Consider the following 113,556-nt stretch of genomic DNA (forward strand, 5'->3'; position numbering starts at 1 on the left):
AAGAATATAACAATTGTAAATATGTATGCACTCAACAGTGGAGCGTCCAGATATATAAAGTAAATATTATTAGATATTAAGGAATATATAGACCCCAATACAATAATAGTTAGGGACTTCAACACCCTACTGTCAGCATTGGAAAGATTATTTTAACAGAAAATCAACAAAGAAATATCAGATATAAACTGCATCATAGACTAAGCAGACCTAACAGACATTTACAGCACATTTCACCAAATAACTGCAGAATACGTATTCCATCAGCACAAGTAACAATGTCAAAAGTTAGCCATAGGGTACAAAACAAGTCTCAAGAATTTTAACAAATCAAAATCATACCAAGTATTTTATCTGACCATAATGGAATAAAACTAGAAAGCAATAACAATAGGAACATTTAAAAGTATACAAATACATGGAAATTAAACAACGTGCACCTGAATGATAATGGGTGAAGAAAGAAATTAAGAATACAATTTCAAAATTCCTTGAAATAATCAAAAATATAAACACAACATACCAAAACCTATGAGACCCAGCAAAAGCAGTATTGAGGCGAGTTTATAGCAATAAATGTCTACATTAAAAAACTAGAAAGGTTTCAAATAAACAACCTAATGATGCATCTCAAGGAACTGGAAAAGCACAAACAAGCCAAACCCAAAATTAGTAGAAGGAAAGAAATAATAAAGATCAGAGCAGAAATACACAAGAGAGAGACTAAAAATTACAAAAGATCAACAAAACAAAAAGTTGGATTTCTGAAAAGATACACAAAACTGGCAAACCATAAACTAGACCACCTAGGGAAAAAAAGAGAGAAGACTCAAATAAAATCAGAAATGAAAAAGCAGGCATTACCACTGATGACACAGAAATACAAAGGATTCTTAGAGACTATTATGAGCAACTATAAGCTAACAAATTGGAAAACCTAGAGGAAACTGATAAATTCTTAGAAATATATAACCTATAAAGATTGAACCAGAAAAAAATTTAGAAACCATGAGCAGATCAATAATGAGTAATGAGATTGAATCAGTAATAAAAAGCTTCCTAACAACAACAACAACAAAATCCCAGGAATGGAAGACTTTACTGCTGAGTTCTACCAAACTTTTAAAGAAGAGTTAACATCAGTTCTTCTTTAAACTATTCCAAAAAATTAAGGAGGAGAAAGGAGAAAATTCTCCCAAACTCATTCTATGAGTCCAACATTACCCTGATACCAAAACTAAATAAGGGCACGTGGACACACACATGCACACACACGCCAAAAAACTACAGGCCAATATTCCTGATGAACATAGATACAAAAATCCTCAATAAAATACTAGCAAACTGAACCCAACAAGACATTAAAAAGATAATACACTATAATCAAGTAGGATTTATTCCAGGGATGAAGAATGTGTTTCAACATATATAAATCATTTATGAATGTTTCAAATAAACGTGATACATCACATCAACAGAATGAAGGACAAAAAATCCATATGATTATCTCAATAGATGCAGAAAAATAATTTGGTAAAATTCAATATCCCTTCATGATAAGGACTCTCAATAAAGTAGGTATAGAAGAAAAGTATCTCAACCCAATAAAGGCCATATAGACAAACCCACAGCTAACATCATACTGAACTGGAACAAGAAAAGCATGCCAACTTTCACTGCTCTTATTCAACTTAATATTAGAAGTCATAGAGCAATTAGGAAAGAGAAAGAAATAAAAGCCTTTCAAATTGGAAAAGAAGAAGTCTAATTATCCTTCTTTGCAGATAACATAATTATATCTACAGAAGAACCTTTAGACTCCGCAAATAAACTCTTAGAACAAATCAATGAACTCAGTAAATATGCAGGATACAGTATCAACATACAAAAATCAGTAGCATTTCTATACAGCCCTACTGGGCTTAGTGGGTGTTCTCCCTGTGTGCAGAGACAAGAGATTGTAATAAAGACACAAGACCAAGAGATAAAGGGAAAGCAGCTGGGCCCAGGGGACCACTACCATCAAGATGCAGAGACCGATAGTGGTGGCTGTGTCTTTAGCTTTGCAAGCTTTTTAGTTTGAGGTAGTCCCACTTGTCTATTTTTGCTTTTTTTTTTGCCTGTCAGCCCTGCTTTCTTTTCCCTGTCACAGGTGTCACTCCCCAGGACACTCCCCAGCAAACCCCCTGTGCACAAACACTTGCCTCTGGGACTGTTTTCCAGAAAACCTGACCTAAGGAAGATTATAAAAGTTTATCATTATCCAAAAATTGGAGAAGAAGAGTAGAAACAAAATAGTACTGTCACTTTTTCAGCATGTGTTCTGTATGTAACCCAGGAGTTTATCTCATTTCAAGGCTAGGTCTCCTCCCCCTGCAAGGTGTTACTTGGGGCACACTCCTAGTAGCATATTTCCCTGAGCCTAGGTTCCTCAGTCTGGAATAACCCTTGCTGGAGGTGAGAAAAGTATGTAGCAGAATGGTCCAGTGAGGTTTGGGGCATTCCAAGTCTTTCAAAATAATCGAGAGTGGGCACTGACGTAACATGGTTAGTCTTTTTGAGGACTCCATTTGCTGTGAGTTGCAGATAATCTTAATTTTTCTAAGTGTCCAGAGAGTGTTGGTTGGATTAGACAACAGACAGACCTACAACACATCAAGTGTGAAAACCAATATATATATCGTAACACATACAGAGGTGAACACAGGATTCTGCCCCAGCAGTTCTGTATGGCTTTAGATGAAAACCCCCTGGATTAAAATAGCTTAACTGTTGGCAGGATCTCTTATGCATAAACTCGTCTCAGGAAAGTTTTTCACCTGCAGTTGACAATCCTGCCAGAGGCAGTAAAATTGAGGTTTCTGATTCTTCATGTTATTGTACATCCCTAATCCCATTGAAATTTAGGAGATAAAATCACTTGTCCCAAATCACAGAGTCAGCACTTTCAGACTCATGATATAAATTCAAGTCCCCCCAGTCCCTAAGCCTCTTCCTCCCACTACGTATTCATAGGAAGGAGGCCTCATATCTAGATCTTCCCTCATAGCTTCCCACCCCACTCATACCCCCAACGAATCACAGAAGCAGGATGTACAAAGAGAAATAGGCTCGTTTATTTATTCATTGATCAACTGGCACTTCTTGAAAGCCTGCCGTGTGCCAAGCCTTTCCCCAAAGGAGGATATCAGTGGTGGAGCCAAGTCTGGGGGTGGAAAGGACCTGGACCACACAGAGCAGGACTCCAGAGCCTCCTCCATATGGCAGGAATCAAGCTGTGAGAGAAAATCAGATAAGAGCTTCAGCATAGAAACCAGCCAAATCATATCCACATCCTTCCTCCTGCCCAAGGATCCTTCTGAGATAGAGAAAATAGCAAGATAGCGCTATAGTTGAGAGAGACTTAGTGTCAGGAGACAAGTCTCGTTTTCACCGTAAAACTCTAAACTCAAAGCATTGAACTAGATAATCCTCAAACTCCACTGATCCTTTGTGATTTCACCTCAGAAAACATGATGGAAACAACCTGAATAATAAATTCTTAGTGCACATAGTGCTTTGCAGAGCACTTTCAATCTCATTATGTACATTTTACCGATAAAGAAACTGAGACTCAGAAAGACACTTGCCCAGGACCCCCACCCAGAGACACTAGAATAGAATCAAAGCCACAGGCGATCCTATGGAAATCCTGGCCCTGAGACCTGGAGAACAGTTCTCTTGAAGGACAAGGGAGTCAGACAGAGGCTGTGCTTGGAGTAGGGTTCAGAAGTCCCCCTGCCCATATGCCTGGGCCTCCAGAGGGTTGAGGCTGAGAGGGCTGGAGGGAGCTCAGTGTGCGCTCACCCCCTGCTTACCTTTCACAGGGGAAACACAGGATTTCCCACACATGCCCATGCAACACTTCAAGTCACGCTTGCACTGGCCATCCATCTCACAGAAATTGGGGGGGTTAAGCATCAAACATTGGCCATAAGTCACTGGGCACTTCCCAGGCTTCCTCCTTGCTGGGTGAGAGTGAGGCTACCGGTCAGAGGCCTTGTACTTTACACAACCCCTCCCATCCCCACTTTTTACAGTGAGCCCCTGCTCCAGCTTCAGTAGGGGGGATCATCCCCTCCCCACCTCTATCACCACCACCTTCTCCCTAAGGCACCCCCCAAACATAGCACCTGGCTCTCCTAGAACTTCAGGCCCCCCATTGATGCAGGTGGCCAGCCGCCCAGTGCTGACTAGGTGGGAGGCTTCCAACTACCTGGCTATCTAAATGCCCGCTGCTTCACCAGCTGCTGGCTACCTTCCTGCTTAGGGCAGTGTGACTCACTGACTGATTGACAAGGAGGCCTGGCAGGACCCATCACCCAGTCCCATCCCCCTAATGCTGTGTCCCCAGGCTCACTCCTCTCTACCCAGTTCCCCGACCTGCTTACTCGGGTTTGGGGTGTCAACAGGATCCAGGCATTTGATGCCACAAGTGTCAGGACAACATCTCTTCTTCCCTGGACACTGCCAGTCACTCTGGCACTCAGGTTTCTTGTATCTAAGGCACTGGGCAGATTTCTTAGGAGGACAGACTCCAGCTTTGAAGGCTTTTGAAGAGAAAGTCAAGAGGTCAGGAGGAGGCTGGGCACTGAGGACCCATCATGCCTCCTGAACAAAGCACCACTTTTGAGGGGGAGAGACCCTTACCTCAGTAGCTGTCCACAAAGCCCAAAGGGTCATGCCTGCCTGATCTCCAGGTGGATTGATGGGCTTGATTAAATTAGACAAATGGACAGGGGACGTTTCACACCCAAGAAAAGGGCAGCAGGCTTCTAGTCAAGACCTCCCACCCAAGAGCAAAACAAGGCTACACAAAGGCAGAGAGGAAGGCTGGGAGTGATGGAGATGGAGAGAGATAAACAAAGATAAATAGAACCAGTGTGAGAGAAGTTGAGAGCTAAAGCCCAAGGCAGAAGCACAGAGACAAAATAGCAGAAGCAAAGACACAAGGAAGCAGAGTCAGAAACTAATGATTTGAGAGTCGCAGACAGGTGAAGAAGAAGGCAGAGTATGAGAGAGAGAGAGAGAGAGAGAGAGAGAGAGAGAGTGGGACCTGGGCTGACAGCATGGCTGCATAGAGGAAGCATTTCCAGAAGCTCAAACTGTCACACAAACCTTGGAGCTCAGTCAGACATGTATTCCACCCTCAGGGAGGTCTCCTGAAACTAAGCTGAGGGATCAGAGCCTACAGAAGGGGACACACCCACACCACAAGGAGACCCCACCTCTGACCCTGCAGCCCAGATTAGACCAGAGTGACTCCAACTTACACTTTCCAGAGCCTTCCACAGCCCAAGGTGCCAGAGTTCCCAGGGCAAACAGCACCAGGAAGGGGAAGAGGCCGCTGGACTTCATGGTGAAGGCAGGAGTGACTCTGATGGCCAATGCCAAACCTCACTATTTATTCTTTCACCAGTGGGTGTGGCCCCACCAGAATTCTTTCGGCCTCTCCCAGCTACTATTGCATAAGCAGGAAGCATAGCCAGAGACCAGAAATCCTGACACCAAGGAGATTGTTTATCTTTCCTATGCCAGGTAAGGCTATGAGGCCAACACAGCAACTATCAGAAAAGAAAGGGAAGAGATTGGCCTGGCAGGTTGGTTGATTAAAGAGGCCATCTCACTGTCCATCTGAGCCCTAAACATCACAAGATCCCAGGCCATTAGCCTTATAGGTGGAGAGAGGGAAGAAGTGGTCAATTGCAAAGGTGCTACCCAGACCTGGAACTAAAACCAGACACAGACTCCCTGCTGAGACTTTGTGCAATACATCCTATTCTCACATTACTAATTCTGATTCTCACGTTACTGGACTCTCAGGCATTGTGAAACTCTGCTGATTACTCAATGCAGTTTCTTTCTCAAAAGTTCAGCTCGTTCAACCAACTGATACTTAGTTCCCTGAAATATTTACACCGTTATATCCCCAGTGCCTGTTCTGTGCCTGACACAGGAAAAGCACTCACAAATGAAAGCTGAAGAAGAGCTCTGCTCTCAGCAAATCTCTTCGGAGCTCAGTTGTCTCAGCTGTGAAATGAAATGATACTAACAAGTCAGCCCTTCTCAGAGGGTTATGAAATTAAGGGCATGAAGGGACTCAATGAAAAGAACAAATGAATAGTATCCCTTCCCACTAAAGAGAATTGAAATGAATCTGAGATAAAGGGGGAAAGCAGCTCATCAGTCACTGTAATCGACATTTAGCTGTGAGATAATTTGAGATCTTAGAGGATTGCTTCCTAAAATTCCCCAAAATCCCTTACAGATCTCACATGACAGCAAAAAATTAAACCCATTCTATATGCTACCCAGTCCGCATAGATTGCTTCTAATTATAAAGAGAGTGATCATTATCTCTAAAATTCAACTCATAGCTGAGTGTAGGGTCGCACACTTGCTGTCTCAGCTGCCCAGGAGGCTGAGGTGCATGGATTCCTTGAGAGTAGGAGTTTGAGACCAGCCCTGGCCACACATTGAGACCCCATCTCTACAAAAAAATGTAAAAAATTAGCCAGGCATGATGACGTACATATGCCTGTAGTCCCAGCTACTTGGGAGGCTGAGCCAGGAGGATCACTTTAGCCCAGGAGTTTGAGGCTGCAGTGAGCCATGATTGTGCCACTGCATTCCAGCTTGGGGGACAGAGCGATACCCTGTCTTAAAAAAATAAAATAAAATAAAATTCAACCAAAGCGCATCTGGCTACAAACTCCAAGCTCTTGACTCATTATCTTCATGCTTGGAATTCTCCCATTCATTCCTAAGGTGAAGGTTTGTGGAACTTTCCACAGACATGAAAGACCCACTCATTATCAAGTAGCGATGGCCCCACATGAAGTATTTAAGTATTCCACAACCAAACAGGCAACTGGCAGCAGATCCCTTTATACAAAAGTCACTCCATGGTTTAAATTTTGGTGGATCAGAAGACTTGGACATAATCAATCAATCATCAGTCAAATTTTGGTGGAAAAAGAAAAGGAAGAAAATTAATATGCACAAGGTAACTAATATGAGCCAGGTGCATTCACTCCTAGTTGGAGTACTTAGTAGGGTAGGTAAGAAAGAAATGGAGGATATGATTTCCACCAATGGGTAATGACACTCTCAGGTCAAGATTTTTGTTCTCACTTCCACCACCCAGGGGATAATTTGATTTCTCTCACAGAGTTCCTGTTCTCTCTCTCTCTCTCTCTCTCTGTTTGTTCCTATTTTCCTCAGTGCCACACTCAAGAAATTATCTGGAGTTTTCTAAATATTTATTTCTTAAAGAATGAAAAGGGGCTGGGCACGGTGGCTTATGCCTGTAATCCTAGCACTTTGGGAAACCAAGGTGGGCGGATCACTTGAGGTCAGGAGTTCAAGAGCAGCCTGGCCAACATGGTGAAACCCTATCTCCACTAAAAATACAAAAATTAGCCAGGCATGGTGGCACACACCTGTAATCCCAGCTACTCAGGAGGCTGAGGCAGGAGAATCACTTGAACCCTGGAGGTAGAGGTTGCAGTGAGCTGAGATTGTACCATTGCATTCTAGCCTAGGCAACAAAGTGAGACTCTGTCTCAAAAAAAAAAAAAAAATTAAAAGGAAAATGCTACAGCTTAAGATTTTTTTTAAATCTGTGATTGACTGATTGCTCAATCTGTGATTGACTGATTAGAGCCAGCTCCTTTCTCATCAGAAAAGAGCCCTGTGCCCAATTAGCAATGTCTTCCATGGGTGTCATAAGAAGATAATAGTATATAATCATTATTATCTTTGACATAATTGGTTCTAAATCTTTACATCATAGAATGTTAAGACTAAAAAGAGGACTTCAAGGGTTTTCTAGATCAGCAAACTACAGTCCTTGGACCAAATCCACCTAGTTACCTGTTTTCATAAAGTTTTATTGGCACATAGCCACACATCCATTAATTTATGTATTGTCTAAGGCTATCTTTCCACTACAATGGCAACAGGGACCTAAAATATTTACTGCACAGCCTAAAATACTTATCGTCTGGTCCTTTACAGAAAATGCTAACCCCTAGACCAAACCCACAGCTTGCATAAAAGAGACTGAATCCCTTAGAAGAAGATCCAGGCCCAAAGCTGCATAGCGGATTAATGACACACACAAGATCCAGCTTTTCTAAAACAGGTTACTCACATGCTGATCCCCAGAACCTGTCTGGTGGAGGACACTTCCACTCCTAACCAAATCTTAACCTGAGATTGACTCATTCAATCTATCTCAAGGCTGGGAGTGGTGGCTCACTCCTGTGATCCCAGAACTTTGGGAGACTGAGGTGGGTGGATCACTTGAGGTCAGGAGTTTGAGACCAGCCTGGCCAACATGGTGAAATCCCATCTCTACTAAAAATACAAAAATTAGCCGGGCATGGTAGTGTGTGCCTGTAATACTCAGGAGGCTGAAGCAGGAGAATCACTTCAACCTGGGAGGCAGAGTTGCAGTTAGCCGAGATCATGCCACTGGGCTACAAGAGTGACACTCTGTCTCAAAAAAAAAAAATCTATTTCACACACCCTTTATTGCCTTCTACCTAAATCCTATAGATTCCTTCATTCATTTATACAATCCATTCACACAAAAGTTGTTTAACATTTCTTACCACATGTCAGGTATTGCACTAGGCCTAGGGCTACAGAAAAGAGCACGCACACGGAGTCGACACCACATGGTTGTTAAGAACCTGAACTTCAAAGTCAGACTTACAGGTTGGAAGCAAATCACTGAACCTCTTTGAACTTCAGCTACCTCCACTGAAAAATGAGAGTGTTGCTGCCTCTGGAGTCGTACAGTTGTTGTGAGGAGTATTTGGAAAGCACTCAGCAAACTGTCTGGTCCCCTCAGTACATTACACATTGTTTTTATTACCGGCGTGTCCCTGCACACATTAAGCACACAGGGAGCTGTCAGTCTTTAACTAAATAGCTTAGTCCTTGGGTCTGGACCCATCTGGCTCTGTCCCATTAAATGTTTGACAAAACATGGTCTTATTTCTTGACAAAATAGACCTGATTGGGCCTATTGGTAGGTAGGTAGATAGATAGACAGATCTTAACTGACAGATAGATATAGATAGATAGATAGATAGATAGATAGATAGCCAGATAATCAACTATTGGTTCTGTTTCTCTGGAAAACCCTGGCTGATGGAACCTGCTTGCCTCTGCACTTCCCAGTGCCATTTATTAAAGTTGGTTACATCATTACTTGTGAGGCTGCATCATCCTTTATGCCTTCTCTGAATACTGGCTTCCAATTACTGTCTCAAATGTTGTTAGTGTGGCTGCTTGTCCCTGACTACCAGGGTGCTGGTGACAGGGGGACCCTGGCAGCTGGTGGGTCCTGCACGCACCAAGTAGCGGGACAGGGACCCTGCGCACCTCTGGGAGTCTGCACTCCCCCTGTGAGTATCCACATACTTGTGGAGGAGCAACAGTAAATAATTTTTTTAACACCATGGCAGATCTAGAGAGAAACTGCCAAAGAAAGTTAAAAAATTAATTTTAGTACCGTTAACACTTTTTTTCCTGCTTTTGAACAAGCAGCTCCACATTTTCACTTTGTATTGAGTTTTGTAAATTATGTAGCCAGCCCTGGAGGGGCTCAGGGTTGAAGTGAGAGGAGCATCTCATTTGCACAAGAAATGTCTCTGCCTAATCCATTATGGCTCAACACTGACCCGAGAGAGCATAGGTCAATCAGAGGCAAAAAAAAAAAAAAAAGAGACATCAACTGAAAAGCCCCTTTGGAGTTGCACAGAGATGGCCTGGAAAGCCCTGAGGAAGAGACAGGAGCAGCCACAGGCTCCTGCCAGGAGCCATCCAAGGCGGCAGGATGACTGCCCTAGATTCTAGCAATGGGGGAAGGAGTACAGAGTGAGAAGCACCCCCTTGGACTAGAACCCATGCAGTTCTCAGTCCAAGCTGGGATTCTCTGCCCCATGGCACCATTGATCCTGGCTGGCTTCAGGCACTCCAGGGGAACATAGACAATTTTGAGGAAGACGCCCCAAGGCACAGAGCGCCCTGAAGTGTGAGGTGCAGGGAAGGAGCCCCGTTGCTCAGGTCTAAGGGAGAATGTGTTTCAGGTCGCCCCATTCTGATAGCAGATGCCAGCTTCACCCTTAACTAAAAGTCACTGTGTTCTTACCTAAAATTCACTATGTTTCCAAGTCTCAAAACCAAAAAACAACACAGAACAAAAAACTCTTTCAGAATCTGGCAGACAACCAGGTTTTCACAGCTCATTCCTGTGTGAATAAGGCAGCAACTACCTTTCCCTGGGCCTCAGTTCCTCTCCCTGTCCCAAGACGGTAACTGTGACTCTAAGAAACAGCTTCATCCTGCTTCCTGTGAGGCCATGAACTCACCCCAAGAGCCTCAGCCAATTTTCTGACTTTCATAGTTGCCTTTATAACTTAGCTTAAAATATTGTCTTAAACAAAATACATAAAACGTTCAATAATGACCAAATGGAAATGGAGACGCAGAGCCAGGGAGTATGGAGACGTAGTAGGTGTGGTGGGGAGAGTATTGGGGAAAAAAAAAACCCTGAGCTGAGACAAGAAGAGTAGATGAGAAAGAGATGACTGCAAGGGAGGTGGGGTCATTTAAATCACCTCTGGAGGTGTCATCCACAGGTGGTGTACGTGGCAACTGGATCTCCCTAGACCTTTCAGAGAAACAGATGGCTTAGCCACTCCTTATCATTTTCCCACCCAAGAAAGTTTGAATTCTGCAATGTTTGTACTTCCTCCCCTACTGCTCATCATAGTCCTTTTAGGCCCACAAGTGAATGGGTGAAAGGCAGTAAAGCAGAATCTGGGCAAGGGTGAAAAACAACCACCATCAAAGAATTAGCAGGAGAAATTAACCAACAACGGTGGATCTCAGGTGTCTTCCTACTTATTAGCTTGCAAGAGATGGTTGGTGTACAGATCAGGGCTCTGCACTTTATTCCTTCAAAAACTGTATGTCTGTCTCTCTAGAGGAAGGGATCCAGTTAACCTAAGGTTAAAGAAGCAAAGTCTGTGGTATGTCATGAGGAAATGCTTTAGGGACCTGGTAAAACAAAAAGAAAAACAGTGCTTGGCATTAAGAAACTGCCATCATGACTACCCATGGAAGAAAACCGGGAAAAGAAAAACTGGATTATTAAACTGTGGAACAGAGCTATAAGCAGCTTGGGAAAAGATGTCCCCAAATCACTAGAATCCATCTCCTTTGGTTTAGCATGTTTTATTACATTTAAGCGTCACACAAAACTTGGTAGATACTAACGTCAAGTCAGTTTACAGATGAGAAAAAGTGAGTCTCAGAGAAACGTTCCTGTTGCAGATCAGGAGATGGTAGGGTCTTGGATGGACATGGCAGACGATGCCTGGTTGATCATTACTATGGGAGAGTTTGGTGTCCAAGCCTGGGGTCAGTGGAGAGAACCACTATGAGGACACCTCTGTGGCCCAAACAGAGCAGAGTGCCAGAAAGACCGTGAAAGACTCACACTTGATAGCATCACTTCTGGCCTCCAGGGCACTGTGGTCAGCTAGAGAGGCATGACGATGATACTGGACTCAGGACACTGGGCTGGAATCCCAGCTCTGTCCAATTTGATGTAGAACCTTCCTTTCTCTGGGCCTCAGTTTCCCTATTTGTAAGATCAGTGCATTGGAACAGATGCTCTTTAGAGGCCCCAAGTCTTAGATTCTAGCTGGGTTTTTACCTTATAGAGGACTCTCAGGACCCAGAGAGCCAACCTTCCTGAAGAAAAAGCCTAGGAATAGACACCATGCATGACCCCGAACTTCACAGTGGACCAAGCACTTTTATATCCCATTTTAAAGAAAAGGAAATGGAACCTCAGAGGGTAAGCCCATTTGCCCAAGATGACACAGCAAGTCAGAGGTATAGTAAGATTCAAACCCAAGTCTTCAGAATTCAGCCACATACTGCTTCATTATGGTCCCTCCAAGACTTCTTTAGTCCTAAACCCAGAGTTGGAGATGCCTGGGATAGTAGCACTGTCCAGATAATCCTTCGGCGGAAAGTTAAAAAATGATCTTAAAGATGCAAGAAGTGAGAGTGCTGAATAAACCAAGGAGAATAGGTGCTGTTTTCAGGTGCAATTTGAGCAAGGGCTCAAACTATAGCTCCCACAAGATTCTCTCCAAGACACTTCTCTTCATGTTGGCTTCATTCTTAGTCAGGCTCCCTCTTAGCATTTATAATATGGCTGTGGCATCTCCTCCCATCTTCCCAAATTCATGTCTAGTAAGGGCTTTTTCTGGGCAACTCAACTAACTAGGAGTGGCTAGAATTAAATCTTTAAACCAATGATTGGGACCAGGGAACTGGGATGTACCGATTGGTTTAAGCCAAGGCCACAATACTCATCACCATGTGAACTCCCCAAATCCAGTGGAATTTTCAGAGTGGGAGAGGGAATGATTCTCCTGGGGTAAATTAGGATATAGCTACCAGCAGAAGGGTGAAAGGATGCTCAGTGGTAAAAACAGCAGTGAGTGTTCTCTAAAGTATACCCCTTTTGGTTACTGAAATCTACATAACTGTAAATTTTTTCAAATACTTTCTAAACCAACGTCTACATAAAATGCACTCAACCTCTCTCCCAAAGAAAGACAACAAAATGTCTCTCTGGGTACTATATTCATCTCCAGTTCTGCAATGTGGGTGAAAGCAGTTCTGTCAGTTAAATTTATAGTCTTCACAGATTAAGTTTAATAAGCTTAAGTAAATTTAACCACTTCAAATGCACCCAATATAGAATGGTAGATTGAGGGCGGAATGACTGCAATAAAAAGTCCTATTTGCAAAAGGGAAACATAGGAAGATATATACAAATTGTCACTGGCCCATAATATGGATTGTATATCCTGTAAGACAGGGATGTGAGGACTTCCTACCTAATGTTGGAGTGATTTCCTTACTCAATAAATCTGAAGAATCCAGTTCTGCTGTCTGGGAGCCTCTCCTTTGCCTGTCACCTTCCATGGCTACAACTCAGAGGAGTATTGCAGAGGATGCCCTTTTGTTGGGGAAGGAAGGGCATCTGCACCTTTTCAAGAATTCACTTTATATAGGTGCAGCAGGACGTGGGGATCGACATGAGCAATCAGTGGCCATTATGAGGCTTGGTTTTCATGTTTAGTTGGCTCCTGGTCCATTTGCTTCATATAAAAGCATGAACTAGTAACTATTGTCAGAAATCTTGCCGAGTCATGTTTGCCTTTTATTTATTCTGCTTTACTCCAAATATGCACTTTTAGTCTGAAGATGCATGTCTTAATTTAATTCTAAAAGAAAAAGTCCTTCCTTTATCTCTTTGAATATTACTTCTGTGCCATTCTCTCCACTCTCTTTCTGGAACTTCCACTGGGTATTTACTAGACCTTCTATTTTTATTATCGTTGTTTTGCCTTTCTCTTATATTTTTCTCTTCATCTCTCTGTGCTGGGCTCTGGGTGAATTTCTCAGTACTGGCTAAAAATTCACCAAGTTTTCTTTCAGCTGCATCCAGTCTAAACTCTATTTTATCTAATGTTTTTCCAACTTTTATTTTAGGTTCAAGGGTACATGTGCAGCTTGTTAACATGGGTAAATTGCATGTTAATATTTGGTGTACAGATAACTTTGTCACCCAGGTAATCAGCATAATACCCAATAGTTACTCTTTCAGTCCTAACCCTCCTCCAACCCTTCACTCTCAAGTAAGCCCCAATGCCTATTGTTCTCTTCTTTGTGTCCACATGTATTCAGTGTTTAGCTCACACTTATAAGTGAGATGATGTGATACTCTGTTTTTGGTTTTTCTGTTGCTGCTTTAATTCACTTAGGATAATGGCCTCCAGCTCCATCCATGTTGCTACAAAGAACATTATTTCATTCTTTCTTATGCCTGCATAGTATTCCATGGTGTTTATGTATCACAGTTTCTTTATCCAGTCCACCATTGATGGGCATCTAGATTAATTCCATGTCTTTGCTATTTTGAATACTGCTGCAATGAATATATGCACGCATGTGTCTTCATGGTAGAACAATTTCTATTCCTTTGGGTATATACCCAGTAATGAGATTGCTGGGTCGAATGCTAGTTCTATCTAGTAAGTAATGAATTTTTATTTCAATAATCATTTATTTCCAGTATTTCTACTTGTTTTTTTTTATATGTTCATCTGGTAAATCTAAATAATGTACAGTTGTCTGCTTTTTTACCAAATTAGGCAGGACAACCCTTAGGCCAATTGTTAGGTATCTGCATTCTCTGAAAATTCAGCCTCATTGCTTGTTTTAAAAGACATAGAAAGAGACTTAGCATCAATAAACAATAAGCACCTAACCATAGCTCTCTTGTTTGATGTTGTTTTTCCTCCCATGAACATAAATCAAATTATCAATCAGCGATGCCTCTATGTGCATTTATGTTTAAGGTCTTCCTCAATTAGACAGCTAACCAAGGTCATCCCCTACAAAATAAGACATACAAGTTATAAATTGGTGCATGCTGGAAAGGAAAGAAATTAGCATGATTTGCAAACCTAGAGTGTGCCTTAAGATTTTCCCATAGAAAATGGAGGCAATTATATCTCTATTCTGGTGTCTGTAATCCTAGCACTTTGGGAGGCCAAGGTGGGAGGATCGTTTGAGCCCAGGATTTCAAGACCAGCCTGGGCAAAATAGCGAGACCCCATCTCTAAAGAAAAATAAAAGAAAAAAATAAAAATTTAAAAGAAAAAAAATCACTTGTGGAGACAGGGCAAGGAGAAGCTGAGAAAGGAATAAAAACATGGGAGGGGCAGCATGTCCAGTCATCCCTGTTGGTCTAAGAGCAGCAATGCACTTCAAGGGAGAGGCTGGGTGTCCACCTCCTTCTTTTACCAGAAGGCTTGAATTCCCTTGGCTCGAATTTTGCCATTTGTGCAGGTTGGATTCTTCTTAGCAATTCTGGAGAGACTGAGAAAGGTGGTTGCCCTCAGAAAAAAACAGTACAAAGAAAAGTTAGAGAACTCATGGATGGGGAGAGCTGGGATCTGGGGCAACAGCAGCAAATGTCTGAACCAGAAGTAGAACCCAAGAAAATTCAATGGCAGCAGGAGCATTCGAAACCTCCCCTCCCAAGAAATGATTTGTGACAGTGTCAGATTGAAGACCAAGATGTTTCTCACATTTTTCCCTCACGGGCTGGCATATCTCCCCAAAGGGAGACATCCGTTTACTCAAGGACCAACAAAAAAGAAGCCATGACTTGTCACTAAGGAAGTGGTGTGGGCCTTGATAAGACATATTAAAAAAAGAACATGGCCTCTGTGGCGGTTGAACATGTGTTTGCTTTGTAATTGTTCATTAAATCTTACTCTTATTTTATGTGCTTTTCCTAATGCATGTTTTGTTTTACAATTTTAAAGTGTTGGGAGAAAGAATGAGTATTGGAAATTAGGCAATTGTCAGCAATGCTGGAACCTACAGGGGAGGCCAAGAGGAGAAAGAAAAATGACCTATCAAACTCTAGAACAAGGAGGATGCAGACCCCAAATTCCACAGCCTGGACAAACATCTCCCAAATTATCCTATATCCTTTCGCTTGATCTCGGTGACATTCATTAAAAGATCACAGACTTTGGAATCAGACTGACCAGCTTTTAAATCCTGTCTTTCCCACTTAATAAATATGTTCCCTTTGATAATTCTGATACTTACGGCTAATAATTACTGAGCATCTTTTTTATGCTGGGCACTGTGCTAAAGGCTTTGCATGCTTTTTCACATTTAAACCTATAACAACGAATAAAGCAGGTACTACAGTATCCAATTTTACAAACAGGAAAAATAAGGCTCAGAGTCGGCCTCCTATACAAGGTGACAGGAGGAAGGAATGCTTTGGGTGAATCTGATAGGGGCTGTCTAAGGAATAATGCTTCTTACCCAGTCCTGAAGAGCAGCCATGATTCCCTGTGCCCAAAGCTGGGGTAAGGAGAGAGAACCACTGAGGGTCAACTCTTCAGTTCATGCAATTGATGTGCCTGCTGTACAGATGGTGCGTGAGCTCCAGATAGAAGCATCAGTTAGCATAAACTGTCTCTGGTGTCATCTTGATTAAAAATAGGACAATCTCCAATTTTATAAACACATTTTTAAAGTTGTATTTTCCACATTTAAGTCGTTAATCCATCTGGAATTTATTTTTGTGAAAGGTTTAAGTAGAGACTTTGTTTGATTTTTTTTTCCAATATGGAATGCCAATTGTTCCCTGTGTCATTGATCCCCCTATTGATCATAAAACTGTATTAATTTTGTACCAGTTTTCATATGTGGATGGATGCACTCTACTAGGTTTTCTTACTCAATTTGTTCACTCCCAGACCAATACCATACTCCTTTAATTTGCATCTATATTTTTTATAACCTGGTGCTTCGCAGCAGAAGTCTTTTCTGTTTTACTTGTTTGGAATTGTTTTGGCTATCCGTGTGCTTTTACTCTACCATGTAAACTTTAGGGTCAGTTTGACAAGCTCCTTAAAAACTCTGTTGAATTTTTATTATGATTGCATCCATGCTATAAATTACCTGGAAGAGCCACAATATTTACCATAGTAAGTCTTCCCAAGTATAAAAAAATAAGTCTCACTCTATTTATTCAAGGCCTCTTCAAGTCTTTTAATAAAATTTTATTTTCATCATATAATTTTTGCAAGTTTTTCCTTGGTTCATTTCCAGGTAATCATAAATTTTATGGCTGTTGTGAATAGTTTACCCATTGATTCTCTTGGATTTCATCCTGAGACAATCATATCATTTGTAAACACTCACAATTTTATCTCTCCCTTTCAATCCTTATACCTCTTTATTTTTATGTCCAATTTTATTGCATTGGCCTAAGATCACTAATATGAGATTGACTGAAAATGGAGATGGGAGAAATTCTGCCCTTGTACCTGTCTTTAAGGATGCCATTTCTAAAGTGTCATCACTGAGTATATTTGCTGCGACTGTTGGTAAATACCTTTTACCAGATTAGTTATGTTCACTTTTGTTCCTGGTCTAGGGTGTTTCTATTTTTATTACACATGAAAGTAGAATACAATATAGAATGATTTTTATGAAACTATTTAGAGACTCATTTGGGTCATCTTTAAACTTTTAATTTGCTTAATCCCTTTGATAGATTTTCTGTTCTTGAACTATCTTTGCATATCTATTTATTTATTTATTATATTTATTATAGGGATACCCTACTATTATAATAAATATCCTAGCATGTATTATACTTGTCACTTTGAAATATTTCAAATGTATGGAAAAAAATGGGAAGAACAGTACAAAAAACTACCATATTCCCTTCACCCAGATTCACTAAATGTTAACATTTTGCCACATTTGTTTTATCATTCTTTCTCTTTTGTGCGTGTGAGAGAATAGAATGTTTTATTCCAACCATTGAGAATAAGTTGTATACATTATGCTCCTCTGTCCATGAATACTTCAGTGTGTATTCCCTATGAATAAGGACACCTTTATATAACCACAGTACAGTTATCAACTTCAAAAAATTCAACACTGACAAAAAATCCCAACATTTTGGATTTTCCCATGTATTCTCATAAGAAAAAAGAGTCTAGTTTCTTAAACTCTGATTATGATATAAACACACAATATCAAAGATAAGCACCACAAAAGTTTCCATCTGTGCTTTCCCTTCTTCTAGTCTCTGAAATCATTTGGGATAGAAATTGTCTTTCTTGTAGGTTTGGTAAAAAATGAATATATTTCATATTATTTCCCATTTTAAAAGAAGAGATTTAATTACCAAGTGAAAACCTCTTAACTTGTTTTCTTTTATAAAAGGAGAAATTTAATTACCATTTTAAATTCTTTAATGATTAGAGGTTTGTTCAGGTTTCAAATTTCTTCTTGGAACCAGAAAGGACAAAGAGAGAAGAGGAAACTGGTCATGCCTGGTAACCACTGAAGCAATTCATTTCAGACCTGTGTTACAACTCCTGATAAATGAAATCAAAGAGAATCACACTCATGTGTGTATGATTTCTGAATAGTGCCCCAAAGAAAGTGCTAAACCTGACCAACAACAGCAACATTCTCAATAGGAGGTGGAGTGAGGATTGGTGCCACAAGGAACCTGGAGCTGATCCTAAAGGAAAATAAATATCTACTAGTTGTTGACCGATGTCACTGTGCACTTCTCTCACAAACAATGCCTTTATTCCTCACCACCATACAAAAAAGGAATTAATATTAACCCCATACATACATAGTAAAACACGCTCAGAAAGATGAATTCCCCAGCAATTTGGACATAACTCACACAATTATCATTTAAGATATGATCTGTCTCATTCAAAATCCACTATTCTTTCCACTCCACATGCTGAGAGCAAGGCCACAAATCCTACCACCTCTCTCACTTCTCTCCTTTCCTCCCATCATCCCCCATGTCCTAGACCATGGGCCAGGTACAGTGGCTCATGCCTGTAATCCCAATGCTTTGGGAGACCGAGGCGGGAGAATCACTTGAGGCTAGGAGTAAGATAGGCTGGTCTTGAACCAGCCTATGAGACCTCATCTCAAAAAGAAAAAAAGAAAAAGAAAGAAAGGATGGAAGGAAAGAAGGAAGGGAGGGAGGGAGGGAAAGAAAGAAAGAGAAAAAAGAGAGAAAGAAGAAAGAAAGAAAGAAAAAGAAAGAGAAAGAAAGAAGAAAGAAAGAAAAGAGAGAAAGAAAGAAAGAAAGAAAGAAAGAAAGAAAGAAAGAAAGAAAGAAAGAAAGAAAGAAAAGAAAGAAAGAAAAAGAAAGAAAGGGAAAGGAAAGGAAAGGAAAGGAAAGTCAGGTGTGATGATATGCACCTGTAGTCCTAGCTACTTGAGAGGCTGAGGCAGGAGACCCCCTTCAACCGAGGAGTTCAAGGTTACAGGGAGCTATGACTGCACCATTGCACTTCAGCATGGGCAACAGAGTAAGACTCTGTCTCTTAAAAGTAAACAGATAAATAAATAAATATATTGGGTCTAACAGGGTGGGAAACACTTAGATAATCTCTAGAGAGATTCTGACTATACTAGTCTAGGCTTGACTCGTCAGCCATCTCATGTCCATTCCCAACCCACCCAGAGATCCCGCAAACCTGGGAGATCCTAACAAACCATTTTTTAAATGAAGAGAAGAGACTATGGCAGAATCTACAGACTGATGCAATCCACATCCATTTCAACCATTTTTTGTGTATCTCTCTATAGTGCAGAGGCTACAATGTTAAAAGCTACATTCTCCAGACCCCCTGAAGGTAGGGTCGGCTGTCATTTATGTTTCACCAGTCAGATGCACTCTCACAAGGGTTGAACCAAGGCTAAGTTAGAGGAAAGCAGAGTGTAGGACATATATTCTGCTGGTACAGACCATGGCAGAAGCAGAATGGTTCTCCAGCCGGGAGCTTCCTGAATTGTAGCCAAGGCACCATGACTCAGGGGGAGGAAATTGTCCTGATATTCAGTGTACCGGCTTCTCCTTCAGCCCTCCAAGTGATTTTGTAGGACATGTAATCCTAATAATAAACTTTCTGTTTAAACTAGCTAGAGTAGTTCCTGGTTTTGTAACTGATGCTTAACCAATATAGAAGATAAGAGAGATACAGGAGTTTGCCTGAGGTCAATCAGCTAGTTGATGCCAGAGCTGAGGTTCAAACTCAAGAATCTTAGGATGTGGCCTTCTGCTCCCAACCTCAAGTAAACCTGAACTCTTGGGACCCCGATCAGTGGGGCTGGGGTAAAAGGAATTCTTAGGGAGATCCTGTGTTCCCCGGTTTCAGCTGACTCCTCTTCACCCCATTGGTGAAGGAGGAATTTCTGACCTAGGGTTATAAGGATGGCCAACCACATGACACCCAATGCTGAACAGATGAGATCCATAGCTGTTTATTTTTCACATCCCAGCCTGGAGACAAGGACACTGCATGCCACCCAGGGCCACAGGGAGATTGCACTTGGGAGCCCAGTGTGCCACCAGGGGCTGTGAGAGGCAAGGTTTATAGTGTTATGAGGGTGAGATGTTCTCTGCCTCCCACAGGAGGGTATGACTGGCTTGCTTGAATAATTCTCAGGCTGTCAGGAAACTGAAACCCATTCATCAGGAGTAAGCAGGACCTGTAGCTGGTCCCTTAATAAAGAGGTTGTTTAGCTATGAGACTTTTACCATGTGAATACAGTAAAGAGGGAAACTTGAGGTTAGTAAATTCCAGGTCCCTCCTGATTTTATCAGATGTCATGGTAGCAGATAAGATTGAATTTGAATTTTAAATTTTGGACCACATCTCCTTGAACAAAATTGTTGAGATGATGGGAAAAAAAACAGTGTTGAAGATAGCAGTGCCAGGCAGCCACTCCCTCAAAGGGATAAACAAGCAGGTGACCTCTTATTAATGGCCCAGGGCACCAGCAGTTGTGGTCATAAGTGAGTTACATGAAGTCAGCCTCTCCTGGATTTTTCACGATGTGAATACATGCTTTTCCATACATGCCCTTACAGTACTAGAATTCATCTTAGCACTGGCCTTTCTTCTCACAGTTGTTTGGGGGTTTGGGCATCACATACTGGCCTCTGGTACTTCCAGACCTTCAGCATAACAAGAGAGAGCAAGACCATATGTCATCCCTGTCCCTAGGATTCTGCCCCACCACTTCCAGTGGATGCAATCAAGCCTGAGAATTGCCTTCAGGAACAAGCAACCACCCTGTTGGCCAGTGTTGAACTTTCCCTGGCAATACAACCCGTAATGTTAGTCAGCTTCTGGTCTATTTGCTTCCATGGACTTGTAACCAAAGCCAAGTATCTTGTTGTATAGATGTTAATTAATTCATTATGCTCCATATTTCATGTATGCTTTTGAGGCGATCGCTCACATTTTTAATTCTAAAAAAATTTTTGGCTGGGCACTGTGGCTCATGCCTGTAATCCCAGCCCTCTGGGAGGCCAAGATGAGTGGATTGCTTGAGTCCAGGAGTTCAAGACTAGCCTGGGCGACATAGTAAAATCCCGTGTCTACAAAAGATACAAAAAGTAGCCGAGCATGGTAGTGTGCACCTGTAGTCCCAGCTACTCCAGAAGCTGAGGTGAGAGGGTCACCTGAGCCTAGGAGGTGGAGGTTACAGTGAGCCAAGATTGTGCCGCTGCACTCCAGCCTGGGTGACAGAGTGAGACCCCACCTCAAAAATACAAATAAAAATAAAATTTTTTATCTCCTATTACTTCTCTAAATATCCTCCTCTCTCTTTTCCCTCATTCTAAAACTTGAATTGGGTGCGTTTACACACTCTTATTTTTTCCATATCCATCTGTTCTTGATTCATATCTACCTGGTTTTATTTCCTAATGTCTTTTATGGATGTTAAGAAAACATGGGTGGATGGATGTTTATGGAACCTCTTCTCTTTTTATGGATCTTATTCCTTTTATCCCCCTAAAAGTCTTAAAATTCTTATTTCAAGGTGATTTTGGGGATTAGGCTGTTACTTACATTTTGTCTCGAGTGAACTAGCCTATCTCCTAATTGTTAAGTTTGTTGCTGTTTCAAGAGGTCCCTAATCAAAATGCCTTTTATAACCCTGGAACCTCCTAACACTAACAACTATTTTTCTCAGTATTGGTTTAAAAGTGAAATTAAATTGAGTATCACAATTAAGCAAGTTATACCAAGATTGGTGTACATTTCTCAGAAACAAAATTTATGTGTTGCAACAAACAGGACATGAAGTGATTACAAAGTACCTGTGAGAAGTTTCTCTCTATGGAAACATTGTGCCAGCTGGCTGTTTTGTTTAGTTTCAAAGCACAGTAGGACGTGCCTATGGAACCTGCCTCAAGGGAAGTAGTGGAATTAACATAGGTTTTACTACAGCCAATCATTTGTGCATCAAGAGAGATCGGGAAAGACAAAAGAACACTTCCTTTCTTAAAAATAAAATTATAGCTGGGTGGGGTGGCTCATGCCTGTAATCCCAGCACTTTGGGAGGCCAAGGCAGGCAGATTGCTTGAGTCCAAGAGTTCAAGATCATCCTGGCAAAACCACTGCACTCTGGGCAACAGAGCAAGACTCTGTCTTAAAATAAATAAATAAAGTTATGATAAAAACCTTCTATGCTCCTTCCCACCATTACTATCCTACTATTACTAGGACTGGAATCAATGTGGTGATGGCTGAATACTGTTTTGGAAACAGACTTTAGGGCAACAGAAAAACCATTTGATTGGTTTCTAGGTATCTTGGTTTTCTAAAACTTCAGCCTTGTGGCTTGTATTAAATTAACCAAAATTAGCTCTAACTCAGGAAAAGGTTATCCCTTGGTTTTGTCAACTGTCTGAAATAGCTTGCTTTCCCAGCATTATTTTTATGCATATACTTTCCTATTTTTGTTGGCAGACTTACCTAATGGAAGGTTTTTGTTTCCCTTCTCTGTGCCCGGCCTTCCTGGTCCACCTATAATTTTGTGGTCACCTCCGTCTAGTCCCCAAGTACCCTCTGGGTCAGAGTCAGGTTTTATATTAGTAGCTCAGAGCCATCCTGACCTGGTTCTTAGTTCTAAATCCCAAAACCATAGTGTGTTAGCACTGGAAGGCGTCTCGAAGATCATCTAGGCCAAATCAACCATTTCTCAGCAGAAGAAAACTGAGACTTGAGAGGAGGAGCCCTGCTCAAGTCACCTGCCAGGTAGAGTTACCCCCATGGGCACTCCCTGGGGCCTGTTCCCTGCTGCCACATGCCTCTTGACTCAATCTGGCTTCTCAAATCCAACTGAGCCTTCTCCAGCCAGCATCCAATACTTCTTCCTAACTCTAGTTTACTCATTCAATCCCTCACAAATGCCTACTGGGAATACAAATGTGAATAAGAAACACATAGACACAATTACGACTAAGAGGTAGACTGTGGGATTAGCATGACCTGAGTTCAAAGACTAGCTCGACAATTTGTTTCCTGTGTGATCTTGGGCAAGTGAAGAGACTTCTGCTGTTTTCATTAACCTATGTGAAGCAGACTTATTCATGCATTCCTAGGGTTACTGGGATGAGTAAATGGCAGAACAATCATCAAGCACCCAGCTCAGTGTCTGGCTTGCAGTAAGTCTAAAAGAGTGATTATTATTATTATCATTACAATGTCCTTCCTGCCAGGTTGGATCTCAGAGGGGATGTCAGTCTCTTCTGTCACTTCAGACGCTCATCTCTGGGGAGATCTAGTTCAGACTAGTTGACCACCAGCCCAACCTGGTTCTGTCTCCTCTGTCTAAGACTGCAGTTCTCTCTTCACTGCCTTAGCTTTGCTATCTTTAACTTTGGCTGGAGTCCCTCTACTCTGTGCACCATTCTCTCTGAATGGAAGCTCAGAGACAAGAATTCTTGGGACCTTGTTTCTGATTCAATGCATAATCTTGAATGGCTTGGGAGGGGTAAGGTACTGCCCTTCCCAAGCCTTAATTTTCCCATCTGTATAAAGAGTGTGTTGGGTTGTGTTAAGTCAAGGTGAAGACCCCTCCTAGCACGACACTCCTGGGCCTCCAGGAAATGCCATGCTTTCTCCATCCCCCGAGCCCCAGTAGAGGTGAACCCTTAGCCAGCTCCCACCTCCAAGCAGGTTTCTTTGGGAAGGGCAGGGGGTTCTTTCTTAGATGGGGCCATTCTGGCTGTCCCGACTCCACTCTGAGGCCTTATTTCTCTGTCAGGGCTTCTTTATCTGAGGTCCTTAGATCCCTTCTGGGATCCATAAATCCCAGGAAATGATATGCCACTGTCATGTGCATTTTTCAGAGGTGTGAGTTCATCAGCTTCTCAAAATGGCTTAGATCCCAAAAAGATTAAGACCCCTTGCTGGAAGTCTAGTTCATGCCTCTATCACTTAAATTCTGATTTCCTTGTCTGTTGGATGCTCCTCTGATGTTCCCCAACCTTCTCCTTTTTTCTACATTACATCTACCTGTTAATCTGTATCTCCCTGCACTGGACTGAGAGCCCTTTGAGAGTAGGGACTGTATCAATCTTTTCCACCTCTGTATTCATAGCAAAATAACACATACCCAGTACTCAATAACTAGGGATGCTAGCTCTATGAATGTAGGAACCCTTTGTGTTTGGTTCATATCTTTATCTTAGATGCAAGGCATAGGACCTGACACATAGTCAGTGCTCAATAAACATCAGATGCAGAAAATAACTTGGGGAATGAACAAATGAATGCATTCAGAAAGAAGCCACTTCACTCTCCAACTTTGCCCATCCCTGGGGCCCCTAAACAGTGTCTGGACATTTATGGTTTTCTTCGTTCTTAATTAGAAAAGGTCCTTTAAAAATGCTAACTTATACCAAGCTGGGATAAAGGCACTGGCATATCACCCCCAGTCTGGGGTCAGGCGACTGGGTTGGTGGCCAGATGCCCTCATGGTAGTGTTGGCCACAGTGAAAAAAAACTCTGCTAAGCTGGATGACAAAGAAAAAGATTGGGAAATTAGGAAAAATAAGGAAAGATCAGATCATTCAAATCCTCCCTGATAATCAATGGGTGACAGATGACAGATGGGACTGCAACATCTCCTCCTACACAGATGACAACTGTGTGGTCCAACCATTCCCCAGCTGGGGTTTTCCCACCTAAACCATTCCTGACTTGTACTTGTTAAATGTCCCCCCGCCCCCAATGATTTCCCAGAATAAAATTCTATGTAGGCTGGTAAGAGGGTGCTTCTCCTCAGTGATGAAATCCCTACAGAGGGGAGCTTGAGGTCTCAGGGAAGATGAGACCTGGAATCTGAGGCAAAGGCAGAAAAGGTGTGTGTTAAAAGATAGGGAAATAGACTGATAATGGGAGAGCTTGAATGACTTCCACCAACAGTCACCCCAGAAATGATTTTTATCAGAGATATACCGGGGCGTTTCTGGCAATCTCTCAAGGGCTTAGAGGAAGGCATCCCATTTATCAAATTGCTAATGAAGGAAGCTGCAATCTGTCATGAGGAATTGATGTTTGGAGCTCTGACAAGACCTTGAAAAAAAGAACATTGGAGATTAAGTGTCTGTCAACCAGAGCTGAACACTATCCACAAGAGAGGCCTGGGACCAGAGGGGGATTCTCTAAACTATTAAACCTTAAAGCATGAATCATTTTTAGTTCTATCATACATATAATTTACATTCAATAAAATGCACAGGTTTCAAATGTACTAGCTGATGTGTTTTAATAAATGTATACACACATGTAACCACTGCCTCAGCAAGATACAGAATATTTCCATCACTCCGGAATATTTTCTTTGTGTTCCTTTATAATCAACTTTGCTACCCCCTAGGGAATAAATCCCTGCCCTAGGCAGCCACTGATCTGCTTTCTTTCACTATTGATTAGTTTTGCATGTTCTAGAATATCAGATATATGGAATTATATTGTATGTAATCTTTTGTCTAGTTTTTTTGGTTAAACATAATGTTTTTGAGATTCATCCACGTTGTTGCCTGTGTTGACAACCTGTTCCTTTTTATTGCTAAGTAATATATTCCATTATATGAATATCCACAATCTTTTTATCCATTCTTCTATTGACAGGCATTTGGATTTTTTCTAGTTTGGGGCTATTATGAATAGAGCATTTTTAAATATTCTTTTCAAATCTTTATATGGACATATGCTTTCATTTTTCTTGAGTAAATGCCTAGGAGTAAAATTGCAAGTCATAGGGTAGATGTATATTTAACTTCATCATAAACTACCAAAATTTTCCAAAGTGGTTGTACCATTTTGAATTTTCAGCAGCAATGCATATGAATTCTAGTTGCTTCACATCCTCACCATCACTTAATATTGTCAGTCCATTTTGTCTTAGCCACTTTAGTGGATACAAAGTAATATCTCATTGTGGATTACATTTGCATTTTCTGGTAATTAACAATGTTAAGCATCTTTTCATGTGCCGATAATGACCATTCATGTATCTTCTTTTGTGAAATAGCTATTTAAGTCTTTGGCCCTTTTTTGTGCTTTGTCTTTGTGTGACTGAGTCATAGGTGCTCTTTATATATCTATATTCTGTTAATACACACATATCCTTTGCACAATGTAATCATCCGTTGTCAGGTACATGTATTGTGAATATTTTCTCCAAGTCCTAGTGACTGACTTTCATTTTCTTAATAGTTTTTGTTTTTTTGAAGTGCAGAAGTTTTAAATCTAAAAATCAATGGCAGCCTGAAAAAATAACAGCTCCTGAGGCCATCCAACTGGCTGTCTGCCCCAGGTACAAAAAGAAGATAAGACTCTGTCGTCAGAGTGAGCTGAGGTCCAATTCCACATGCTATCTCTCATTTAACTCTCACAGTAAATTTTATGAATTAGTTAGTTTTATGGTCTCGTTATACAAAGAAGAAAACTGAGGTGTAGGGATGTGTTCCTATGTCACAGTCTAAGAGATATTTCAGACTTGAGGAAAAAGTAAGGGTTTCTGTGGCCACTTCCGTGGTCAAAGGAGAGGACTGCTGGAAGAGGCGCTGCCTGTAGTCTTCCTGAAGCAGATCATGGAGAGCCACACTTGACAGTGGCGTTGTGTGTCAAAGAACAATGGTAGACAGCACTGACATCAAGGGCTAAGGAAAAGGCTATTGCTCTGATTTGAAGGGTCCTGATAAACCTTGAGATTCTTGTAGGAGCCAATGGAAATGGGAGAGAGGCTCAATGATGTAAATGACTTATATACCACACCAGTAGGTGGGTTGGGGTAAGACAAGATTTAATTTAATTTAATTTAGAAAAAAAATCAAACAAAACATTTCTTACATCCAAATATTCTAGAAAAAAAAAATCTGTTCCTTACAGGCATTTTCCAATGCTCTTATGAACCCTTCCTAAACATCACTTTCTTATCCACATGACATTCCATCCAGTAAAAATGTCCACCACAGTGTACTTAGCCAGTCCCCTACTGCCTGTTCATGTTATTTCTAGTTTTTGCTATTATAAAAGCCCTAACGTAAATATCACCCATCATGCACAAAACTTTTTCCTATATTTTATGTATTTCCAATGGTCCATATTTCTTGGGGTAGATGTTCAGAAGTAAAACTATGATGTCAGTGAACACCAATATTTATAAATTCCTTGGTGTTGATTGCAAGACTATTTTCCAGGAAAACTGTACTAATTTGCAGTCCCATCTGCATGTCTGAAAGAGACTCAGCAACATTCTCAGTGACTAATTGGGTTTTCCATGTACCATAATAGAGGGAAGGACAGGGGACAGGCTCCAGACCTCATACTTGAGTGTTAAGAACAGTGGCCAGGTAGATACTCCATGGAATAAATTATTAGGTTATGTTCCAGACTCTCTCCAGGAGTGGCAAGAACTCTGGGCTTGATTTCAGCTGACCTTGATTCTCGGCCCTGCTTTGTCACTTGCTAGTTATGTGTTCCTCAGCAAGTCACTGCTTCCTCTTTCAACCTCCCTTTAACTTATCTGCAAAACGGAGACAATAATGCCTCTATCTGGAGAGGGTCGTGAAGATCAAATGATGCCGTGTATGTTCCCACTGTGTTATAAACCACAAGCTCCTGTGTGGGCTTGAGTCTTCTCTGTATTTGGTTGATGCACTCCATTCCTAGAACATCAGCATCTCTGATGAAGCTGCTAAGATCAAGTTTGGGAATAAGAAAAGTTGAAGACTCGATCCTAGACCCAGCCAGGCGCAGTGGTTCATGCCTGTAATCCCAGCACTTTGGGAGGCCGAGGCGGGTAGATCACCTGAGGTCGGGAGATGGAGACCAGCCTGACCAACGTGAAGAAACCCCGTCTCTACTGAAAATACAAGAATTAGCTGGGCGTGCAGGCGCATGCCTGCAATCCCAGCTACTCGGGAGGCTGAGGCGGGAGAATCACTTGAACTCGGGAGGCGGAGGTTGTGGTGAGTCAAGATCATGCCATTGCACTCCAGCCTGGGCAACAAGAGCGAAACTCCATCTCAAAAAAAAAAAAAAAAAAAAAAAAAATCCTAGACTCAGGAGTTCCATCACAAAAGCCCAAAATTTTCTACTCTTAGCACAAACACGTCAAAAGCCTGAATTCAATTTTTCCCCTTCCCACCTTCCCGTCTTTTTTTTTTTTTTTTTTTTTAGGTGTAGAGAGCTCTGAGCACTGCCTACCCTGCACTCCACTCAGGATGCCCCCCACAGGGTGGGTGTTTCCATGTTAGTGCCTTTCCCCTTTTCAAATAGGGGAATGAGACAAGACTCACTGCTGGGCTTTCCATTTTTCCTAACACTGCCCCACTTAGCCTTGCTAAGACCCAGGTCAAAGGTTTAAAGTTATTTCTTTCAATGGCACTTCACCTCTATGATCTTCCTTCTAAAACCCATAACCCCAGTCTAACCATAAGAAAATATTAGACAATGGCAGGGTGCAGTGGCTCACACCTGTAATCCCAGCACTTTGGGAGGTCGAGGCAGGTGGGTCACCTGAGGTCAGGAGTTGAGACCTGCCTGGCCAACATGGTGAGACCCTGTCTCTACTAAAAACACAAAAAAATTAGCTGGCCATGGTGACTCACACCTGTAATCCCAGCTACTCAAGAGGCTGAAGCAAAAAAATCACTTGAACCTGGGAGGCGGAGGTTGCAGTGAGCTGAGATCATGCCACTGCACTCCAGCCTGGGTGACAGAGCAGGACTCTGCCTCAAAAAAAAAAAAAAGAAAGAAAGAAAATATTAGACAAACCCCAGTTGAGGGGCATCCTAGAAAACACCTGACTAGTACTCCTCAAAAACATCAAGGTCATCAAAAACAAGGAAGGTGTGGGAAATTATTACAGTCCGGAAGAGCTTAACTAGCCATGATGACTAAATGTGAATCCTCGATGGGGATCCTGAAGCAAAAATAAAACAAACAAACAAAAAAAACCATGTTAGGTTAAAAGTATGAAAATATGAATAAAGTCTGGACTTAAGTTATAATAATGATTCAACATTTGTTCATTTGTCATGACAAATATGTCATACTAAAGTAAAATGTTAACAATAGGATGAGGGATATTTGGAAACTCTCTGTATAATCTTCATAAGTTTTCTGTAAGCCTGAAACTATTCTTTAAAAAAAAAGTTGGGGCTATTTTATGTATCTCTTTATAGGCTTAGTTGAATTTCTCAGACAAGGAGAAAAAAAATTTGTTTGTAGCAAAACTCCTCAGAGAGATATCCACACGTGGTGTCTCTAATTCCTTTCTGCTTGTATCAATCTGTTCTGGCACTGCTATAAAGAAATACCTCAGACTGGGTAATTTATAAAGAAAAGAGGTTGAATTGGCTCACGGTTCTGCAGGCTATACAGGAAGCATAGTGGCATCTGCTTGGCTTCTGGGGAGGCCTCAGAAAGTTTCTAATCATGGGGGAAGGCAAAAGGGCAGCAGGTGTTTCACATAACAGGAGCAGGAGCAAGAGAGATTAGTAGGGGGGTGGGGGTGCTATACACTTTTTTTTTTTTTTTTTTTTTTTGAGATAGAGCTTCAGTCTTGTTGCCCAGGCTGGAATGCAATGGTGCACTCTCGGCTCACCGCAACCTCCGCCTCCTGGGTTCAAGCGATTCTCCTGCCTCAGCCTCCCGAGTAGCTGAGATTACAGGCGCCTGCCACCATGCCTGGCTAATTTTGTATTTCTAGTAGAGATGGAGTTTCACCACATTGGTCAGGCTGGTCTTGAACTCCTGACCTCAGGTGAGCCGCCCGCCTTGGCCTCTCAAAGTGCTGGGATTACAGGCATGAGCCACTGCACCTAGCCACACACTTTTAAATGACCAGATCTCATGAGAACTCACTCACTATCACGAGAACAGCACAAGGGGATGGCGCTAAACCATTCATGAGAAATCCACCTCCACAATCCAACTGCCTCCCACCAGGCCCCACCTCCAACACTGGGGATTACAGTTCAACATGAGATTTGGTGGAGACACAAATTCAAACCATATCACCTCCCATCCTCTCTCGCCTATGCCTACTCCAACCAGTCTGCCCCCACCACCACCTTCTCATCACTCCACTGACAATGTCTTTGTCAAAGTTACCATTGTTCTCCAGCTTGCTAAGTCCATGGTCAGTTCTCATCTCTAGTCCTAGCTGGCCCACCAGGTGCACTTGCCATGGGTGATTGCTCACTCTTCCTTGATTTACTTTCTTCACTTAGCTTCAGGACAGCATGATGTCTTGGTTTTACTCCTTCCTCATGGATTGCTCCCTCAGTCTCCTTTGCTGGTTCTTCCTCACCTCCCCAAACGCCAAATTCTGTGGATCCCTGGGCTCAGCTCTTGGTCTTCCTTTTTATCCATACTCATTTCTTTCCTTTTTTTAACTATTATTTTAAGTTCAAGGGTACATGTGCAGGTTTGTAGTATAAGTAAACTCATGGCACGGGGGTTTGTTGTACAGGTTATTTTGTTACCCAGGTATTAAGCCTAATACCCATTAGTTATACTGCCTAATCCTCCCCCTCCTCTCACCCCTTATCCTCAGGCAGGCCCCAGTGTGTGTTGTTCCCCTCTATGCGTCCATGTGTTCTCATCATTTAGCTCCCACTTGTAAGTGAGAACATGTGGTATTTGGTTTTCTGGTCCTGCGTTAGTTTGCTAAGGGTAATGGCCTCCAGCTCTATCCATGTTCCTGCAAAGGACATGATCTCATTCTTTTTTTTCTCACCAGTATCGTAGCTTCAAGTACTGCTGAATGCCGATGACTCCCATATTTGTATCTCCAGCCCAGCCCTCTCACCTAAACTCCAAACTCATATATCCAACTGACTTCCTAATGTCTCAACATAGATGCCTCATATACATCTCAAATTTAGCAGATCTAAAACTGCATTCCTGAGCCTCAATTTTTTTGAGGCTCATTTGCCTCACCTGAGGTGATCTCACCTGCCAAAACTGCCTTGCCTATCCCATCTCAGTTGATGATGACATCATCTTTTTAGTCACTCCGACCAAAAATCCTGACATCATCTTTGACTCCTCACTTACTTTTACACTCCATATCCAATCCATTAGGAAACCTAATTCATCCTACCTTCAAAATGTGATTATAAAATTATATATGAAGTACCTGTAATTTCCTAAATTGAAATATTATTAACCCACACAGCAGGGTAGGGGAAGGGGTCCACCTTTCCCTCCATCTCTTAATATTAGGATCTAACACAAAGTGGCCCTGGAGTCCTTCCCCGCTTGAATGCTGCCTGCCCCCAGCACATGGCTGCAGCACATTAGCCTCCAACCCTCTGAAGTTCTAGCTCTACCCCGCCTAATTTCTATGTCCTGTACTCACCCTGATGTGTCCTTCATTCCTGCCCCAGCCTGGGCTCCCACCTCCCCTCCTGCCATTTCCTCCCTGCTCCTTTGCTCTTGGCTACCCTGGCTCCCTCCTGTCCCCACAATGCGTACATCTTCCTATACACTTCACCTCTGAAGTAGGAGGTGTCCCCAGCTGGCCTCTCATCCCAGATTATATGTCAATCTAGACAAGCCTCCTTGAATTCTTTGCCACTGCTAGGTCCCAGAAAGTCTCTCGCTAAGACCTTGCAAGCCAATGAGGTCGTCCCAGCTTCTCATCTATATGGCTCCCATTTATAGAAGCTGCACCAAGAGGTGAGTTCAGGTCCTAGCCTTCCCCTTCCTGGCTGTTTAATGGGGAAAATAAAAACGCCTACTTCATGCGCCAATTCTGAGGATTAAATAAGATGCCTGGCACATAACAGTCACACAATAAGTGTTTGCTGTTGTTACCCTGCTGTTACTACTGCCCTCTGCACCACGCTTCACATGCATGCTCTAATTTAATCCCTGCATTGTGGGTTGAGATTTACAAATCAAGATGTACTCTCATTTTTTTTAAAAAGAAATTGAGGCTCAGAGGGGTTACAAGTGAGATTTTTTTGAACATGCTGCAGCTAGAAAGTGGCAAAGCAGAGATTCAAACTCGGGTGGGCCTGGCCCTAAAGTGTTAGCCCTTGCTATATGATATACTGTATCCTCAAAATGACTTTCTCTGGGGAAGAGCAAATCCATAAAATGTACATACATGCACACTCCTTCTAAAAAGTAATAAGGGGCCAGGCTCAGTGGCTGACGCCTGTAATCCCAGCACTCTGGGAGGCCAAGTCGGGTGGATCACTTGAGGTCAGGAGTTCAAGACCCCATCTCTACTAAAAATACAAAAAGTAGGCAGGCATGATGGTGCATTCCTGTAATCCCAGCTACTCAGGAGGCTGAAGCGGGAGAATTGCTTGAACCCAGGAGGCAGAGGTTGCAGTAAGCCGAGATCGCACTACTGCATTCCAGCCTGGGCAACAGAGCAAGACTGTCTCAAAGAAAAAAAAAAAGAAAGAAAAATAGAAAGTAATATGGAAATATATACCAAAAAGTCTTACAGATGCTTGTACCATTTATAAAATGCCTAAATAAAACGGTTGGAGTTATGTATAACAAGATATTATTAGTTTCTCTTTTGTTTGTGGAAATGCACGTGATGTTTTAGGCAATTACTATTTCTGCTATCTCAAGACCACTCCTGGCCAGGCTCAGTGGCTCACTCCTGTAATCCTAGCACTCTGGGAGGCCAAGGCAGGTGGATCACTTGAGCCTAGGAGTTTGAGATCAGTTTGGGCAACATGGCGAAACCCCGTCTCTACCAAAAAGGAATGCAAAAAAAAACTAGCTGAGTGTGGTGGTGTGCACCTGTAGTCCCAGCTACTCGGGTAAGGAGGATCACCTGAGGCTGGGAAGTGGAGGTTGCAGTGAGCCAAGATCTTGCCACTCCACTACAGCCTAGGCAACAGAGTGAGACTCTGTCTCAAAAAAAGAAAAAAGAAAAAAAAAAACAGATAAAAGACCACTCCTTTCTCTGGGTTGCATGGCATAAGAAATTACAATGGGTACACAAGACATCAAGGAACAAAGAGACCATAAGTCCTCTGCACACCTCCCAGGGGCAACATGACTCTTTGAAATAGATGTGACACCCTCTGGAGGAGGGGGACATGAACAGTCTCTGTTGGGGAAAGTAACTAGGGTCTTAATTTTCTCATTTCTATTGCAAAATGTCATCATCCAGAATTCTTTCCAATAACACAACAGCCCCTTTGAATTTACCTCACACATGTTTTTAAAGGTGTTGTTTGCTTACTGTCTGTTTTTTCCTTTCTACTCTCTCTCCCATCCTGTTGCTTCTATATTTGATACAAATATTTAAATTAAACATAGTAGAAGAAGGATGGTTTGCATTAGGGCTTATGTTGCACTTGGCCGTGATGCCCAGGGCCCAGGTGCATGTGCCTCCAACAGCAGGGCAGACACCTGTTAGCCAGTGATTTTTTTATTAGAAAAATAATACAAGAACTTCTGATTAAAGATGGCAAAATGAAAGTGATGTAGCTCCACTTTCTTCTCTGAAACCCACAGCCTTCCTTCTTTGATGAAATTAGAAAGCAGTTTCAATCCTGGGCCACAGTTGGTTTTGAAGATGTGGATGGGAGGGTAACAGGGAAACCCACTGGAAAGGGTTAAGGTGCAGCTCAAGTGAAAACAATAGAGGTGAAAGCTCCAAGGACAGAGCCTGGCACATAGTAGGTGCTCCATGGCCCTTATTCATGAAGGATGCTTGTTTTCTTCAAGCAGAGGGACTGCTAAGCTTGAGCCAGGAGGAAGGGTGTTGGGAAGAGCCAGCATGAGTGAGGGCCACTGCCAGGAGAGGTGTCTCTTTCTCTCTCTCTCTCTCTCACACACACACACACACACAACACAAACACACACCAAAACACACATACACATGGAAACACACAAACACACAATACACACACACAAATATATAACACACACACCAACACATACGCATGGAAACACACAGATACATACACATGTACACACACTCAAATACATACACACACATATACATACACAGAAACACATATACACAACACACACATGTACACAAACACACAGAAGCACACCACACACACACAAACACATATACATGGAAACACACACACACACACACACACACACACTTTCTCCACGAGAAGGAGCAGAATCCAGGCCAAACCCATGGAATCAGATCCTGGGGCAGAACCAGCCACGAGTCACCCAGTGGGAGGGGTCAGGGAGATCTGGAGGACATGTGGATGACTTGGGGGGTGGCCCCCACTCAAACCAGACCCCTCTGTCCTTTGACATCCCCAGCCTTCAGTCCAAACCCTCTGCCTGGCACCCAACTTGAGGCTGGAGAGAGGGTGTGGCTGAGCTTCAGCCCTGACAAAAGCCGCACCTCTCTGCCAGCCACAGCTGTGGCCCATGGGAGGGAGCTAGATCCTGGGCTGGGACCTGAAAGGTCTGGCCCCACCCAGCATGGCGATTATCTTGACATGTAAACTTGGGCAAGTTACTCTCCCTCTCCAGTCCTGAATTTTCCCTTCTGCAAAATGGGAGTAGCCACATTGCCTTGTCTTCCTCCAAGGGGATGGTTGTGTGGCTCTGCTGAACTATTCATAATAGGAAATTACTTTGTGACTCACCCAAAACATTAGTCACTGTGATTATTAGCATCATCATCATTATTGTTCCTCAATCCACATGCCAACTGTCCTCCACCCTCTCTCTCCTCTTGCCCTCTGGAAAGCAGCTGAGTTGACAGTGGAAGGCTCCCCAGCACTCCCACGAGCCCTTCCCTGACTTATCTTTCTCCTCCAAGAACCTCTGCCTTTTGCCAGCTGGTATTGAGTCAAGGGAAGGCCCCCGCTTTCATCCCAAACATTCTACCCCCGACTGACCACCCTGATGAAGTGGCAAGAGCCCTGCCCATCAAGGGGCTCACTGATGGTTTGGGGGCATATCTCATCCTCTCTCTGACCTCAGCTGCCTCATCTGTAGAGGGAAAGTGTTGATGCAAACTTCACAGTGTTGGCATGAGCACTACACAGGATCATGTAAGATAAAGAGCCCATTTCAGGCCGGATGCAGTGACTCATGCCTATAATACCAGAGCTTTGGGAGGCTGAGGTGGGAGGATCACTTGCGCCCAGGAGTTTCAGACCAGCCTGGACAACATAGTGAGATCTCATCTTTACAAAAAATGAAAAAAATAGCTAGGCGTGGTGGCATGCACCTGTAGTCCTAGCTACTCAGAAGGCTAAGGTGGGAAGATCACTTGAGCCTGTGAGAGCAAGGCTTCAGTGACCTGTTATTGTGCCACTGCACTCCAGCCTGGGTGACAGAGCAAGACCCTGTCTCCAAAAAAAAAGCAGGGGGAATAGGGTACAGGTGGGGGCTGGACAATAGGCTCTGGGAAGCTTGTCATTGCATTTGTCTGTGTAGTGTAGAATAGCTAAACTATCCAGATATCCATCAATAAGAAATGGTTAAGTGAAATACAACACATACATAGAGTAGAATACTACACAGCCCTTAGAAAGAATGGAGGAAGGCATGGTCAGAGTTCTTGGTTGCAAGCAACAGACATGCCACACCTGGCTGATATCAGACAGACCATTTCACAAGTCCAGGGTGCACTATCCACACTGGGTTCTATGTAAATACCCCCCTCCTGCTATGTTTTTTGAAACTGTGAAACTTAGAAGCTTTGCAAAGATACCAGGGAGTTTATAGAAATAATGATTAGAGGCTGGGCACGGTGGCTTATGGCTGTAATCCCAGCACTTTGGGAGGCCGAGGCAGGCGGATCACAAGGTCAAGAGATCGAAACCATCCTGGCCAACATGGTGAAACCCCGTCTCTACTAAAAATACAAAAATTAGCCGAGTGTGTTGGCGTGCGCCTGTAGTTCCAGCTGCTCGGGAGGCTGAGGCAGGAGAATCGCTTGAACCTGGAAGGTGGAGGTTGCAGTGAGCCAAGATCACGTCCCTGCACTCCAGCCGAGCAACAGAGCAAGACTCCATCTCAAAAAAAAATAAAAAATAAAATAAAATAAAATAAGAAATAATGATCAGAAACCAAGGAAGTCAGCCGAGGTCACCGGCAAGAATCATCTGGTCAGGATTTTTTCAGTGGCTCTCAATATCATCCCCATCGTAAATGGCTTTCCAACTGTTCCTGCACCTTTGGCTTATTCTCTCAAGACTATATCCCCAAGGAAAAGGCATAGAATAATTAAACCTCAGCCATGCATTTTATTTATTAACAAACACTCATGTTTGTACATACTATATACCAGGCACTGTTATAAGAATGTTAAGTGGATTGTCTCCTGATTGCTTTATTTGAATTAATTTAATCCTCACAACAATTCTCTGAGGTTGGTGCTATTATTAACTTCATTTTCTGAATGACAACACTGAGAAAACTTGTCCAATTTATTTGACAAATAAGCAAACCTGGGATTTTAAACCAAGCAAACTGGTTTCGGAGCACTACACTAGCTGCCTCTACAGGCATAGGAGATGTCTAGAAGGAATCACAAGAAATCATTCTGTGGTAATCTCTAGGGAATAGGATTAACGGAAGCAGGGGATCTTTTTTTCACTTGATAGGTTCTATGCTATAAACGTTTTGTTTATTTATTTTTTGAGACAGTCTCACTCTGTCGCCCAGGCGAGAGTACAGTGGTGCAATCTCAGCTCGCTGCAACCTCTGCCTCCCAGGCTCAAGCTATCCTCCCACCTCAGCCTCCCAAGTAGCTGGGACTACAGGTGCATGCCACCATGACCACCTAATATTTGTATTTTTAGCAGAGATGAGGTTTCTTCATGTTGGCCAGGCTGGTCTCAAACTCCTGAGCTCAAGCCATCTGCCCACCTTGGCCTCCCAAACTGCTAGGATTATAGGCATGAGCCACTGTGTCTGGCCTAAGTTTTATTTTAATGACGACCCTGGACGGCTTGTATGGTGAAAATATTTTTAATACAAAGGTTTTATCTCTGATTTTTGTTTGTTTGTTTTAGTCTGTGTGTGTGAAGCCAAAAGCTGAGCTAGCTCTGAGGGAAGGAGGGCTAGGGCGCGCAATGAGCCACCAAGGAATTCTGCCAGGGTTGGAGTTGGAAGGACAATTTGTTGGGGGCCTGAGATGAGAAGGAGGAGGAGGAGGTGATTGCCGCCAGTCTTCTGCAGTTGCTCTTAAACTTGAGCCTGCATCACAGCCACCCGGAGGGCTTTTGGAAACGTTGCTGGGCCCCACACCCAGAGCTTTAAACTAGTAGATCCAGGGTGTGGCCCAAGAATGTTCATTTCTAACGTGTTCCCAGATGATGCTCATGCTGCTGGCCCAAGATCACACTCAGAACCACAGCTCTACCCTTATGGGCAGCACTGTACAACTTTTTTTTTTTTTTTTTTTTTTAAGATGAAGTTTCGCTCTCGTTGCCCAGGCTCGAGTGCAATGGCGTAATCTCGGCTCACCGCAACCTCTACCTCCCGGGTTCAAGCGATTCCCCTGTCTCAGCCTCCCGAGTAGCTGGGATTACAGGCACCCGCCACCATGCCCAGCTAATTTTTTATTTTTAGTAGAGATGAGATATCACCACGTTGGTCAGGCTGGTCTTGAACTCCTGACCTCAGGTGATCCATCTGCCTCAGCCTCCCAAAGTGCTGGGATTAACAGGCATGAGCCATCGCCTGGCAGCTCTGTACAACTTACAGAGCATGTGCACGTTACCTGGTCTCATCTAGTCCTCCCCACAGCCCTGAGAGAGAAGGGGGCAGGCAAGGGCAGGGCAGCTATACCTGCTGTGTTGCTAAGGGGAATGAGGGGTGCCCACCTCACCGCAGCCTGCCATGCCCCAGTTATCCGGTACCCACCACCCCTCCACCTTCAGCTCCCACCACACTACCTCACCCAGTGAATGCCAGCTCACAAGCCTTCTCTCCGCCCCAGAACTTCAAGCTTTGTCTACCCCAGAAGGCCCCCACATCTGCACTCTCTCCCCCTGGAACAATGGAAGGCTGCCTCCCTCTCAGACCTCAGTTCAAATTTCGTCCCCTCAGGGAGTCTCCCTTGACCACCTCACTTAATCACCTCTCCCCTTTCCAGATGTCCTCTATACCTGTGATGAGTGACACAGTGGCCATAAACCACATGGGGCTATTTAAATTTAAATTATCTAAAACAGAACTTAAAATTCAGTTTCTTGGTCACATTAGTCACATTGACTGCTATGTTGGACAGCAAGGATATAGAACCTTTCTACCATCACGGAAATCCTGTGGACAGCGCAGCTCTCTACCCTTACTCAATGTCATCATCTTCCCAGCAATGATCACTAGTTGAAACCTTATTCATTTACTTACTTGTTGTCTGCCCTCTCCTAGAACACAAGTTTCTTAAAGACAGTGTAGGACTCTCTTTTTCACCACTGAATCCCCAGTGTTCAGCACAGTACCTAACATATTCCCAAAGCAGGTATTCAAGAAACATTCACTGGGAGGGTATTTTGGGGGACAACTGCCAAGATTAGGAATTGGAGTCCTGTAATAGGGAACAGGGGTCACTCAGATTATCTTGTTCATCTGGGAGAAAATACACCTCAATTATTATCTGCATAGTGTAGTTAGTTGTTAGTTTTTTTCTGTCTATATCCTCTATTAATTTCCATCCTCATCTCAGCTGCTGGGAAGAACACGCATGCCCTGGCTGCCTAGAAAGGGATAAACAGCAGCAGTTCCATTCACCACTTCAGGAAAAAGAACCATCTTGGACCTGGGAAAGAGCAGAGCAAGGGATGAGGTGGGCTGGAGATGGGATTGTCCATGGCAGGAGGAAGAACAGAAAGAAACAGTGGCTCATGGATCCGGGAGTTTTAAATGAGCTTGGGATACCCTAGAATGAAGAATCAGTGCCCAGCTCTGGACTGACACAGTCTGGACTTCAGTCTCTGCTCCACGGCTTATTTGCTGTGCAAATTACTTTCTGGGACTGGGTTTCTTTGTCTGTAAATTAAGAATAACAATATATTTTTCTAATTAAGATGGCTATGGGAATTAAATGGGTTCTTCCTAAGTCCTTAGAATTTCAGGCCCTTAGTATATGTTCTTTTTTATCACCTTTTCCAAAGCCCCAGGGCTGCCACTCACCTCCCGCAACAAAAAAATTGCTTCCCAGCAGTTGCTCCTCATACCTCCCCTTCCAGCCTTCCCTCTCCTCTCCAGCACATGTCTCTGGACTGAAACCCTTGTGACTGAACCTGCCTTCTCTGCCCAGCCCCTGGTGACTCCTAACAAACTTGTAATGCTTGCCCTGGCATTCACATTTGCTTTCCCATTTGCTGTTTCTCAGCTTAGCTCCTCACGTCCGCTCATGTGGGGCGCAAGGTCTAGTACACGCCCACACCCAAGATCCTGAGACCCTAGTCTGCTCCCCTGCCTGGTGGAGGACACTGAGCCCTTGCCCAGCACTCATGTCCATCACCAGAAGCTTTGTGTCTCCTTTCTTCCTCTGATCACTTGCACAGTGTCACCCAGGAGCTGGGAGAAACAAAGATTCCTGGGCCCCACTGCAGGATGCTGCATGTTAACAGACCCTCAGGTGATTCATAAGTCCATGAAGTGTTGTGGGTTAGAACCACTAACCTACAAGCCCTTGTCATGGGATGCAGCATGATCCACCTGGGGGACTGAGGGCGACTGTCTTCTCCAGCCTTACCCTCCCCACATGCCCTTGAAAAGCCACTCGAGCCCTGTGCCCAGGAGCCCTCTCCTCCTTTATCATCTGCGGAATGTCTACCCTTCCTTGCTGGTGCAGCTCACTTGCCACCTCCTCCAGGAAGCCTTCCTGGGCTCCATAAAGCTGAGCTGCTTATGCCCTCCTCTGTGTATTTAACAGCAATTTGCTTTTCATTGTGTGATGTGGCCCCACTTCTTCACTGGGCCTGGGGATCCGAAGCCACGCCACTTCAAATGAGTGGGAGGGTGTGGAAAAAGGGCAAGTAACGGCCTGAAGAGAAAGGGGCCCTTCCTGATCATCCACTGTGCATGTTCACATTCATCAATGACTTCGCTCTTTCCTTTTAACCTATGAGGTTGGCGTTGCCCACAGGTTTTTTTTTGTTGTTGTTATTGTTTTGTTTCTTGGTTTTGTTTGTTTTTGAGACGGAGTCTCCCTCTGTCGCCCAGGCTGGAGTGCAGTGGCGCGATCTTGGCTCACTGCAACCTCTGCCTCCTGGGTTCAAGCGATTCTCCTGCTTCAGCCTCCTGAGTAGCTGGGATTACAGGCACATGCCACCATACCCGGCTAATTTTTGTATTTTTAGTAGAGACGGGGCTTCACCATGTTGGTCAGGCTGGTCTTGAACTCCTGACCTTGTGATCCGCCCACCTCGACCTCCCAAAGTGCTTGGCATTACAGGTGTGAGCCACCATGCCTGGCCTGCTCACAGATTTTACAAGAGGGGACACTGAAGCAAAAGCGTCCCATGGAGGCTGCGCTGCTGACAAATGGCAGAGCAGCTCCTGCCATTCACCTGCACTGTATCTTGGGCTTTGCTTTGGTCTGCTCCATAAGCTTCCTGAAAAAGGTTTCTTTGAAAAAGTCCAAATTTGTCCCTAATAACTGAAGGGTAGAAATGTGAAATGGGCCTACTCTGGGATCAAGACCACCTGGGTTCAAACCCTAACTTGGAAGCTCTGGGCCTTGGGCAACTAACTGGCCTCTTTCAAGTTCGGTTTTCCCTCCTGTAGGTTGAGAGGTTTCAACGAGACAACACAGATGAAAGGCACAGCCTGGCCCCCAGCATGCAGGCCAGTGTTTGGTAATTGATAGTTTTCTCTCCTGTTTCACTATCCTAGGTCCAAAGAGCCAGAAGAGTAGACAGTCCTTAGAGACAGCAGCTGTGCCGGCTGCAGAAATGGAGAGAGCTGTGAGCTAGAATAGAAGAAGAGAAAGGCCAAAAACCACGGAGAAACAGAGCCAGACAACACAGAGGTGAAATTCAGAAAGCGAGTCCAGCACTTGGCTGAAGTTACAGGCCCTTCCTGCCCTGCCCTTTCCCACCCAAGGCCATGCCTAGTTCATGTTACTAAGTCTAAGAAAAAGCTCCAGAAGTGGCATCTCTGCTAACCACTAGGGAAGATATTGTCGTTTTTTAATGATTCAAACTCTCCAGGGAACCAAGAAGGCTGAGGGCGCTGAGTTCTCTCCACACACCTGGGCTCAGGACTCCCCCAATATGTACATGCTTTGTTCCTGATCTTAACAGGCTCTGAAAGCCACATGAACCCGTGCTTGCCTGGGCACCAAGAGACCCGGGCCCGGGGGTCTTTGTTCAGGCTCGGTGCCTTCTCCATCTAAGCTTTCTTGGCAGTGTTACTCTCCTCACACTGTTACTTGGGTTCTCACTTTCTGTTCTTGAGTTAATGGATGTTTGTTTTCCTGAATTCATGGGTCCTTTTTAAGTCTTCTATCCCATAACGTAAGATGGGGGTATAAACAAAGAAGCAAGCGCTAACTGACCTTATGTGGGGCATGGTTAGGGAACAGGAATTCCCTGTATCCAGCAGGGTTAAGCGGGTAGGAGGAAAGGGAAATGAGAGAAAGGAATCAAGAAGTGAGAAAGGGAACCAGTACCTGTCAACACCAAACACACACCTGGTAAGTAGCAGGGCTGGTCTTCAAATCCAGGACTATGGGGCCACTGCATGGGAACAGAAGCAGCTTGTAGACTTCGGTGGTGGGGCTGCCAGAGTCGGGGAATTAAGGGAGGACAGGCTCTGCAGCCCAAGTGCCAGATGCCAACGGCCTGCGAAGGCTCTAGGATCCAGCTCCAAATCAGAGCTCCAGGCGCCATCCAGTGGCCATTAGGGAGATTGCAAGAGAAAAGAGCATGAGAAAAGAAACCCCAGAGAAGCCAGTGCCTGCCAACTCCAGGGAAGAGGAAGGAAGGAGCCTGGCCTTTGCCCTCAGTGCCCCCTATCAGTTGACTACCCTGCTCCAGTTTGACCTCCCCACTAGGCTTCTTCCTGGTGCAACTGATGTTTTCTCTCTGTGTGACCTTGGGCAGGCAACTCTGGCCTCTAGGCCTCAGTTTCCCCAACTGTAAAATGAATGGTAAGGCAAGGTGAGGTCACATGCCAAGTCCATAGGTCTTTAGCTCATCTGATCCTCATGGCCAGGTAAGATGATCATTCCCATCCCCCCATACTCCAGTCCCTCCTGACCACGCATAGTTCAAGCTTCACTCACCTGTAAAGTCTTCCATGGCCTCCTGCGGAAATTCCAGCCACCGTTTAAGGATCACCTCTCCAGGATTTCTCCCTCCTCTCATCTGAAGTTCCCTCTTTCTGCTACAGTCAGGTGGACCTCAGCCCTTCTAGCCCGGAGCTTCCTCAGCTCAAGAGTTTTTCTCAATCATCAGTTTCTCCCTCTTCACCAAGCCTAGCAAGGTGCCCGGCACAGAGTACTTAAGAGCAGCTGCTCTGAAGTCAGTCAGCCTGGCTTCAAGCCCCATGTGGTAGGCAGAATGGCCTTCCCCACAAAGATGTACACATTTTAATCCCCGGCACCTGTGATTTCACCTCACATGACAAAAGGGACTTTGCAGATGTGGTTAAGATAGAGAGCTTGAGGCCGGGCGCGGTGGCTCACGCCTGTAATCCCAGCACTTTGGGAGGCTGAGGCAGGCGGATCACCTGAGGTCAGAAGTTCAAGGCCAGCCTGACCAACATGGAGAAACTCTGTTTCTACTAAAAATACAAAAAATTAGCTGGGAGTGGTGGCATACACCTGTAATCCCAGCTACTCAGGAGGCTGAGGCAGGAGAATCGCTTGAACCCAGGAGGCGGAGGTTGCAGTGAGCCGAGATCGCGCCATTGCACTCCAGCCTGGGCAACAAGAGCAAAAACTCCATCTCAAAAAAAAAAAGATAGCTTGAGATGGGATTATCTTTGATTATCAAGGTCATGCCAATATAAACAGAAGAGTCCTTATAAGACAGAGACGGGAAGGTCAGAGTCAGAGAAAGAGATGTGCTGATGGAAACTGAGTCTGAAGTGATGTAGGGCCATGACCCAAGGAATTCAGGTAGCCTCTAGAAGCTGGAAAAGGCCAGGAAACAAAAGCCTCTAGAAGGAATAAAGCCTTGCCAACACATCTTAGACTTCTGACCTAAAAACTGTAAGGTAATAAATGTGTGTTGCTAGCCACTCAATTTGTGGTAACTTATTAGAGCAGCCATAGGAAACATCCTGGTTCAGCTTCGTACTGGTTATGTTACTGTTGGAAACTTAACCTTTCTGTGTCTCAGTGTCCTCATCTGTAAAATGGGGATGATAAAGGCAATAATTCTTATTTCACTGATTCCAAGTATAAAATGAAAATACCTGCAAATCAGTTACAATAATGCCCAACACTAAATATGTTAGCTGTTACTATAAGAACAGTTAATAGCTACCATTAATTGAGGGTCTGATAGGTACAAGGCACATGCCTTAGAAGAATGTCCTCGATTCTCCCCATCACGCTTGGGGGTAACAATTCCAGTCTCCACTTTGCAGATGAGGAAACAAACACAAAATAATTTTCCCCAAATCACTCTAGGACTGGAAGCATTTTAAACTTCGTTGTTTCTTACATGCACTCGGGAAATGGTACTGGTTTGTGTTCTTTGCTGATAGAGGTGTTTTGGGAGGGGTTGATAAGATGACAGAAGGAAGGCCACAGGCTGGACAGACAGGGGTCCTAGCTGATACCTCCTTCTCTTCCTACCTAGTGCAGGAGAGAGTTAAAATCGGTCAAAGCTCATCTATCCACTCCCACCCCATCCATTTAGGGGTTCAATTACTGCCTCTCACTTTCCCACCAACGCCACCCCCGCACCCCTCACCGGCGCTCAGTACTAGCAGCTTTTGAGCCAGATTTGGGGGCACCATGGGATAGGCGTGGCCGGAGAGCGAAGCGTTCAATCCGCTGGGGAATGGAGTGGCGCAGACTTACTCAGACCCCAAGGATTCCTGTTGAGCCCCCTCCCTTCCCGCAGCCTGCATAAGGAGCCATCTGTTCTCGGCTGAATAAACAAGCAGGGGGAAGCAGCGCCGGGTCTCCTGCCCCCGAGCCCAACCCCCGCACAATGCGCCTTTCTCCAAGGAGACGCCGCCCGGGCGCCGCCAGAGCACGCTCCGTCTGGCTTCCCCTCCCCCAGGCGGCGCAGCAAGACCCAAAAACGGACCCCGTGGAAATCAGTTTTTTTTTTATTTTTTTAAGAACACAAACAAGAAATCCAACAAAGAACTGAGCGCAGCACGCGGCGAGGGCGTGCCGGTCTAGCACGTGCCCCTTCCCTCACCACCCGCTATCCCCCTGACGCCGCAGTCCGCCTAATGGTCCGGGCGAGGCCAACTCAGCTCAATGCCGGAAGCCCGCCAGCGCCTCCGCCCCGACAGCCCAAGCCGGACGGGCCCAGGTTCTGCCGTGCCCAGGTTCTGCCTGGCCCAGGCGCACCGATGGCGCGCAAGGGGCACCGTCCGTGGTGCCGCGCCCCAGCCCGGGTCTGGGCCGTCCGTGGCCCTCACTTCTGGTTGGCCAGCTGGTTCTCCAGATCCTCCAGGCGCGCCGTCAGCTGGGCCAGTGAGCGGTTAAGGAGGCCGTTGGGGTTCGCCGAGGTCCCTTCACTTTCCCTCCAGCCCGCGCCACCAGCCCCAAAGGATATGGTTCAGCGTCAGGCTCTCGAGCGCCCCCAGCGTGCGGCCCTGGAACTCCACGAGGCTTTCGCATTCGCATGGGCTCCGAAGCTCTGTCCCTGCGCTGATGCCCTCCTCTGCAAGCCGGACGCAGAGGGTCAGGGGGATGAGAAATTGCGCTAGCTTTGGCCCTCTGATTTCCCTGCACTGGGCCTATGGTTGAGTATATGGGCTTTGGATTTAGAGAGACCTGGGCTGAGTCCCAAGCTAAGTAGCTGTGAGATACTGAAAAACTAACCTTTCTAAGCTCAGTTTTCTCATCTATAAAATGGATATAATGAAAGAGTGTACGCATTAGTGGCTTCGAGGATTCATTCACCTGTGTACGTGTGTGTGTGTGTGTGCTCACGCACAACTTACAAGACTTTCTCAAACCTTAATGCTCATTGGAATCATCAGGAGAGCTTGTTAAAATATAGATTCTGCTTCAGAATGGAGAAGGAGCTCAGAAGGTACATTTCTAATAAGCTCCCAAATGATGCTGATGCTCCTGGTCTGTGGACCACACTTTGTGTAGCACTCTCCAAATAAAATTTTATGCAATGATGAAAGTGTTCTACATCTGCCCTGTCCAAAGCAGTAGCTACAAGCCACATGTGGCTGTTTAACACTTCAAATATGACTGGTGCTACTAAAGGACTAAAATGTATTTTATTTTAATCAATTGTAATTAAATAGGTACTGCCTACCTTTTTGAAAAAGCACAGATCTATAACACTGCCTGGTTCAAGTAAATACTTTACAGCAGGGGTCCCCAATCCCCAGGCCATGGACCAGTACCAGCACATTACATGGACCAGTACCAGCCCATGGCCTGTTAGGAACTGGGCCACACAGCAGGAGGTGAGCAGCCAGCATGCAAGGGAGCTTCATCTGTATTTATAGCCGCTCCTCATTGCTCCTACTACAACCTGAGCTCCTTTCCTGTCAGATCAGTGGCATTGTTAGATTCTCATGGGAGCACAAACCCTATTGTCAACTGTGCATGTGAGGGATCTAGGTTGCAGGCTTCTTATGAAAATCTAATGCCTGATGATCTGTCACTGTCTCCCATCACCCACAGATGGCACCATCTAGCTGCAGGAAAACAAGCTGAGGGCTCCCACTGATTATACATTATGGTGAGTTGTATAATTATTTCATTGTATATTACAATGTAATAATAGAAATAAAGTGCACAATAAATGTAATGTGCTTGAATCATCCCAAAACCATTCTCCCCACCGCCACCATGGAAATATTGTCTTCCATAAAACCACTGCCTGGTGCCAAAAAGGTTGGGAACCACTGCTTTATAGTGTATTTCAACTAGACCAGTGATTCTCAAAGTGTGGTCCTTGGACCAGCAGCATCAGCATCGTGTAGGAATTTATCAAAAATGCTAATTATCAGACAACACCCCAGACTTGCTGAATTAGAAAATCTAGAGTTGAAGCCCAGCAATTTGTGTTTGTTTTTGTTTTGTTTTTTGAGCTCTGTCTCCCAGGCTGGAGTGCAGTGGCGCAATCTTGGCTCACTGCAACCTCTGCCTCCTGGGTTCAAGTGATTCTCCTGCCTCAGCCTCCCGAGTAGCTGGGATTACAGGCATGTGCCACCATGCCCTGCTAATTTTTTGTATTTTTAGTAGAGACGGGGTTTCACTGTGTTAGCCAGGATGGTCTTGATCCCCTGACCTTGTGATCTGCCCACCTCAGCCTCCCAAAGTGCTGGGATTACAGCCGTGAGCCATCATGCCCAGCCGCAATTTGTGTTTTTAAAGGTCCACCAGGTGATTCTGGTGTGACCTAATTTTTAGGAACCACTGATCCTGATCCAACTCTATCTCCCCACACATCAACATCTTGGGGGTTGGGCGGGAGGCCTTACAATTAAAACTGGCACATGTTTTTTCTTAGCAGTACATAAGGTAGTGGTGAATCTTAAAATGAATGGTATCTTAGATACACTGAAATTCTATAAGCATGTGCCATTGTTAAGATTACAGGGAGGCCAGGTGCTGTGGCTCACACCTGTAATCCCAGCACTTTGGGAGGCTGAGGCGGGTGGATCACGAGGTCAGGAGATCAAGACCATCCTGGCTAACACGGTGAAACCCCATCTCTACTAAAACTAGAAAAAATTAGCCGGGCGTGGTGGCATGCGCCTGTTGTCCCAGCTACTGGAGAGGCTGAGGCAGGAGAATCGCTTGAACCTGGCAGGCAGAGGTTGCAGTAAGCCGAGATCGCACCACTGCACTCCAGCCTGGAAGACAGAGCGAGACTCCATCTCAAAAAAAAAAAAAAAAAAAAAAAAAGATTACAGGGAATGACATAGAAAAAAAAATGCTACAACAAAAGTACCTTAGGAAAAAAAAGAAAAAGGATTACAGGTGGTGAAATAATAAGCACAATGCCTGCCATTTAACCTTTGAAAACACTGCCGTAATGATTTAAAAGTTGTCTCTTCATCTTAGTCTTATATGTACTATGAACAAACTGCTGGAATCCAGCAAAGACCCCTAACTTCACAGATTTGTTTCTCTAAACAAAGGGTTGGAGACAGGGAACAGTCATACCACCAATTGGTAAAGAGCTTCAACCACAAAACCCAGACTTCTCTTAGAACCCTAGAACTAGAGGTAACCTTGGGCAGCCAGTGCCTCTCCTGTTACCGAAGAGAAAAGTTAAGGTAGGTGTGGGGGTAAGTGACTCGTCCAAAGTCACACTGCAGGGCCCATAAGAGTCACATAGGAAGAGCTCTGAAAGAGCCCCTAATCTGAAAGAGCCACAATAATTAGAATTGGCTGAGAGCAGGGAGGGAAGGAGAGTTGGGGGAAGGACTGTATGTGTATATTTGTATATGTATATACATGCACATGCATGTGCATGCATACACAAACACATTATATAATATAGTATATATAGAATATTATATATACTTTTTTTGGGTCTCACTCTGTCACCAGGCTGGAGTGCAGTGGTGCAATCTCAGCTCACTGCAACCTCCACCTCCCAGCTTCAAGCAATTCTCCTGCCTCAGTGCCCACCACCTTGCCCGGCTAATTTTTGTATTTTTTGGTAAAGACAGCATTTCACCATGTTGCCAAGGATGGTCTCGAACTCCTGATCTCAAGTGATCCACCCGCCTCGGCCTCCCAGAGTGCTGGGATTACAGGTGTGAGCCACTGCGCCCAGCCCCCCTACATATATTTTTTTTTAAAAAAAAAAGGCAAATTCTCCAGACCCAAACCAGCCCTACTTAGTCTGTTTCTGGAGCTGGAGTCTGATAAACTGGAAGAAGAGTCACATCTTAAGCCTGGGCTAGTGTCTAAAGTCTCTAGGGTAAAAGTTACCCTGGAGACATTCCCTATATCACCTAGAGCACAGTACACTGCACGCGATTCAAGAGTCCCCTTCTCCTTCACAGGTAGAGTCAGTCTCTTTTTCCTCAGCTGAGCACCAGATGATGAAGTAGAGGGATTGCACTTATGAGGTATGTTGTCCCCATTAAAAAAAAAAAAGTCTTTGCATACTTAAAATATATTCAGTCCTGCCACTTTGCCAAGTTCATAAGGTTGAATTCTAACAAGTTCAGGGATATATGCTGTGGCTCCACTTACAAATGCTGTCTGGTGTGCCTTCAAAAAAATTTCCCAAATTATTCTGAACCTCCACTGATTTGGGGGACAGGTAGCCTAGTCTAGGATTTCTTAGACTTTAATATGCTTACAAATCACCTGAGAATCTTGTCGAAGTGGAAATTCTGATTCATTCGGTCTGGAGAGCACCAGAAATGTTTCAGTTCTAAGAAGCTACCGGGTGACCGCCCTGCCGCTGGCCTGCAGACCACATTTGGAGTAGCAAAGCTCTGTCTAGTGAGCCCAACCTCTGGCTATAACTACAAAGTGGGCAGGGAGTGAATAGGAAGGGGAGATATCAGAGGACGGGCAATGAGAGAGAGGAGGAGCCCCGAGAGAGATGCGCTCACCTGGACAGATGCTGCCTCTGAGGTTCTCCAGCAGGTGCGTCATGGTGCCGAAGTCCGGGGCATAGGACACGTGCAGTTCCGCTGGCTCCGAGGCGATCTCGCGCAGCTCCGCCTCCACCGCCTTGCCCACGCCCACGGCGTACATGACGATGCCTGCAAGGCCGGGGTCTCAGAGGGTGCCCCAGGCCTCGGGAAAGCTGCCTCCCAGCGTCTGACCCAACCCCAGCCCACTGTGTCCCATGCCAAGCCCACCTTCCTCCTTGGCGCGCGCTGCCCACACCGAGATGTCATCCTGGGAGCGGCCATCCGTGAAGACCAGGCCAACACGAGGCACGTTAAGGGCACGGGGCCGTGCACCCTGCGCCTCGGAGAAGCTGTGCTCCACCATGTGCCGCAACGCCAGCCCTGTCATGGTGCCGCGTTCCATGTACTCCACGGCCAGGACCGCCTGCTTCACCTCGGCTGCGGTGCCGTAGCGACCCAGAGGGAACTCGGTGCGCACGCGGCTCGAGAACTGCACCAGCCCCACGCGCGTGCCCTCGGGGGACACATCTAGGAAGTCCACAATCTGGTTCACAAAGCGCTTCACTAGCTCGAAGTTTTGTGGACGCACGCTCTTGGAGCCATCAACCAGCAGAACAAGGTCCACGTGGCCTTCCCGGCACCCTGCACAGCCAGAAAAGCTTGAATTGAGGGACCAGATTCTGGACTGGCAGCAGCTGTCTATCCATCTAGTCGTTCATTCGCAAACATTTATTATATAACAGACAACATTTCCTGAGTCCTTCCTGTGCCAGGCAGTGTGCTAAGTAATAATAATTATCACCATCATCATCACCATCACCATCATCATCACCCTCATCATCGCCCTTGACATTTATTCAGTGCTTAGAACAAACCACTCTGCTAAAAGCATCTTTTTTTAACAACAATCATAGTAATGACCACAATAACTACCATTTATTGATCATCTACTATGTATCAGGCACACTTCTAAGCACTCTACCAGTATTAACAATAATAATAACAAAAACATTATTTACCGACAGCTTACCATGTGCTAGGTACTGGGTGAAGTGCTTATATATATTCTCAATCCTCCCAATACGCTTGAATATTGTCCCCATTTTCTATGACCTGAGGTTCTAATGGATAGTGATTGCCCCAGATTTCATAGCTAGTACTGACTGAGCCAAGACATGAAGCCAGGTCCATCTGACTCCAAAACCCATGCTCCTGAATGACTCTACAATGTCACCTCCCCTATTCTGAGCCAGGAAAGTTGCTAGGCCCAAAATGTGGTGTGTGTTGGCGTGGGGAGGTTTTCAAAGGTTTTGAAATAATTAAAACATAATCCTGATCCATGAGGACAGAGCAGAGCAAGTCAGACATGCTATATGCTCTGGTCAAGGAAAGTGCTAGAAGAGAAGATCATGCAGGGACCCCAAGGTAGGAATAGTGTATTCTTCCTGGAGTTGTTAAGGAAGGCTGCATGGAGATGATGGCATTCTATCTGATCTTTGTTATGAACTGAATGAGTGTGTTTCCCAAAATTCATTTATTGAAACCCTACGCCTTTATGTGATAGTCTCGGGAGGTGAGATCTTTGGAGGTTAATTAGGATTAGATGAGGACATGAGGGTACAGCGCTTATGAGTAAAATTACTGTCCTTGTAAGAGTCTGAAGAGGTCAGCCATGGTGGCTCCCAGCACTTTGGGAGGCTGAGGCAGGCAGATCACTTGAGGTTAGGAGTTCGAGACCAGCCTGGCTGAGATGACAAAACCCCATCTCCACTAAAAATACAAAAATTAGCCAAGCATGGTGGGGCACACCTGTAGTCTCAGCTACTCCGGAGGCTGTAACAGGAGAATCAGTTGAGCCCCAGAGGCAGAGGTTGCAGTGAGCCGACATCGCGCCACTGCACTCCAGCCCGAGAAACAGAGGGAGACTTAGTCTCAAAAAAAAAAAAAAAAAAAAAAAAAAAAAGAGTCTGAAGAGGGCTTGCTTCCTGTCTTCACCATGTGAGGACACAGCAAGAAAATTGGTGTGTGTGGGTGTGTGTGTGTAGGGGTGTGTGTGTGTGTGTGTGTGTTTGTTGGCGTGGGGAGGCTTTGAAAGGTGTGCCATCTAAGAATCAGAAAACAGGCCTTCATTAGACACCGTATCTGCTGGCACCTTGTCTTGGACTCCTCAGCCTCCAGAATTGTGAAAAATAAATGTCTAGTCTACGGTACTTTGATATAGCAGCCTGAATGATCTAAGACAGTCTTGAAAGATCAGTAGGAGTTTGCCAAGGCAGTAAGGGACAGTCTAGAAGGTGAGATGCAGCACGTGCAGAGGCTTGGGATCTGGGGAGATCCTGACACATCCGGGGAGAGGCAGGCCAGTAAGACTGAAATGTTCAAGTGTGGCAGGAGATGGGCAGATGGAGTTGGCTGAAGCTAGATCGTGATGACCTAAGGCAGTGGTTTCAAAATTTTTATCACAGCCCACAATAAAAATAATAATAATGACAATACATCATGAGACATTTCACATAGAACTAAAATTTCAGAAATAATATAACTCTTTCTACAGGCAGTAAACTCTATATTGTCTTCCACTCTTTTTTTTTAATGTTGGTTGTAACCCAGTAATTTGATTTCATTATTCATTAATGTGGTTCTGCTCACCATTTGAAATACTTAGGGGTAAGTCATTTGATCTTTCTTCTGTAGTCATTGGTGAGCCACAGAAGGCTTGTGCACAAAGGAGGAATGTGATCAAATATGTATTTTTAAATTAACATTGAGAGCAGAGTAGAGGATTGTAGGAAAGAGATGGAGGCAGGGAATGGCATACCCTCCAGTGTCACCCCCACAACACACACATTCACACCACAGCCTAGGGGCCACAGCAATGGCAAAGTCAAGGACACTCCGAATGTGGGCAATGGGGCAGAAGCCAACAGAACACCCTCCTGCCCATCACTCACGGTTGCAGCTCTTGCCATCTGCCTGAAGTTGCCGCCCCTCGGGGCACAGGCAGCGGTAGGAGAGGCCCTCGCTCACACACTGGAACTCACAGCCATGGTCCACGCCATTGCAAAGGTCCCGGACTGAAAGGAGAGACAGGTCAGGATGAGTCAGGATGGACCCCACCAGCTAAGATCTCTTACCCCTCCCACAAATGTAGGAGAGCCCTCCTCACCCTGACAGCTCCTCCCATCAGGCTGCAAGTCATGGCCCTCTCTGCAGTGGCACCGTGGCCCACCAGGGGTGCTAACACACTCATGCTGACAACTATGGTTCCCAAAGCTGCAGTAGTCAATGGCTGGCAGGAGGGAAGAAACAGCAAGATGTTGCCTCTGATTGGAGCCCTCGGAGGCCACAGTCCAGGGTGTGGTGGGAGGGTGGGGGTGTTGCTCACCCCTGCAGCTCCTCTGGTCCTGCTGGAGTACAAAGCCAACTTGGCAGCGACAGAAATAGGAGCCTGGGGAATTGACGCAGTGGTGCTCACATCCATGGGTCCCTTCAGCACACAGATCAATGGCTGAGGAAGAAATGGGGTCAGTCTATGCCCAGGACTGCCCTTCTCAGCTGTGGTAGCACAACCACCTAAGGAAATTTTTAAGAATACCTACGCCTGGGCCCCAACCCCAAAAATCCTGACCTAATTAGTCAGGGCCCCTGTCCTCAAGATGCTCTCTGACTTACAGAGGACAGGTTTGGCCACTTTACCTATTTGAGCCTCCATTTTTCTATTTGCAAAATGTGAATATAATGGAAGACAGTGATTGCTATTCACAGCTTCCTTCCGTGGAAGATGGGGAACTATTGCCCTGTTGAGCATCTTGATGGTCTGGATAGGCAAAGATGGCCGAGAGCTGGACTGGAGAGAAGATAATTACCCTGTATAGAAAAGTGAGTATTTGGGGTTCCTGGAAAGGAGATGAGAGTGGAGAGAGGAAAGAAAAAAAAAAAAAAGAACAAGAGAGCCAGTATGAAGATGAGTAACTCTGTGGGTTGAGGTTGCCCATGAAAAATCCCTTGTACTAGGCTGACTGAGGACTTTCAGAAACAAAGCTGTCTAATATTCAATTATAATGAGTTTTTCGTGTGTGTGTGCATGCGCTATGAGTTACTTAGCACATACACAGTTGTGTATGCCCCTGCATACACAAGTGTATAAACCAACGAAGAGGTTGATTAACATGCATGGAACAAGAACAGCATGTGCAGGGTTGAGAAATGAGAGAGGATCCATAAATCAAATGAATTTAGCAGAGGCTCACAGCAAGAGGTGACAACCAGAAGACAAGCACTTGGGGGATTTCCAGAGGTCTTGGAGAGGGATTTGAATGTTAAACAGTCATCAAATCAGAGTTCAAGCCAACTTTTAGTTTCTAGAAACAAGAAGACCCCAGCTGACATCTGGGTTATTGGGATTACATGATTTCTTTTTCCAGGTTGTTGTGAGGCTGAGAGATAATAACATGTGTAATGCTCCTAGCACAATGTCTAATACTAACTTGGTACTTAGTAAAAAACTGAATTGAATAAGCGAGGTATTCTATGCCATAGCTTTTCAGAAGACGAAAATGAAGAAGCAGCTCACACCTGTAATCCCAGCACTTTGAGAGGCCGAGGCGGGAGGATCTCTTGAGCCCAGGAGTGTGAGACCAGCCTGGGCAACATAGCAAGGCCCTATCTCTTAAAAAGAGAGAGTCTTGAAAGATTTGCAAAGGCAGAGGGGAGCAGCAAGGGCAGCTCAGGTGAGCAGCACACAAAGAGCTGAGGTGCAGAGTCAAGAATGGGCGGCATGAGGGGGGACACCCACCTAATTGAAGACCCCCCAACAGTATCTAAGAAGAGAAACTGTAAGGATGTGCCTGTAAGAAGACAGAAATGGCCGGGCGCAGTGGCTCACGCCTGTAATCCCAGCACTTTGGGAGGCCAAGGCGGGCAGATCACTTGAGGTCAGGAGTTCGAGACCAGCCTAGCCAACATGGTGAAACCCCATCTCCACTAAAAATACAAAAAATAGCTGGGTGTGGTGGCCGGCACCTGTAATCCCAGCTACTTGGGAGGCTGACACACAAGAATCACTTGAACCCGGGAGGCGGAGGTTGCAGTGAGCTAAGATCGCACCATTGCACTCCAGCTTGGGCAATAGAGCCAGACTCTGTCTCAAAAAAAAAAAAAAAAAAGAGAGAGAGAGAGAAAAGAAAAGAAGAAAACAGAAACAAGTTTGGGAGGTTGGCCTGAAAACAGGGAGAAAGAGGGCAGAAAGCACACTGAACTGTGGGCTCCCACCAGGGACTTATGTGACCCCAGGCAATACCTTTCTTTCTTAGGCCTGGAAAGTGATGGAGGTGTGCTTTTACTGCCAAAGGCCCTTCCAGACTCATTGGTCTGATGTTGGGGCAATGGAGAGCCAAAGAAGGTTCAGGAGCAGTGAGATTGCAGGACAGGGATAGCTGTCATCCAAACAGCTCTTGTTATCTGCTGCTAGCTTGTAGCCCGGGTTGCAGGTGCAGTGGAACATGGCCCAGGCATTGACACATTGGTGCTGGCAACCATGTCCCCCCTCAGCACACTGGTCCTTCCCTGAGGACACACAGGACTAGAATCAGTGGGGAACAGATGGGCAGAAGCCTCCAACAAGAGAGAGCTGGATGGGGATGGGGTCAGAGGCAGGCATCACCCTCAAATGGCTTTCAGAAGGAAATCACTAATTTGAGAAGGGCCGTACCAAGTGAGAGGGCTTAGGGAAAGAATAAGGCTTAAGGAGCCCCTGTGAGTAGGCTCAGAAGAGGAGACACTCAATTAGACACGTCAGTGGGCTGGGACAGGACTACGCAGGGGCAGGAGTGGGTAGGGAGGTGGAGAGGTGCTAAGTCGAGGTGGGCGGAATAAACTCAAAACAGATCAGAACAGATCTTGCAGCATTTGTGGGAGGAGCTGAGATGATAATGGGAGAAGTCATCCCCATGTGGGAGGGCCACGACTCTTTGGAGCAGCCGATCCCTCTTAGCTTTGAGAATCACTGGTTCCGTGTGTGCAGGGGGTTGGTGCTGGAATTTGACATTAAGCCTGTGGTAAGCTGTGGCGGGTAGGGCAAGAAACTATAGGTTGCTCCTTGTTGATGGAGGCTGAGCAGAAGTGGTCAGAGCTGAAATCTGACACAGCCTGTGGTAGGTCAGGGCAACTCTACCTGGAAATCGCGGGGCCACCCCACGGGATGGGATTTACTGTGGTGGGAAAGGAATCCAAGCATTTGGATTGAGAGTTCGAGCTTCACTCCAGCGCCCTCCTAACTCACCACACAGCCGGCTCTGGAACTGCAGGCCGAACTCCTGGATGAGGTCGAAGGACTCTACGAGGAAGACGTGCTCGTCTAGCGGGGGCGATGCCATGGCGCGCAGGGAGCCCACGTCCGCGCGCTGCACCCCCACCGCGTAAATTTCAATGCCGCGGGCGCGCGCCTGTGCCGCCACCTCGGCCACGCGGTCCTGGGGCCGCCCGTCTGTCACGATGACGGCGACACGCGGCACGCGCTCCTCTGGCGGTCGCGCGCCCTCGGCCACACTGAAGGCCACGTTCATGGCGTACTGGATTGCCAGTCCCGTCATGGTGCCTTGCGCCAGAGGCACCAGGTCGCGGATGGCGCGCTCCATGTCCTCGCGGCGAGAGAACGCGCGGAGAGGGAAGACGCTCTGCACTTGACTCGAATACTGGATCACGCCAACGCGCGTGGCGTTGGGACCCACGTTCAGGCCTGGGAGGAGGCCCATGAGGAACTGCCGCATGGTCTCGAACTCGAAAGGGCGCACGCTGCGGGAGCTGTCAATCACGAACACCAGATCCAGGGGCCCAGTGTGACACCTGGGACCTGCGGGGAGATCAGGGAGGACTCTCCTAGGTCAGCAAAGCCTCACCTCCGAGGAGACCCCCTAGGAAACCCAGGGGAAATGCCGCTATGCCGACATAACAGCGCCCAGCACAGCAAACGCAGATTAGACAGATGCACTCGCCCGGCATGTGCCTAGCACCTGGGCTAGGAGATTTCACAAATTCCCTCATCTTACAGATCTGAGGGCTATTCTGAGGCGGTATTACCCATTGACGAGGGGGCAAGGAAGCGTCGCAAACTCAAAGCCTGCAGGGACCAGGCAGGGAACATGGATGAACTGGTTGGGTTAGGACGCTGGAGACCCAAAGAGCCCCTATCACTCCTAAATTGGGCAGGCAGCTGCATCCAAATGAGGCCATGCCCCTGCGAATTGGATGTCAGCAGATCCCTGGTTTTTCAAGAGAAGTACTAAACAGGGATTTTTATGTAAAATTTCCTGTTCTTTTTCCATGTTTTCAAATAATTTTTCCAAATTAAACACCCCATGGGCAGTTCTGCATGCGCCCAAAACTAAGCCACATCCTACAGATGAAGAAACTGAGGCCCAGAAAGGTGAAGTGGGGAACTTAAACCCAGTCCCGTATGTTCCAAAGCCCTTGCTTCCCTCTCCCCAGCAGGAGGAGCTGGCTGCAGAGGGAGGACCTGCTTCCGCTCCCCTCCCACTGGTGAGGGCTGGGCCCCAGTTCACCTGTCAACTGGAGCTGGGTTTCCCAGGGCTGAAGAAGGAGCAGCAACATGAGCCAGCAAAGAAGGCCTCTCATGGCGCTTGGGGACAGAGAATGGAGGTGTCAGAGCCTGGAGGGAGGAAGGAAAATAGAAAAGCAACAGTATTTACAGAGCTCTTATTCTGGGTGATAGGCACTTGGAGGGGGAAGACAGTTACAGGTTTATTTTACTAATCTCTCTATTTTTGTGTATGTTTGAAATGTTTCAGAATTTAAAAATTCTCATCACAGTGGGATTGCTGGGAAACACAAGAGATTCTTCTTTTTTTTTTTTTAGATAGAGTCTTGCTCTGTCGTCCCGGCTGGAGTGCAGTGGCATGATCTCGGCTCACTGCAACCTCTGCCTCCCAGGTTCAAGCGATTCTCCTGCCTCAGCCTCCCGAGTAGCTGGGATTACAGGCTCTTGCCACCACACCTGGCTAATTTTTTGTATTTTTAGTAGAGAGCGGGTTTTGCCATGTTGGTCAGGCTGGTCTCAAACTCCTGACCTCAGGTGATCCTCCCACCTCGGCCTCCCAAAATGCTGGGATTACAGGCGTGAGCCACCGCGCTTGGCCCACAAGAGAATGGTAAATAAGAATAGATACATAGATACAAATATGCAAAATTTAAACAGAAAAAAACAGGTCTTTCTTAAATGTCAGGCACAGTGTTAAATGCTCTTCACGCATTGTGGCATTTAATCCTCTCTGCAATTGTAAGACTAAGGCTGTGATTGTCCCCCATCATACAGACAATGAAATTGAGGCTCAGAAAAGTTAAGTGCTGGTACCCAAAGTCATTCGGCCGAAAAGTGGCTGCGGCAGGATAGAATCCCACGCCTGCTAGTTTCTGTGAGCCAGCCTGGGCGTTTGGTGCCTCTCCTCCTGCCAGGCGAACCTCTGCAGACAGAAGCCCTTCCCCACCTCGGCCCACTCCCCTACGCACACAGGCTTCTGTGTGGCTGTCTTTGCAACTCGCCAACCCCCCCAGACCCCTCCACACACACAAACACAGACATGCACTGCCCAACCGCAGGCGGCAGGGAGGGGCTGCGCCCTGTTGCGGGGCTGAGCGTGGTGGCGTGGCAGCGAGTGGACCAAAACCCACTGCGCACGAGAACGCGCGGCTTGGCGCCTGTTTCCCGCCTGCTCTCAGGAGCGACCGCCAGGGGGCGCCCGAGATGGCAGGGGGCGTGGGAAGCCCACATCTGCCCAGCAGGTGCGCCCACCCCGAGCAAACAAGGGGCCGGGGCCCGGGGCCTTGGAGATAAGGCCTGGACAGGATATAACCCGCGCAAGAGCCGAGGAGCAGGGGTGTGCAGGGTTCCAGCGACAGCAGCACTGGACTCGTCCAGAGGGCGGCGGGTGAGCGGCTGGGGCCCCGTGGAGCCACCATGGACCCCGCAGGGGCAGCAGGTGAGCGCTTACCCTCCCGAGGCCCCGGAGACGCCCCGTGAGAACTACGAAGGACCACCCCCCCACCCCCTCCCCACTATACAAATAGGAAAACTAAGCCCCAAGGAGGCAGCCCGCCGAACTGCAAAAGCAGGATTAGAACCTAGGGCTCCTGGTTCCCCTTCTCTCTCTTGAGGCCCCCTGGCGCCTAGAATTCACTAAACCTCATTTCCTTCCAGCTCCTACCCCACCGCCGCGCCCCATGCTGAAGCTGTGTTAGCCATTTTTCTGTTGCTGTTTCTTGGCAGAGAGGGCCAGCTGCCCCTAACCCAACAGCAGCTCCGCCCCCGCCCCCCAATTCCGTGAATGCGCCTATTCTGAGCGAGGCCAGTGCCTGCTTCTCACTCCAGGCGACCTTCTCGTCCCGGATTCTTCTCCCCTTTCCCCTCCCAGGCCTGGTAGAAGAACATAAATCCTCTGGCAGGGCCCGTCGTGGGAGGGTGACCAAGCAAGATGTGGCAGCGCTGGTGGAAGTGGGAGGGCGGGGAACCCTTGTCAAGCTTGGGCCACAGGCAAAGCCAACATCCCTGGGCAGCATGAGGGCTAAGGCACAAGGGGCCTCTGCCACCTCCCATACTTTCCTACCCGGAGACGCCTCTGGGCCCCTAAATCTTGGTTAAGGTTCCCCTCATCCCATTCTTGGTCTGAGCCAACTTCTCACCTGGCACCCTGCCTCCACCCCAGGAATCCTAGAAAGTCAAAATAGCAAATGCCTCAAAGTTCATCACCTTTCCAAACCCCTCATTCTACAAAGAAAGGAACTAGGTCCAGAGAGGGTAGTGTCTTGCTGAAGGGTACATGGCGATGTCGTGGCAGGACTGATACTAGAACCTGGGATTCCTCTGAGGAGTTAATCCTTGCATTAAAAAAGAAAGATTCAGAGATGCCCTGAGGTGAGGTTGAGGGAGTGGAGCAGCAAGGGAGGAGAGGCCTGTAAATAAATTCTCAAAAGTCCCTTAGGGACATTTCAGGGGGTTCCTGGAGGGATGAGAGTAGAAAAGGGATGACCCTATTTTGATGGCTTTGATGGTGGGGGCTCGATTTGGAAAGGACCCTGCAGAAGTGGGGAAGGGCATTGCAAATCAGATAGGGCACCCTAGGCAGTGCCTCTGCTAAAATACACTCGCCTGATCTGGCTTGATGCCTACTCCCCTGCAGACCCCTCAGTGCCTCCCAATCCTTTGACTCACCTGAGCCTGCAGGACAGATCAGAGATGCAGCTGCAGAGCGAAGCCGACAGGCGGAGCCTCCCGGGCACTTGGACCAGGTAACGGCGGCGTGGCAGCGTGCCCTAGGTGGGGACTGCCAGGCAGCTGGAGCACACAGAGGCAACGGCCGCATTTAACCCAGGGCTGGCGGGTGGGGAGGGGAAGTGCAGGCTGCAACCCCTCCCACTGGCAGGGAGGGATCCCCCCTTCCTCCTGAGGCGGGGCAAACCCAGCACCCCCTGCTCCTACCACGCTTGGAGCTGCAGACAGGGCTAGCTGCGGTCCAGGCTGGAATTCAGCTACAGCGGGAGACTGGGGAGACCGGGGCAGCCACACTCCACAGCCGGAATTCATTGGAAGCTTAGAAGGCACTTCCCTGAGGAGAGCCCCAAGGGGTGGAGCGGTCCTGGCTGTGGCTGCTGCCTGTCTGGCCTGGCTTTCGAGGGTGCGGTCTTGCGCTGTCCCCTCCAGGAGTGAGGAGAGACTCTGGTCCTGCCAAGAGGAATAAGGGCTCAGAAGGACAGCCTCAGTTTTCATGGCTCTCCTTGGGCCTCAACCTGCTAACCCCCCAAATCTCTCCCACCTCCCCTCCTCTACTTGCTCCCTGCAATTGCTCGGGCCTACCCACCCACACCGCTCAAGACCCCCAGGTTAAGAAGCCACCAGACCTCTAGGCTCTAACCTGGCTCACTCTGCAGGACCAATGTCATCTGCCTTGACTCCTGTAATCAAGGGTAGGAAAGCCCACACAGCAACAGGCCACTTCTCATGGGAGAAAGGGAAGAATATGGCTTTGGCCCCAGAAAGGCTCAGATTCCCCCAGGCCATCCCCCATCCTGAGGACAAGGTTTTGGGCCCTTTTCTGTTTGCAGGCAGGAGGCTAGAGAGCGCTCCAGGCCAGGAGCCCAGGAAAGGCTCCCCCTTCCCCTCCCTCCTCACCCCCCACCCTGCCTTCCCCAGGGTGGGGAAGCTTCATCTCTACCAATTCCATCAGCCCTAAAATACTCTTCTCCATCCCAAGGCCAGTATAAGTGCAGCCTTTGTGTCACAGCCACGTGTCCCTATGGCCCTGGGCTCCAATGGGCATGATGCCAGACTCACAGAGTGGAACCTGGGTGGTCCCATGGGTTCCATGCAGGCTTCGTTGAGCACCTTGCAGCCTAAATATTTAGCCTACAATTTGCAGCCAAGTCTCCTCCTTACCTAATGCTTCCTCTTCCTGACCCCACAGGGGCAGGATATAGAGCAGCCCCACCCTCCCACTCACTCTAAGCCCCTGCTCACTTCATTTTACTCAACCTGAGTGCTTGGACCCTGTGCCACTTTGACCCTTCTCCCTCCTGTGGCTGGTCGACCTGCCTGCCCTACTCCCAGGTCATCCCCAGAGCACACCACCATTCTGAGGGGAGGCGTGCGCAGGTGCCTGCAGCAACAGTGTGAACAGACTGTGCGGATCCTGCATGCCAAGGTGGCCCAGAAATCATATGGAAATGAGAAGCGGTAGGTGCCTCCGCATCCCCTCCCAGGTCTCTGCAACTGTCAGCCCTATGCACCTCCTCCATCCACCCATTGGGCCTCTTTTAGATGCAGAGCAGGCCTCAGGGCTGAGATCTCAGCTATTGGTCGACCAGGGCCTTGACCCTCAGCCACCATTAGCCCCCACTTTGGTCTATAGTTCTACAGCAGGAGATTCCCTGTGAATCTCCTGTCTCCATTCATTCACTCATTCTCCCATTGATTCACTTATTCATTCATTCAACAACTACTTACTGAGTGTTTGTCATGTATGCACCAGGCTCTGTGGGTACTGCTGGGCACTGGGCATACAGCTGAACAAGACAGAAACAGCCCCTGCTCTGTAGCCCACACTCTCACTCAAGTGTGGAAGAGACAGACAGTAAACTCCCCACAAGTCAGGAAACAAGATACTTGCAGATTATGATGAGCACTAGAAGGAAAACTGAATGAGGCCATTTGACGGAAACTGAAGGCAGGGGGGACATTAGCTAGAAAGGTCAAGGAGGTTGAGAGACCGTTTGGGAGGTAACATTGGAACTGAAACTTGAATGCTGAAATGGAGCCAGACAGGAGAATATCTGGGGAAAGCGTGCTACAATTAGAAGGAACAGAAGGGCCGGGCGCGATGGCTCACACCTGTAATCCCAGCACTTTGGGAGGCCGAGGCGGGCGGATCACCTGAGGTCAGGAGTTCGAGACCAGCCTGGCCAATACAGTGAAACCCCCTCTCTACCAAAAAATACAAAATTAGCTGGGCATGGTGGCAGGCACCTGTAATCCCAGCTGCTCAGGAGGCTGAGGCAGGATAATTGGTTGAACCCGGGAGGCGGAGGTTGCAGTGAGCCGAGATCATGCCACTGCACTCCAGCCTGGTGACAGAGCAAGACTCAGTCTCAAAAAAAAAAAAAAAGGGCAACAGAAAATGGGAAGACCTTGAGGCTGTACCAATTAGGCCTGTTTGAGGTACAAAAGAAATGACAGTGGCTGAAATCAGAGGGAGGAGTTGTAGGAAACAAGTCAGAGAGGTAAGCAGGGGTCAGATCTCAGGAGGACTTTGAATTTTAAACCAGTGGAGGATTTTAAGGAGTTAACATGATTTGACTCGTGTTTTTAACAAAACACTCTGGCCAGCCTGGTGGCTCATGCCTGTAATCCCAGCACTTCGGCAGACCCAGGTGGGCAGATTGCTTGAGCCCAGAAGTTCCAGACCTGCATGGGCAACATGACAAAACCATGTCTGTACAAAAAATACAAAAATTAGATGGGTGTGGTGGCTTGTGTCTGTAGTCTCACCTACTCAGGAGACCGAGGTGGGAGGATCAGTTGGGGAGGCAGAGGTTGCAGTGAGCCCAGACAGCCGAGATCAAGTTACTGCATTCCAGCCTGGGCAATAGAGCAAGACCCTGCCCCAAAAAAAAGAAAAGAAAAAGAAAAAGAAAGAAACAGGAAGGAAGGAATGAAAGAAAAAAAGAAAGAAAGAAAGAGAGGAAGGAAGGAGCACTCTGGCTGCTGTGCGAAATGGGGAGGAGATAGAAACAGAACTTTCTGGAAATAGACTAGTTTGAAGGCTGATGCTGTGGTCCAGGCAAAAAGTAATGGCAGCTGGGATGAAGGGTGAGGTGGTAAGAAGCCAGTGGATTCTGGATATATTATATTTTGAAGGTGGAGTGGACAGGACCTTCTGATGAGTTGAATGAGGGGTGTAAAAACAATAAGGTTTGGCTATGAATGGGGTTTACAATCGTGAAAAAGCATTGGGGGGAGCGGGAGGAGGAAACGAAGGTTCTGCTGGGTTTATGCTACTACCTTGCCGTGCTTACAGGAGAGCCAAGTGGAGATGGATACACGAATCCAACACTCACTTATCTCCGCAGGTTCTTCTGCCCCCCGCCCTGTGTCTACCTCTCGGGGCCTGGCTGGAGGGTGAAGCCAGGGCAGGATCAAGGTGAGGGCGGACTCAAGGGCTGCCGGCCGCCTGCTCTGTAGGGAGGACCACGAGATTGGGCCCGAGAGGGGGCGGTTCGCAGGCGCAGTCTCCCCGCGCCCTCTGGCGGCGAGCGCTAAGCTTGCCTGGCACCTGCGTCCTCCCGAGTCCTTGCAGAGCCAGTTCGCGTCCCTTTCCAGCTCACCAGGCGGGGGAAACGGGGCCCACGGTCTGCGGTTACATGGGACTGGACAGCGCGTCCGGCAGCGCCGCTGAGACGCAGAAGCTGAATTTCGAGCAGCAGCCGGACTCCAGGGTGAGAGCGCACGGGAAGGGGTCCGATTCCTGCTCCTATCCCTGCCTCTCCTGGGAAAGGAGGGCTCCTTTACTCCCCTCCGAAAGCCAAGAGATAGGTGGGGAGACCGGGAGGCCGGGGTCCTGCCTTAAGGCCGAGCCTGAGAGCCTGGATGGTGGAGCTTCTGGTCACCTCCGACGGGGCGGACGTCCGATATCTGGGAGAGGTTGGTTCATCCGACGGGGGAGGGCTGGGATGATATGGCCCTGTACCTGTGAGCCCCCTAGGAATTCGGCTGCGCCAAGACCCTGTACATCTCAGATGCAGACAAGAGGAAGCACTTTCGGCTGGTGCTGCGGCTGGTGCTGCGCGGGGGCCGGGAGCTGGGTACCTTCCACAGCCGCCTTATCAAGGTCATCTCGAAGCCCTCGCAGAAGAAGCAGTCGCTGAAAAACACCGATCGTGAGCAGGGCGGGGCCTGACCGCGGGCCCGGGCGGGGAGGTGCAACCAAGCCCAGAACGGCTAAATTGGGGCGCGGAGGCGGGGATAGGCTGGGCTATAGGGGTCAGAGTGGAAAAGGTGGAGTCGGAGCCGAGAGGGGAAGGAGTCTGGAGAAGTGGGTGCGGCCCAGGCCTGGGGATGAGAAGAGTTGAAGGATGAAAAGCAGAGAGGAAAGGGACAGATACCAAACTCCAGGTTGGGAGTTGGGGTCCCAGAGCAGACAAAAGTTGAACTAGGCAGGGGTTGAACTAGGGACAGACTAAAAGTGACATAGGCGGGGCACGGTGGCTCATGCCTGTAATCCCAACAATTGGGGAGGCCAAGGTGGGTGGATCAGTTGATCCCAGAAGTTCAAGACTAGCTAGGGCAACATGGCGAAATCTTGTCTCTACCAAAAAAAGAAAAAAGAAAAATTAGCCTGGCATGGTGGCCTGCACCTGTTGTCCCAGCTACTTGGGAGGCTGAGATCAGAAGATGACTTGAACCCAAGAGGTCGAGGCTGCAGTGAGCTGTGATAGCACCACGGCAGTCCAGCCTGGGTGACAGGGTGAGATGCTATCTCAAAAAACAAAAAAAAGTTTTACTTTTGTTTGTTGAACTGAAAGATGTCCAGACAGCAAAGGAGCAGGCAAAGGTTCCAAAGCAGGACTGCAGCAGGTCCTGGAAAAACAGCTGTGAACTGGGAATGCCCAGTGTATCTAGGCCTGTGGGCACATTAGCCAGGCCGGCACAGGGGCAGAAGATTGGAAACTGTCTGGAAAGTCCAAGGGACCAAGCCAGGACAGGGCACTGATAGCACCAACTAACCTTAACCCTCACCCTGACCCCCTCCCTCACCCTAACCCTCACCCTAACCCTAATCCTTACCCTCACCCTCACTCTAACCCTCACCCTAATCCTAACCCTCACCCTCACCCTAACCCCAACCCTAACCCTCACCCTAACCCTAACCCCTAATCCTAACCCTAACCCTATCCCCTCACCCTAACCCTGACCCTCACCCTCACCCTAACCCTGACCCTCACCCTCACAGTGTGCATATCCTCCGGCTCAAAGGTCTCCCTCTTCAACCGCCTGCGCTCTCAGACGGTCTCCACACGCTACCTCTCTGTGGAGGATGGGGCCTTTGTGGCCAGTGCACGACAGTGGGCTGCCTTCACGCTCCACCTGGGTAATGACATCTGCAGGCCCTGGGGCTGGGCACTTCACATGCATTAGCTTATTTAACCTCCACCACAACTATTTAAGGAAGGTAAACTCTGCCCCATGTGATTAAGGCTCAGAAACACAAAAAGACTTGACTACAGTCCCAGTGAGCTGGTGACTGTTCCAAGCTATTCTGACTCCCTTATCCATGCCCTTTCCCCTTATATCAACTAAGCTGCCTGCCCCCAACCCCTGCCCCCAGGGCAGACATTTGTGAGGATGGCCTCAAATGGCCTCTCCAGAATTAGAACCTTCAGTCGGCTCCCCTGAGTACCAACCCTTCCCACAGGGCCCATGTGTGATGTGAGGAAGAGCCAGAGGCAACAAGGCAGGGTTTAAGGCAGAAGCTTGGGGGCCACTGAAAACCTTGTCCCTTGCTTTTTTTGACCCCCAGTTGATGGGCACTCTGCCCAAGGAGACTTCCCACCACGAGAGGGCTACGTTCGCTATGGCTCCCTGGTGCAGCTCGTCTGCACGGTCACCGGCATCACACTACCTCCCATGGTATAGGAAGGGAGGGCATGCCTGGAGGGGTCCCCTCAGATCCATGCAGAGAATGTGGCACACATGGGCAGGGCTGGAGAGTGAGGCCCCAAGGCATGGAGACACCTGTTCTCACCCAGTGTCGTGCAGGACCAGACAGAAGTCAAAGGGCAAGGGGAATCTGCTAGTGCCTGTGTGGCTATTGGAGTAGCAGACAGCCGGCTAGGAGGGCAGCCTCTGGACGCCCGGGCTCCTTGCCACCACTGTTCTTACCATCCTTCCATTGCAGATCATCCGTAAAGTAGCAAAACAGTGTGCGCTCCTTGATGTGGATGAGCCCATCTCCCAGCTGCACAAGTGTGCATTCCAGTTTCCAGGCAGTCCCCCAGGAGGGGGTGGCACCTACTTATGCCTTGCCACAGAGAAGGTGGTGCAATTTCAGGTAAGAAGCAGAGAATACCAGCACCAAGTGTCCTGGAAAGGGAGAATGCAGAGAACCACAGAATGTAAGATCATCACCCTCACCATGGTTGCTACTTCCTGAGCAGCCTCCCATGGAACATTAAAATCATAGACTCCCAGGACAGAATCATAGGATGTAGAAAAATAGTAATAAGTAATAGTATGAAGCAATATTCCTTCCCAAAGAATTTTAGAGTCATAAAATATTGGGATATAGCCAGGTGCGGTGGCTCATGCCTGTAATCCCAGCACTTTGGGAGGCTGAGGTGGGCAGAACACCTGAGGTCAGGAGTTCGAGACTAGACTGGCCAACATGGTGAAATCCCATCTCTACTAAAAATACAAAAATTAGCTGGGCATGGCAGTGGGCGCCTGTAATCTCAGCTACTCAGGAGGCTGAGGCAGGAGAATCGCTTGAACCTGAGAGGTGGAGGTTGCAGTGAGCCAGGATCACACCATTGCACTCCAGCCTGGGTGACAAGAGCGAGACTCCATCTCAAAAAAAGTAAGTAAATAAATTGGGATATAAAATTGTAGGATGTAAATAAAAATCATGATAGGTAATAGAGAGCAGAGAATTAATGAGCAAAGACTATTCGAAGCACAGATAAAGACACAGAATGTGGGAAATTATAGAATGTGGAAAATAATAATTATCATTAAGCAGTAGTACTCCCAAAAGAATATTATCATAGAATGTTAGGAGATAGAATTATAATATGTGGAAAATAGCAAGTATTATTCCTTCCCCAAGAATATTCCTTCCCAAAGAATATTAAAATTGTAGATTATTAGAGCATAGAATTGCACAATGTTAAAAAAAAAATTCTGGAATCCCAAGAAAAAAACCCCTTAGAAATCAGCTATCCCAGGCCGGGCCAATGGCTCACGCCTGTAGTCCCAACACTTTGGGAGGCTGAGGCAGGAGGATCACGAGGCCAGGAGTTTGAGACCAGCCTGGCCAACATGGTGAAACCCTGTCTCTACTAAAAATACAAAAAAATTATTTGGGCTTGGTGGCCGGCACCTGTAATCCCAGCTACCCGGGCGCCTGAGGCAGGAGAATCATTTGAACCCGGGAGGCGGAGGTTGCAGTGAGCCAAGATCAGGCCATTGCACTCCAGCCTGGGCGACAGAGCGAGATTCAGTCTCAAAAAAACAAAAAAGGAAGAAAGGAAGGAAGGAAGAAGAGAGAGAGAGAGAGAAAGAAAAAGAAAGAAAGAAAAGAAAGAGAGAAAGAAAAGAAAAAGAGAAAGGGAAAGAAAGAAAAGGAAGGAAAGAAAGAAAAAGAAAGAGAAAGGAAAAAAGAGAGAGAAGGAAAGAAAAAGAAAAGGAAGGAAGGAAGGAAAATAAAGAAACAAAGAAAGAAAGAAAGAAGGAAGGAAGGAAGAAGAAAGAATAAATCAGCTAGCTCAGCAAGCTTTCTTAACGCTAAGTGAGAGAACTTAAGGGCACTGTCCAAGCTGAGGGGACAAGTGAACCCCAGAGCCTAGGATTAGTATCCAGTTCGGTCTAATGTAGAAGCCCACGCGCCATGCTGGCTCCCTACGCTGGTGGCCACCATGAGAAGCTTCGGCCTCGTCCCCTTGGGTCTCCTCCCAGGCCTCTCCCTGCCCCAAGGAGGCGAACAGGGCTCTGCTTAACGACAGCTCTTGCTGGACCATCATCGGCACCGAGTCGGTGGAATTTTCCTTCAGCACCAGCCTGGCGTGTACCCTGGAGCCGGTTACTCCGGTGCCTCTCATCAGCACCCTAGAGGTGAAGCCGGGCGCTAGGGGCGTTGGGCAGGGGGACCCTGCCTGCACTGGGCAGTGGGGGTGCTAGTGAGTGGGGGGCAGCGGGTTCCCGCCCTACTTGGCTCTCTCACCTCACCTGGTCCCACCCTCCCCCAGCTGAGCGGCGGGGGCGACGTGGCCACGCTGGAGCTCCACGGAGAGAACTTCCACGCGGGGCTCAAGGTGTGGTTTGGGGACGTGGAGGCAGAAACCATGTACAGGTACGGGGTGGTGAGGCGCCTCCCTTGGACCCCGGGGAGCAGGGGAAGGGGGTGCACGCGTCGTCGGAGTCGCCGCAGCCCTCACCCTGGTGCTCCACCCCCAGGAGCCCGCGGTCCCTGGTGTGCGTGGTGCCGGACGTGGCGGCCTTCTGCAGCGACTGGCGCTGGCTGCGCGCTCCCATCACAATCCCCATGAGCCTGGTGCGCGCCGACGGGCTCTTCTACCCTAGTGCCTTCTCCTTCACCTACACCCCGGAATACAGCGCGCGGCCGGGTCACCCCGGCGTCCCCGAGCCCGCCACCGACGCCGACGCGCTCCTGGAGAGCATCCATCAGGAGTTCACGCGCACCAACTTCCACCTCTTCATCCAGACTTAGGCGCGCCCGGTAGCCCCGGCTGCCCACCGCGGAAGGCTGCGCCTGCGCCAGGCGCGGGGACGTGTTTCTGGGTTCTAGGCCCTGCTTCCTTGCCCCTTTGCTGCAGAAGGGCAGCTGAAGGCTCACCCTAGAAACCGGGCCTGGTGGGTCTTACCCGGCTCACTCCCTCCCTTGTCCTTACACATACAGGAAGACAAGACCTGAGTGGTGCTGTCTTTGTGTCCATCGTGTATGGCTCTCCCTGTCTTCATTTCTTCTCACTCTGTCTCTAAACCTCTCTCTCTCTCCCTTCCCCCTCAGTACTTAGTCTACAGACCTATGTGCGTGTCCCTATGCTTCTGTCCTTTTCTCTCTTCATCTCTCCCTGCCTCTCACACACAATTTCACATGCCCCGAGGAGCCAAGTTTGGGACATTTACCCTCCAGGCATCTGTGTCCCCTCTTGAAGAGAAAACACACAGCTTCACACATCCAGGCATAGGGGGCAAGCTCTTGGGGCATCAGGACCCTGGAGCACCAGGTCCTTCCCGGAATATTAGATCCACCTGGAGCACCGGGTCTCTCTGAGTCTCACCTGGGGCATTCAGTCCCACCTGGGGCACCAGTTCCCACCTAGAGCACTGTGTCCTGCCCTAGAGCACAAAGACCTGCTCCTCCCGAGACTCTCTCTGACTGCAGCCAGGCATAGTACCCTTGCCTGTGTTTGCTCCCTGGTCCACAGGTTTGGTGGCTGGGCAGGTGCCTGGACAGTGATGAGGTCTTGCCGCCTTAACTGTCCCCCCCAGTCACTTCTCCCACAGGCCCAGCAGGACGCAGTCCTGAGGATCAGGGATTTTACAGCTGCATTAAAATCAATCCTATCCAAGGCAGAGTTTGGTCTGTATGAGCCACCTCCCCAAGTGTGCCTCCCCCAACCCTCGCACCAACACACAAAAGAGGGGACCTGCACAGAAAGAAAAGAACCACAAGTCTGATGGAGCAGAGAGCCTACCTTTTGAACGTTTTCTAGAGGAGGAACAGGGTGCAGAGGCAGCTGGCATCCTGAGTCCCTGTCCCTGCCCTGGGGTTGTTACCCTACTAGCTATCTCTCCATCCCAAGCAAGGGTGCACCCCAGGCCCAGAGGTGACCACGGGACCCTTTCAAAACAAAGCTTTCCCAGGATAGCCCTGGGCAGAACTCCTGGGATTGACTGGGCAATAATGTAGTTGAGAGGGGGGCCTCTCTGCATGGGGCTGATGGACAGAATCACAATCTATTCCTCACCAGCCTACCCACCCTAGGTACCACTCTCCCCAGTCTGTGCTTTATAGGGAAGGAAAAAAAAAACCAGGCAGAACACTGGCTTGGGCTATTGGAATCAAGGACACAGATAAGTATCATGGGTGCCAGCTACCTGCACCAGCCTCTGGTGGTGCCTGATGGGAAAACTGGTCTGAAATGTGGGTTCCAGGTTCTAACCCTCTAGGGAAGAGCTTGCCCTCCTAAGGAAGAGCTCATTTCTTGTAAAACTCCTCCCCCAGGGTATGGAAAGTCCCATGAGAAAAAAGAAACGAACAATACGCAGAGGAGAGGAAATGGGGTATGTTCTTTAGCCTTCCCAAAGTCTTGACTAAGTTCTGCCATCTGCCATCAGCAGGCTGCAACCCACTGTGAGGGATGAGGAAGAAGCCTGTGGCCCCTGAAGGTGAATCTTGGCTGAGGAAGGCAGCAAATGAGTTGAATGGGAAATGTCCCTGAAATGAGCGCCTGACTCACCGTCCATGGTGGTGTTGAAGCAGGCAGCCAGGAGGGAGGAGGCTGAGAAGAGTGTCATAGCGCACCACATGGGGAATTGGGGCTCAAGCGCTCATCGTCCAGCCCTGCCCCCAAAGTCTTCCTCCACCACTCCTCAAGGCAGGAGTCCCAGAAGCCAATAATCTAGGTTGGACCAAAAGCCCAGACCCAGCCATACAGCTCTGTCTTAGTCCTCACCCATCTCAGGGGATCCTGTAACCTTTGGTGTCCCCAAGGTATCCATCTGGAAGTCTGTGACCAAAGCTCCAGCCCTGGCCTAGCTTCTGAGTTCCAGCTGCTGAAACTGTCCTTGGAGGTCTTCCTTGCACTGAGTCTGAAGCCATCTAACATCAAACTCCTTGCCCTCTCCACCTGCCTTGCAGCACCAGCTCTAGCTCCTTCCCCCACACCACCCAGTCACCCAGGCCTAAGGATCCCACCCCCACTTCCACACTACCATATGCCTCCTGTTTTCCTCTCCCTCCACTACTGCCCTGCCAGGTCCTGTGTCGCCTCTTCCAAAATTTCCCAAACTACTCTAGGTAGAACTAGCTATATAATTTGTGGGCCCCAGTGCAAAATGGCCCGTTGTTCAAAAATTATTAAAGAATTTCAATTCGACTGAACACGGGATAAAAAAAAAAAAAAGAACTTCAAGACAGCCACAGGAAATGATGAAACCAAGTGCAGGGGCCTTCCAAGCACAGGCTGCACAACCATGAAGCCAGCCCTGGCCCCAGGCTTTTTTCTTGTATTCCCACAGACCCTCAATGGGACCATATCGACTGCCTGCTTTGGATCAAAGGTTTTACCTACATGCCCATTGTCCCCTCTAGGCTGCCAGCTTCATGGGGAAAGGAGCTCTTATCTCTGCATGTCCTAAAGGGTGCATCACAATGCCTCGCATGTTGAGTTGGTGCTCAATAAACAGTGAATTGCATTATATGGCATTGGCAGATATTTAGATATTGCTAATGCAAAGTGAAACCGGCAGGTGGCACTGTTCTCCACCCAAGCATTAAGTTCTCATTTTATTTATATTTAAAAACCGGGCCTTAATCCCAGCCCTTTGGTAGGCCGAGGCGCAAGGATCACTTAAGCCCAGGAGTTCAAGACCACCCTGGGCAACATAACAAGACCCCCCCACCCCATCTCTACAAAAAAATGTAAAAATAGGGCCGGGCGCAGTGGCTCACGCCTGTAATCCCAGCACTTTGGGAGGCCGAGGCGGGCGGATCACGAGGTCAGAAGATAAGAGACCAACCTGGCTAACCCGGTGAAACCCCGTCTCTACCAAAAAATACAAAAAATTAGCCAGGCGTGGTGGCGGGCGACTGTAGTCCCAGCTACTTGGGAGGCTGAGGCAGGAGAATGGCGTGAACCCGGGAGGCGGAGCTTGCAGTGAGCTGAGATCGTGCCACTGCACTCCAGCCTGGGGGACAGAGTGAGACTCCGTCTCAAAAAATAATAATAATAATAATAATAATAATAATAATAATTAGCCGGTGTGGTGGTGCACGCCTGTAGTCCCAGCTATGGGGTGGGGGCAGGGGGATGCTGAGGAGGGAGGATCACTGGAGCACAGGTAGTGGAAGCTGCAGTGAGCTGTGATTGTGCCACTACACTCCAGCCTGGGTGACAGAGGGAGACCCTTTGGGGGTTTATGCACAGAATTCTACATACTTCCAGGGAATTTCCTAACACTAAAACCCATTTATGGATTAATTTAGTCCTCTTTATATTAGAATCATTTGCCAAGCTATAAAAATTAATATACCGGGCCGGGCGCAGTGGCTCACGCCTGTAATCCCAGCACTTTGGGAGGTCAAGGTGGGTGGATCACCTGAGGTCAGGAGTTTGAGACCAGCCTGGCCAACATGGTGAAACCCTGTCTCTACTAAAAATTCAAAACATTAGCCAGGCGTGGTGGCGTGTGCCTGTAATCCCAGCTACTCAGGAGGCTGAGGCAGGAGAATTGCTTGAACCCAGGAGGCGGAGGCTGCAGCGAGCCGAGATCACGCCACTGCACTCCAGCCTAGGGTCTCTCCAGCAGAGTGAAACTCCGTCTCAAAATAATAATAATAATAATAATATACCGGCCACGCCATGGAACAATTCTATTAACATCTCTGAGTGTGGAGCTCAGGCATCTGTATTGTTTGAAACCCTCCCATGTGAATCTAGTGAGCAGCCAGGGTTAAGAATCATGGCCCTAGTCAGTATCTCCTCCTCATTTTATAGATGGGGAAACTGAGGCTTCAAGAGAGGAGGCTAAGGTCACAGCAGATGGCAAAGCCTACAATTGATTCAAATCCTGCACTCCTACCACTAAATCTGGGGCTCTGAGTTTCTCTTCATTCTCATTCTACCACGCTGCTGTGTGTAGGTGACATGTGTGTTGCAGAGGGTGAGGATGGGGCATGTAGTGAGGATAAGGCCCAAATCTCCAATTTACCAGCTCTCATGCTGCCTGGTGTTCCACCATTATTAACAAGCTAGTTCCCCAGTTTAAGTACCGACCTTGGGGTTTCTCTCTCTCTCTTTCTTTCTTTTTTTTTTTAACTTCTATTAAGTTATAACCACAGCATAGGTAAAATTCTCTGACAGCTTCCCCCTGGGTAGGGCACAGACCTGTGAAGATGGCAAGGGAAAGAGGAAGTGGTTTTAAGGGAAGTGAAACCCATAATACATCTATAAGGTTGTGGCCAGGCATGGTGGCTCACACTTGTAATCCTAGCACTTTGGGAGGCCGAGCCAGGCAGATCACTTCAGATCACTTGAGGTCAGGAGTTCCAGACCAGCCTGGCCAACATGGTAAAACCCCGTCTCTACTAAAAATACAAAAATAGGCTGGGCGCGGTGGCTCACACCTGTAATCCCAGCTACTTGGGAGACTGGGACAGAAGAATCGCTTGAACCCAGGAGGCGAAAGTTGCAGTGAGCTGAGATCACGCCACTGCACTCCAGCTTGGGTGACAACAAGACTCTGTCACAAAAAATAAAAAATACAAAATGTAGCCAGACGTGGTGGCGTGCACCTGTAGTCCCAGCTACTTGGGTGGCTGAGGCACAAGAACTGCTTGCACCTAGGAGGCAGAGGTTGCAGTGAGCCGAGATTGTGCCACTGCACTCCAGCCTGGGCAACAGAGCGAGACTGTCTAAAAAAAGAAAAACAAACAAACAAACGAAACCATCTATAAGGTTTTGCCACAGACCAGCTCAGAACAGCCTCCTAGACAGGCTTGGCCCTGTTCCAGACCCTAAGGGACAAAGGCAGGCAGGGTAGCAGTGGCACAATAATGCATTTAGAGGGCAAAGTGATAAACCCCCACTACAGCTGGCTGCTTGCCACCAGATGGGCACTTTCACCTTTGCTATCTAATGTAAACTAATCGTAAACCTTGTGGCATCCCATCATATTTACAGGTCCTCAAGGAGAGAGAATTATACAGGTTGTATATATAGGGCAGAAATCTTGCAGGCCATCTTAGAATTCTGTCTACTCCCCAAACAACATAGCAAATCATAAGTAGGGGAGATGTGTTTCGCTTGTAGGCCTTCCCACACCCCATGCAGGCATTGTCCCATGGTTTTGCTACCTCTGAAGACTGGCAAGATCATGAACAAAAAGTGGGCCCATGCCTGGCTTCTGTAACGTAGTGGTTATCACATTCGCCTCCCACATGAAAGGTCACCAGTTTGAGACCGGGCCAAAACACGAGATTTTCCCCCTAAATTTAGTGAGTTTAATCGAGGTTGGAAACAAACAGAAAACTAGTTAAACCTGTGCCTACATTTTGGCCAGGTGTGGTGGCTCATGCCTGTAATCCCAACACTTTGGGAGGCCGAGGTGGGCGGATTGCATGAGATCAGGAGTTTGAGACCAGCCTGGACAACATGGTGAAACCCTGTCTCTACTAAAAATACAAAAATTAGCCAGGCATTGTGGCACAAGCCTGTAATCTCAGCTACTTGGGAGGCTGAGGCAGGAGAATCACTTGAACCTGGGAGGCAGAGATAGCAGTGAGCTGAGATCATACCACGGCACTCCAGCCTGGGCGACAGAGTGAGACTCCACCTCAAAAAATTAAAAAACAAAAAGTGGACCAATAGTGTCCAAAATCCATTTTGCATCCACTGCCCAATTCTCAGAAATATTATATATTATCAGAAATAACCAGAGTTGGCTCTCCAGACAGATAAAGCCCTAGTCGAGGTTGACCACTGATGGGGCTATGTCTGCCAGCATTTAAGATGGCTTCCAATGAGTCTTGTATCCAGGTGCTCCTGCCCCTGGGTGGTCTCCTGTCACAATGAATAGGGCTGACCCATGTGACCCATGCAATATTATGGAAGAGATAGTGGGTGACTTCCAAGCTAAGTCATAAAAGTCACTGTAGCTTCCACTTGGTGGCTCTCTTGGATCGCTTGTTCTGAGAGAAACCAGCTGCCGCATCACGAGGACTGTCAATCAGCTCTATGTGGGTCCACGCAATGAGGAACTGAGGCCTCCTGCCAATAGCCAGCACCGAGTTGTCAGAAATGTAACTGAGCCATCTTGGAAGTGGATCCTCCAGCCCAGTCAAGCTTTCAGATGACAGCAAGACCTGGCCAACATCGACTGCAACCTCACAAGATGGAGCCAGAATCGCCCAGCTAATGCTCCTGACTTCTGACTCACAGAAACAATGTGAGATAATATTTATGTTGTTATAAGCCCCTAAGTTTGGGAGTAATTTTAAATATCAATAGATAATATGGGGGTCTTCTTTATTTTTTTTTCTTTTTGAGATGGAGTCTCACTCTGTCGCCCAGGTTGGAGTGCAGTGGCACGATCTCGGCTCACTGCAAGCTCCGCCTCCCCACTTCACGCCATTCTCCTGCCTCAGCCTCCCGAGTAGCTGGGACTATAGACACCCGCCGCCACGCCCGGCTAATTTTTTTTGTATTTTTAGTAGAGATGGGGTTTCACCGTGTTAGCCAGGATGGTCTCAATCTCCTGGGGGGGTCTTCTTAAACTAATACTTTACCCAAAAAGATGGCACTGATGATGAGAACACCATATATTGAGCACTTATTGTGTGCTAAGCTCTGACTTGCCTCCCTATAGGCTGTTGGATCACAAGGTAACAGCTGGTAAAAGCTGAAACCCAAACCCAGAGGTCCTGACTCAGTCTCACACCATCCAAAGCAGCCCTAACAGGAATTTCTACAACTGGAAATGTTCTGTGTCTGCACCACCTGATACAGTAGCCACTAGCCACATGTGGCTGTTGAGCACTTAAAACAAGGCTAGTGCAACTAAGAAGCAGAATTTTTATTTTTACAATGATAATTAATTTAAATTTATAATATAGCCACAGTGCCCAGTGGCTACCATAGTGGTCAGCACAGATCTAACAGATGTGAGGGCCTTCTACAAGACACAAGTTAGGAGAACAGAGACCCACTCAACCTCACAGGACTCAGAAAAACAGTGTGGCAAAGTCTCAGGAGAGATTTAAGCTGCCACGAGATTTGAGACCAGACTCACTGGTTCAGAGGGGGTTTGTGGGGGCATGAACAGCCCCCAGTGAGGGAGCCTTGGGTGATATAAACCCCTTGATAGGCAGTGCAGTTGTTAGCACTCTAGAGCCTGACTGCCGGGGTTCAAATCTCACCTCTACAACTGGTAAGCTGTGTAGCTTTGAGCAAGGTATTTAACCTCTTAGATGCAGTTTCCCTATCTGTCAAATGGGGTTACTAATAGCACCTACTCTGTGGAGATCTGACAATTAAATGGGATCTGGTATAAAGCCCTAAGAATGGGTTCCTGGCCACATGGTGTGTATGGGAGGGTTTGCTCCAACTACCAATTCCTGTTTGCGTCCTTTCCCCAACCCCAGCAAAGTACTGGGCAACATGGTGCCAAAGGAAGATCACCAATGTCCAAGGACCTGAAATTAAGGTTCGACTCTCCAGACACACTAGGGGCAGGTTGCCCTCTTGGTAACAAGGATCTTACCCACCTCACAGGGTTGTTATAGTGGTCAAGAAAGATGGCCCATGCTATTTCCGGAGACTGCCAGCCAGCCTGGCTGCAGCAGTGGCCTGAGTGAAGCAGGCGGAGACAGTGGTGCGGAGAGCCCACATCTAGATGGGTGCCTGCCGCTCAGCAGCTCTCTTGTTGCCATGCAGGCTGACAGTTGCCAATTTTTTTATTTCTTTTTCCCAAGAAAAGTGAGAAATCTGGATTTTTATGAGAAACCTCCTGATTTCTATGGATGGCAACTGACGCAAAGATTTTTGTGTTTGCTATTTAAACACAGTGCCACCTAAACAAAACCTTGAAGTAGGGGTGATATGCTGCATAGGCCATCAGGGTGCATGTTCTGAAGTCTTCCCTCTTCTCTAGGCCCCTTCCTGCCTTCTTACATCTCTGCTCCCACCCTCTGCCCACCCCCGGCATGTCTGGCACCCTGTAGGGGATTTGGTCCGGGGAGTTTCTTCATGCTCCACTGAGATCAAGGGGATACAGAGCCCAAAAAGGATGACTTGTTATGAACGAAAATGACAGAGGCAAGCAGTTTAGAAAGTACCAGGTTTTATTATCTTTTTATCAAAAAAAATCAGTAACAGACAACAGTGTGAGAGGTGCCTACAGAGGAGGTGCTCACTCCAACACAGCCCAAGGGGAAGGGCACTGGGGGCAGAAGAGGACCCAGCCAGCTGGGACCCTGGGTTGCAGTGGTGACGGGAGCTAATGGCCACTGGTGCAGCAAGGGAGGGTGGTTCCTCTCACCGCAGCCACTGGGGTCAGGAGGAGACACGACCTGCCCAGGCTAAGCCACCAGGCCTCCCCTCTCAGGAGAGGGAGGGTCCCAGACAACAGGCCCCAGCTGGGGCCTCATCAGCCCTCCCCCATTCCCCCTCCTCCTACCCAGGGAGACAAGGGTCGTCCCAGCACAGCTGAGGCTGTGACTCGTTAAGCCAATTTATTTCTCTAGAATAGTGCTGTCCAACAGATGGACATGCTCTCTGCTGTCAGTACAGTAGCCATGAACCACATACAGTGACGCCTCTAGAAACGTGGTTAGTGCAACTGAGGAAGGAATTTTTAATCTTATGTGATTTTAATTGGCTTAACTTTAAACAGCCGCATGTGGTTACTGTATTGGATAGCACAGCCCTAGAGCCTGAAGAAAGCAAACCAAAGAACACCAGCTGGGTCCCAAACAGAAGGCAGAAAGGGTAGAACCATCCACCTCAACTATTCCAGCCCCATCAGAAGGCACCAGGAACAGGGCAAGAGAAAAAGGCAAAAACCCACCCAGCCACATGAAAATTCACTCACTCAACCACCCAGCAACATCAAACTGGAAACACCACACTATTTCCTGAAAAAAATATATTTATCTATTTTTCTAGAACCAAGGAAGAATAATAATATATTATAAGAACACAGACACAAATATCCCACCATCCCCTTCATTATATTTTGGGATCTGCTAAAAAAAAAACTATGTTTCGGCAAAAGCTATTTTATAAGAGGAAGCAGCTTCAGAAAGGGCCAAGGCCATGAGGAGCGGGGTTTAAAGTATAAAAAAAAAAACTGGGGAAGGGGTTTAATGAAAGAGAACAAAGAGAGAAGAGGGGAAGGGAGGCCCTATCTAAAGCTATAAATAGTAAAAAAAAAAAAAAAATTAATAAAAATCATCTCTCCGGCTCTTCTCTCATTTTCAAGAAACAAACAAAAACAAAAACCATTAAATACAAACTTAGCAGGTGCTGTGGAAATGTGCGAGAGAATGAAGACACCTCGGCACCTCCACACTCTTGCCCAGGCAGAGATATACACTCTGCACAAAGGAATGAACAGTTAAAAAAACGAACAAACACTAAAAATAGATTTACAAATATTCTATAAATCCATTTCAGCATAAACTCTCAGCTCTTTTCCCCATCCTCCCCCCCAAATAAAAAAGGTTGATTTCCAAAAGTCACTTGAAAGAGCCTAGAATGGCCCCAGGTATATACCACAGAGACTCCCGTAGTGTGATCACAAGTACCCATTTACAGAAACATCTCAAGGTGCAGGTGGTTCTAGTTCCTTCCCCCATTTCCTGGCAGAGAGACCGGCTGTGAAAGGAAGGGAGGAAGGCCACTGGGGGAGGACCTCCAGCCAGGACTCCACACAACATCCGTTAGCCCCCTGGCTTCAGAGGAGCTCTGGATGAGGCATGGTCAGTATGGGCTTGAGGGCGGACCTAGATTCTTAACTGGAAGTTTAAGAAGTGATCCAATCCCAGGCTTGCCTTCAGAAAGGCCAAGTTGAATCCATTTTTCTGCCAGGGCAACTGAGGCCCAAAGCTCAAGAAGAACCTGGCAGAACAGTAGAAGACAATGTCTCTTCTGAACACTTCAAAGGTAATCAGAGCTGGAGATACTGACAAGTCAGTATTAGGTTGACCTCACCCTACCCTAATGTCCACCCTTCAAAATCCCCTGGCTTCCCTCCCCGCTAAAGTCCAAGCCCGTGCCCACAAGCAAGCTTCACGCGTAGAACTCATTGGTGGGGGCTTTCTTGTAGATGGGTTTCTTGCCCAGGTCATAGCTGCCTTCATCCTTCTTCTTCATACGGTACATGAGCAGTAGGATCAGGAAGACGGCAAAGAGGATGCCCACGATGCCACCCACAATCAGAGCTGGAGAGGAGGAGAGAGAAGAGGCGGGGGTGAGAGCTCCTCATCAGGACCTAAGGATGAACCCCTCTTTCCCCCACTGTCAGTTCTCTTACAACCAGACATCCTCACCATCACCACTGGCTGTGCCAGGCAAGCTGATTTCTTATTAAGTTGACCTCAAGACCCCAGTTATAAGAAGTGGGTCGTTGGCATTTTAAGTCACTGAAGACCACAGGGCTAGTGGTAAGGCCACTCCTTTTTTTTTTTTGAGACGAAGTCTCACTCTGTTGCCCAAGCTGGAGTGCAGTGGCGTGATCTCGGCTCACTGCAACCTCCACCTCCCGGGTTCAAGCAATTCTCCTGCCTCAGCCTCCTGAGTAGCTGGGACTACAGGCACGTGCCACCATGCCCGGCTAATTTTTGTATTTTTAGTAGAGATGGGGTTTCACTATGTTGGCCAGGCTGGTCTTGAACTCCTGACCTTGCCCACCTCGGCCTCCCAAAGTGCTGGGATTACAGGCGTGAGCCACCGCACTCAGCCAAGGCCACTACTTTAACCCACATCTGCCTGAATCTAAAGCCTAGGCTCTTTCCAAACACCAAGCGGACTCCCCTGCAACAGTCTAGCACTAACTGAACCAGGAACAGGAGAAAACAGTAGGCTATGGAAATCCCTGTAGACATATTTATCCTGCAGTCCTTAGCACAGGGCACTCTCTAGCTCTCCCTGTGTGCATATTTACCTATACAGCCTACACTTCATAGACAGGTATGTACATTCAAAGTGCACACATGCAGAACATACTAATTCCAAACTCTTATGTTACAATTACATATAGAACTCAGTAGCTAAGGCCTGGTTTCCACTCCTACCTCTCCTACTTCCTGGCTGTGTGATTTGGGGCAAGTTTCCTTCATCTCCCTACTGCAAAATGGGAATAGCCATACCTTTCTCATACATGTCCTAAGGATTAAATAAATTAATCCACTCAAAGTGCTTAGAACAATGCCTAGTGCATAGCATATTCTCAAGATTCATTAACTGTAAGGGTTTAAGGTTTATATCTGTGTCCCGAACCCCCTGAATCAGGTGTGCACAACAGGAGGTGCTTAATAAATGACACTTTCAGGCTCTGAGAGGAGAACCTGCCTAGTGTCTGGCAGAGATGGGCTTCTAACGGTGAGTGGGTCTGGCCTGTCCACTCTGCCAGGTGGCCTGAATGACTCATTCCTGTTTGCTAGGGGCAGGGATGCTTCATAGAATCCCTTCTGTGGCAGATTGAGTCCCCTAATTCGGTCTTACTTGGGCTAAGAAGATTAATTTTCCATCCCTGCACACACTACAAATCTATGTACACAATGGGGACAGAGTGGCACAGAGGAGTCAAGCAAGGTTCTTTCTTGGGTAAAATCCTATGAAAAAGCAACAAAAAAGTACCCCCAGGAGGTGCCAGAGAAAGCACATGGAATATCAGGCATCAACCCCATTCTTGTCTCTATCACCTTTCCCTCTGATGACCCCAGTTCCTCCACGAGTTCCTGGGTCTGCACTGGGATGCCCCACAGGGTCAAGTTTCAAGCACAGGCTCAGAAGCTGACTGTGGTCCTCAGTCCAAATGCCAGGTCTGCCACTTCCAGCTTTGTGACTTCGGATAAGTTCTTTAGACTAAGTTTTGTGTTGTACGGACTCAATGAGGGGCACAGGAATCATACAGCATACAGCAAGCATTTAATAAGGCTCCTGGGTGCTGATTAAAGCTTCTGGAATGGGGGATTCCACCACACCAGCTAACAATATAACTTTTCACATGAGGCTCTTAGGCTTGTATAATTCTCAAATGGAAGATTAAAGAAATAACCTGGCTTCAGTTCTTTTCTTACTATGTGGCCCAAAGCCTGGGCCTCAGTCTCCCCATGTATAAGAAGCAGGTGCTTGGATTAATCAATGGTTTTCAAATTTTTCTTTAGAAGCAATAGCACCTTTAGTTAATTAGAGCAAAACCTTATGCAAATCCAAAGTCTTATGCAAATCTTTTTACTTCTGAAAGAAAAGTAAAAAGAACTTTGGCTCAGATACCAGGAAGCCAGGGTCAGGTCTGAGGTGGGCCCAGTCACCAGGGGCTGTGCTCCCAGGAACCCTCTTTACAAGAGGCAGGTGAGACCTTCCATCTGTCCTGGATGAAGTCAGCTCTGTCCCTATAGCTCAAGCCTCCTTGGAGCTGCTGGCCCTGTTGATTCCCAGGAGACAGGAGTTACCCAGCATGGGCCCAGGGTGCCCACTTGCCAGGCCGGTTCATCCAGGCTGGCCCTTGGCCATGACCTTGGGGAGTTCCCTCCATCCCTCTTGTCAACACCTGGGACAAAGCATTCCTCACCATGCACATTCCAGTAAAGAGCTCTCAACTGAGGCCAAATCGGAATAGCCCTTTACAGTGTGCAAAGTTATTTCATATTTTATTTTTCATGGACTCATTATATCAACCCCAGAAGGTATCACTGTACCCATTTTACAGATAAGGAAACCGAGGCTCATCAAGTTCAAAAGCTTCTCAGCCAAGGTCACAAGGCTGCCAAGTGATAGAGTAGGGGGAGGGGAAGCTAACCCAATTTGAAGGAGCCTCCAGACTTACAAGGGAAATTAACTTTTAATGATTAACTCCCAGATGCCAAACTTATACAGTGAAAGTCCTTTGCAAAATAAATGAGAAGGACTTAAGGCAAAAGAATGACTCAATGCCTATTTTCCAGAAGCCTTTGATAGGCGCTTTTTCCTCTCCCTCCACCAGGCTGCACAGTCAGAGCCACCCCATAAGGAAGGTGTAGTCTTTCAATGTTCTAGGGCAACCTGAATGGGCAAAAGGAAGGGGCACCAAGGAGCCTCATGGCTGGAGGCATCCCTGCCTGCAGGTGCTCTCCCCCGCTGAGCCCCATTCCACCTTCAAGGCATCTTATAAGCAGCATGGGGACTTACCTGCCAGGACCTCCGTTCTCTCAAAGATGTTGCTGCCCTGCACAGTGCTGGACATTGACACTTTGTTGGACACATCCTCACTCTCTTCAATGGGTGAGATTCTCTTGGGGATAACCTCATTCTCCTCCAGTTTCTTGGGTTCGGTGGGGACTTGGCTCCCAGACCCTGCCCTCTCAGGGATGTGGTTATCTAGAGGCACCTGGATGGGCGGAAAGGAGAAGAAACACTCAGCGTATTTTGGAAGAGACTCAGGGCAGGGGACAGGGACATTCAGCCAGGCAGAGAATCTGGTTCTGCCATATTCAGCTGAACCATATGGTCCTGGAGCAGGAATTGGCAACACCGTCTCCACAATTATGCTGCCAAAATCCTTATCCCCAACTTTTTTAGTATATCTGTCCCAAATGAAAAATGAATGCACCCAAGGGAACAGGGAAGCAGGTGCTCTCCTGCACTGCTGGCCACTGGTTATTCTAGAGCAACCACTCTGGAAGCAATTTGGCAAAACCTTAGACATCGCTTGCCCTTTAAGGTGGCAGTTTTGCCCTGGAAACTCTATTGTAAGGAGCTCTTCAGAGACTACGTGTAAAAGATGCTTGCTGCAGCTCCTCTGCCTATGAAGTAGCCATTCTTTTATTCCTTTACTGTCTTAATAAACTTGCTTTCACTTTACTCTATGGACTCACCCTGAATCCTACCTTGTGCAAGATCCAAGAACTCTCTCCCTTGGGGTCTGGATCGGGACCCCTTTCTGGTAACATCTTTCTGGAGAACCACAGAAGGGATGAGATGGAGGAGACCCCTGAATCAAAGGAAATGGACTGCAGCACTGATTGGAGGACTTTGGATATCACCTTTTGTCAGAACTAAGAGTTATGAATGGCCCTCACCATACTGGCCCTTTCTGACTGAACCCCTCTCTACCATGGATACAAGAGGCCCTAATAGTTAAGCAGGAATATCATCACCCTATTCAGCATGAAGAAGTTACAGAAGATGGATCTCTGTCCCTCTGCAACCCTTAGGATTAAGGGTTTTCTTACAAAAGGGAGAGGGAAAATGTCAGGTGTTTGAACCAGAGTGCCTACATCTTGAATAGGGGCTGGGTAAAATAAGGCTGAGACCTGCTGGGCCGCATTCCCAGTAAGTTAAGCATCCTATGTAACAGAATGAGATAGGAGGTCTGCACAAGATACAGGTCATAAAGACCTTACTGATAAAACAGGTTGCAATAAAGAAGCTTGCCAAAAACCACCAAAACAGGATGGCAATGAAACTGTTGGTCTCACTGCTCATTATATGCTAATTATACTACATTAGCATGCTAACAGACACTCCCATCAGTGCCATGGCAATTTACAAATGCCCTGGCAAAGTCAGGAAGTTACTCTATATGGTCTAAAAAGGGGAGGACCCCCTAGTTCTGGTAATTGCCCAGCCCTTTGTTGGAAAACTCATGAATAATCTACCCCTTGCTTAACATATAATCAAGAAATAACCATAAAAATGGGCAACCAGCAGCCAATGCCACTGCTCTACCTATGGAGTAGCCATTCTTTTATTCCTTTACTTTCTTAATAAACTTGTTATCGCTTTGCAAAAATAAAAAAGATGTTTGCTGCAGTGTTATAATTTTAAAATGTTAACAAATTATAAGCCATTTTTCCGTCAATAAAGGGAATCAGGTAAACTATTACGCAGCCTATAAAAATGACAAGAGCATTAAATTATGCAGGGAAATACTCATGACCAGTCTAAGTGAAAAACGCAGTTCATAGAATTATATATATACTTTTTTTTTTTCTTTTTTGGGAGGGAGTCTCTGTCACCCAGGCTGGGGTGCAATGGTGCAATCTCTGCCCACTGCAATCTCTGCCTCTCAGGTTCAAGCGATCCTCCTACCTCAGCCTCCCAATCAAGTAGCTGGGACTACAGGCGCACGCCACCGTGCCAGGCTAATTTTTTGTATTTTTAGTAGAGATAGGGTTTCACCATGTTGGCCAGGCTGGTCTCGAACTCCTGACCTCAGGTGATCTGCCCGTCTTAGCCTCCCAAAGTGCTGGGATTACAGGCATCAGCCACTGCGCCCGGCCTATATATATACTTTTCTATCAATGCTAGGAAATAGCTATAAATGTAGAGAAAAGGAGTTGGTGTTGACGGTGACTATCCCTGCAGGGAGGATGGCCTACCAGCAACCTACAAAATGAGCCTGGGGCCAGATTTGTTTGTTTGTTTGTTTGTTTTAACACAGTCTGGCTCTGTCACCCAGGCTGGAGTGCACTGGCACAATCTTGGCTCACTGCAACCTCTGCCTCCTGGACTTAAGCCATTCTCCCACCTCAGCCTCTCAAGTAGCTGGGACTACAGGCACATGCCACCACACCTGGCTAATTTTTGTATTTTATGTAGAGACAGGTTTCATCATGTTGCCCAGGCTGGTCTTGAACTCCTGACCTCAAGCCTCCCAAAGTGCTGGGATTACAGGCCTGAGCCACCATGCCCACCCCAGGGCCAGATTTTTAAAAAGCCTTCCCGCATAGTGGGGTAAGACCCCTCACTTATTCTGCCTATGGGGGCTGTATTTTCTGCCTCTCCCAATAGGTCTGCTATAGAGGAGCAAAGTGGAAGAGGCAGAAGCATGTAGCTACTTACCAAGGGATGGATAACTTCAGGGCCGATCATGGAGTCTTCCAAGTCATCTGTAAGGTCAGAATAGCTGTGTGAGTGAGGTCCATTACCCCAGAAAAATGACCCCTTCAGCCAGGACTGGTGGGAGCTCCACCTTACAACCAGCTTCCAAATGCTCAATGTCCAGCAAGCGAGCTTCCCCACCCCTACTTCAGTCATCTCATCTGTAAAATGGGGCTCCTCAGACCCACCCCCTGGCTCTTTCACAGGAATGTGTGAGCTGGCAGCTGGGCAGAGGCTTCATCAGCTCTAAACCCTTGCTCTGCAAAGTGTGGATCCAAAAACCAATAGCAACACCTGAGAGCTGGTTAGAAATGTAGAATTTCAAGGCCAGGCGCAGTGGCTCACGCCTGTAATCCCAGCATTTTGGGAGGCCAAGGCGGGCAGATCACTTGAGGTCAGGAGATCGAGACCAGCCTGGCCAACATAGTGAAACCCCGTCTCTGCTGAAAATACAAAAATTATCCACGGGTGATGGCACGCGCCTGTAATCCCAGCTACTTGGGAGGCTGAGGCAGGAGAATCACTTGAACCCGGTTGGCAGAGGTTGCAGTGGGCCAAGATGGTGCCACTGCACTCCAGCCTGGGCGACAGAACAAGACTCCGTCTCAAAAAAATAAATAAATAAATTCCCTCCATACGTATTCCTAAATACATTTTTCCCAATAATGGGCTCGTAACAATATATCATTAACACCTTTCCATTACAATGCTTAAAGAGTTACATTATTATTTTAATTACTTCTATTCAATGAATTTCATTTATTTTCAATAGTCTCTTACTGTTGAATGTTTAAAATGTTCTTATCTAAAAATATTGTCATGATCAGAAAACATTAAAGCTAATATTTCACTTATTTAAAAAGAGTAAAAATAATTCATTGGTTAAAAAGAAAAAGAAGAAGAAATGTAGAATTTCAGGGCTGACTGAATCAAAATCTACTTTTTTTTTGAGACAGAGTCTCTCTCTGTCGCCTGGGCTGGAGTACCGTAGTGCCATCTCGGCTCACTGCAACCTCTGCCTCCTGGGTTCAAGCGATTCTCCTGCCTCAGCCCCCCGAGTAGCTGGGACTACAGGGGTGCGCCATGACACCCAGCTGATTTTTGTATTTTTAGTAGAGATGGGGTTTCACCATGTTGGTTGGCCAGGATGGTCTCAATCTCTTGACCTTGTGATCCGCCTGCCTTGACCTCCCAAAGTGCTTCAATTACAGGTGTAAGCCACCGCGCCCGGCCAAAATCTACATTTTAACAAGATCCCCAGGGAATTAACTTTTGAGAAAGAAAACTCTAACTGCAATATTAAAACATTTCCTGGGCAACTATGTGAGATGACGGATATATTAATTAACTCCACTGTAGTAACGTTTTTAGTATCTATATGTATCCCATAATATCATGTTGTATGCATATAATGAAATTTATTTTTTTTTTTTATTTTTTTTCAAGACAGAGTCTTGCTCTGTCACCAGGCTGGAGTACAATGGCGCGATCTCAGCTCACTGCAACCTCTGCCTCCCGGGTTCAAGCAATTCTCCTGCCTCAGCCTCCCAAGTAGCTGGGATTACAGGCACTTGACACCACACCTGGCTAATTTTTGTATTTTTAGTAGAGACGGGGTTTCACCATGTTGGCCAGGCTGGTCTCAAACTCCTGACCTCGTGATCTGCCTGCCTTGGCCTCCCAAAGTGCTGGGATTACAGGCATGAGCCACCGTGCCCGGCCATAAAATTTATTTTTTTTTTAAACCAAACACACACGTACTGAGTGCTTGGTAGGTGCCAAAAGCTTTAAGTCAGTTCAGTCCCCACAACACTGATGTACTATCTTTATTATTCCCATTTTACAGATTAGAAAACTGAAGCTCAGTTCACACAGGATGGAGGCTTGAACTCAGGACCATGTGACTCCAAAGCTAAAACTTGCAAAGCTAAAACTTGCAATCATTAACACCTCTCTGCACATAGGAGGGACACTTATTAGCTGTCTGGCCTAGAGGCCTTGGGCCCTTCACCCGCCCCCACCCCCACTGAAGCAGGGACTTGTTCTTGGTTTCCCAACTACATCTCTGCCCACTCATGCCCCCTCCCACCCCATCCCCACTTCTAAGCTGCTACTTTTCCTTTTTTGTTTTGAGACAGGGTCTCACTCTGTCACCCAGGCTGGAGTGCAGTAGCATGATCTTGGCTCACTGCAGCCCCAACCTCCTAGGCTCAAGGGATCGTCCCACCTCAGCCTCCCAAGTAGCTGGGTCTCCTACAGGTGCATGCCACCACATCCAGCTAATTTTTGTGTTTTTGTAGAGACAAGTTCTCACCATGTGGCCCAGGCTGGAACTTTTCCTTTCAAAAAAAGGAAAACACTCTATGGGTCCTCCTTCCCCACTCCCACCCTGTCCTGCCACCCATCCTACCCTCACCCCACCCCCACCATGCCCTGCAGAAAAGAGAAGAGCCTATGAGGACAGGTTCAGGCTGGAGCTCAGAAAACCCAGAGCTACCAATGACTTCAAAGCAGCAAACAGCTTGTCCCCAGGGGCTCTCAGGGATGGAATAGGTTAATCCATTACTTTTGTTTCCCCTTTTTTTGAGAAGGAAGAAGGGCACTCTAGGAAAAGTCCCACAAAAATCCAAGTCTCAAGGCATGGTCACCCTCCTGGCTGGTGAAGCCACCACTCCCTCCAGCTTTGTGCCTACGCCTGCCCACCACACCTTCCGTACCCAGATCTCCAGAGCCAGACAGCTCAAAGTCATCAGATTCCTGCCCGGGCCCCACTACATCCTCATCGTCTGGTAGGGCTCCGGAGAAGTATCGGCCTTCTAGGAGGTCCTGGGGGTCAATGACCTCAGTCTCTCGGATCTAAGATAAAGAAAGGAGACACATCAGCCAACATCCCCAGTGCTCCATGACAGCTGATGCCCAAAAGCTAGTGAAGTGGGCATTCAGAAACTAGAAAGAGACCAGGCCAGGGCCTGGAGACCTGCATCCTGGATCCCACTCTACCTCTAACTCACCGCGTGTCCTTAGGCAAGTCTCTTGCCCATTCTGGGCAAATAAAAATAGTACATGAGGCTGGGCACAGTGGCTCACACCTGTAATCCCAACACTTTGGGAGGCGGAGGCAGGCAGATCACCTGAGGTCAGGAGTTCAAGACCAGCCTGGCCAACATGGTGAAACCCCATCTCTACTAAAAATACAAAAATCAGCTGGGCGTGGTGGCTTACGCCTGTAGTCCCAGCTACTCGGGAGGCTGAGACAGGAGAATTGCTTGAACCCGGGAGGCGGAGGTTGCAATAAGCCAGGATCACGCCATTGCACTCTAGCCTGAGCTACAGAGTGGGACCCCCATCTCAAAAAAAATAAAAACAGTAAATGAGGTAATAATCAAATTATTAATATGGCTAGATATCCTTTACCAAGCACTTGCTGTGTGCCGGGCTCTGTTTTAATAACTCTGGAGGCATGTTATTCACTTATTTTTACAGCCGAGGGAGTCATTTTCCTTTGGTGACACAGCTGGCAGATGGAAGAGCGAGGATTGCATACGCAGGGCTGCCTGACTTCAGAGCCAGGAGTCTCCATGCACAGGGCCCTGGGATGCTACACTCCAGGGCTCTGTGATGCAGTGGCAGCTGATTCACACAGGACAGGGAGTGGGCTGCTGGTTCTGGTCTTGCCCAGTCCAGGATACTTTTCCCAGCTGAGTCAGTCTGGGCTGGGACAGACAGGGCTGCCTCACGCACACCCTAAGACAGCCTCAAGTCAGGGCGCTGCCCAGACCTGATGACTCAGGAGTGCACTCCTGGATTCAGTCTTGCCTTCCAAACATCTCCCACAGATCTACTCTGCTGCCAGCACCATGCAGACACTGAGAGGCACAATCCCTACCCTCACAGACCATCCACTCCAGGACCCATAATCATCACTCAGCCACTACCCTGTGGAGACACAGCTGATCAGGACAGAGTCTCAGGTCCACTCCCACCAAACCGCTTGCCAAAAGAAAGTGTCAAAGGTCCCGGGCAGCCCTACAGTACATCAGTTACCCTGCTCCCATCCTGTAGCTCCACGGAGTGGGAACAATGTACCCTCAAGAGCACAGGAAACATTTGGATGCCCATCACCCTTCCTCCAGCTTCTGGGCTCAGGCTTCTGTTTGCCCAGAGAACAGCAGCTCTGAGCAAAGTTCATTATTCTACTAATTAATTCAAACATTAAAGTGCCTAGTATTTGCCAGGAGAGTTGGGGTTTTTCATTAAGTTCAATACACCATGCCCCTCCCGCTGAAAGACATTCCCATCTTCTCCAGACGCCATAACTGCAGGAGCTGGGGGTCTGCTTAGAATCACAGAATGCCAGGACCCAAGGAGCTCCTGTCCTCCCGTTTCACACAACTTGAATCTGAGCCTGGAACAGGGCAGGGACTTGCCCAAGGTCACACAGAGCGTTCGCTACATAACTCAGGATAGAAAGAGGTCAGGTCTCTGTTTCGGACACCCCAGGCAGTCCTTCACTCAGCTGAGACTGCCATTGACAAAGGAGGGTGTCTGAGAAGGAACATCTGTCCCTAAGATAAGGTTATTATCATTGCAGGAGAGGCCCAGGAAAGCTGCTTCAGAGCCACTCCTGTACTCTCCCCACTGGGCTTCTGGGGAGAGGCAGGTGGAACCTGACCCTCATGCCCCCTCTTCCACCCCCACAGAGGGAGAATGCTGGATTCTCGGAAGGGAGCGGGGTCAGGCCACAAGGAAGGCAGTGGCCAGGAATCACTCTCTCCCGGGGAGCGGGGAGAATGCTGAACGCTTGGCACCCGTGGGGGTGGAAAGCCAGAGAGGTTAAGTGCTGCTCAGAGATGACTTCATGACTCGGGAATCAGGAGCTGCCGGGCTGCTGGTGCTGGAATTCAAGCCCCCGCACATAGCCCGTGCCTGTGGCTTTGGTTTGGCAGAGCAGGAGGAAGGCTCCTCATGGCTGCCCAAGTGCCTATACCTAAGGGCAGGGTCCCTGTGCTCCTACCTCCATCTCCTGTGGCAAATCCCCCAAGAACCCAAGTGACAGGCCTTAACCAAGCACACAGCCTGTCTAGGTCCTTTTAATAGTCCCTTTTTGCAGAGATGGAAACAAGGGCTCAGAAAAGTAAAGTCACTTGTCCAAGGCCACACAAGCAGGAAGTAGCCACACTGGGCCAGAACCCAGGCTTCACTGACCTGGACATTTAACCACAAACACATAAACACATGCATGAACACATATGTACACGGGGTCACCAGCCTGCCCCAGGCTCCAAGGGAGCCCTGTTAAGTAGGGGGGTCAAATCCAGCCGGGAGAAAGAAAGAATGGTACACTTTGGCCAACTGTTGACCAGGTCAAAGTCCTCAACAGGGGCTGTAGTTCCATCAGGAGACTTGTCTCAGGCTGAGAGACCTTTTCCCACCCCTCACTGCCCCCAGGAGCCATGGAAGGTAGTTTATGCATCCAGCCTCTCTTTCAGTATGTGAAAGTGCTAAGAGGTATTTCAAAACAACCCATGGGATTAGCATGCCCACTGGCTGTTAGGAATTACCTCCGTTTTACATTAGAGAAATGAAGGCTATGAGCGAAAGTGGGGCGTGAAGATCTTGCAGCCAAGTCAGCAGCAAAACCAAGGCTGAAACCAAGATTTATTCCCAGTTCAGCCCTCTTTGTGGGCACCTGTTCATCCTTAACCCTTCATTTTTATACTCAGTTTCCAAAAAAGAAACTAGTCTAGTCTAAAGTCACCCCGGGGCTCTGTGGCACTGCTGGGATTCGATCCTATTCCAAAGCTCTGAAAAGATGGAGTCTTCAAAGGCTGCATTTAGATGAGCCCAGGATTTCCCTCCTACAGCAAGTCAAGGGGCTGGGAAGAAACTTCTTCCAGCTCCCAGTGGTGATAGGAGGACACAGGGAATTAAATCTCTCCTTGAGCTCTGGAAGCCCCCTCTCTGCCCTGTTTTGGTCCCTTCTCCACCCATGACCTCTGACAAGAGGGAAGGAAACTCCAAAGTGGACAAGAGCCATTTAGGACTAGGCCAGCAAGACGGGACCAAGCCCCGTGGGATTGTGGGCAATCACTCTTTTTTGTGTAAAGGTTGGGAAGGCACCAACGGTCCTCCTCTCCTCCGCCCTCTTTTCAGATAAAGCCCATTGAGTCTGGGGTGACTTTGAAGAACCAGGCCACCCAGCAGCCAGGCCCAGCCCTGACCAGAGATGGACCCCGCCCTGCTCCTGGCTAAGAATGTGGTCTGTTCTCCTCAGCTCACCCCACCTTTGCCCAGGCATGTGTGTTCGTGTGTGTACATGCACAGGCACCCTCTCTGGGCTCTCAAGTCTCCTTGTATCTTTGTCCCTTTCATGAACACACAACAGAAATTACCAACTAAATAAGACAGTGGTGGCTAGGCACAGTGGCTTAATCCCAACATTTTGGGAGGCCAAGGTGGAAGGCTCACTTGAGCCCAAGAGTTTGAGATCAGCCTGGGCAACATGGTGAAACCCCATCTCTACAAAAATTAGCCAAATGTGGTTGTGCACGCCTGTGGTCCCAGCTACTCGGGAGGCTGAAGTGGGAGGATCACTTGAGCCCAGGAGTTCGAGGCTGCAGTGAGCTACGATCGTGCCACTGCACTCCAGCCTGGGTGACAGAGGAAGACCCTGTCTCCAAAACATAAAAAATAGGGCAATGGGCCTAGGTCCCACAGACTCTGCTGGCCCTGTGGCTGGTGGGGATCTGGGATTAGTGCCTGGGGGTTTAGAGATCCTACACTCTTCCCCAGACTGTTGGGGAGAAAGAAGGGAGGGGAAGTGCTCTTTTGTTCTACAGAAACTAACACCTGCCAACAGAAGGTATCTTATTTTATAACCTAGCAAACAGACAAGACAAGGGACTTTGCCAAGGTCATCCAAGCAGCTGGCAGCAGAGATGGACTTAGAACCTAGGTCTCCTGGCTCCCAGACTGGAATTATCTTCTCTCCCCTTCCAGGGTGTTGGCTGCCCCTAAGGGTCTCAGCAAATCCACAGGCAGCAGCTGTCATTACAGTTATACTCCCCATCTAGTCTTTTGGCTATAGGCATGAAGCTATGAAAAGGTCCTGTCCCAACCCTATCCCCAAATCCTATGGCTTCTATCACCCCAGGAAAAGCATGAGTGACTAAAAGGAGTATCCACTACATGCCAAGCACCATGCTGGGTACTTTGTTTATACAAGTTCATTTAAATGGCAAAATAGCCTTGCAAGGTGCTCTACCCATTTTGCAGATGAGAAAACTGAGGTTCAGCTGAGTCACTTATCCAACGTCATGCAACTAGAAACCTAGAGCTGGCATTCAAATCCAGATCTTCCTCAAGAACACGTCCCAACCACAACTAGGCTTCTCACTGCCACCCACTCTTCACTTCTCTCCAGCCTAACCCGCCAGTCCACAACACACTGGCTGGACCAGGGCTCCAGGGCAACCCTGTCCCTGCCTAGGAGTAAACAAAGGTGAAAGTGATATCACTTAAACAAAGGAACAGAAACTTGGCTGGGGCACCAGAGAGGAGTTCAGGGTCAGGGCTTGGATAACTGTGAACTAACGAGAGCCTCCCCACACCTGGCTCCTCCCCAGGGGGGGTAGGGTCGGGGACACACTTGACCCTTCTTTCAGGAGGCAAGACCAGAAGGGTAATAACTGGGCAAGCCAAATTTAGTGGGGAGAGGGGATGGTGAGTACCTGGGGCTCCAACACCTGGACCCACCAGAATGATTTCTGGCAGGAGACCCCCAGCAGCGTACACTACTCGTAACTGTTCTTCCCCACCCCACCCACTTCTTAAGGGCCAGACATTCCCCAGAATGGCTAAAACCTGGGGCCCACAACTGTGACTCTACCACCCAGAGTGGTTGTGCATCAAGGCAGATTCACAAGTGTGAGTTCTGCCACTTCCTAACTATATGAGCTTGGGAGTTTATTTCATCTCTGAAATCCTCAGTTTCTTCTTTTGTGACCAGGGCTGGTAGCACCTTGCAGGGTGATGAGGATTAAGAGGAATGCATTTGTGTGTGCAAGGGACCCAGCACGTGATCAATGAATAGTGGCTGTGATTAACCCCCACCTGCCTTCCTCCTGGCCAGTGGGATTAGTGCTCAAAGGATCAGAGGCCTGGGAAAACTTGCAGAGGCAGTTCTGTTGCTGGAAGGAAGGTAGCCTGGGGACAGGGAGATGGTGCTTTGTAAACTGTAAAGGAATATAACCTATAATGGGTTATCATTTTGCTTCTGAGCCCAGAGACTTTTCAACAACCAATCAGGTCCCTTCAGACTGTGAAAAAAAGATGCAGAGATAGTCAGAGACCTGCCCAAGACACAGCTTTGACCACCTGTCCTAAGCAGACAGAGGTAAAGACCATTTTTATTTTCCCCGAAGGTGCAAATGACAGTGACCAGAAACACCTGAAATTCTACTTGGGGACCTGGGTCCCCAGGGACAAAATAAATAAATAAAAATCTAGAAGGTAAAAAGAAACTACACACCAATCCATGGTCTGGTGCTCTGGTGCCTGAATGGTTAAACCAGGTCTGGGGGTGGGGGTGGAGTGAGGGTTCAAATGTCGCCTTCAAGGTCGGGTTACTCTGAACACAATCACTCAGGAGAGAGCCAGGCCTGGCACTGCCCGCAACCAGCTTTTCACCAAGCCCCAGGGCAGCCCATTCCCACAGCAAGAACTCCAGGATCCTAGGGTGCCAGCTAGAAATGGGGGAAGGGTTCAGGAGCCTCTGGATGTCTCCCTGCCAGGAGCTGACCCAGCACCCTTGTTACTAACTCCCTGGATGATCGTGGACAATTCCCTTCTCTGAGCCTCAGTTTTCCAATCTGTAAAAGACAGGTCTCAAAGAGACAAGCCTCCCTCTGTCCCAGCCCAGTAACCAAGCTGGGCATTGCTCCGATTACCGGTGGAGACAGCCAGGAGGGGGCTGGCTCCCTCAGGGCCTCAGAGACAGAGGTGCATTGAAGCTGGAGCTTGTAATCTAGGCAGCAGATCCGAAATCCCTGCTGGATATGAGGGCTAGGGAGGCTCTCGGGATGTAAACAAACCTCCTGTGTTCTCAGAGCAGAGTAGAGAGCCCACGCTGCAGCCTTATCTCGGCTGATTAGATCAGCCCTGGGTGCTGGCTTCCTGCCTCTTCCCAGCCTCCCTCACCGCCCCCCAAGGAAGCCATCCTCCAGACCAGGTCAGTCTGTCCCACAGACGGCTCCGGCAGGGCTTCTCCAAGGCAAGGAGTATCCCCACTCTGGGTAGCCGGGCCAGCCATGTGCCACATCTGCCCCCACGCCCAGAGGCTACAGTGACACCGCTAGTCCCCGCAGTCCTGGCCACTGACTGCTGGGCTTCACCAAGTCACTGTTTCCACACATACCAGCCTCTCCCTGCCTCCCCTTTCCATTACCCCAGGTGTCACCTGACCAGCAGCCTCTTCTACTGTGCCAGAGAAAACTGGAGCAGCCGAGCTCCCTGGCCTGGAAGACGGGGGAGGGGTGAGATGCAGCCTGAAGGGGTGGGGGCCGCTGAATAGGAAGGTCTGGGCTGAAGGTGGGGGTTGGGGGAAGCAGGAGGCAAGAACAAGGCTGGGAAGTGGGGGAGGGAGGAAGGATGGATGTAGAAAGGTCAAAGCCAGAAAGAACTGCTGAGATCAGAGTGCCCTTTTGGGGAGTACTGCAGCCCTCTGAAAAGGATAAAAAGGTCTAAACCCCAATAACTGTTAACTCTGAGTTTACATTTTCAAGATATGCACAGACACCACCTCCCCAAAGCCAAACTCTGGCCGGGTTAAGAACCCTTGTCTAGGTGCTAATAAAGCCAGAACTTTACAAGTTTGCCAAACAGCGATGATGACCTTTGAGTGCCACAGGTGTTTTATAGAGGACACTGGAGTTCACATCAACAAAGTGACATATTAACTGTGTGTGTCCCTGGGTGAGCAGCAGAGCTAGGACGGGGGCTGGAGTTTTCTGTACCCTCTTTTTCAGTCACCCAGCCTTCAGCAGATGGGACCAGAGAGGCCCCAGTGAGGTGCAAGAATGTGCCCAAGGTCACCACTGTGTTAGTTAATGACAAACCAGCCCAAGAAGTCAGGCTTATTCTTCTAAGGTTAAATGAGACCCCAACTGTTGACATATGTGTTCTCTCTCCTCCCTCTCTAGGGCACCATGCAGTGAAAGCATACGAGAAACTGGCTTTTCAGAACACTGTACCTTTTCTGTCCACCAACACCCCACCCCTCAAAGTGCTATTTGCAATCACTCAGCCTCCTTAAGGGTAGAAACTCTGCCCCTCCAGCACAGGAGGGTGACCCCAGGTCCTGGACAGTGTCCAGAGTGGTCCGGTACCCTTGGCAAACCCCCTGCCCCCTCTCCCTCCAGGCTGCAAACTGTTCAGCACGAGGCTCCAGCAAATCCCAGCAGGAGAGGTGGAGCTGCCCAGAACTGGTTCTTGTTTAAACATAAACCCATTCGATAATTAGCAAACAGCCCACTTCTAAGATAAACAAATAGGAGATTTGGACTCCAAAAGCCCCACCCTAGATTTCTCCCTTCCCACCTCCCAGCTGTGGGGGTAGATAAGGGGGATAAGGGGGTTGGAGAAAGCTTTCCAGGAGACCTGGGCTCAGAATCTTCAGAGATAGGACCCCCTGGCATGAAGGTGGCCTGGGCAAGGAAGGGAACTGTCACTAAGTAACACCTCCTCCCTACCAGGCATGGTACTAGGTGCCTTTATTTACAGCCCTGTCGTCTCCTTTAAGCTTCGCCACACCGGTATCATGATCTTCTTAACAGACCAGGAGGCTGGGGCTCAGAGGTGGAGTAGCATGACTGAATTCATGTAGCCAGTAAGAGGTGGACTTCGCACGTCTGGAGTTAGGTCTGTGTAACACCAAGCCAATGTTTCAATGCTCTCTGGCCAGCCCCAGGAAGCAAAGAGGGGTCCTCACAAACATCAGAAAATCCTGGGGTCACACCAAACCTGAACAGTACCAGCTTTTGCTCTATGAAAAAATGCAGGTCAGTTGCAGCCTCAGTTTTGCCTTAAAGAGGGAAAAAGTACTACCTGCTCTGCAGAGGTCGAAAGCCCAATTTTGAGGACTGGCTGCACAATGTACAATGTCAAAGTCTACATGCAGGCAAGGGGCTGTGAAAGTGCAGAACCTAGTACAAACATGTCCTGTATGTCCCCTCAAGGCCCTGGACACTGAAACAATGACTCCCAAAGGACGAGGTAAAACTCTGAGCTCATTCCAACACCCCCACCACAGAGCTGTCCTATTAGCCAAGAGTTTGAAAGGAAATGGGTGACTCAGGCAGGCTACACTAGCATGCAGTGACTCACAGCGCTCGGTCCAGCCCCTTACCCCAATTTTAAGCATTCATTTGGAAATCACACTCGCCTGTCCAGTCCGGGAGGTTGAAGGACAGCTAGGAGCCAACTTCTCCCAACAGGGAGCTGGGGCTGGGAGCCCAGCCTGGCTTCCCCAGCTCCTCATTCAGGCAGGCTCAGCACTCCAAGTCCTTGGAAAAGCCCTCTGTTTCTAGGAGCTGGGGATGGCAGGAGCTGAATGTCCCCGCCCCCCCCACCCCAACTTCTCTTCTGAGACTGGGATTTGTTTAGACTCTTCACCAAGGAGGCCAGCAAAGGGCGCCTCCCCTCATCAATGGGCTCTCCGGGCAGGAAGGACCCTTAGAAGGCAATGGTCCAGCCTCCTTATTTTAGAGTTGGGGACACTGAGACCCAGAGACAGGGCATGTTTGCTCAAGGTCACCCAGCAACGCAGAAGTAGGACCTAAGGTATCTACCTTCAAACCCAGCAAATTTCCTCATCTGGAATATTCTGAGGACACTCAAACCAGACACCTTGCCCTATCAGAAGGACCTGGTTCTGACCTTAGCAAGCCACTGCATTGTTCCGAGCATCAATTTCCTGTAAAAATAGAGAAAATGGTACCTCGCAGTACTGGGAGATATTCATACTAGCAATAAATAACATTAATGAACCATTTAGAATAAAGTTATATGCACTAATTTATTCATTCATACAAGCATTTCCTGAGTACAAACTAGGGGACAGGTATTTCACAAAAACAAATAGAGCAGAGTTCCTGCCCTCGGTGTGTGGGGGGAGAGAGGGAGGGATTCAGAATTTGGTGGAGTACGTTAATTCCCTCAAGTTAATTCCTTCAAGAGAGAGACCTCTTTTGAATAGCAGGTACTTAAGTTATTAATCAAATTGAGAGATGGAAAGGACTCTGGAGGCTACCCTGTTCAAACCTTTCATTTTAAGGTGGGGGATGTCAGCCCAGCGGGGAAAGAGGCCTGCCCCCAACCTCATGGAACCCTCCAAATCATGGCCCAAATATTTTCCTGGGTGTTTGATAACTCCCTGGGCTCGAGAAGTCCCAAGAGCTCTCACTGTTCACTCAAGGGTCCTAGAAGCCCCTAGGCTTCCGCCCCCACCCCAACTCCCATGTAATCAAGAAGAGGACGCTGTAGAAGACCAGAAATGTCCTTAAGCTAAAGTACACTTGATAGGTGGGGGACACTTCCCCACAGCTGCCTGGGCCTGGGGCCAAGTCAGTAGGCTGTGCCCCTGGGTAGGAACACCTTTGGGTGGAGGGGACTCCCAAAACAAGGCTGCCTTTAATTGGCCTGAGAGGGAGTGGCAGGAAGGCAGATCAGGGAATGCTCCCAGCTGGACAGGAAGAACTGGTTTAGTATAGCAAGCCCAGCCAAACAGAGGAGAGGACAGCTGGGTACTGTGCCTGGGTTCCCTTCCAAAATATGGGGGTGGTAAGGGGAATGATGGAACAGTGGGGGGAACACCACCCACAATGGGAGGGCTACTAGTCAGAGATCCTGGGGTCCTGGATGCCCTCTACTAACCCAAAGTAGTACCATTTTACCTCTCACATTTGGAAAGTGGGCATAATAGAATCCCCATGTGATAGGTCTTTTTGTGAGGACAAAATGCACCAGATCTGTCATATAAAAAGTACTCTATCACTCCTAACTGCTATTAGCAAAGTCCTTCTCCCTGGGCCTCACTTTTCTCTACCTGCAAAAAGAAAAGGACATGCTGGTTCATCTCTTCAGTCCGAGCCAACTGTGACTATGTCTGATTTTTCCAACCACAACCTAGAAAAGAGGGAGGGGATAGGCCAAAGGGGAAGCCCTGTGCCCCAGTTACAGGCAGGAGGTCTGTGACATTAGCCAGGAAGGGGAGAGCTGAGGTCAGGATGAGACTTGACACCTATCTCAGGAAGCAGCTGCCCAGGGCTGATGTCTCCTGCAGCTGATGGGTCACCCAGGCAGGACTGACACAGTCCCCTTCCCCCAAACCACATCCTTCAGAATGCCCCCAGGACACAGCTGACTGCTCAGCACCCTGAAGCACCTGAAGGCTCAGCAGCCCCTGGGAGGAAACTGGCATGTGACTGGGCACACGGTGACCTCAGCAACCTCCTGGGTCCTTTCCTCTTTTTCCCTGTACTGCCTAGGTGGTATCCCTTCAGATGCTTCCCCAGTTGCTTGACCCGACACATCCTTCAGGGCCTAGTTTAGAGCACTGTGCTAGAGGCAGGAGGCTTGGGTCCTCAGCCACTAACATTTTAGGCAAGGTAGCCTTTGGTTTAGGTTAAGTCATCACCTCACTCTGGCCTTGTTTCCTTCCACCTCAGAATTCCTTTGCCTTCCAGCCTAAAATCTCAACCTATTCTAAACCCGTCTTTAGTTACCAACGATGGGACACTTGGAGTAGCACAAAGAGTAGAAGTTAAGCTAAAGCAGAAACTTGAAAGCCTGGCTGCCTAAATTTCAATCTGACTCACCCATTTATTGTGTATTAACTGTGTGACCCTGGGCAAGTTACTTAACCTCTCTAGCCTCAGGACCAGTTTAAGAACAGTACACAGTAAGATTGCTGTTGGAATTAAGCTCCTTGATATACCCATTAGAAAGTTATTAGAGCAATGTCTGGCCCCCCCACAAAGGCGCTCCATGTTTTCAATCATCATGGCATGCCTGGAATTGTGCTGGAAGTATTGCCTAGGGTCTCATTCATTCCTCAAGAAGAGCCTGCAGGCAGAATCAACCTTCCCCTAAGTAAATTCAGAGGAATAGGAGCCCCAAGGCTTTCAAAGAAATTAACATTAATGGTTAAACTGCAAGGACTCACTCGCTCTGAAAACTGGGGCTAAAGGGCACAAAGGGGGCACAAAGCTCAGGCTGTGGGGGACAGATTGCCTTCACCAGTAATTCCCATGCCCCCCAACTTCCCAGATGAGATTGCCCCCCTCCTCCTAAGCCGGCTGCGGGCATGGATAGAGCTTCTGCTGGCCCAGGGACAGCTATGACGGAGGCCAGTGGACAGTGAGAAGGAAAGGTTTCCCTGGGCTGATTGAGGCCTTCTCTCCCCCCCCACCCCCTTCACCTCACTCAAGGTGGATGCTTCAATTTTCTTATCTGCAATTGAGAAAAAATGAACACACTTCTTGCAGAAAGCAGAGGCTCAGCTCCTGGCTAAGTGTTGAGTCTAAACCATTCCTCTCCTCTGTCCTCGAAAAGAGCAGAGTCCCCAACTTTCTAGAAACCCTAACGCAGTAGCAGTCCCCTCTTGCCCCATTCCCTCAGACCCTTGGTGCAGTATTGGGAAGAGATTCAGAAGGGCAGGACTTTGCCCTAAGTCACAAGTCAATGACAGAGCTGGGGCCAGAACTGAGGTTAGGGCTCAGTTCTCCCTGGTGTGTGAAAGAGGGCCTCGCACAACCCTAAAACCCTCCCCCTTCCGAGTACACGCAGCCCCCCGACCCCCAGGGCCATCTCGGATCCTAAAGCTGTCTGCTCTGGGCGCCCCGAGAGCGAGGAGGGGATTCAGCGCTCCAAGCCTGCCCCAGGGTCACCAGGGAAGGGACGAGGGTGTGGGAGTTGAAGAGTTGACACCGGCTTAGTCACTAACGAGCCCGTAGCCCGCGGCGGGGCTGAGGCCCGGGGAGGCGGGAAGAGCAACAGGCGAGGGGCGCACGGCGCGTGAAGCCATCCCGGAGCTGGCCCGTGACCCCGGAGCAAACTTTCCAACAAAGTTTCCCGGGCCTCGGTGTCCGGTTAGGGGTGGCGTACCCCCTGATCTGCCCCCCCCATCCCACGCTCCGACGAACAAAGGAGGCACCGGCCTGCGCCCCCGCTTCGCCCCCAGCCTGGGAACCTCCAAGCACCCACCGACTCGGCGAGTCCGCCAACGAAGAGCAGCAGCAGCGCGAACAGACGGGCGGGGGCCATGGCACCGCGGACTGGAGAAGGCGCGCAGGCTGCGGCGAGTGGCCCCGGGCGGGCGCGCCACCCGTCTTATAGGCGGCCTACCGGCCCCGCCCCGGCCCGCCCCCGCCCCGCCGCCCGCACCCCGCCCGGAATTCCCCAGTGGAAGCGAGGCCTGCGGGGCACTGCGCCCGCCCGCGGAGTTGGAAACCCCAAGGGACCCGCCCTGCCCGAGCCCGCCGGCTCCTACTCAACCCCTAGTCCTACCCTCCGGGAGCTCCAACTCCCTTTATTTATTTGACCCACTGCCAGGCAGGTCCCCAGAGATCACTGCGGCTAACCCCATTTTATAGTTGGGGAAACTAAGGCCCAGGGACGGGAAGGACTTCCCGAGGGTGTTGAGTTTAGACCAGCCTTCAAACCGGGTGTGCTCCCCTCTGAAGACACAGAACTTCCCAAATGGGATGTGAACAGTGTTAAGACAGGGGACAGCAAACTATTCTGTAAAGGGCTAAATATTTTAGGTTTTGCGGGCCATACGATCCCTGTGGCAACTATTCAAACTCGAACGTCGTAGCTCAAAAGCAGCCATAAATACTAAAGGAATGAGCGCGGCTAGGTCCTAATAAAACATTATTTATAGACACCGACATTTGAATTTAATATAATTTTCATGTGTCACGAAATATTATTATTCTTTTTACTTTATTCCCAACCATTTAAACATACAAAAATCGGCTGGGCTCTATGGCTCACGCCTGTAATCCCAGCACTTTGGGAGGCCGAGGAATAGGAGGATCCCTTGAGCCCAGGAATTGGAGACCAGCCTGGGCAACCATAATGAGACCCCCATCTCTACAAAAAGTTTTTTAAGAAATTAACCAGGCATTGTGGTGCACCCCTGTGGCCCAGCTACTCTGGAGGCTGAGGTGGGAGGACTGCTTGAGCCAGAGAGGTGAAAGATGCAGTGAGCCATGATCGCTCACTGCACTCCAGCCTGGGTGACCGAGTGAGACCCTGTCTCAAAAATAAATAAATAAATAAATAAATAAATAAATAAATGACATTTTAAAATAAAAATGCAGGCCGGATGCAGTGAGTCATGCCTGTAATCCCAGCACTTTGGGAGGCTGAGGCGGCGGATCGCTTGAGCTCAGGAGTTTGAGACCAGCCTGGCCAACATGCTGAAACCCCGTCTCTACAAAATACAAAAATTATCCAGCCATGGTTGCCTGCGCCTGTAATCCCAACTGCTCTGGAGGCTGAGGCAGGAGAATCGTTTGAACCCGAGGGGCGGAGGTTGCAGTGAACTGAGATCTCCCCACTGCACTCCAGCCTGGGCAACAGAGCAAGACTCCGTCTCAAAAAAATAAAAAATAAAAATGCAAAAACCATTCTTAGCAGTGGGCTGAACAAAAATAGGCGGTGGGCCTCAGCCACTCTGAGACCACTCTGACGCTGGTCTCAGAGTGGCTGACGTCTGTTCTAAGGGCTTCATCTGCCAGATTTTGAACTTTTTCAAAAGTTTGATCTCTCTGAGAATTGGTCTGCAAGTTTATTTCCATTCTTAGGGTCAGCTTCCACCCTTTATAAGAGAAAGTTGTGTGTCCTCCTTACCCTTCATCCTCCTAACAGTGCATTGGTTGGAGCAGGTTGGGGGAAGAAGTGGAGGGGGGTGCTATATGGAGACTGTAAAATTCTCTGGGTCCCCAAGCACACGTACTGTTGGAATTATTGCAGGGTGTGAAGGTGGGCATCCTACGATGATCGAAGTACAAAAGAAGCCTAACCCTGTCTCTCCCTGACTTATGTATAAATCTTTCTAAGGGTGTAACATAGCCTTAGAAGTAGGACATTTTGGCCACTGTTGGCATATTATGAATTCATATACTTTGTGGAGTGGAGAATTGGTAGTGACTTCCCTTTTTCCACCTCTTAATTATTATCAAAGAATAAAAGTCTCTTGTGGCAGAGAACCTTGGCAGTAAAGCAAACTTCAAATGCTGACCACGGGGTTTCCACAGATTTAAAGGTAAGCAATGACTTTCAGTGGTTTTTAACATGCTTCCCTAGGATTTGGAACAAAACTGAGAAAATGAAGAAATCTCATGCCAGAATAAGAAATCCTTTTGCAAGTTAAATGGTTTGCAATCTTTGCTTTCCACAAAATTGCAGGGGGGCCTAATCTAGTTGTCAGTAGATAGATCATTAAATATAGAATAGATAACTGTGATTTTAGTTATCTATTGTCACATTGTTGTAACAAGAGTTCTTCTGTTCCTACCAACTTTTATAAGTTTCTCAGCACTTACAGCCAGTGGTGTGCTGGTAAATGTTTGACAATTGGCTAGGGGAAGTGGCGAGTGCTAATTTGCCAATTTCTGTAGTGTAAATACTACCAGCATGGCTGATTTCAAGCTACCAATGAGATGTCACTGAACATGGAGCTGGGAAGATATATTTCTACCACACAGATACAATAGGTGCAAATAATCTCAAAAGCATGGATAACAGTAAAGTGTAGTGAGACAATTAATAAGTGATGAGTTTTGAGTATTTATTTCCTTTATCGTTTTGTTTTTGTTTTTGTTTTTTTGAGACAGAGTCTCAATTTGTCACCCAGGCTGGAGTGCAGTGACGCAATCTCGGCTCACTGCAACCTCCGCCTCCCAAGTTCAAGCGATTCTCCTCAGCCTCCTGAGTAGCTGGGACTACAGGCACACACCACCATGCCCGGCTAATTTTTGTATTTTCAGTGGAGACAGGGTTTCACCATGTTGGCCAGGATGGTCTCGATATCTTGACCTCGTGATCTACCCGCCTCAGCCTCTCAAAGTGCTGGGATTACAGGTGTGAGCAACTGCACCCGGCCTCCTTTGTTTTTAATATAATTGTATGTTCATATAATTTAATTTTTAGTAATAGTTACGTTTAACAACTGGCTAATGACATAAAAAAAAAAAGCAACAAAAAAAAAAACAGGATCTCTCTCTGTAGCCCAGGCTGGAGTGCAGTGGCAAAATTATGGCTGATTGCAGCCTCGACCTCCCAGGCTTATGAGATCCTCCCACCTCAGCCTCCTGAGTAGTTGGGACTAGACATATGCCACCATGCACAGCTAATTATTATTATTATTGTTATTATTATTATTATTATTATTATTATTATTTTGGTAGAGACAGAGTCTTACTATGTTGCCCAGGCTGGGTTTGAATGCCTGGGCTCAAGCAGTCCTCTCAACTTAGCTTCCCAAAGTACTGGGATTACATGGCACCCAGCCACAAAATTTCTAAAAATTGACTTTCATGAACCACTACAAGATGGCTTTAGCACACCATGGTTTGACAGCTATAAAAAATGAAAAATAGGAATAAAATTATTGCTAAAACCTGTTTCATTCTAGCCATATTCGTTGAGGTGTTTGTTTGTTTGTTTGTTTGTTTTTGACAAAGTCTCACTCCATCACCCAGGCTGGAGTGCAGTGGCACAACCTCTGCTCACTGCAACCTCAGCCTCCTGAGTTCAAGTGATTCTTGTGCCTCAGCCTCCCAAGTAGCTGGAATTACAGGTGCACATCACCACGCCCAGCTAATTTTAGTATTTTTAGTAGAGATGGGGTTTCGCCACATTGGCCAGGCTTGTCTCAAACTCCTGACTTCAAGTGACCCGCCTGCCTCGGCCTTCCAAAGTGCTGGTATTACAGGCATGAGCGACTATACCCAACCTCATGGAGGTTTTAGTGAGCTAATTGGAGAGAAAAATTGCCACAGCCACCTAATTAAGACAGGTATTTCTAAAACAACTTTACTTTTTCTACTTAATAATTATTTATCAAAGTTTGTAGGACTGGTTTAGAGAGTGATGTGATTTGGATGTTTGTCCCCTCCAAATCTCATGTTGAAATGTGATTCCTAATGTTGGAGGTGGGGCCTGGAGGTGACTGGATCCTGGGGCAGATCCCTCATGAATAGTTTAGCATTATCCACTTGGTGATAAATGAATTCTCACTCTCAGTTCACGCTGGATCTGGTTGTTTAAGAGTCTGGGAACTCCACCTTCCCTGTCTCTTGGTCCTGCTGATGCCATGTGAGATGTCTGCTACCCCGTTACCTTCCGCCATGATTGGAAGTTTCCTGAGCCCCTCGCCAGAAGCAAATGCTGGAGCCATGCTTGTATAGCCTGCAGAACTGTAAGCCAATTAAACCTCTTTTCTTTATAAATTACCCAATCTCATGTATTTATAGTAACGCAAACAGCCTAACACAGCAAGCATATATTTATGTCAATTGTATACTTTAAATATGTATAGCTTATTTTATGCCAGTTGTACCTTAATGAAGCTGTTTAAATTATTGTAGGACTTTTTAAAAGAGTCATCAGTAAGCCTCTGACGCATTAAAAAAAACACATTATGATAAAATTTTGTGGTGGAACATGGAGTAGAAATTTGACTTCAAATAGAAAAAGAAATGATGCAAAATGTCTGACTCTTAGAAAAGAGCTTGTTCATGTATTTTTTAAATGGATGATTGTAGGTATCGAATTGCTAGGGCATTTAATTTAACTGGATACATTTAAAAGAGTGATGTAATTGTTTTACTTTTACGTGTATAAATTTACAATATGCCAGAAATTACAACCTTTGCAACTATTTAAACTTTTGATGAAAAATGTTAAGCTATCAACTAAAAATTGTGTCAAGGAGTACCTAGTCTTAAAATAATCATTTACAGAGTACACTAGCAAAAAAACAAAAACAAAAACTGAAAACAGCTCGTTTAGAGAGTTAATGGAAGTTCTTCTATAAAACTATCTTAACCTCCTGGAATTAAGGAAATAATTTCCCCTTCCCCAAGTTCTGAGAATCTCTAAAGGGATGCAACATGTTTGAATATAATTATTTGTGGATGTATGGGTCTTTAACCTGGGCTCCATGACTGGGGGCAGAGGACACATGCATGGTCAGTACTCCTCTAGGTTATGTGTCTCTGCATACATTATTTTGGGGCAAGAAACTTCAGATTCTTTCTTTATATCCACAAAAAGAGGATGTTTGGGGGATCCTCCTTTTGGGTGATCCTGACCCCCAAAGAGTTAAAAATAATTTGTCCAAAACCTGAGATTCTTTGAGAAGTTTTATTGGGTTCTTCTTTGGCCTCCAAAAAACAAAATGCAGTAGTCAAAGGTTTGTAATACTGAATAGGAGTTCCTAATTTCCTGCATGGGGCTGAGGTACAAAAACCCAAACAACCAAACAAAACCCACAGTGTTTACAGCCAGAAGTTCTTCATTAAAATCCTGTTTCCAGGACTTGCCAACTGGAGGAAAGTTTGTGAGTCCTTTTGCTCCTCCCTACAATGGAGATAATTCCCTCTTGAACTAATTAGGAGAATGGAATAAGGTGAAGTGGTGAACACATAACATATACTCACCTATGTTGGGTCCAGCACTCTTTCTGTATATTCTAACCTGAGATTGAGTGAGTCTGAGAGATGGCATTGGTCAAACACTTTACATCCTCCCCCTAGCTTCCTTTCAAGCAAAAGGAAATGATCCAGGACATCAACAGGCAGCCCCCTCCCATGGAGCTAAAAAATGAGCTGAGACCCAGCCTATAGCAGAGGTGGTGTCCCTCCCCCTTTTCTCAGACTTCCTAGGCCAGAGTTAACCAAGGCTAGGTGCACACCTGGTACATCCAGAGACACCTTAAATGCTACCTTCTCCTGGAATCTTCCATCCTCTTTTAATTCTCATTTCTTCCTGCCTTGAGGTTTCTAGGATTCTATCTGTCCCACTCTTTGGGCAGGCATCCCTTTCTCACTCATGTTAGTTTTAGGTGAAGAGCACAGTCTTCAAAGTTAAAGAGACGTAGATTGCAATCTTGGTGGTATGGAGCAGGACACTTTTTCTCTCTGTGCCTCAGTTTTCTCATGTGTCCCCCCATGTAATTTGAGGGTCATTATAGTTCTTAACATCATAAAAATGTTAAGACTACGGTGCTTAGCACAATATGGAGCATCAAAGTGTTATCTATTTTTATAATCAAGGGGGCCTCCCCATAAGAGTCTTGACTTACTCCCCTCCCCAGCAGCTCCTCACACATGGTTAATAACAGGTAACACATTACTATTTTCAGAACAGAAAAAGGAATGGGCCATAGGGCTCTCGCCCAGAATGGTGCCAACCCTTTCTGGTCTTCCTCAGTTTACGTAAATCTCTCTCCAGCTATAGATAATGACAGCTTAGAGTTTCCAGGGGCTGTGGAATGTCCAGCCACTGCCTTGCATAACCACAGAAACTAAGAACACTAGGCCCAGAAGGGTCCTCTCAAATCATTCAATCCAACAGTACCCGCATTGTAAGATAGGCAAACCGAGGCCCACATGGTGAGTCAGCATCCACCACAGGCATTTTGAAGAATTCTAAAAATAACACCTCCAATTACTCTTTCCACTTGCTCTGCTTTATTTTTTTGTCGTAACATTTCCCTTACCTGCCGTCACGCACTTATTCTTTTACTTGTTTATTTTCTGTTTTCTCTGCCACATGTAAGTTTCATGAGGGCAAGAACATTGTTGTGTTCACAACTGCATCCCTTGCACCTCGTCCAAGGTCTGGCAGAGGTTTACATTCAGTAAATGCTTGTCGCATGGATAACTGGATGAATGCCATTTGGACATTTTCCCTTAGAGGCTCAGATGTAGCAATTCACTCACTTGGTCATTTATCCAAAAAACATCGGATGAATATCTTGTATGTGAGAAGCTTTTCGATAAATCCTGGTGAACAAGACCTGTCCGTGTTCTTAAGCAGCTCCCTGATTAGCGGACAATAGCTGCCAGCTATACAGTAGACTGAGGATCTACTATATGCCAAGCTGTGGGCTGGCAACTTTATATGCATCTTCTCTGTCTTAGCTCAGTTCTTGCAATTGCGAGGAAACATGCCTCACTCAGGACTCCTTAAGAAAAGGCTTAGGAGTTATTAGGAGGACCAGGAGGGCTAAAGGTTAAAACTGAAAGGGAAACATCAAGGACTGAGATGATGCCACAGGCTGGCTGACTCATCTCTTGCTCTTTAAGCCTGCTTATTCTTTCTTTAAGAGTGTCTCTTCTTTTTCCTGGATGTGTGCCTCTCTCTCTTTTACTGACTTACTGGTTCTCTCTTCTAGTCTAAATTTTGGGAGGGGACCACAAGACTCATTGGCTTGGCCAATGGCCTTCCTTATTCCTTAAGTAAGCGCCTGCAGCCCAGACCACTTTTTGGATTACTATTTGGCCTAGAGGGTGAACATTTAGCTTCTCACATACCCTGAGCAGAGTGTATGTTTAATCAGAAGGGAGTGTTGAGCATCATCTTCACTTGGATGCTGTGAAGTAAGTAGTTTTATCTCTATTTTACAGATGAGAAAACAGGCTGAGCAAGGAGAAATGACAACAAAACCGTAACTGTAACAAAGCTGCCCTAACCCACCTGCAAATCTACAATTGAGAAATCCATTGCTGTTGCCCCTGAGATTTGTGGGGTGTTTGTTATGTAGCAAAAGCTGACTGATACAAGATTCAAACTCAAGTTTCTTTGATTCTGTCTGCATCACCATGCTGTCTCACTGAACTTACAGCCCTGATTCCTGTTCCTGATTCCCAAGTGTCCTGTCCTAAAAGGAGCAGAGATAAATATTGTATTCATCCATTTTCTGATGTTATAACAGAATCCCGCACTGTTGGTGTTCTGAGTATACTGACATTCCTTGACGCTAGATTTTATATTGTTGATTGACTTGTTTATCATCTCTCTCCTCTACGAGATTAGAGTATTTTCTCTTTATTCACTTTATTCATTTATATCCATACCACCTGGATCAGTTTCTGGCACATAATAAATGCTCAATGAATATTTATCAAGTAGATGATTGAATGAATAAATAATGATAAAAAGGAAGTGTAAAAAAACAACTTTTCATCTTAAAACAAGGCCCTGAGTCCTTTAAGGTCAGAATAAAGAATAATTTCTAGGTAGGGACAGAAAGTTTAGTACATCATGGGGTCAAGAATCAAGGTAAGAAAACTTGAAGGTGTGAGGCTGGGCACAGTGTCTCATGCCTGTAACCCCAGCCCTCTGGGAGGCCATGGCGTGAGGATCACGTGAGCCCAGAAGTTTGAGACCAGCCTGGGCAACATAGTGAGATTCCTTCTCTACATAAAATAAAATAAAAATAGCCAGGCCTGATGGTATGCACCTGCAGTCCCAGCTACTCAGGAGGTTGAGGTGGGAAGATTGCTTCAGCCCCGGAGTGTGAGCCTGCAGTGAGATATGATAGCGCCACTGCACTCCAGCCTGGGTGACAGAGCAAGGACCTGTCTCTAAAATAACAACAAAGGCCGGGCACAGTGGCTTACACCTGTAATCCCAACACTTTAGGAGGCTGAGGTGGGCAGATCACCTGAGGTCAGGAGTTGGAAACCAGCCTGACCAACATGGTGAAACCCCGTCTCTACTAAAAATACAAAATTAGCCGGGCATGGTGGCACATGCCTGTAAATCCCAGCTAGTCAGGAGGCTGAGGCAGGAGAATCACTTGAACCCAGGAGGCGGAGGTTGCAGTGAGCCAAGATCACACCGTTACACTCTAGACTGAGCAACAAGAGTGAAACTCCATCTTAAAAATAAAATAAAATAAAACAACAGTACAACAATGAAAATAATACAAATAAAAATTAAAATATAGTTTCACAACTATTTACATTGTATTAGATGTTTAGAGATGACTTAAAGAATGTGGGAAGATTGCATAGACTATATGCAAATACTATACCATTTTATATAAAGGATTTGAGCTTCTCTGGGTTTTCATATCTGCCAGGAGTCCTGGAACCAACCACCCATGGATGCTGAGGGATGGCTGTACTCAGAGGTCCTTCCACCCACTGTCATGCCTGGCATCATCCACCCTGCATAGATAGAGGGTTTGCAGAAAACCCCTGATCATTAGACACAGAACACAGAAAACCAGTTTCCTGACTCCCTCTGGTGTGAAGGAAAGAACAGGGAGGTTGGGGTGGAAAGTTAGAGTGGAAAGACAGACACCCCAGATGTTTCTTAACTTTTGATTATTCCAGCTGACAAGACACGCCACACCTCAATGTGTACTGAGTGTGAGTCACTTCCTTCTGTAAGCCTCAATTTCCTTACCTGTAACATGGGGACAATGTTTATACCTACATCCCTGGGGCTGTTGCAACAATAAGATGAGGTCAGGTAGATGAAAGCTGTATGTCACTGTAATGTCCAGTGCCTTTTTTTTTTTTTTTGAGACAGAGTCTCACTCTGTCACCCAGGCTGGAGTGCAGTGGTACAATCTCAGCTCACTGCAACCTCTGCCTCGCAGGTTCAAGCAATTCTCCTGCCTCAGCCTCCCAAGTAGCTGAGATTACAGGCATGCACCACCACTCCTGGCTAATTTTTGTATTTTTTGTACAGATAGGGTTTCTCCATGTTGGCCAGGCTGGCCGCCAACTCCTGATTGCAGGTGGATCCACCCACCTCAGCCTCCCAAAGTGTTGGAATTACAGGCGTGAACCACCTTGCCTGGCCTTCAGTGCACTTTTTGTTACACACTGCGAAGGAATAGTGTGTGGAGTCAAACTGGCCTGGGTTGGAGTTCAGCTCTACCACTCACTGGCAGCATGGCTTTGGGTAAATGTCCCTTCTCTGAGCCTCAGGATCTGCATGTGTTCAGTGGGGCTATTAATAGTTCTCGACTCACAGGCTTGTTTTAGAAATTAAATAAGGATTAAATTATATAAGTGCCTGTCATACAGTAGATGCTCAGCAAATATTCCTCCCCAAACACAGATACAAACAGCACTTAAAGCAACCTGGGTAACAAAGGGGTTTTCAGTCTGGAGGAGAAAACAGGCAGCTAATGAGCTCTCTCTCCAGTTTCCCTTCTAAGAGAGGAACTCACTGGCCAGAGCCCAGGATGGTCACCGATGTAGAGGACAGGCAGCCAACTCCAAGCCTCCCACGTGGGGTTTCCAAAAACCTGTGAGCACAGAGTTGCATAACGTGTCCCTGAGACACGTGTTTCTACTGAAGTGTCTTCATCAAATATTCCCCGAAAGGAAACATGTGAGCAGGGCAGTAGGGCAGCCTAGTGGGGGAGGAAGGGAGAGAGGGAGGGATCTAGAGAACACGAGAGTAGGGGTGAGAGGAGGAAGAGAAGGTATCACATTTAATGTGCTCTTACTATGGGCCAGCCACCGGGCTTGACTTGTCTGATACATTGTTAGATCCTTGCCATAAATCTGAGATCAGGCATTTCCGTTCCCACATTCCAAAGGAAGAAATAATAACAATCATATTAACATTGCTGAGGTTAACATAGTGCCCACTGCATATCAGGCGGTGGACTAAGCACACATTTGACCCTCAGGACAGCCCATAACGTGGGTACTATTCTGAACTCCACTTTATAGAAGAGGAAACCAACTGAGACTCAGAGACATGAAGTAACTTTCCCAAGGTCACCCAGCAGGACAGCAAGACAGCCGGAGAGCCAGGATTCGAATCTAAGCAGGGCTCTCAAGCCTATGGGCCTATGGGAGAACATTTCCCAAGGGATTTATGGGGGTGGATCCAGAAGGTGACCTTAGCGATTGTCCTTACATGCATGCAGTGGGGCCCCAGTGTGAAAGTGACGAAAGAGACCAAGTGACCAGAGGCAGTCCCCTCCCCTCCCCCCAAAGGACAGTTTGTCCCAGCTTGTGGCTTTTCGTCACTCTGCCTCTGACCTAAAGTTTAACATTTCATTCATAAGTTTGGAACCACAGACTTGGCAGCGTAGGAAGAACCCTCGTAGACCAGCTAGCTATTCAAATCCAACCCCCTCATATTACAGATGGAAGAAAACCCTGAAGCCGGAATGTGACTCGCCAAGGTCACAGAGCAGTTTTCTGTTGGATGAAGGAGCCGGTTTAGGGTCAACTACAGATCATCTTGTGCTGTAGTTATCAAATGTGGGTGCACCTCTGAATCACTTGGGGAGCTCTCTAAATACACAGATTTCCACACTCTGCTTTGGGAGACTTGAACTGGACTTAGGTTTGCAAACAAGGACTGGAAATTTGAATATCCAGTATGTTCCTCAGGTGATTCAGATGGCACAGGGCCATGACAGCATCTGCAATCGGAGTCCAATGTCCCTCTTTCATTTGATAGTTTGGGATACTGGGACCCACCAGGGGACTCGCCCAAGGTCACATAGCAAGCCAGTGGGGCTCTAGTTCAGACTCTGTGGTCTGAAGCAGACTGCTTGTGGTCAAATTTGAAAATGGGCCAATGAAGCTAAACAAGGGGGTTGCCATGATTTTCCCCAGCTCTTGGTTTCCTTCTTGGATCCAAATTAAGACGGAGGATGGTGTACATTTCCGAAGCTTGGCAAGGCGGGAATCCAAGAACTCCCAAAGGGGAAAGGAAAGGGCAGGAGGTTAGCTTGCACGCCCAGTGGGGTTTTCCCAGAGGTGAGCTCCGGACTCCAGGGATGACATCAGACATTCCAGCCAGCCCTAATAGCAAAAGCTACCTGTGTTTTCTAGTTCAGCAGAATGGGTAGGGAGGGCCTTTCCTATTGGGAGGAGATGGGGTGGAGTGGGCCCAGCTGTGACGTGAAGGGAGCAGAGTCCAGGAAGAGCCACGCATTCCAGCATCTGCAAGGAAGACAGCTGCCCTGGGTATTGTCAACCTCTGCAGCCCTTTTCTAAGCCTTTCCTCCCATTTCTCCCTAATCCCTCACCCCAGGGCTAACTGAGCAGAGAGATTCACTGCCCCTTTTCCATTTCCTGCTACTCCACCACCTGACTATTTTACTATCTCCCTTCCTTTATTTCCCTCTCCCTCCCTCCCTTCCTCCCTTCTTTCCTGTTCTTTTATTCTAAAATGGCATCTTGGCTGGACACAGCAGCTTATGCCTGTAATCCTAACACTTTGGGAGGCCAAGGTGGGAGGATTGCTTGAGCCCAGGGTTCAGGACCAGCCTGGACAACATAGGGATACCCTGTCTCTACAAAAAAATAAAATTAAATGAAAAATCAAAAAAGCCAAGTGTGGGCCAGGCATGGTGACTCATACCTATAATCCCAGCACTTTGGGAGGCTGAGGCGGGCAGATCACTTGAGGTCAGGAGTCCAGACCAGCCTGGCCAACATGGTGAAATCCCGTCTCTACTAAAAATACAAAAATTAGCTGGGCATGGTGGCACACACCTGTAATCCCAGCTACTCAGGAGGCTGAAGCATGAGAATCGCTTGAACCCGGGAGGCGGAGGTTGCAGTGAGCCAAGATCATGCCACTGCACCCCAGCCTGAGCGACAGAGCAAGACTCTGTTTCAAAAAAAGCCAGGTGTGGCGGCACATGCCTGTGGTCTCAGCTATTCGGGAGGCCGAGGCTTGGGCCTGGGAGTTTGAGGGTGCAGTGAGCCATGATTGCACCACTGCACACCAGCATGGGTGACAGATTGAGACCCTGTTTCAAAGAACCAAACTAAACCAAACCAAAACTAAACTAAAAGGCATCTTGATGTTTGGAGTCAGTTGTCCTGAATTTGAATCTCAGCTCTGCTCCCTGTGAGCTCTCTGACCTAGAGAGTCACACCACCTCCCCCCCAGCCTAGTTTCCTCCCCTATAAAAAGGGGACAATAGTTATATTTTCAGATTGTGAGAATTAAACAAGATCATGTAGGCACTTAAGAAACAGATGTTTTCTCAGAAACACTAGATCATGTGCATAATCAGGGAACTAGAGGAATTTGAATACATATTTGTTGGACTGAATTGAGGTGCCTAAAAGAATGGTTGAGCTGGAAAGCACCTAAGAAATCTTTGGGCCTTAATAACTCCCAAACTGGAGTCCAGGGGAACTGTTCAGGGTATTTCCAAATGATAAGGACAATCGCACATTCTCAATAAAGTCTCAAGTTTCTTTACTTTTGTCTGGAATTGTATCAGCTCAAGGTGATAACACGGCTATCACAAGCTGTTCAGAAATTCTGATTGGCAGTTACATGGCTCTTTGATAAGTTTGTTTTTTTTTTTTTTTTTTTTTGAGACGGAGTCTTGCTCTGTCGCCCAGGCTGGACTGCAGTGGCGCAATCTCGGCTCACTGCAAGCTTCGCCTCCCAGGTTCACGCCATTCTCCTGTCTCAGCCTCCCGAGTAGCTGGGACTACATGCGCCTGCCACCACGCCCAGCTAATTTTCTGTATTTTTAATAGAGATGGGGTTTCACCATGTTAGCCAGGATGGTCTCGAACTCCTGACCTTGTGATCTGCCCGCCTCAGCCTCCCAAAGTGCTGGGATTACAGGCATGAGCCACTGCGCCCAGCCTAAGTTTTTTTTTAATGAGAAAATAATTACTGGAAGGTAGATTAAATGGTGGAAAACGTTAATCATGTCCAACTCCTCATTTCATAAACAGGGAAGCTGAGGTTTAAAGAAGGAAGTGGCTTGCTGGTCACACTGGGTGGCATAGCTGGCCCTAAAACCCAAATTCTTTTCCTGGAACCACTTACTTCCCGTCTTTCCACTCCAGAGAGGGGGAACCTAGGATCAATGAAGTTGATGGGTTTTCGTCTGCTGGAGTAGGAATAAGTGAGTTATCGATTTGCTCTTGCTTTTTCTGTTCTTAACTCATTCAGCAAATATCTACTGACTGTCCACTATTCGGATTTGGAAGATAGATAAAACAGTCATGGCAGCAGAGAGGGTCAGGATTTACTCCTACGTGCGACTTCAGAACCTGTGCCTTTTTCCACTGGACACCCACATTTTAAAACACCCACTACTCTGCCTTCTAATATAGTTCATCTGTGTCTCAGGGCAGGGGCTGTCTTATATATACATGTTCTAGCCTTCCTGCCACCCAGTAGGTGCGAAATCAATGTTGTAGTGTTGAGGAAACACTTGAATTTTATTTATTTATTTAGAGACGGAGTTTTGCTCTTGTTGCCCAGGCTGGAGTGCAATGGCGTGATCTCGGCTCACCGCAACCTCTGCCTCCCGGGTTCAAGCAATTCTCCTGCCTCAGCCTCCCGAGTAGCTAGGACTACAGGCGTGCGCCACCACGCCCCGCTAATTTTGTATTTTTAGCAGAGACGGGGTTTCTCCATGTTGGTCAGGCTGGTCTCGAAACACCGACCTCAGGTAATCCGCCCACCTCAGCCTCCCCAAGTGTTGGGATTACAGGCGTGAGCCACCGCGCCCGACCAACACTTGAATTTTAATCCTTACTTTGCTACTAACTGTGTCGTTGAAACAGTATGTTGCTTTCCTTCTCTGGCCCTTAGCTTAACTATCTGTACAGCGGGAACATTGGCAAACTCCTACGTGGAGGAGCTTGCAGGTCCACT

The 113,556-nt window shown here is 47.3% G+C and overlaps 4 protein-coding genes across 8 annotated transcripts; 1 reads left to right on the forward strand and 3 right to left on the reverse strand.

Annotated features, from left to right (window-relative positions):
• Positions 1 to 3,095: 3,095 nt before the first annotated feature.
• Positions 3,096 to 44,129, reverse strand: SLPI (secretory leukocyte peptidase inhibitor). Of its 2 annotated transcripts, none has more exons than XM_055104549.1 (4): positions 41,672 to 44,129; positions 4,431 to 4,589; positions 3,858 to 4,007; positions 3,096 to 3,275 (listed from the first exon to the last, which is right to left on the reverse strand). In XM_055104549.1, the coding sequence occupies exons 1-4, from the start codon at positions 41,868 to 41,870 to the stop codon at positions 3,271 to 3,273; spliced, it is 513 nt and encodes a 170-aa protein (XP_054960524.1). In that variant the 5' UTR covers positions 41,871 to 44,129; the 3' UTR covers positions 3,096 to 3,270. The 2 variants fall into 2 exon arrangements, with proteins under 2 accessions (XP_054960524.1, XP_003826001.1); XM_003825953.6 differs by lacking the exon at positions 41,672 to 44,129 and adding an exon at positions 5,313 to 5,451 and having other exon boundaries at positions 3,097 to 3,275.
• Positions 44,130 to 44,256: 127 nt separating this feature from the next.
• MATN4 (matrilin 4) lies at positions 44,257 to 62,641 on the reverse strand. Of its 3 annotated transcripts, XM_063600862.1 has the most exons (12): positions 60,758 to 62,641; positions 59,237 to 59,479; positions 58,970 to 59,092; positions 56,307 to 56,413; positions 55,028 to 55,597; positions 52,133 to 52,255; positions 51,914 to 52,036; positions 51,699 to 51,821; positions 48,976 to 49,389; positions 48,724 to 48,876; positions 44,727 to 44,834; positions 44,257 to 44,644 (listed from the first exon to the last, which is right to left on the reverse strand). In XM_063600862.1, exons 4-12 carry the CDS (start codon positions 56,377 to 56,379, stop codon positions 44,586 to 44,588), a joined length of 1,746 nt encoding a protein of 581 aa, XP_063456932.1. In that variant the 5' UTR covers positions 56,380 to 56,413; positions 58,970 to 59,092; positions 59,237 to 59,479; positions 60,758 to 62,641; the 3' UTR covers positions 44,257 to 44,585. The 3 variants fall into 3 exon arrangements, with proteins under 3 accessions (XP_063456932.1, XP_008949585.2, XP_063456933.1); XM_008951337.4 differs by lacking the exons at positions 59,237 to 59,479; positions 60,758 to 62,641 and having other exon boundaries at positions 44,257 to 44,834; positions 58,970 to 59,094; XM_063600863.1 differs by lacking the exons at positions 58,970 to 59,092; positions 59,237 to 59,479; positions 60,758 to 62,641 and having other exon boundaries at positions 56,307 to 57,319.
• Positions 57,503 to 70,106, forward strand: RBPJL (recombination signal binding protein for immunoglobulin kappa J region like). Of its 2 annotated transcripts, none has more exons than XM_003825954.6 (12): positions 57,503 to 57,740; positions 58,938 to 59,046; positions 60,362 to 60,487; positions 62,380 to 62,450; positions 62,630 to 62,745; positions 63,012 to 63,186; positions 64,260 to 64,397; positions 64,827 to 64,936; positions 65,205 to 65,357; positions 66,980 to 67,135; positions 67,270 to 67,373; positions 67,478 to 70,106. In XM_003825954.6, exons 1-12 carry the CDS (start codon positions 57,719 to 57,721, stop codon positions 67,749 to 67,751), a joined length of 1,554 nt encoding a protein of 517 aa, XP_003826002.1. In that variant the 5' UTR covers positions 57,503 to 57,718; the 3' UTR covers positions 67,752 to 70,106. The 2 variants fall into 2 exon arrangements, with proteins under 2 accessions (XP_003826002.1, XP_008949582.1); XM_008951334.5 differs by having other exon boundaries at positions 67,270 to 67,383; positions 67,478 to 67,603.
• Positions 70,107 to 76,091: 5,985 nt separating this feature from the next.
• Positions 76,092 to 99,239, reverse strand: SDC4 (syndecan 4). The gene is made up of 5 exons (XM_003825958.6): positions 99,115 to 99,239; positions 86,571 to 86,709; positions 83,815 to 83,861; positions 81,160 to 81,358; positions 76,092 to 78,209 (listed from the first exon to the last, which is right to left on the reverse strand). The coding sequence occupies exons 1-5, from the start codon at positions 99,172 to 99,174 to the stop codon at positions 78,058 to 78,060; spliced, it is 597 nt and encodes a 198-aa protein (XP_003826006.1). The 5' UTR covers positions 99,175 to 99,239; the 3' UTR covers positions 76,092 to 78,057.
• Positions 99,240 to 113,556: the final 14,317 nt, after the last annotated feature.

Source organism: Pan paniscus, chromosome 21 (genome assembly GCF_029289425.2).
Source record: "Pan paniscus chromosome 21, NHGRI_mPanPan1-v2.0_pri, whole genome shotgun sequence".
In the NCBI taxonomy this organism is placed as follows: domain Eukaryota; kingdom Metazoa; phylum Chordata; class Mammalia; order Primates; family Hominidae; genus Pan; species Pan paniscus.

Bases quoted from the DNA above. Each gene is read 5' to 3' on its own strand.
- RBPJL (XM_003825954.6), top strand. From the start codon at position 57,719: ATGGACCCCGCAGGGGCAGCAG. The intron at 65,358-66,979 runs GTAAGAAGCAGA...GTCTCCTCCCAG, and splicing joins AGAAGGTGGTGCAATTTCAG to GCCTCTCCCTGCCCCAAGGA. The intron at 67,374-67,477 runs GTACGGGGTGGT...CTCCACCCCCAG, and splicing joins GAGGCAGAAACCATGTACAG to GAGCCCGCGGTCCCTGGTGT.
- SLPI (XM_055104549.1), bottom strand. From the start codon at position 41,870: ATGGCGCCTGGAGCTCTGATTTGGAGCTGGATCCTAGAGCCTTCGCAG. The intron at 4,590-41,671 runs GTGTGTGTTTGG...TCTCTTCAAAAG, and splicing joins CCAGCCCTGCTACTTACCAG to CCTTCAAAGCTGGAGTCTGT. The intron at 4,008-4,430 runs GTAAGCAGGTCG...ACTCTCACCCAG, and splicing joins TGTTGACACCCCAAACCCGA to CAAGGAGGAAGCCTGGGAAG.
- MATN4 (XM_063600862.1), bottom strand. From the start codon at position 56,379: ATGAGAGGCCTTCTTTGCTGGCTCATGTTGCTGCTCCTTCTTCAGCCC. The intron at 52,256-55,027 runs GTGAGTTAGGAG...TTTCTTCCTCAG, and splicing joins GTTCCAGAGCCGGCTGTGTG to CCATTGATCTGTGTGCTGAA. The intron at 48,877-48,975 runs GTGGGCTTGGCA...CCGGCCTTGCAG, and splicing joins AGCGCGCGCCAAGGAGGAAG to GCATCGTCATGTACGCCGTG.
- SDC4 (XM_003825958.6), bottom strand. From the start codon at position 99,174: ATGGCCCCCGCCCGTCTGTTCGCGCTGCTGCTGCTCTTCGTTGGCGGA. The intron at 83,862-86,570 runs GTACGGAAGGTG...CTGACCTTACAG, and splicing joins GTCTGGCTCTGGAGATCTGG to ATGACTTGGAAGACTCCATG. The intron at 81,359-83,814 runs GTAAGTAGCTAC...CCGCCCATCCAG, and splicing joins CTGAAGTTATCCATCCCTTG to GTGCCTCTAGATAACCACAT.